Here is a 144,179-nt window from a genome sequence, read left to right on the forward strand (position 1 = left end):
AAGCCAGCCTCTATCTATAATGGCGAGCCCTTGAGCAGAACTGCATTTAAGACAAATATCAAATAATTAAAAATCAAATAATTGAAAAATAAAAGTGCTGCTTTTTTGTGTTTGAACATTAATTGCCAGTGAAACGTGTGAGCTGGTCCGTCCCACAAGACTGCTCTTGGTCAGGTTTGGTATCCTATTTCATATTTTTTCATATTTTGTTTTTAAATTCATGTTTTACAATGACATGGAGTGATTACATGTACTTGGAGTTATTTTGTCTAAACAGAAGCATATTCCTGTTTCCTTCATATTAACACAGATGATTATTTGGGCATCTATTTGTCAAAAAGGCGACAGTTGGAACTAAATGTACCAAACGTCACTGTGTCGCTGTTAAGTGTAGACTGTCTGCGTGGAGTCATCAGTTTTAGCATGTCACAGCTAAATAAAAAATACAACAAACTGGAAGAACCTAAAGCAGTTAAATGCATTTTGTGATTGGCTTTATTTGCTTTATTTTGACCTGGCATCCTGCTAGTAGATGTTAAGTTGTGTTAGTGAACAGTTGTTTATCATTAAACTTTATTTTTCTCAGTCTATTTTTTTAACAACATATAAACAATAAATAGATCAACTCTACGCCGTATAATCTGGCAGAGATCCCTGATGCTGCACTGTGTGTTTGAGGGGATTACAAGCTGGATCACAGGATTACACAATTAAAGCTTGTCAGGGGTGCGGGGGCCACACTGATGTGACACTGTGACGACACGAGCACCAGTAACATGCACGCACACACACACTCACACACACACACACACACACACACACACACACACACACACACACACATATGCTGGGACTCGAGCATGTATTCTCTGATATAGTGAAAAAAACATGCTGATGCAGGAATACATATGACCTTTTGTTTTATACTGACAATCATCTGTCTTTCACCTATTATGTCAGAATGATCAGTGTTTACCTCTGCAAACTAAAAGGCAGTATATAGTATACTTTAGTTACTTTAATCTATATGTGCTTGTTGTCTCTGGCAGTATGGTGGGTTTGCAACCAAAAAAGAACCCGGCACACTGATGGGGTGAGCTCATGGTTTAACTAATCGTCACAGGGACAATTACAGAGGTTTTTACACATCCACATTTGTGGACAAACACATGCTGATTGATATCATAGCTGATGAGGTCATCGATGCCGTCTTCCTCTTCTCCTCTTTCTTTCACTTCCTCTGTTTGATTCCTGTGGAAAACCAACTCTTTCCGCTCTCCTTTTTTATTCACCCCCTCCATCCTTGTGTCTCCGCATCACTATCCTTGTTGCCTGGTGATTAAGTGGTAGATTAACCTCCAGTCCTCATTAATAATAAACGAATAGAAAAAGCCCCGGTTGTTCCGCTTCCTGTCTGCAGCACTAATAGAGCCCTTAACGTTCACATTAACATAGCTCTTGTTTACTCGGGCTGATGGACAGGCAAGTCCGAAACATGGAGAAGCGGAAAAACGAGACACATAAATGCATCACGTGTATGGTGCAATGCATACAAACTACATGGCCGAAAGTATGTGGACTAAATGCTACTATACCGTCTCCATTCTTTCCACAAGATCTTGGCTACCTGGCTGCAGGGATTGGCTCCCATTCAGCTACAAGAGTGGGGTTGAGGTCATGGCTCTGTGCACGCCAGTCAAATTCTTTAACACCAAACAAAAACCATTTGCTTTATGGACCTTACTTTGAACACAGGGGCACTGTCATGTTGAAACAGTAAAGGACTCTCCCCAGACTGTTGCCACAAAGCTGGAAGTGCACTAAAATAACATTAGATGCTGTAGCTGTAAGATTTTCCTTAACTGGAACTACTGAAAAACAACCCCAGACCAAAAGTACAAAGAAGTATGTGAACAGGGGTGTCAACATACTTTTTGCCATATATTGCATATTGTTCAATTGATTGCCATGATATAGATTCAAGCTGCTGCACTTGACTGATTTCCTGAGGCTCAAACTGAGGCCGTCCTGTAACCAACAGGTTGCAAGTTCAATCCCAGCAGTTGCCGGAATGTGTCCAGCTGATGTGCCCCTGAGTAACACACTCAGCCTGTCAGTTGCTGCATGAGCCTTAGCAAAATGTAAATGAACAAAAACACAGGAAAAAGATTAATCATGCCTCTTCTTTTCAAATGTGCTCATATCATTTAGGAATTAAGCTCTTCACATATGAGTACAATGAGGAACTGAGGTTTCTGCTAAAAAATACGCTTTCACACACACACACACACACACACACACACAAAAGCAAGAAAATACTGAGTACAAGCCTTATGGGACGACATTTGTGGTAATTCATTCAGAATCCATTTTAATGCATTGTGCAGGCCTAAGTGCCAATCTTCCTTTTTGGTGAGTTTCCATGATTTTATGTCCCATATAAAACGATGCAGTTTCCTCCACAATGGCCTATTTAAGTTACATTACTGCCGAATATTCCCCAGTAAAGAAAATTAAGCCGTGATACTGTGAGATCATCTCGGTTAGTTATCTTCTCCCCGCCGAGATGTGTCGCTTTGACACCCCGCGGAGAACTGAATGATTCTCTTGGACGAGCGATAATAGTCTTATACAGTGTGTCGCTTGCCTGTGATCTCTCTCTCCCTTTTACAAACCTGATCAAAAAAACAAGTTGCATGTTTAGTGTTGTATAGTGCTGTTAACCATAATTAGGCGTACAGGAGTTGACAGAAGAAAAACTGTATTTTATGTATGATTTTACGAAGTTTGTGTCACAAACATACTCATAAAGCAGTTGGTCTTTATAAGTGTGACCGTCCTGTGACATTTAGATCACAGGATTGAGGCTGAAAGAAGTCACTGTTCTTCCCCATTGCCGCTTTATGTATGTTGTAGTTTTAAGTTGCTCTGCTTAACAGCATCAGGTAAATCCCTAAAATGTAAAAATGATCAACCCATGTATTGCATTGCTAAATCCTATTTTAATGTTATAAGAAATTATGTTTATAAACACACAAACAATATGTATGTCCCATTAGTTCTACTGACTTGTTACTGCTTAAAAAGCAGCCCACGCCACAGACTTTCTTGAAACAACGATCTTAGCTATATTCAGAAGATAAAAACGTCTAAAGAATCATACCAGTGGTTTAACATGTTTTAGCCCATTAATCTCAAATTGTATGGTATGCGTTACATTACTGCCGTCAATTTTCCATGAGGTTTTTAATAGATTTCCCGGCTTAGATTTGATATCAGAGCTTTCCCACAAGCACTTGAACATAGAAACAAAACGCCCTTGGCTCTGAAGTCCATTATGAAGATATGATAATGACACTTTCACCACAAAATAAAGACAACGAAATACTCAGTAGAGTGGATTTGCCATGTCAAGCAACTTTTAAAAGCTGGTATCTGTAATGTTTTTGCAGTTAAGTTGTCCAGCTCTGTGATGGAAATTGTGAAAGTCATACACTTGCTCATTTACCACTCTGCTACTGAAAAATGTATTCCCACACATCAAAATAAAACACATGAATGTAGTAGTAGATACAAACCTTCACCACCTTCACTACTATTCACTTTTGTAAGACATGCTATAAAGATATATGTTTTGGAAGGAAAAAACACTGCAGGAATTAACGTGTTTTATGAGACACTTTGTCATTTATGCTTTAATTTCTTATATAACAAATCTGCAAAAGTCTATATTATGTTGAATTGCATAGTCCTAACAACGTTAGGCATGTTGTGTGCTCTCTCCTCAGACACCACACACACATACACACACACACACACACACATACACACACACACACACACATATACTGTACCCTGCCCCCTCTGACCTTGTAGGCTCTCTGCTTGCCTGTAAAGCGCACTGTAGCGCCCAGCAGTCTGTCTGCACTGGAGCTAATTGGCTGCAGCTCAGTGTTCACTGTTAACGTCTCATTACTCATTCCACTTAGAATAACTTCCACAAGTTTGCTTGTGTTCAGGGGTCATTAAAAGTCAAGCAAGCCTTTAATTACGAACCCGGATCGTGCAGTAAGTAAAGTTGCATCTCCCAGCAGCTCTGAATGTACAGTATCTTCACGCAGTCCCTTACAAAATCGCTCCTGGAATACAGCCACAGTGATCCCATGGTAAACGGGCAAACATGTCACCACAAAATCAAAGTGATCATGGGCCTGATACCGTGAGGATATTAAAACATACGTATATATATATATATATATAATATTAAACACTACGTTTCTAGGATTATCATAAGAATATCAAAGCAATAGTAGAGGAGATAAAACCACCACAAAGTACAACAAGGTACCAATAAACTCTCTAAATGTATCATGTACACACTATAACTTCCTATAGCTGTGTGTGTGTGTGTATATATATATATATATATAGGGACGGTGTAGTCCCTCATTCATCCAGGAGTGTTCCATCGTAGAAAAAGTTTCAGTCGTAGTCATCTGGACACTGTTTTCAGAATCAAGACGTTTCGGCTCCCATCCGGAAGTCATTCTCAATTGAGAATATGAAAACAGTGTCCAGATGACTACGACTGAAACCTTTTCTACAATATATATATATATTACATTCATTGTAGGACTGGTTGCTTTTGACCCCTCTGTTTGCATCTGTGTCTCAGGGAGAAATGCTGAATAATCAAATATTATGATAAAGAGGTTAATTAAGATGGGTATTTAAATGTCTGCTCATGAACAGGACTTTGGAGTATGTTTCAACACACTGAGCTGTGTTTTACTGGTCTGCCGTTTACAGTGTGTGCAGAGACAGACTAGATCACCAGTTGCTGTCTCAGAGGAAGATTTGTCTGAATTAAGGTGGAGTCAGTTTGATTAAAGTAAGGGAGATGTTTTTTCAAAACACCACGAGGGTATTTTATTACAGACAGGCTTACCCACACTGTTAGTGAGAGTCTGTGACTGACGTCTCCGGAGTTACAGATGTGGAACAGGTGAATCCTGCAGTGCTGTTAACCTACTCTCACATTAACCTGCTATCAGTCTGTGTCTAGTCTATCCAATTTGTATCTGTTGTATTGTTCTATATTCTCTTTATATTTCTGTAGTTATTTATTGTCATTCTAAACTGCTCCAGTTCCATTATTTTGTGTTTTGTGCTTTCTGGTTTACTTTTTTAATCTTCAGTGGTTTTCACATCAAGTTTTTACTTATTTATTTATTTTTGATGATGGTGTCATTATGAAACGCCTACACCATTTTTATAGTTGGAGAGGAAACAGTGTGACACACACACACACACATACACAAGCACTCACACAGCTGCTCACACCAATCAGCCCACAAACAAAAAATCTGATCAGCTGTCTGGATTTTTAAGTCATTAGAGGCATTAAAAAGCAAAACCTACTTTAATCTTTGACCCCCTTTCAGGTATAGCTTGCCTCCATTACATTATGGTCAAATGAATTATTATGCAGAAATCTGAGGAAAAAACTAATTACTTTTTCTTGAATAAAAAACAAAAATAAATGAATTAAATCCGATGGGGCCTAGGCATTCATTAATAAACGATTTAAGGCCTATAGTACAGTTATGGTTTATAAAAAACACTGACACACACATTGCATCATGTGTTTTTGTTTTAGAATAATTTTTCAATGATTCTCTCTGGCTAATGTTCCAGATCTTCGATGAAATACGGGAATCTTTAGTGGTCGGTCTGCCGTGCTAATTGGTACAACCGCCTCAGGCGAGCTCACGTCTAACAAACTGAGGACAGCATCGTTCACAGGACCGCGTCTGTACGGGAACAGTCAAACTAGAAACATGACAAATAAAAGCTAAATTAGAACAGATGGCTCTACATGCCCACCCTATGGATATTACACATGTGCTGTGTGTGCTGGTAACATTTAAAATAATATTATAAATAAAACGGAAATTGAATAAAATTATGTAATACACAGCGGCCCGTTGCTTTATGCACTGTGTAGCCCAATAACATGCACATTTGATAAACACTATTACTGTGAATAGACTAACAATATTCTGCCATTCTTTTATTATCATTAGTGTACTGATACTGCAGTACAACAGATATAGCCTAACAGGAGGGAGTGATGGTGGCACGGCGGAAGGCGCACACGCACGCGCGCACAACCCACTCCCCTCTCCAAATCCATGAATGCGTTTTTCCTCATCAAGGGAAATGGGCGGACTTAAAAACAAGGTCAATAATCGTCATTATTATTTTCTCCAATTTATTTAAGATGTGTATTAATTGTAATGCACAGTAAATCTTCACTGCAGATGAGCAGAAGACTCCCATTCAGTAAAAGATGCATTAAGTAAGGATTAAAACTGGGGCATGCAGGGCGACTGTGCACCATATTGTAGCCTACATCTGCCTTTATATCCACAATAAATTAATAAAAGCGCTTGTGGGTTGTTACAGGGTAGGCTGGAATGTGTCGCTTGGCACATGGTTAAATACCGATTTGTGGTATATTTTATATTGTGTCTCACTTTTAAATAAAGAAACAATTTGGAGTGAGAAAAGACAGTAGTAAAATAGTGAAAAAATACTTTTTGTTTTATTAAACCAATCACACATGATTAAATAGTTAAGCTGCTATTCATTTTTTGGGGAAATAATTTAATAATACAAATGAAAGCGATGCTGTGTGGTGATTCAGGCTTGCTCCAGTGCGTTTTGAGAAAAGGAGGTGATGCATTTCAATATGGTAATCACTCACCTGGGGCATGTTTCATTTATTGACATATTTGATGTTAAATGTCTCAAGCTCACTTAGTGTTGTAGCTCTTAATTTATTATGTTTTGAGCTCGCTCTCTCGCTCTCTCTCTCTATTTCTCCCTGGTTTGACCCTTCGAGGTCACACAAGCAATTCTTTCTTTAAACGCATGATTAATTTCTCAGTAGGGCGACCGGCTAATGCATTATGAAAAAAGTGAAATGTATTCCAAAGGGGCTAATAGCTCTATTGTATTCCAATAAGCCTTTTCCTGCTTCACATGGTTTAGACATGCTCTGCTTTTGATAAGATGTCAGAGACATCTTTCTCAGGGAGAGAGAGAGTTGTGCATCATTATGCTCTTTCCAATGGTTTCATTATTGTCGTTTTAAAACAGGGAATTCGCCAGTAATTGAGATTTTATTACATATGTCAGTGTAGCCATAAACTTCGTTCACTGGGTTTTTATTATTATGATAGAAGATTCCACATTGAGAGAGAGTATCAAAGCTTCCAACAAATGAATAAATAAAACATATACATCCTATATCAAACATGTTTTAGAAATAGGCTATAACATCACATAACTCTGCAGGAAATGTCTAAATGTGGATTAAAAACTTTAAAAAAATCTGTCCTGCGGCTAAAGGTTGAACTAACCTTTAAGTTACTAACCTTTACCGTTGGATATAAAAGTACCATGGAAGTCAGAAGGCCATAAACGCAACACTTACGTCTTTATGAAATAACAAGATTTGCCGAAATGGATTTTTCGTACGGAAAATGATTGTTTATTAAGCTACTCTAGCTGTTTTTTTTATCCTATTAGTATTTCCACTCATCTCTCCATTGTGACGTCACCCGTTTTAATAGCTGCGGCCCGTGCGTGCCTCGCGCTCGTGGCCCCCCTCTTGTCCCATCGCAGTGTTCCAGTGGCGTCCGTCCGCGAGACAAAAGCACGCGCGGTGACAGCCTAAATTGGTTTGAAAAGGAGCAGATGGGGCTCACGCTCTCTGTTGTGTCGCTTAGGCTACACACACACACACACACACACACACACACAAAAACACGCGCGAGCTGCACGCATACACGCGCAGCCCAAAAGTGACCCTGTCATGTTTATCAAGATGCTATTGAGAAAAGATTGGGCGGGAATAATTTACAGCCTGTCTCAATATCTAACAGCCCTTCATCCAGACTGAGAATTGCTTAGACAGATATATTTAGAATTATAAAAACAAGTTGGATCAAATACTTTTTTCTCAACATTCAGTGTTTTCTTGAGTTTATAGCTTTTATAGATAATATAGCTCAGATGAGTTTCCAATTTGAGTCTACAACATTTAGAAAAGGAAGTTCTGACACCCTTAAATTAATGGCAGACGCTGAAGTAGGCCTATAACTCACTATAACCCATGTCTATTTTAAGTCTTACCAAATTCCTCACAAAAGAGTACAAAAACTAGGCAAATTAAGGTAACAATGTAGACCTCAGCTTTGTGAAGGAATCCTTAAATTCTTTATGTAGGGCTCACAGGCTGTGCTACTGAAATAAACTCACATTAGCCATACCAGCTGCTTCATTGCATCCCTGCTTGTTTTGGCCATGGTAATTATTTATTTCACCTTTAATCAGAATGCATACAGGCCTATATGCCTCAATAACAGCAGCATCAGGCAAAGCTAAGAAAGTTTCATTCATGCCTCATCTTTTTTTTTTTTTGTAGTTTTCTACATTCCAGACATGAAACATGGACCACAGAAGAATTTGTCCTGAAAACAACTTCATTAAGTTGTTTTAATTAACAAGGACAATCAGTATTTGGGACACCACTTCATTGTATCCACAAGCAGAGTGAAATGAGATCCTTTTTTGCATCCTTCAGACATTTGCTGATGACTATGAGGCAGCTAATATCTGGGTTATAGACTTCATATTTAGGTCTGCGCCTTCATATCTGTAATTTGCCTGCATATTTTTAGTGGAAGAAGTAATTGAGCAGCAGGAGCAACATGCCTGGTTTAAGAGCTTGGAGCAGGGGTGAAGCTAGGAATTCCTGGGTCCCAGAGAGAATACTGATCCGGACCCCCCATTTTGTTAAATGAAATAATTTTACACTGCAATTTTTGAGGGCCCTCTTCATGTGAATTGTCACTGCCTTTCATAGCATTGTGCGCTAGCTGGGAGCAGAGGATATAGGTTATGTTTCCTGCTGCCTTTTATCTCCTGGGAACAACCTGCACATGCATTGAGAGTTGTATTTCGAAAAGCCTTCTCAGTGTTGAATGTGGGTATCAGCTGTACTGCCTGTCTGTCTGACTGTCTGTCTCCTGTCTTAGCCTTTACTTTTTCTTTCTTTGGCCCCTGTGGTCAGGCTAATGTTTTACTCCACACTGTGTCTGTGTTTAAAAGCCACATTTCTGATGCCAAGCTCTTCTGCTGGCTGTGTTTGATGCCAGCAGTCCTTTTAACATCAGTTTGTTGGTAATTAATTTGCAAGTCAGGGGTTGTGTATCAAAAGTCACATGCCTTTGTTGTTTATTACAGGGTTTCCCAAACTATTAAATGTCAAAGACCCCCCCTCAAGCATGTGCAGTCGACCAGCAGACACCCATCTGATGGCAACAACTTGTGCTGTAGTCATGACTGGTTGTAGAGCTGCATGCAGTGTCACATTAATTTAAAAGTAATATTCATTAAGTCACTAATATAGTGAGTAAATTAGCTAAAATGATGCTAAATTAAAAATTCTGCCCAGGGTCTGCCATGTTGTCATCATAGTGTAGAATTAGATATATTTAGAGTTTCATCCTCTGAGACTTCAGGGGGGTAATTTCGTGCACGTGCGAATGTGTATAGCCCAGGCTCGTGCGCCCCTCCATGCTATCGGTTTGACTTTTCCAGCATTTGAGTGGCAGTTAGCAAGACGTCATGTTGGCTGTTCAGTTGGACGGGGCAGCACAGCGCGTGAAGGAGAGGAGGAATAAAGTGTGTCTGAAGGTGTAGGGGTGTGTGTGTGTGTGTGTGTGTGTCCCGGACGGTGGGCTGAGCTCGCGCTGCACGCCAATCAAACCCAAGGCAGTTGCGTGGTCGAGAGAGAGAGAGAGAGAGAGAGAGAGAGAGAGAGAGAGAGAGACGGATTAGGACGGCGCGTGGTGTCTCTGAGAAGCGAATAAAGCCGGCGCGAGCGTCGCAGTTTACTCACATCTCACAAGCAGCTCACTCGACAGTTGGAGACAAAAGCCGGTACCGATTCCATGTGTTTCCCGGATATAAGTCAGTGAAATCGGTTAGTTTAGGTGATAAAAATGAGTTTTTTAGAGCTGTGTAGGATAAATCGATTTCTCTCTTGAGGGGGATATTTTTTGACGCTGTGACCGTTTTGGGATTATTCCCGGGAGTCAGAGGTAAGGTCTGCTCAACCATTTCAGCTGTAAAGTTAGCAAAAATGTTGTTAACATGTGGACTACCTAACGAAAACTGTGTGGGACAGAAAACAGGCTTAAAATTATTTAAAGAAGAAAATGCTTGAGAAGATGTGTGTGAATATGTCACATTCCGTTGCATTAAGCATAGGCCTAATTTAGAATTACTGTGGGGTAGTGGCGTGTTTTTATTATTATTATTATTATCATTATCATTATTATTATTATTTGTTACTTGCATTTTTTGTTACTAGATAAACAAACCTTTAGCCTATTGTTTAGTCTACCTTTAATATTGTTCCATGGATAGGTTAAACATGATGCCTGACTGACAAGCTGCTTGTTTAATAAAGGCCTATAGGCCCACTGTTACTTTGCTGGGAATTAAACTTGGGCTGAACTGAATTTATAAAAATCTAAATACTTCAATATATTGTGTCATTTGAAGCCAACCTCTGAACTCTTGAGTTGTTTAATTGGTTAATTGGCTCTTGTGTACTGCTCCTCCTCAGCCTGTTGTTCGGCCCATACAATTCCACCAAATTAGTCCATCTTGCGCTGTAACAAATTGTTCCAATAAAAAAAAACTGTTTAATCTAAACATCTTGTAATTCCGTATTATATTTTGCTATTATACTAATGTTTTCTTGAATTTAATGTGTAAATAATTGGTCATAAATGTATTACAAATTTATTTGTTAAAACAAACATTTCCTGAAATTATTGGAAAAAACTGAAAGCAATTTTTCTCTTTTTCAGTAGTTGTTTATGTGTTGCACAAAAGAGTTTAAAATGGTGTGCTGTAGGTAAAATGAGAATTTGTCATCTTTATGAAATAATAAAGCCTTTTTCCAAGTAATATAAAGTATTCACTCCCAAACAGACTTTTACTATAAAGTTAAAAAGCGTCCTTTGTATTGTACATTCAAAACATTACAGTATAATTATTTGAAATAATACCCACCACATGAAAATATCCAGCAAAACATTTTCACACTTTCTCTTCATAGTACATTTTCTGCCATTTTCATGATACTGCTTTTAAAAATATATCCAAATATACAGGAAGACTTTAAAAAAAGATGAAGGAACACAGTATTTAGACTAGACAGTGTGGCACACCACCTCAAAGTGCCACAAACAATTTTCTTATAGGAAAATGAGGTTGACATAATAGTTAAACAAAATTGTAGTGTGTTGCCAAAAATTGCCACCTAAACTGTGTCAATACTGTGTCTGTGTGCTGTGTGTGTTTCCTTTTATCTTACACTGGTAGTCAAGGATTGACTTTTTAGGTTACAATGTTTTCTAGATAAAAGAGAATATTTTAATATATATGTCAAAACACAGAATTTAAACCTTAATTTGTGTGTGTACATTTAGAGGTAAATTTGGATAATATTGTACTTTCATTGTAACAATTATTTTAGAAGAGTGTGTTATCATTCTCTATAGTTTCTTCATTGGCCAACTGCTGTTGAAAACACACGCAGGCAAACACGCTCATTACATTAGAGCTTTGAATGAAGAGCTATAAAATGCAACAGAGGCTATATTTTTGGGGAAAATAAAATAATTGACTGATGTTCCTGATTTGATATTTTTTCAAATGCAGAGGAACTACATGAAAAAATTGTATTTGTATTAGCTGTCAACAAAACACTTCACTTTGTATGACAGAGCGATGGTAATTCAGTATCTTAATTCAGTTTACAGTTTGTCTGTGCCCTCAATCATTTTGTAAGAGTGTTGGAGGCAAATCTATTTTTTAGTCAGTTCCTTAGAAAAAGAAAATAAAAACAATTTAGTGCTTGTCTATAAATTGGGAAGATGCATTTAAGTGAGATGCATTTAATTAATAATAATAATAATAACGTATTTCAATATGCACTTTATTTTTTCCCTCTTTTTTTCACAAATTCCACACATCATCAAAGTATTTCTGGGCACACTTATGTCGTAGAATTAGTGTATATTATAAGTCATTAGCCATTTCATGTGATGTGTAATGCAAAGAGAAAAGGCATGAGTGTGTAAAGAGGGATTTTTTATGGTTAAAACAAATGTCTTTCTTTCTTTCCTTCTTCCTTTCTTTTCATGCAGGTCATTCTACAAACAGTTTTCCTCCAAGTATGGACAAGACCCATCTTTCGAGCCCTAATGACATCATAATGACGAGCTCAACAGGCCCCTACCAGCAGGAACCCCTGACTCCACCCAGACCCACCCATCTCCACTCCTCATCCTCTTCCATATCATCCCCCTCTCCATCCTCTTCCTCCTCACCCCTCAAGCCCAACCAGGTTGGCCAGGTCATCCTGTACGGCATTCCCATTGTATCACTGGTCATTGATAACAATGAAAGACTTTGCCTGGCACAGATTTCCAACACTCTCCTCAAAAATTACAGTTATAATGAGATCCATAATCGTCGTGTGGCGCTGGGTATCACCTGTGTCCAGTGCACTCCGGTTCAGTTGGAGATTCTTCGTCGGGCCGGTGCCATGCCCATCTCGTCACGCCGCTGTGGCATGATCACTAAACGTGAAGCCGAGCGCCTCTGCAAGTCCTTCCTGGGAGAGAACGCACCGCCGAAGCTGCCCGACAACTTTGCCTTCGATGTGTCACATGAGTGCGCCTGGGGTTGCCGTGGTAACTTCATCCCGGCACGCTACAACAGCTCCAGGGCCAAATGCATCAAGTGCTCCTTCTGCAACATGTACTTCTCCCCAAATAAGTTCATTTTCCATTCCCACCGCACACCAGACGCCAAGTACACCCAGCCTGACGCTGCCAACTTTAACTCCTGGCGACGACACCTCAAACTCAGTGACAAACACCCACCTGATGAGTTAATTTACGCATGGGAAGACGTCAAAGCTATGTTCAATGGAGGCAGCCGGAAGAGAGCGCTGCCCTCTTCAGCCCAGTGTCACTCCATGGGTCCTATGAAGACTCTCCCAGGTTCGGTGGTGCCTCACATGATGGGACCTGACCTGGGTGCTCAGAAAAGAGCCCGCTATGAAGATGAGGATGATCTGGATGGAGGCAGTCTGTCTCCTCGTAAGACACCACGTAGCTACCCTGTCATTCCTGTCCCAAGCAAAGGCTTCGGCATGCTGCAGAAGTTTCCTCCCACGTCGCTCTTCCCCTCGCCTTACCCCTTCCCAGCATTCAGCCTCTGCCAGCAGAAAAAAGATGACAGTGATGTTTCAGTTGGGCAGAAAGGAGCAGGGTTGTCAGGTCTTTTATGGCCTGGCCGCAAAGACACTTTTTATCCTCCTTTCTGCATGTTTTGGCCACCAAGAGCGGCAGGAGGAATCCCTGTCCCCACCTACCTCCAGCCTCAGCCCAGTGCCCTCTCCTCCCTGGCAGACAACCCCTCTCTCAGGCAGGCCTTTTTGGATCTCTCAGACCCCAGCGAGCCTGGCGCTGTAGCTGGCAACGGAAATAGTGTCAGCACAACCATGGCCCCCGGCAGCGGGACTACCACACCTAGGACTGGGCTGTTTGACCCAGAGTGCACAACAGTAACCCCAGACCTTCGCCCTGTGACGTCAGAGGGCTGGCTCAAACTCCTGGACACCTCAACCCTCCAAAACAGAAAGCCGAGCTATGGATCGGCCTTCCGCCCCGTCATTAAGGATACTGAGAGTATCGCCAAGCTCCACAGCAACAGTGGAGGAGTCACTGGGGCAACAGACGAGGACTTTGAGGTCGTGGTTGCCGGGTCAGACCACCACCAGCGGCTATCGCCCAGCAGCAGCTGTAGTTATGGAAGTGAAAGCGGAGGTGACGGAGAGGCGGAGGGAGTGGAAAGTGAGGAGGAGGGGGAGGTGGATGTGGAGTCGTCAAAGCAGGAGGACGAGGACGAGGATGGGAGCTTCACAAACAGGCTGCCGCAGACTCAAACCAACCTGTACCTCCCTGCACTGAATAACACTTCTGGAGAGGAGAGGAAGGAGAGAGGGAGTGGCGCTGGGTATCCCAGCACCTCCTCTCCCACCTCCTCAGACCCCATCCAGCAGGAGTCCCCCAGCCTGCCTGCCTCCCCTCCTGCCAGCCTGCCTCTCTCCATCTCCGCCACGCCTCACAGAGAGGACCCAGCTTACAAAAACGTAAATATCCCCCCAAGCCACTTTAGCTAATTATTATTTAAATGGTGCTGCAGTCAGGCAGTGATGTGATCTGCATAAGCAGATTGATAGGCTGGTTTCTCCCTGTAGAAATTGAAACAGTCACCCCACTCTGATCCGGGCTAATAGGCCCAGGTGTGGATTGTTTAATGGCCACGGTGTGTTTGTTCTCCCTCTGTCACCCCAGCCTGTTAGGGCAACTCTAATCTTTAACCTGTCGACTCCCACATTAACCAGGCTTCCGACAGAGAGGAGGAGGAGGAGGAGGGAGATAGAGTTATGAGGAGCATTTTAAACCAGAACAAGTTAAATCATCTATTGAGTAACATACTACAATTGCTTCTAACTGATTTCAGAGACAGAGAGGGAAAAGAGGGTTTAACCATATACTCCAAAATAGATCATTACAAATGAATGCCACCATTGGCTGATAAAAAGCATAGCGCCAACCAAGGAGATGACATTTGGAGTAAAATTTTTCACAAAAATCCAGATATTCCAGATTAATAACAAAATATAGGAGGTACTTAAAATAAAAAAGAAAACCCATTTTGATATAAAAAATAAGAATCGCATCAGAGAACCAAATCACACAGCCATTACTCTCCCTTATAGGACATATGTTCTGCTCTGTTTGAACAATATAATGAATAACAGGTATATGAGATTCTAACCGACTTTATGTTGTTTCCAGGTTCACAAAAATAGAGATGAAGGACTACCTGCGTACGCAACCAAAGACAACTTCAGCACTTCTGGTGAGCACAGACATTTTAATCTTTTGTTTTTATACCTCTTCTGTTAATATTTTCTGATGCACAGGTGAAAAAGTCTATAACGGTAGATTACACACTAGATAAAAGATAAAACAATTCTTACAAACATTGTTTTACATGATACTGCTGCCTGATCAAAAGTGTAATGAAATATATCAGTTTTGTGCAATTCACCCATTTCAAACTGTAAAATACTGTTCTCTTAAAGGGACAGTTTGCCGCAAAATCAAAAATACATATCTTTCCTCTTACCTGTAATGCTATTTATCCGTCTAGATTCTTTTGGTGTGAGTTGCTGAGTTTTGGAGAGATCTGCATTTTTTTAATACATTGGGACTATATGGCACTTGGCTTGTGGTGCTCAAAGCAACAAAAAACTACATTTGAAAAACTCAACAGCAATGTCACTTTCCAGAAATCACGAGCCGGTTACTCAAGATAATCCACAGACCTTGTTGTGAGCAGTTTCATGTAGGAACTATTTTCTTTTTACCGATAGATCCTACATGAATCTGTTAATACATCATACACTATTAAGCATTTGCAAAAACCAAAATACAGCTTCTTTTTTATGTATAATCTACAAAAATCACTTTGCTTGCTGTACTGTTTGCATGAGTTGCCTGACACAAAATCTTTCACCCTGCAGTTGATTTACTGTCTTGGTTTCATCAAATGTTTGAACAGGCTTTTACACTGTTTCATCAAATAGCATTACACAACCTATTTTAGCAAACTGTTACACACTATCTATTTCATCAGACATCTGAGTCAGTTGTATTATAGCATCTTTGTTTCATTTAGTGTCTGAGTGAGTGGTTTTATAGTGTCTCTGTGTCCCTGCGAGGCTCATATTCCTGTGACGTTTCATTTGCTCCTCTCATCTCCCACTCTGACCCTTTCGCTGAAGAAAATGTCTTGTGTGTGTTTTGTGGTGGTGTGCTCACAAACACACACATACACACACGGCCACATGGCCCACATACGCATGCACACAAAGGACACACACCATGCACACACTTAGTTATCTCCGTGTGTCCGGATAACCAGCTCAACCAATGGGCCTTACTGAAACTCTCTTCCTGTCTGTCTCTCTGTCTCATTTTCTCGCAGATGAAAACAAAGAGCAGAATAGTTTCTTTGTACCAGAGAGTGAGACGTCAGCGCCCGACTACTGGAGGGAAAGCTCAGGTACAAATACTCGCTTATGTTCTTTTCTAAGTGGTTGCAGAGCAGCTGCAGACGGTAAACTTAATCAATGAAAATAAGACAGAAGATTTTTAAAATATTAGGTACTCCCAAAGGTACAATTATTAGGGTGGCAAGGTTAATTTAATTTCTGCATTTCGTTTTTCTTGAAGCTGACATCGCAGAGCAATTCTGAGGTCTTTATGAACTTCAGATTGAATCCTGATCAAACATTTACTTCAAGACTTAAAATATAAACACAATTAATACTGGCAAAGGCAGCTTTTTACTGTAAATGGAAGTTGGCAAATTAGAACTACAATCTCTCATAACTTATTTACAAAGCAGGAATATAATTTATATGCAGAATTATCAATATTGGAAGGTAAATCAAAAATGAACACATTGTTTTATTAAACTGCATTGTACTGTTGTAATTCAGCACACACAGTGTGGATGCATATACACCGTATAAACATTTCCATACATAAAACAAACCATGCTGATTAAAAAACTCTCACTTGGAAAAGAATATGACTTTTCATACATAAGTTACAATGGCATTTTGTCTTATTACACAAATGAGACTCAGAATACTTAAAGCACCTCAGTCTTCAGCTTCATCCACCTTAATCTCCTCCTCCTCTCAGAAGGTGAGTTAAGGGATTCATATAAATACACAGAGAGATGAAACAGCAGTGGAAAGCTGCTTCTGCCGCCGCTCTGCCACAGCTGCTCTCTTTGGCGGCATTGTCGCAGGGGCTGTTACTCTTAGGGGGGCCGTTATAGTTCAACAAGAAAACATCAGCTCAGAGATAAGCAGCCGCGCTGGCAATCTCCATCCTAGACCCATATCCCCGCCGACATAATTGCCTTTTTTTCCTTCCTCAGCGCAAAGAACCCTTTCCCGTTTGAAAAAGATCACAGCTTATTGCCTTTTTATATCTGTCAGGAAGACATTAAAAGTGCTTTATGACATCTGTGCCAACATTTATATCTACCCCCCCCACACTCCCTCAACCCCTACACACACACACCGTAATGATCCCTGCGCATAATGTATAATGTATTTCGAAAAATTACACGAAACAAATTAAATGAGACCACCTTTCCCCTGATTGCCAAACGTCTCCCTGGGCGGTGGGAAGCTCTACGTGATTAGAAGGCCTGATTCCTCCGAGTCCCACCACCCCCCCTCCACTGTCTTTAAACTCTCCCTCTGTTTCTAGGGAGAAAAAATAATCTAATTTTCCATTTATGTAATGCAAACCGCCTTGGCTTTGACTATTCACGGTTAATTGACTGTCAAACGAGGTTGTTATCCTCGGGCACTGTCTGCAAATTTGCTTGTCAAATGAGACAGAGAGAGGAGAGGAAAGGAGAGAGAGGAGAGGAGAGCTCTCTCTGCTCTAAATGAGAGAGAGAAGCATGGGGAGGCTTAAGGAGCCAGAATATGAAATGACTGGAGGAGAATATACATATCGAGTTTGCTGGATCGCTTCATTTAAGGCGTACAATGCCTCATTGTCACAATTCAGACGTTAGCGCAAACACATTCATACACGCAGAACAATACAGAAACTTCCAAACTGGTACATTTGAAAACGGCATGTGATGAAGATGTTTGTTTGAAGAAAAGGAAGATGGAAGATGGTGAAGTTTGAAAGCAACATGTAGACTGCCTCCAGCAGCAACAAAGACTTACAAAAGTACACAGACAAAACAGACATCAGATGAAATGCTGCATAGATATTGTTTCACATGAATTTACGGTTGTTCGATCTAATGTGGTTTTCATAGCCATTAGTCAAAACAATTCACCTTCCAAAAAATAGCATTGATGACATTATAATGCAACAGTAACCTGCAAGCTTGACATTTTCTGAGCAAAATTGGTGGAATGGCCATTTCAACTTTTAATTTTCAGCACAGACCTTCACTTCAGAGTTTTAAGAGCTACACATTCAATTTCATTTCTGAACACAAGTAGTGTTCGTTTGTTTTCTTATAGAAAGCAATATGATCTGACAGCGAGAAGAGACTGAACATGTCAGGGAGTGAATGCAGTAAAGGTGTCCATCTACGGTGCAGTCAAAAATTGTTACCACAAACTTACACTGACACCCAGAGGCCAAAGAGTGAATTACAGCACTCCACCTGAGACTGACGGGGCAGTTGGAGAGAGGATGAGGCGATGGAGAAAGGTTCACACAGTTAATGCAAAAATAAAGAGCGGATGCACAAAGATACAATCAGACAAGACTAATGGGAAGTCAGTCCATGACAAGATTATGATTATGTGACTCTGGTGTTGTGGCAGAATAGAATGGAACAACAACGACTCTCGGTGCCAAATGTTACTGATATATTGTAACTGTGTCTAACAGTAAGTATGGCATATGTGGGACAAAAATCTGAAATTAAGTCTCTCCATGTTCTCAGGTGATCAAAGCCAAGGTGCTGCCTCTCCTGTGCCGCTAAAGAAGGACGTTGAAAACATGGAGAAAGGTAAAGATTATTTGTTTGAGTAACACAGGTTGTAGGTAAACATTCCCACACCACTCAGCTGGATTGGCCATGAAAACCTGTTAGCCCAATTGATTTATATTGACTAGATAAGTCAAAACATACACAGCACAGAGGGTAAGATATATTTTACTGCATTTATTTCATTTTATTAACAGACAATCCCCTGTTCTCTTTCTCACCCTCCTATTTTCATCTGTCTTCCTTTTCCTCCTTCCTGCTCCTGCAGAGGAGCTCCAGAAGGTTCTGCTGGAGCAGATCGACTTCAGGAGGAGACTGGAGCAAGAGTTTCACGCTCTGAAGGGCACCTCACCATTTCCTGTCTTTCGTAAGTCCTTTTTTTCTTCCTCAAGTCACTTTCCCTTTTCATATTCTGAAGGGCAACTTCTCCTTCTCTGTCTTTCTTAAGTTTGTTTCCATTTTCTCCTCCGTACCTGTCTCCCCCCCTTACCTTTCTCGTTCCCCTGTTTTTCTCTCCTTCATCGGCTGTCTTTTATAACTGTACTTGATCAGCTACTCAAATGATAATACTGCTCAGGCTAATCATAGATTTTTATGCTAATTTCAGATAATTTCCAAGACCAGATGAAACGAGAGCTCGCCTACAGAGAAGAGATGGTCCAACAGTTACAGATGGTAAGACTACTAATGATACAATCAGTGTTGAACACTGATGGAAAATAAATAGCATTGCTACGTCTTTAAATGACAAATAAAACATCCTTTTATAGATACATGAATTTAAAAAAGTCTCACTGTTCGCTTTGAAAAACATTCTCGGTAATGATTTTGAGAAGGAATATAATTAAGACCAATTATGAAGCACTTTTCAATAAAATATAGTTATACAGTTTGAACAGGAAAAGAAGAAATCAAAAACACATGAGTAAATGTGACAATAACAACTCAATTAGCACTACAACTACGGTAGACTGTAGATATTAATATGAAATCCTGAGCCATGTCTTAAAACTAAAACAGAAATTAAATGAAGAACAAATCAATAGGACTCAACCGGACACCTGTGCTGTTGGTTATTTGTCCATCAAAAGACAGAGCCAATCATCTAGTTTGTCTTTCATGGGTGACAAGTTCCTCTGCAGCCGTCTGAGTGTTTCCGTCCACATCAATCACCGGAGCAGCTGGCAGACAGGCTGACAGACGGTGTTTGTCTTTGCTTTCTGACACATGCAACAACTGTGCACGCTCGTATGCACATGATCGCAAACCCTGCACATACACCAAAACACACACAAGAGCACGCTGCACGCGTGTAACCACAAAGGCAGGCGACTGCACAGGCATTCAAGCTCATTTATAAGCATGCACGTGCACACTGAAGTGCACATGCACGCATAAAACATTTAAAATTGACAAATGTGTCTGGAACCAGCAAATGGATCTGTCTGAGAGTAATGACACATTAATTTCACACAGACATTCAAATGAACTCCAGCAAAATTTAGATTTATGTAGCTGCAATATATTTTATAATTTTGATTGAATCTCATGCCTAAACTTTGCCCAGAAATTTTTATTTCACATTTTTAAAGTATAACTGTAATGTAATCTTAATATTATTTGCAGTAACGTGTTTCTTTTCACAAATAGGAACATGTGTTTTAGAGACATTTATTTTTGGGACAAAATAATGTCATTATTATTAATACATTATTTTAATTAAAACTCTAAAGTAAGGCTGCAGTCAAATGCTTTTAGTGTTTGGCTGTGGCTTTTTGACAGGTGACCAATTATTTGGGGGTCATGTGTGTCTTAAAATGGTAAAACAAACAATTTTGTGTGAAAAGTGTGACATCTGAGCTACTACAAAGGTTATCACAAAGTTTACAAGGCCATATACTGCATTGTTCTGTACTGTACAGCATATATAAAGATAGATAGCTATGTGTGTAAATCTTGTTTGTTCAGGATTAATCTAACATGTGTCTTTAACTTTTGTTTCTTTCAGATTCCCTACGCAAACATCATCAGAAAAGAAAAGATCGGCTCCCATCTCAACAAGTAGCTAAAAGGTGATTTTTTTCATGACTTTAATAATGGAGCTTATTAATAGACATGAGACATGAATTGTCATATGATGATGTAAACATTAGATTATTTATAACACAAATCAGCTAGAGTAAGTTCTGCAAAGTTGAATTGCCTTCAAAATACATTATTTTTTTCAGGATGTTTTTTGGAAGCTTTGACTATTTACAGCCACACCAGGTATAAACATACAGTATCTGCAAATCAAACTGGTTTTCTTTGACTCAAGGTGGTGATTTCATGGCAAATGGTGAAATTCAATGACTTGTTGCTGTTTAACTTGCTGTTAGTTATCCTGGTCCAGCTCTCTACAGTGCAAAGCATGTTTAAATTCACTTCACAGTGGCTTTCACTAGTTAACTCTTGACACCAGTCTCCCATTGTGACATACTAAAAGTATTAAGACCTATCAGTCTGTGAGGAACACGAAACCAGATCATGACACTAATGTTGGGTTTTTATCTGTTTATTGTCTTTACAGGCTGAGTCAACAAAATCCTGTGTAAGAGGAAGAAGCTGCCTGGATTTCTGTGAAAGTCCCAACAATAATAAAACAAAATAACAGTCACACAAAAACTGAAATTTTGGAGAGAGACACAGACAGAAAGGAATACGACACTATATAGTATATATATAAGTTTTCCTGGGACAGTGATTTTTTTCTGCCTCTGCAGTAAAACCTCTGTTAATAGCCTTGAACTGTCTGGTAAGAACACATTTGGAACAGCTTGTACTGCTTTCAGGTAACACGCTGGTAAAAGTTTCATCCCTGTTTCCTTTTCCCTGGGTCCAGTTTGTTTCCCAACCTGACTGAACTGAAAGGGGGGAACAAACTGGCGACACCAGGGGAAACAGAAAGACTCCTGCTCTTTCCTCAATGCTGCGCTGGCAGTCAGACTCAAAGCTTTACCCAACCAGGACCAAAGCAACCACAACCTTTCTTGCATTTTGTGAATTTTACCACCAGGAAGGCAGTTATAGGCTTTGCCAAAAACTCTGAACTTTTCCAAGCTCTTAAAAGATGAAGAGCAAGAAGAGAGAGTCATATTTACAGTGAGACTGGGTGTTATCGTCCATGACTCTGACTGCTGCTGGCCCAACTGTACATACACCAAACTGTGGATGAGGACGGACTTCACATTAAGATTGTTGCTGTTATTATTGTTGTTGCCATGGTATCACCAAATGGGGACCCTAAAGAGACACGGACTTACAAACCTTTATTTATTGGCAACATTTGATCCCAAAGGGATTCTCCTCATCATGTCCAGTTGTGTTTATTGACCAAAACAAACCTCCCTGTGAATACAAATGATCAACATGGTCAGGGTCAGTCATCACTGAAGAGGTCAGATGTTGGTGGTGACTTGATGCATCCAAGTTTGGTCTGTTAGATGTTCCTAACTTGAATATGCCAGATGAAGAACAAAATAAAGGGGGGAAATGAATGAGGTATTGGTGGTTTGGGGTTTTAAACCTAATCATGCAATTAGAGCAGTATTAATACAGGGCGGTATCACGAAATGGGTTCACACTTTATGCAAACTGTACACTGGCAGAACAGCTTGTACCTGTAATATCTGGGAGTGGTTTCTGAATGTACAAACAACCACAGTATAATGTTCAGTGCAGATGTTGCTGCAACTGATTAAATCTTTTTTCTCACCTTTTATTTATAGAGGAAAAGTTACCTGAAAACAACATCCCGTGTCACATCTACGGCATATAGTTAAGATAACAGTCTGCTGTTCATTTCTGAGCATATCGAACAGCTGGAGCATCCTTTGCCGAACGGCACCCAGAAGGTACTTTTTACCCTCCACCTAAATTTTCTAGCCATCAACCTACAGGCTTCGCTTCCACCCAGAGGTGAAGTTAATATTACCACCATCAGCTAAATGCGTTTGGGGTGTCATCAGATGGAGAATGGACATTTAAAGGCCAATTCTGTCTACTTGTTTGCTCTCCAAATGAGGAGCAAAAGATTGAGGTTTGCCAGTGTTGTATAGCTACCTGTAAATGATTTCACCTGACTGTATAAAATGTCATACGTGAGAATATTGAACCTCACAGTCAGTCTATCTATATGTGTTTGTTTGTTTATTTATTTATTTGCGTATCAGGGTCTAAGACCCTGATTGTGAAAGTATTATTTGTCATAATGTTAAAAGAAAAAGAATGAGACATGATGATGACGAATAAAAGAGAACTCAGAATAAAAATGGAGAACTCACCCACCTTGTTTATAGAATGAAATGAATGAATGGATAAAGTTGTCATTTACTGAGAGAAATGTTATCATTATAAACTGTTAATGCAGATGTATTTAAATATGTTCTTGTAGTTTCTCTACTATTTATGTGTACATTAAAAGTCTATACAATAACCAGAATGTGGTTTGATGATTCGGCCTTTTTGCTGTTTATGGAAATGAAATCATTTTAGCCAATGCTAATGTTTTTATTTAAATCCCAAATTTTAATTTTATGACTTAGTTTTGATCATTTGATGCTCTTGAAACCAAAAGAGGGTTGTTTTCAGCTCTCCTATTTGTGATAAATATAAAAACTGAGATGCAAAAATGCTGCTCACTTTGTAAATTTGAGCATTTTAAAGACTTTAAGTCACAACTCAAATCTTTCATTCTCAGTCTCTCAGGTGAAACATGTACCTAAAGCCTGCAACTGATGGTGAACAAGCAACTTTTACAACCAACAGTTAGTTGAGTAGGTTACATGCCTTGGCTGCTTCTGAAGGCAAGAGCGTTGAATAAATGTCACAGCACATAAATACTGGTAATTAGTGATTTCATGTTGCATCTTAACAGGATAAAAACAGATAGCAAAAGTGAAACAGCTGTGATAGGAGAGCTCAACAAATCATAGGCAAAATACATGAATTGGTCAAATAAAAATGCCCATAGAGTAGATGAAGGCAAATAAGAGACATCACAAACAGCAGCAGGGGTCACTTGGCAATGATAAGTTAATAAGAAAAATGAAAAAATGAAAATATTGTGAAAACAGATATTTAGACACAACCACAGCATAATTATTTTGTCAATGTGGCTTTATTAGTCAGTGTTCACAAGAAGAAAAAAAGGGAAAATGTATTTCATGAATTGAAATGAATTTGTGATCTCTGATTTGGTTTTTCTATATGTTTTTCTTTTTTTCTCTTTTCATGGAAGATGATTGAGAAGGGAGGAGGTGACACATAATGTGTACATGTGACCTGATTCCCCCATAAATAAAACTTTTCAAAAAGAAATAAATGTAAAATAAGGTTCCCTTGTTTGGCTTAGCTTGAGACTGAGAGCGGGTTGAAGTGAACGTAGGGACGGCCTTTACTTCTGCTGCACGACCTCCGCTGCCTGTTTACGGCAGCTGCATCTCTGGGAGTGGTGGACGAAGAAGAAGAAGAAGAAGAAGAAGTTGCCAGCATGGCGTTTACACTGTACTCTCTCATTCAGACCGCTATTCTGTGCACTAATGCCATCGCTGTGTTGCACGAGGAGAGGTTTCTCAGCAAAAGTAAGTATTCTGCCATATTTAATAAAACGTACATCATACATTTGATTGAAATAACGGTGTATAACGTTACTAAACACTAAGCTAGCTAGGTGTGGAACATTACTACACTTAGGGGTTAAAAAATAAATACAAACACATTTACTGTCATGTTTTCTTTTCTCCTCAAACAAATCATCTCCTGTCTACTTTCTTCTTTCTACATTTTTGTCCTATAACGTATATTTTCCGCCTCCTTCTCCTCCCTGTTGATCTCATTCTCTCTTGTCTCCAGTCGGCTGGGGTGTTGACCAGGGAGTTGGAGGTTTTGGGGATGATCCAGGAGTCAAAGCGCAGGTCCTCAATCTCATCCGCTCAGTGCGGACTGTCATGAGAGGTTGGAAAGCTAGTTTCCTTATGTCCCTAGAAAAAAATTGATTCAATCGTATAAGATCACAGGAAATGCTGAGTGAATAGTAGGGCTGAGTATCCTTTGAAAGTTTCAGACGCTGATGCCACTGAATACCTGAGGTTTTGGTACATATACCAGAACTGCTTTTTTTGATGCCTCACTGTGGGTAAAAAAAGTTTTTCTTTGAACCCCATTTATCTATGTAAGAAAAACAAACCAAACTTCTCACATGCATCAGTGTTTAATTTTGTCTTAACGCAAAGCAGCCACGCTAGAACGTTTTCAGAAATAAAATACAGTATAAAATCAGCAAAATGATTGTTTAAATCAAGAAATATCTAATCATAGAATACATAAACTTACCAAACTTTCAGTACTTGACAGTTTTCAATTCTCTGTGCCACAGAAAAAGTACCAAGAAGTTTTGAAGTTTGATACTAAGACGTAATATTTAGAGGCTGAGGATTTTTCAATTTGTTTACTTTTTGTTTTGTTCCTTTTGGTGTTTTCACAGTGCCTTTAATAATAGTGAATTCGGCCTGCATCGTCCTGTTGTTACTGTTTGGTTGACAGCGGTACACCGAGCGGCAAAATGAAGCCAGAGGACCAGACATGTGCCAAGGAACAACCACACACACACACACACACAGAAATATCTGTCATTCAGAGACTTCTGCCATTGCCAGTCATCAGCAGGGTGGAAACGTTTTCCCATGGCGCTGCAGAGAGTGTGTTTGTCCTAGATATGTTATTCAGGACACATGGAGAGGAATCTGTTTCAATGATTTAATGATGTGTGTCATATGTTTTGTCAAGTTGTAACAAATGAGAAATGTGTGTCAGCAGTAAGGCTGGACAATATGTAAATATTTATGTGTTATTACATTTCTATCCAGGGCTATAGCTATCTCTTTTTTTTTTAAATTGTTTTATTTGGAGTTTCAGAAACCTGATGAAAGTTACACAGGGTGCCTCCAATTTGTATTTTAGACTTCAGTATCATTGTGTATTGTTTTGGCCTAAACTGTAAAAGTATTTAATATTTTACCACCAGACTGGAGGATACAACATTGTGACCACTGGGTAGGGTTTAACAAACTATTAAATTAATAAAATGTTCCAGTTTGACTTCTCATAACAATGCAGTTTAATGTGATGGACAGCATCTAGTCCTCTGTACCAAAGCAGATAGCAGAATATACATCTTTTTAACATGTTGTCCAGCCTGGTCCCAACTTTTCCAGATGAAAAGTTTTGCTCAGCAGTGAAGTGCCCGGAAATTCTGAACTTTAATCCTTGATAGTTGGACATTATTTTAAGGAGATTGCACCTGACAGACTGAGGGATTCAGGGTTTCTCTGAACTTTGTCAAAGAGACTGTTACTGTAAAGTTGTTCCCTCCCTTTGTGCCTAAAGGACTTGGTGAAGACATTTTGGTGGATAAGAGGCATTATTGACTGATATCTGATCAGTTGCAGTGATGGAAATCCAAAACCTACTTGGTGTCTCACAAGGACAATTTACAAAACGTGCACATGATTATCATCCTCAGTTATCTCTTCCTATTGATGTGTAAAAGTGTTCTGTGATTTATCCATCTGTAAGAATTTGGTTAAATGTGTATAATCCAAATTGTAAGCAATATTGCCAAACACAACTAAAAACAAATGTAACTTTGTACTGTTTACACATCAATACCCTCCCAATGCCACAAACATCATTGGGATGGTATGGTGTTTTGTCTTGAAATAAATGTATTAGTCATTTTAATGAAATTCTTTTTTTTTTGTCTTCTCTTTTTCTCTTTCTGCTGTTTTCCATTTTAAATTAGCCTCAAAAACTACTTTGTCTGACAAACAAGTAACGAAGATGAATGCTTGGTTTCAAGTCAGTGAGCATCCAGCCTGCTGAGTGAGATGCTGAGTCCCTGTCACCTCTGAGCTGCAGGTAGATGGGCTGTAGGTCACTATATTTAGTTTACACAACTGTACAGAGTTTTCATTTTTCACCATCTGCATTTTTCCAACTACATAAATTACAGCAATGAAGTATTACTTGGCGCAGACCTGCAATTACTTGTTATAAAGTGTCTCAGCTTTAGTCTGGAAAAAAGTCAATTTTTCTAGAGTACATTTCAAACGAGCCCCTTCTTACTGCTCTCGTCTGCTCTCTAAATATTGACATTTCTCTCGACTCCGTGTCCATCTATCCCTGCTCCACTTCATTAATAATCCCCATATGTTCTGAATTATCACCATTTCCTCCCCCCGCTAAGCTCCACAAACATTTTTATTAACACTACGGTAGTTTCGATTTTAAATACCTGGGAGGGGGGAGTGACCGGGAAAAGGGGATCTGCTGGAATTAGAAGCGTATGTTTATCAGGGAGATTTGTACAGTAAAGCCACTTTGATCTGTGATTAGTCGCAGTTTAGCCGTGAGTTCACAGTGAAATCTGTAAGCGATCACAGGCGGCTGTACATGAATATGTGAGTATGAGTATGTCTTTGGGTGTCTGGATTCTCAACAATAAATCATGAATGTGCTTCAACTCAATAATAAAAAAAAAGAAGGTATATACAGTAGCTATTATGGAATAAATCTATAAAATACAAATTTTAAATAAGTTTAGCCTAATGGTTTAGACTCTACACCCCAAAGGTCTGTCCATCAGAGCAATATGGATAAATAAAAATAGCTGCTAGTTCAATTTTATTATTGAATTATTGATTATTGCATTTTTCAATGCATTTTAATGGTATTTACTAACACAAAAATGTGGAAAGGAGACAAAGATAAGGGCAGTTAGAGGATTTTATCCTGATGGACTTTTAACTTCAAATGAACTTAACTAACTCAGCTGGACAAATAAAAATACAGAATGGAAAAGTTTAAGTTTGTATTTGAACGACATTAATTGATCCATCCCCCCATGTGTAACCACAAAGTCACAAAGTTTGTTACCAACAATAGCAAGGACCGATGAAAGCACCGAAAGACAGAAACACCAAAAAATACAAGAGGTTAGTAAAAGAGAAAAACAGTAATACAATCCGGAACAAAACATTACATTAAAGCAAGTTTTAATAAGAAGGGATTTAAAAGATGGTACTGATTTAGATATTTCGTCCGGACAAAGACATTTACAGTGTGAGATTAGTTGTCATGTTTTTCACAGTTAAGAGCAATATTTGTGCGAAAACAAATACTGACAACTAAAAAAAACAACATTGGGAAACCGTGTTATTCACTGGAGGTATATGAAGAGGATTTGATCAGTGTTGTCTGGCGTCATGCAGAGAGAAGGTTTTTATCGTTTTGATAATACCCCCCACCATATTAAATCTATCTGAATGCCCTACATGACCCACTAATGCGATACATCTGTTGGTTGTTAGTGGAATGGGACACATATGTTTTTTTTTTTTATTATTCTAATGAGTGATTAAGTGGTTAAGGATAACCCTCTTATCTGATTATAACATATAAATTGGAGGGAAAAAATTAATAATAGTGAGAAGAAGATAGAGAGTGATATCAAAAAGAGAGGGGTATATTAAAAAATGTTTTTCCAAAAAAGGAAAAATAAACAAAATACTTAAAATAAAACAGGATTTGAAAGAGAGTAGAATCAGTTGCGGTGTTTGAGGTGCAGGGGGCAGCACTGAACTCATCGAGAATAAAACCCACTTTAAACCAGCGAAGAAGAAAACGTCAACAGGAAGCAGGAGGAGGAGCTGCTGTTGCTAAAGGTTAGCTGTGCAGTGTGCTGACTTTCTAAACATAAGCTTTATTTAGTTGTTGTGCCATTTGTGCAAATTAAAACCGCAACATTTTGTATCAGCAGTGAAGTCGCTCAACGTGCAGAAATGAAAAGTTAACAGCTAACTGAATGCCACTTTAGCTTTTACTGTACCATTCATGCAGGTCCAACAGTGGTGTTACTATAGTGATTGTAACTGTAATTAGTTGGTATGCCAGTAAATATCACAGTTAAGAATGTTATAGTGATACAGTAGAAGTTAAAAATGATAAAGATAAAAATGTGCACATTTCAATAACGTCGTTATGCAATCACTACCGAGAGCCACAGGATCACCAAAATCATTCACAACACACACAATATTATAGTAATATTAAACTAGCTATATAGTCAAATTATAGGCGATACCGAAAACCATAAAAGCAAGACTACCGAGCTATAACACCACGCTGCTGAGTATCACAGAAGGAATGTAAAGCCTTTACAGAAATAGAAATAAGTAGAAATAAAGTAGTGATACTATATAGGAGGTGAAAACTTACAACACCAGTACAGTTGAGACTGTAAAAATAACACCATGATTATAATGCTGTATTGTAAGGTTAGTGATGCTGTCAAAGGTGTCAGAAATGCCAAAGTCTTATACTCTTAATTTGCCCCCTTAAATTTAATCTTAAGATCTTTAAAACAACCAACAACAACAAAAGAAACCCTTCATCTTTAGAACATAAAACATCTTCTGCATCTGCTTGTTCCAACACATCAGAAGCTATACAGTGCTTACACCGAGTTCAGTATAACTTTTTCACAGCAGACATTTTGACTTGTGATAGTAGGAAAAGCACAGGTAATCAATGACAGTAACAATGGCTGCATACTATTTAGGTGTCCCAGGTCCAGGGCCAGAAGGCATGCTGGCTAACTGTCATGGCTTACTGGGGCACTTACATGGATTGTAGCCATTGCTAATGTTATTGGTTACACCTGTGCTCATGCAGCTGTGACAATTATGTTTGTTGTGAAAAGGCCCATAACCTAAGATGCCTGTTTTTGTGGCTTCACCAGTACATCAAATAGAAATGAATGTATCTTTTTATATATCCCTTAAAACCTGCCAGACAATTCAATGAAACAACCTGAATAGCAGTGATTATTAATAAATAGAAAAGTAATATAAAGTACAATAAAGTCACACAGAAAAGTACTCAATACTACAGACACACCGGGAATCAGTGTTAGTGAATTGTGAAGCTTGTTAGGTTACAGCCCCGATTTCCCTTAAACAGCCCCGCCACACACACACACACACACACACACAGAGAAAAATAAGCTTATTCCCAGCTTGGCACTTTCCTGACAGCACAGTTTCCTGTTAATAGTTGAGCTAAATACAAATAATAGATACATGACCTACAGGCTGTGTGTGTGTGTGTGTGTGTGTTTAAGCTATTTTGGGTGATTAAGAGCATTAATTGTACCCTCACATTGATAACTACATGACAGAAATCCAAGCATGTCTAAATAATAGGGGATCACACAGTCAAATAGCAATAAAATACAATCCCTAAAATCTGTATTCTAGGCAGGAAGTCATACATTCTGGGTTCAAAGCGGTCAATAATCCTCTCAGTTTGTCCAGATGCAGGTTTGAACAACGCAGTAATCTGATAAATTCTGCCACTACCGATGTGAATTATGATTATGAATGTATAATCTCTAAAATAATAACATTATTATGAAAGAATAAGCTTTTTTAAACTGAGTAAAGCTCCATTTACACCGGACCTTGGTCATATTTAGCAGTTTAGAAGATCATAATCAGAGACTGCACTCCAAACAGCTCTTATCCAACAGTGTGCTTGGTGGCTGCAGGTTTTGGTGAGGACTGAAACGGTTTTATGTTCATTCAAAGTAAGTGAAAGTAAAATTGCACTAACCAAATGACAAGGAGGATTTTTATTATTATTATTTTTACATGACGGAATTTCTACAAACATTATAGCAAAATCTGTGCCGGTGGACAAATCTGTTATCTCACAGTATGGATTGTCAATTGTCTGACACTGTTTTTAAGAGTGTCAGAGGAAATGTGGGTCCAAAGCAGGGCAAGCTTTGCTGACATCTGTGCCGTCATGTCCAAACGCCACTGCAACTGTACAAGCTACAAAACATTTTCCGAGCCTCGGGTCGGGCGGTCACCATGTCCTGCCCTGCAGGTCTCCAGCATGGCGGGCAGACGGGCTCTGAAGGCCGTGCTCATCGACCTGAGTGGAACTCTACATATAGAAGACACAGCAGTGCCCGGGGCGCAGGACGCCCTGAACAGGTAGGAGACCCCCAAACCATGGACAGGCATAAAACGGAGGAGGGTCTGAAGGTCTCTGCATGAAATACATTGAAATGTAATTAAACATGTATAATAAACTACATTGTCATGTGAAGTGGGAGCTGTAGGAGTTGCAAAAGAAACTTGGAGAAAAAAATGTTGCCTCCAGTCTTTTGAAGCACACATATCTTCTAGGATTGCAAGATGTTTGTGTTTTGGTGCCGTCAGGTTACGGCAGGCGTCTGTAGCTGTGAAGTTTGTGACCAACACAACAAAGGAGAGTAAGAGGAACTTACTGCAACGACTGCAACGTCTCAACTTCAACCTCCAGGTAAAACATTGGAAGCCATATTTAGTTTAGTTTCAGATGCTTTTACTGTAATGTTAAAGAAATTGAAAATGAAGTACATAAGTGTTGGGTGTCAGTTGGGTGCTCTGCCTCAAACACATGAAGTCATTCTTTTGCTGTTTTTGACCTCTGGACGGCCGCCTGTTCTCCTGACTTTGTTTTTGAAAATGAACGTCACTCTGCAGGAAAAAGAGATCTTCACTTCTCTGAGTGCAGCGAGGAGTTTGTTAGAGCAGAAACAACACAGACCGCTGCTGCTGGTGGAGGACAGCGCACTGGAAGACTTCACTGGTACGGAGCTGTGTGTGTGTGTGTGTGGGACGGGGGGAGAGAGAGAGTGAGAGACCATGTTTCAACTGTTTTTATTTCGATTTTGTTTCCATTTTTATTTCTTTCAATCAAATCAAACAAGCTGCAAATGAAGAATCACTCTTTAGTTCTTGGGTTTTTGTTCATCACTCTGCATATCGCTGCTATCAGCTGAAAACCTTTAATTTCCATTCCAATCTGTCTATTTATAAGCATGGCCTTACTGAATAATCTATATACCATTACCTGCAATTTATCAATCAACCATTTAGTGTGTAAATTGTCAAAAAGAGTGACAAGTGGCAAAATTATTAGAACCCATATAGTTCATTTGATGTGACCAACCCTTTAAAAACCTAGATGACGGAAAAATACAGAATGTTAAACTGTTGCACACAATGAACTCTGTATTGCCTACCCCCCACATCATGAAAGCACAGAGAAGTAGCAGAACCGGAACCATCATCTTTGAAGATAAGAACCACACAAGGTCAAACTGATCTCACACTGGAATGGTTAGCTACTGTGCAACTTTGGGGTGTGACTTGTTTTTCTATGTGTATAAAAGATTACTGTTGACTGCTTTCAGACAGTCAGTTCTGTACTGTTGAAGTGCACGTATTGACTCCTTGCTGCAAGTAAAAAACCTTGAGGATAAAGATTCCAGTGACTCTGTCAGCTTTGAGTAAGATTTTTCTGACACCAGACTAATCAATTTATAATGATATGAGACCAAGAAATACAACAACTCTTTCCATGTGTAAATCTGTAGTTGTTTATACTTACTAAGTGATTTGAATAATCATGTCAAGATTAACACTGACCGACTAATCCTACTGTACGTCTTTCCATTTCCAGGTATTGACACGTCAGAGCCAAATGCTGTCGTCATTGGACTCGCTCCTGATCACTTCAACTACCAAACACTCAACGAGGCTTTCAGGTGTTCAACTCATTCACAGGACACATTCTTCAGTGAATCACAGAACATTTGTGTTCCAGTTATTGAGAGGTTTTCCTGACTGGTTATGTAACAGGTTAGATGATGTAACAGTCTTGTTTTTCTAGCTGGTGTGAAAAACCAAAATCAAGTATTAGCCTTTTTTGTTTTCTCTTACTCTGCTTTTATTTCTTTAAAAAGTGGGTCTAAATCATCTATGACCTTTTAATAATCCTGCTTTTCGACCAGTTGAAATTGCAGAATCATGGAAGAACTCACCTCCCCCTACCAAAGTGACTAACTAAAATGCCATCTAAACTTTGAAGTTCTGTTCCTTCGTTTTCCTGATTATTATATTTGATAAACACAGTGCAGCCTGGTAATCATGTAAATTTCTCGCCAGAATGATTCTGGATGGCGCTCCTCTCATCGCGATCCATAAGGCTCGGTACTACAAGCGTAAGGATGGTTTGGCCCTCGGGCCCGGGCCCTTTGTGACGGGACTTGAGTACGCCACGGACTGTAAAGCTACTGTGGTGGGAAAACCGGAAAATACTTTTTTCACACAGGTTAGAAATGTATATTTTTACATGTTTCCACCGTTTTACTCAAGTAAGACAAGACAAGAGGTTTTTGTATTCATCACAAACATTTTAAACACATTGTTACTTGAAATCTAATTTTTAATGGGCTCGTATGCCTCTATAATTAATAATTAACCTCTAAATGAGGCCTCTCTTCTCATTTTCTTTTGGTTGTTTCCTTTACATAGGCTCTGTCTGATATAGGATGTAGCCCAAATGAAGCTGTCATGATAGGAGATGTAAGTATGTTGCCAATTGTGATTCATGAACAGCAAGTTAATTAAGTTAATTTTCAACATTTAGCAGAGAGACCTGTATAGACTGAGCGAGGAGTGGCTCATTTCTATACACAAGGGCACGGAGAGTGTGGGCTGTTGTTGGGAATCGAACCTGAGACCGTTCACTCCAAATTGAATTTTCTTTTGAAATATACAATGTTCACTGACAATTGTTTTAGAACATACCTCAGTTTTCACTATTTGATAAAAAATATGAATCAGCCTGTAGAAAACGTCTTTCTGTTGGAACTTCCACCCTAAATAAAATAAAATTTGATTAGTAGAAAGTCAAAAGATGGTTTGCGGTGATTTGTGTCCCGTTGCTGTTTTCCCGCAGGATGCCAGAGATGATGTGGGCGGGGCTCAGAACGCAGGAATGTTGGGAATTCTGGTTAGAACCGGTAAGAAATTTTGTTGTTTTTTTTTTACTCTTCCTTATCTCTCCTTCTTCTTCTTCCACTGTAGTGTCTTCTTACTAACCTACTTATCGTGGTATTTTCCCTTGGATCTTATCTCATTAGCTACAGTACTAATCCACTTATTATGATGATTGTTGGTGTTTTTGTGGTTGATGGTATTCCACCTTCTCTCCGGTCATCTCTCAGGTAAATACAGAGAAGGAGATGAGAATAAAATCAACCCTCCTCCCCACCTGACATGTGACAGTTTCCCAGACGCTGTTGAACACATCCTGAAGAACCTGCTATAAGTAACAGTAACTTTCATTTACACAAGAAAACACTGTTGTAGACAGGAGGGAAGGAAGTTATTAAATTATTCCCCTCATCCTAGACATCCTAAATTATTCTGCTCATCCCCTGATTAAGGAAAAATAACCATCTCGCAATCATCATAAGTCTGACTGATCGTCCCAAAATTGAAAAGATAAATGTACACAAAAATGTCCATTTGAGTATGGGACTGCGTTCTCGCTCTAAGTCCAGAATGTTAAAAAGTAATCCACGCATTTCAGAAGTACTCACCGTCTGTTGCCACAGTAACAAATGTTTTGTCATTATATCATGATGTATAAATATAAGTTTGAATAAAATAATATTCAGCTGGTCACTATTGTTTATTTCATTGTACTTATGATCACTGTACAGAAACAAAATGAATAAAGACTGCATAAACAAATGATAGCGCTGGCTCAGAATATCAAAGTTTTCAGGTACTTGTTCAGCAGGTTTGTATTTACACATTATTTCAGTATTTTGGTTTGTCTTTTTCTTTTGTGCAGTTTGGGAACATTTTTAACTGACTGATGTCAAATATTCCACCAGAAGTTCATGGGGATACATTAGTAGGTCCTTTTGTATACAGTGAGAAAAACAAAAACTCGTCCATCAGCTATGCTGTAGTGTTAATATAAAAGCCAAATTTTCTCATGTTAAAATGTGCCTGTGTGTCAGACAGACTCGTACTCTCTCTCCCAGGCTGCGTATCTGTCCATCAGGTTTCGAGCCGAGGGTTTGGTGTGTGCGATGACTTCCAGGAAGTCAGCTGTTGTCACAGTTTCCAGCTGGATGGCAGGCATGTCAGTATCTCCTGTGAAGGAGAATCCCAGTGAGGCTACAGTGTTTTATTCTGGAAAACATGGCTGTTGTGGGGGTCGATCTTTATGTGGTTCTAGGTCGTTGAGCCACTAGACCTCTGTGTATGTGTGTGCGCGTGCGTGTGTGTTGTCCTACCGTCCTGATGTGACTCCAAAGCATCAAAGATCTTGCGGACTGGTCTCATGGCCGCCTCCTTACACACCAGTGTTATATCAGAGCCAGAGTAACCCTCCATCCCCTGAAACACACACACAAACTGTGATTGTTCTGTATATTCTCTCTTCTCGGTGGCAACAGCAATACATGAGTGAACACATTTTTTCCAGACAACAAAACAGATTTTCATTTAATCCCAAACATGACAATTATTAACATATACTTGACAAAGAAAATGTGAAATAGCTAAATGATTAAACACTTAAATTGTGTTAATGAGTCTTACTATAACATACCTTCGCCAGAGTTTCATAGTCCAGCTCAGTTCGTAGCTCCACCCCTCCTGTGGAGCTAAGAGGGGGCAGCCAATGAGAGATCATGGCTTGGCGAGCTGGCGAGGTGGGAAGACTAACTAGAATCCTCTTCTCTAACCTCCTCAGCATGGCATGGTCCAGTTCCCTGAGAGAAGAGCAGGAACAGTTACAAATCTGTACACAGCAGTTCATTTCTCGCTCACTTCGAGTCCAAATATCCTGAATTATTAATAATTTTCTTCTATACAATTTCATCATGACATTAAAAAATTGCACCGTGTTTTTCTGGGATTCAGTAAAACAAAACATTTTGTTTAACTTGTTTCTTTATGTTTTTTTTGTTTGTTTTAAATTAGGTTAACCATGGCTGCAAAATAACAGTGTAGCTAATGAGACATTTCATTTTCTTTAAAGAAATCATGTCAGCTCAACAACAATTGAGTTTAGCAAGAGAAATAAAGCATAAGGGAGTAGAAGAGAAAACGTTCATGTTTATGTGTGCGTCTGCTACTCTCACATCTGTCCTCCGTCTCTATTTGTAGATGTTATGGCAACATAAACGCACCGGTTTGTTGTCTTTGTCATTCCGAAAGATAAAATATGAATGGCGATTGAGGTTTGTACATGTGTGGCTTGTGTTGTGTATGTTAAAGTGTTACCAAGGCAGGTTGGAGGCAGCCAGTACAAACACCAGGTCCTCTGATCTCGCCAGTCCGTCCATCTGAACCAGCAGCTCAGTCTTCATCCTGCGACTCCCTTCATGCTCTCCTCTGAAAACAGTCATCAGTCTGCTGTTATGTCAAGTTTTTATTTACCACCGCAGGAGTCATTCCATGCTCTTTATAGTGACATGAGGAAATAGTAACTTTAGGGTCAACCTTGTCAGTCTTGGTACAGTGTTCGGCCCATTGTTTTCCATAGTTTAATAAAGAGCTTCATAATATGGCTAAAATGATCATTTCATTTATCTTGCTTGGACAATAATTATTCATTCTGTTTATTATACATGATGATTTGGATCAAAACTATTTAAGTTTAGTTTATTCTACTTTTTTATTCATGAAAATACTCATCTGCATTCAGATCTTTATTATGGCTACAATGGTATATATAATTAATATAAATTAACAAATACATTATGTATTTTGTACAAATTTCTGATGTAGAATGGCTGTAAAACAACATTCCTGGCTTCACAATTTACAGACGTCTCAGTGAGTTGTCGGCCTCAGGGACACTTTGTGTCTTGCCGGACACAGTGGCTATTGCAGGGAGAGAACCGCTAACCTTGAGCACTGGGAGAAAACATTTCCATTTACCACACCTCGTGGTTCAGCTCACCCCATGCTGGTTCCTCTCTGGCTCATCACCGACTCCAGCTCATCCAGGAAGATGGTGGATGGGGCGTGGTACCTGGCCAGCTCAAACAGAACCTGCAGACATATTAGATACATAGATTTACACAAATCCAAACTAAGAAATGAAAAAGTATACACAGACAATGTGTGTAACATAAGTAAACTTGTTTTTTTCTTATTTTTTACATTTGATCTGTTGTGTGTGTTGAAGAATAACCTACCCTGACCAGCTTCTCAGAGTCTCCTCTCCACTTGCTGACGATGCTGGAGGCTGAGATGTTGAAGAAGGTCGTCTTACACTCTGTAGCCACGGCCTTGGCCAGCAGCGTCTTACCTGTACCTGTGCGTGTGTGAGTCAGATGGTCACAAGAGTATGTCAGGGAGGATCCCAAAATGTAGGACTTAGTCAAATTATTTTAGGTTAAGTAGGCCGCTGATTAAGAGAAAGCAAACAACACGTTTTTCTTTCATCAGCGAACCTGACGAAGGTTTACAGCACTGCAGATCTTACCTGGGGGGCCATAGAGCAGCAAGCCCTTCCACGGAGACAGGATGCCTGTAAACAGCTGGGGGTACTGTAGAGAGAAGGAGTAAAATATGAAAACTACAATAGCACATACAAACCTTTAGTAAATCACATTAGAATTCAATATGAGAATTTTTTTTCCATTTTACAGCAACAAAACATGCATTTCCATTTTCTGCAAACCAATCAGAAGCTGAGCTGTGTGCAAAGAAAACCGATTTGCGTGATGTATAGCTGAGTCTGTACTGCAAATACCACATACCACAAATTAGTCTGAATTTTAGGTGGCAAACAGAGGCTGAGTGAAATCACCAACATGACCTTATACCCCAGAGAATGAATAATAATGGAGACAGAAGTTTGGGATTGTGGGAAGGTGGAGGTACGGTGTTATTCAATAAAACAGGCCAGCAGAAGAGAAGATAGACACATCAGTCCTCATCTCCGTCTGTAAATGTCAAGAGGATGCAGACAACCTGATTTGTTGTCATCAAATCCTCGAGAGAGGTTTAGGTGATGATGATAGAAGTGTGTGTATGTATTTTCTGTGTGTATGTGTGTGTCCTCTACTAATGTGCTTGTATGGCGGGTTTTATTTGTGTTTATGTGGAATCTCTGCAGCGTCAAAGTTGTGTGAATGTGGCTTTGTATATAAATTCTACATGGCATTGCATGTGTGTGTGTTCCCTCCCCCCTGCCTATGTATCCATCTGTGTATGTGTGTGTTACCATATTATCCCAGATATAGATTTAATGTCATCCTAACAGACTGTCCTGACCCCGCTGCCCTCCCCTCCTTCTCTTTAAGCCCTTTAAAGGAGATGTATTCAGAATCGAAGACGGGCGACCGGAGCTGAAATACCAGCATGCCCGGGCAGCGGCGCACCTTAATGGGATAGACGACGGCCTCTTTGACTAATCGCTTTGCGTCCTCCAGGCCGATGATGTCCTCCCACCGCACATTGGGGCTGTGCAAATAGATGTCCTTTAGGGGTGAACGCACACACAAACACACAAAGTGAGGGATGCATGTAGAAGATATTAGCTAGAAATGGACACACACACATGATCCTGGTGCTATTAGGTTTGTGTAAATAGGTGTCCTTTAGGATGAAACATCAGATAAGGGAAATAGATAGAACCTGGGCCTTCATTAATACAGCAGATCAATTCATTCACAACAAAGCTCTTCGCTGCTTTCTAGTGGACGTATTTGGCATTACATAAATCACTTCAAGCACATTTTCACATTCTGTGCCACAACTTTGGATAAAAATCAGCCCCTCTACATGTTTGTTTTTGAGCATGTGTGTTTCTTGTATATCAGAGTTTACATTATAGTATTTGCGCGTGTGGTACCCTGCTGATGACTGCAGCCAGTTCTCTCATCTCACCGCTCATTCCAGAAAAGCCACTGAGGGGCTTCAGCAGCCGTTCCTGCAACACAGCATAAAATCATTATTATTGGTAGTAGCGTAGTACTAGTATTAGTAGTTTTACTATTATTTGATCTGTTTGCTCTCATGTATTTTGCGCCCTTCAAATGTCTTAAGAAATACTCCAAAAAAAGAACCAAAAATTATATATTTGCATGTTTTACAGACCAGAATAAGTGCTCATCATGAGGATTTTTGCTATTTTTATTTCCACGGTGTTGCTCAGAGGCTCCAATGTAATTACCATGTGGTCTGAGTCACTGCCAGCTCTTTTGACAGCGTCATGGATTGAACCTTTGCCGTCAGTCATCTGGCCCTAAGACAGGTCATTTTTACACATTTTGGTAAACATTATGGTAAATGGCTACATATATATATATATTATATTTACGTAAAACCTAAGGTTTTTGCCGCTCATTCATTCATTCACCCATTCACGCACACACTCACACACCGATGGCAGCGAGCTACCACGCAGGGTGCCGACCAACCATTGGGAGCAATTTGTGGACAGGAGGAGGTGGGGATCGAAGCACCAACCTGAACCAACCAGAAGTGATTTTGTTTAAAAATTTAATGAAAGGGTGTGTACATATTTATCAGTTTATGTGTATGCTTTGTATTCATGTGGGACTTGGTATTGTCTGCTGTTCATGTCTACCCCAAAACATACAGGTGCTTGTTTAGGTAGTAATGGTTTCTTTTTTTATGAGAGACCAAAGAGTGAACTCATCCATAAGTGACAAAATACACAAAAACTGAATCTGTCACACATTCCAAGATCAACATATACAAGGACAAAAAAAATGAAACAATTAAAACATATTAGAGGGAGATCATTTCTTGAAATAATCAAAGATGCCAGGAAATTCTCATTTGGATGATGGGATTTGCTGTTCATTTCTGGTTTTACTAGATGAGGGTTGATAGTGTCTGAAATGTAAACAAATAAAATGAGTCCTTAAAAAAACAACGATCACCTTCATCCATAAACAACAACAATCATTCCCCGGTACCTTTCTGTTTATGGCTGCCTCCCCAACTGGTCCATTTTTGATGGAGGAAACGTTGAGACCAAAATCTGACGACTCTGGAGGAACAGAAGAGCCAATCTCCTGGAAAATGAAACACATTCATCAGGATGTCAGAATAATCCCCTTTTATTTTAATATATTCTGATGTTGGTTGTTCTGTGTTAAATGCTACACATTTGTGTGTGAACTGGCAGCTGTTCTCTTGGCTCCGCTTCCAGACTGTGGACTCTGGGATGGGATGATTTTGGGAAGCGGCTTCACAGCTGAACAGGGACTCCTGAGGGACAAAAAGAGACACAGAAGACATCTATCAATGGAAGAAGTTAGGGGAGCTATCATTGGTAGATTTTTTTTTGGCTCAAACAAATTTGATGTTGTTTTTGTTGAGTATTTTACTAATTTTGTTTATATTGTTAGCATGTATGGACAGTGTAGGACTACTAAACCCTGAACATGAAATAAAAAGAAAGGTGTGAGCGATGGAGAGACTCACCTCTTTACTCCACCACTTCTTGCACATCTTTTCTCACCTTGACATAAAAAACCCAACAGAAAATATTCATTGACATAATTGAGATTTAATAAGTACATCCAAATAATTCAGAATTTGGGCAGCTAATTTATCCCATTGAGCACGAGATATGATTTCAGTGTTGCTCAGTGTTTGAGCGGTGGTCGTATACCTGGTTCTGCTGTTCTTCTGATAAGTTTGGGATACTTCTGGAACTTGACGTAGTGATAACTCTCGTACTCCATCAGCACCATCTCCAGATCGATGTTATCACAAACCTCGAACCTCCTCACACCTCCATTAGTCTCCTGGTCCAAGGCCACTGCTGCAGCCAAGTAGCTGGTGAATGGACACACGCAAGAACTCACACACATGCACGCACATTGGAAAAATCAAAAAGGGCAACCACGTCTGCTGTCTTGTGCTGTGAACTCGGGGAGGCCAACATGATTTATGTGTTTTGTTGATGAATTGCATGTAGCTTATGAAGTCAGACACTTTTTGCGTAGACAGACAGACACGTATGGCCTTCTGTAGGCTTGTTACTATGGACCCAATATAAATTGGCACATCCTTTATATTGCTGTTACTCACATACCTGCTTCTTCAGTAACGTGTGATATAGTAATTAGAAATGAATATAAGTATTTCATACTCTTTTTTCCCTGTTATGTCTTTTCTAAATTGCATTTGTGTTCTTTCACTTGCCACTGTGACATTTGCTGTAACAAAGACCGAGTCTAGGTTTTGAAACCTGCAACATCTCATGTGTCATCAATAGCTGTCCTGTTCAAAAATGCCTTTGTATGCGGCAAACAAACCCAACCTGCGCTTTTACCTTTCACCCGTTGTAAGAAACTCTAGGTGAGACCACCATCTCAAAGCTAAAAACGTACAAACATGTATTTTTTGACATGCCACTGCACGTCAACCACACATGTGCCAGCGCACAACTTCATACTGACCCTTGCCCCAGCAGGTGTTGGTAAATGAGAATGAGGAGGCTCTTCCTCCTCATCTCAGTCCTCAGCTCATCCTGTTGGACAGCAACACAGAACACACTCAGCACTGACTCAGTGGCACCTCAAACACAACTACTGCACTAATGTTAACAGCAATAATTACATGTTTGGTTCAGTCAGTGTGTGGTACTAGCTGTGTTTTGATTGTAGGTGGAAAATAACTAATAACAAGTACCCTTGGTTTATATTAGGTATTTTTCACAGCAGACATTTTCACTTATAGTAGATAAAGCACAGGTGTTCATAATGACATTAATATTGGCTCCAGTTTATTCAAGTGTCTCAGTTGTAGTGTGACAGTGAGCGAGCGTGCACAACACTAGGGCCATGAAACCAAAGCAGCTAAATGGAATTCAGCCATCATTAATTGTATTATTAACACCTGTGATTTCCCTGTCAAGTTAGCTTTTTCATGTAGCATTCTAAAATCACAACAACTGTAACACATGTAAATAAGTAGAAGTACAATTCCGAACTACATACCAGTATTAACTATTAGTATTTCAGTATTTTCAAAGGGTCCTTTTCACAGCACCCATTTTTACTTGAAATAGCAGGAAAAGCACAGGTGGGAAAACGACCACTGATGATGACTTTGTTCCACAGCGGCTAAGTGTCCCAGTAAGTCATAACACACCTAAGACCTCGCAGTCCTCATTCGTGATATTAATAACACCTGTGCCTGGCGAGTCAAAATGTCTGCTGCGAAAAAAAAAGGTCAACGTTTAGTAATAGTAGCGTACTTGAGTATTATATTCTACCCTTTCCTCCCCAGTGAGACATTTATTCATTTTATGATGATACATTGGGATTGGGAGAGACAAAATCCCAGTAGAGGGCGACAAATCGCCACAAATTACAACCACCTGACTGGGTATCTAGGCAACCAGTAGACGCTGATTAATTGTGGCACTGGATGCATGCAAAAATAGCCTGATTAGCTCAACGGCTAACTGCTTAACGTTTAACGGTGACAGTTTAGCTGTTGTTTTGCTGCATAACATAATGTGTAAAATACAATGACCTGGTCCTGGATACATATTATCTATTATCATCAGTATAACGTTACTTGTCATCTGGGACAGTTAATTTGGCCATAAGCAGAGGTAACGTTACATGCCCCTCTCCTAAGAGCATTGCTAGCTAACAGTTCTTAGCTTGCCAATAGCTGTCCGTCAAATCTGCTAGAAAACAGAAAACCCCTTATTCACTCACCGCCTCCCGGGCTTGATGGGCGATTTTCATAGATTGATATGAAAGCTCCATCATGATGAAAGGTTAGTGAGACAGGAGCTAAGTCTGACTGTTTTCTGATGTTCGTCAGCTGTTTCTGAAGTCTGTTCGCCTTGTTTTAGTGTGGAGTCTGATAGTTTTCCCCTCGGGGCTACCGTACATACACTTTAACGTTATTTATTCTTTCTTTGTCTCTCCTTGTATGCGTGTGTAAAAACTACAACAATGAAAACAAAATACTACTAAACAATGACACAGAATTGCCAACATTATGTAATTATAGTAAACTTGTTTATACATTAAGGAAAAAATGAGCACGAGATTAGATGTGGTTGAAAACTCTGGAAAAGCCAGTAAGTGAACCTCTGGCTAAGATTGTCTAAATGTTGCGAGACCAGTAATTAAAACCGGTAAATACTAACTATGTTATTAAATAACAATAATGTCTCTGACTGTACTTTTTCAGAAAATCACAAATGTTTTCCATGCAGAATGGTATCACATACAGAGCTTCAACATTAATGGGTAAATACAGTAGCACTTTTGTTATGATATTTCAGTTTTAGTTCCTTTTTTCAGCTGCAAAATTTAACTTCAGCCTCATTTAGGGGTCATGTGTTATTCCTACTGAGATGATGTAAAAAGATTTCTATCCAAAAATATCAAGTGATGTGATACTGAATATGTCCACTAGAGAGCAGGGAAGAGCTTTGCTGTGAGTAAATTGAAGCTATGTAATAATGAAGGCCCAGGGGTTCTATTTCATTCTAAAGGACACCTATTTATGCAAGCCTAACTGAACGCGGATGTGCTTGAGTGTTTGTGTATGTACATACACAGACTGGCTTTCTAGTCGTGTCACTGTGAATCTAGTTTTGTATTAGTTTGTATTGTTTGTATCCATCCTTTCTAATTTTATCTACTTGCATCCATAACTCTGTTTTGTGTGTTTGTGTGTGTGTTCACTCCTAAAGGACATCTATTTTCCCAGCATGCGGTGCCTTCCAGGACATCATCATCCTGGAAGGCACCAAGCGATTAGTCAAAGAGGCCGTCGTCTATCCCATTAAGGTGCGCCGCTGCCCGGGCATGCTGGTATTTCAGCTCCGGTCGCCCGGCTTCCATTCTGAATACATCTCCTTTAAAGGGCTTAAAGAGAAGGAGGGCAGCGGGGTCAGGCCAGTCTGTTAGGATGACATTAAATCTATATCTGGGATAATATGGTAACACACACATACATAGACGGATATACAGACAGGGGGGAAGGAACATCACAGAGTGGATATACAGTATATAGTATAAACACACACACAGGCTATGGCATGCTGAACGTGTACACGAGCATGCACATCCACACACTCTCACCTCTATGCACACACACATAAAAGCAGGCACAGGCGTGCACACACACCCACATGACATGCACACACTTCTATCATCACCTAGACCTCTCTCATGGATATGATGACAACAAATCAGGTTGTCTGCATCCTCTTGACATTTACAGACAGAGATGAGGACTGATGTGTCTATCTTCTATTCTGCTGGCCTGTTTTATTGAATAACACCATCTGTTCACTCAGCATCCCTCCACCTACCCACAATCCCTAACCTCATATCTGTTTTTATTAACTCTCCGGAGTATATACAATTAGTTTTGTGATTTAACTCTGCTTCTGTTTGTTTTGCAGGACAAAGGCATCTGTGATGGATTACGTACTGTGATTATAGGTCACTGAAATGCAATAGGTACTGTGATTACAGGCATCTGCAATGAATAAGGTAGACCTGAATCCAGCATCATTTACAGCACTATGGTTACACATAGTCCCCTAGTAGCAGTTTACCTCTATATGCCAGTGGTGCTAGTAGAGGGGAGTTCTTTGATATTAATCTTGATTTGATGTATGTAGTATTAAGTAATAAATCAGGCGTGTCATTTTCTTCAAAAACATTTATTTCCTTCTGGCACTGTCAGTTTTAATTTTTACCCTACAGTAAATTGCACATCCGCTCATCAACATTTAAAGGTAGTGTGATACGTTTTCTTGTTTTGCCATCCATCCATGAGACCACACTGCTACTGATGCTGCTGTACATAAACCAAATAACTCCAGTTTTGGGTAGTTATGCAGTATAATTACCCTCCCACAGAAACCCTATATGGTACCTGATGGGTTCAGGTATCAGTCTGAAAATAAGGCTGTTTTATCTGAAAAGGAACATACTGGGAGATGGTGGTTTCAGCAGCAGAGATTTGCTTGTACAGTACAGTTCCAGGTGAAATACACAAACATTTTCAAAAGACTTTGATTTTCTACCATTTCTGCTCAGTATTATATTACAATGTATTGAGGACGAAGACTGTGGTTACTGTTTAGTTTTTGCCCTGTTGGGCTAGTGCAAGGTTCCAGACAATGAACAGAGGCTGAGGACAAGGTAGCCAAGTAGTCTCACTTGGTCAGAGCACAAAATTATTCAAGTTTATCTCTAGTTACATTTTCATTTAAGCTCATAAAACTTGGATCTGAAAATTTCAGATACAGTTTCTGAATGAAGTCACCTTTTACAAATTCAGTCCATCCCATTAAATGTATGAATGAAACGTGTATAATTACAGTATAACATGGCAGAGATTTAAAGTACAGAACAGCTGTTTTTTCCATTCTAAAAAGGGCTGCCAAATGTCTCCAAAGACATATCTGTTGGTGTTTGACAGCACCATACAGTATGTACGGTGTAAACCTGAAAAGAATAAATAATAAGGCTACAAATGTGATTCAATTTCATGGATAAACCAAAGTTTTGAGAGACAAAAGGAGTGAACCCTGATCCATTAGGCCTAAAAAAGTTAGGGTAGTCAAAAAAAAAAAAAAAATGAAATGTGAACATTGCTTCATTAAAATTGAAATCTGTTGCTGCACAGTTGCTCTGAAGTAGTCAAGCACACACCACGCCAGAGTAACTAATCATTAAAACACTGCTGTCTCTGAGCTGGTATGGATCTGACTATGACGCATACTGAGCCACTGGGACATTACGCGCACACACGCACACACACACACACACACACTCCACCCAGGCAGTTTTCTTCAACATATCCCCTCAGGTTTTCAACATTTTCAAAAAATATATAGTTCAAAGAGATCATTGATTGTGAATGAGGAAATGGAGCCAAATGTCAAGAGAGGCTTGATCTTTGGAGCAAACGCGCTTGTTGACATTGGTCTCTGTGATTGGTTTAAGTTAGATCTTCATAAAGACCCTCAATACTGAGAATCCACATGCATATAAATATGAAATGGCTATTCACTAAGAAAATAGTGGCTTTGCATTATATATTATTTTGTTTGTTTTGCAAGCCAAATTAAGCATTGCATATTTGTTTTAAAAGTAATTCCATGGTCCCCAAATTTGACAGTCAACAACCATATTTTCATATCACAGCATTTTATGATCAATACTTATTTTAAAGTGGTTGGATGTTAAAGGGTTAATACTCAAAAGCTTGTTTACAAATATTGCCTTATTATTTCCAGGAGAATCTCAGATTTGGCAAGAGTAGGAAAAGTCTTTGGGGCTCGATTCTTTAAGCCAGATCCTAAAAAATATGGATGACATGTTTTTTTATGGGTACTGAAGACTTCACTGACTAGATAGGAAGTTTGATCTCTCAGAGGAACACTTATTGTGCAGAATAAGACACTGAGTATCACTGAGGGACTCTGGGCAACAGGCTAGGGCTTGATTCAGAATGACATGTTCTTGAGTGTTACCGATTTCGGTGAGTGGTGTTACTGATTTTGGTGAGTGGTACAGCCTTTAAATCAGTGGTAAGTGTTGCGCTGATGTTGATGCAGTTTGATGTCACAGGGAAAAGGGAACAGGACTCAAAACACTTTCCTTTGTACATAAGAAACTTGAATGTAGATGGGATCAACTGTCTGATGCTAATTTAGATTGCAGGTAAAAAATATTTGAACTTGAAATGATCTGGCACATATTTTTCCCCATGCTAGATGTTAGTGTTCAGGGGCAAAATGGTGTGTGATGACAAGGCGAACTTTTGATTTTACTGTCCCTGTGCGGGCATCCAAGCCTCCAAAGTGCCTCAGAAAACTCCGGCCTCTGTAAGTAGTGTACCGGCCTCGAGCAGCAGACCCTTGACATAGACACGTACGGTGTAGAACATTGTGAGGAAGTCCTGGGTGCTGAACAGGGTGTCTGCCAGAGCGAATCCCAGCGTGGAGGGGATGAAACCTCGGCCGTACTCCACCATCCACGTCCCGGCGCTCCACTGGACCGACGTGGCCTCGCCTTCACCATGTACGATGGTGTCACCTGTGGGGGGGGGGTGGAAGTAAGGGACTAATATATATATATATATATAAATAATAAAAAATAAAAAAAAAACTAGAAACAAACACTACCTCTGTTTGTCATTAATTTAGGATGGACAGAAAACCATTCAAATAAAAACAGGAATTACCAGGATAGTATATTTCACTTTTGGTTGTCCCCTCCTTCCACTGTCTGAAGGTGCCGGATATGATGGTGTCAGAAATCTCGGCCCAGTAACGACCTGATAGAAGAAGAGAGTTTTAAATCTGTATTGTTTCCTATACAGATTGATCACAAAATCCCAAGAAAAACACCCCCACAACGATTCAGTGTACATCACAAGTGCCAAGAAAAAGGCTCCCAAGTATTTACGTTTTTGAAAGTTTGGAAAATATATACTGCATAATAAGTTAACAGATCACTTCTGTTCCCTCTTACAAAGGCAAGAGCGTAGACTTTTATACAGTAGTATAAAGGCGGCGAAAGTAAAGTATGTGTGTGGTCCTCAACATAACATCATTTTATTTTGATGATTCTTTTCTTTCAGCAAACCCTTTTATTTCAGTAATTTGTGACCATGACAAATTTCTCTCAACAACTCCAATACTGTCATTGCTGGAACTGATATTTTCCCGTACACAGACAGACTTTCAACCCTCTCCATTCCTCACCTGAGTGTCCTCCCGTGTCCACTGCAGTACCAAACAGCAGGAGATACTCTGTGAGCGAGGCGTGGAGGAGACACATGGAGCCCATCCAACCTCCGGCGTTCACAAACACCCACTGCAGGTCCTCGTCTGGCAGGATGTGGCCAGGATACCTAGTTCAGTTACACTTTATTAGCTGGTTTTATAACCTAAAAGACCTCAAATCTGAAAGGTCAATGAAAAACTGCCTAAGGAAGAGTGATGAATGATTATTGTGAAATTGTGATGTAGAGTTGCCACAATTTTCAGGCTTCTTTTAGACTAAATCATTACTTGGTTCATTGAAAAAAGTGGAAAATGAATCATTAGATACAGCCCTATCTGCAAGGCAGAGTAGGTAACCAAGTTCTTTCAAGTGAAACAGGCTCAGCTGTGCAACACAACATATGAGGCTTTAAACGCTCAGGTTGGATTGACCACAACAGAGTCTAATACTGAAATGACCAGTCGATATGGGTCAATCACAATTTTGAAAATTGATTCATCACTTTAAGTAAATTATTAAATTATTAAGTAAAAAATAACCAGACATTTCATGGTTTCCTACCAGTAACTGTCTGAATATATTTCTGATGCAAAATAATATAATTGTTACCTCTTCCTGAGCTCCACCACCACTTTGGAGAAGGCCTGCTCATGGTCCTGTCCTGAGAATAGAGACATTTACAGTAGGCCTATGTATGGAAAGCAGGGAGGAGGACTACTTGGGCTACTTACATTGGTGTAGTTTTACCGTAAACTGCGCTTGAGTGAACTGCAGGTTGGTCTTGACTTAAGTTAGATATAAAACTCATTACCAAACTCACCTGCGTACTGTTTGGCCAATTTGGCGACGTCTTCTTTGTTGAAAACGTAGTTCTTGGTGGCCATCCAATGCCGCAACAGCAGCACGGCCAGGACGGTGACTGAGGCGAACACAAACAGTCTTAAACTCGTTCTGACTACAGACATGGCTGAAACCAAACTAAACAGACAGAGACACAGCAGCAGGTTTGGCTACACGTGTAAATAGAGGCAGACAGGTTGCTCCAAACACGCCATCGGCAGAGGAGGCGTGGTCCAACTGACAGCTTCTTCCTGGTCAGGTGGGGGCACGATGTGGCTGCTCAGCCAATCAGAAGATGAGTGAGCGCGTAGGCGAGAGCAACTCCAAGGTTGCCAGCAATCTGTAAAACCCCCTTTAGGTAATTTTATTTTTTTTGCATATTTATATAAAACGAGTTATCCAAAAAGACACATTTTAGGAAGTTGTCTGGAATGCAAACATTTCATTTTCATGGTCTTATTATTTGGTCGTTTTCGCCCTTATTTTTTGACTTTTAAAGGGTTGTTATCACATGTTGATTTGTCCAAATAGCACTTTTTTCCTCCTTTGTCAAAAAACAGGAAGTAATAGTAGGCCAAGGGGTTTTGTGGACACGGGACAGTATTTGGTAGCTGTTCGCTGAAGTTCAGAGGGAGTTGATGGTTCAGCGATTTGACACCGAAGAGGTGACAGTTCTCAAACAGCACCGACCGAAATGAGCGGCCAAAAAGAAGTCAGTTTTGATCCAAAAGGTATGGAGCTTTGTGAACTTTACGTTACTAGAGTTAAAAGCGAATTTCATTCATCCAGGATCTCGGTAGCTGCTGAAGGATTACGTCTGTGCAGAGAAGTAATTCCAAGCTCTCTGGCAGTTTTACCTTTCCTTGCTAAACGCCAAATCCTCGCGAACAGACCTTTTACAAATAAGTAGGATGTACTATTGAACTTCGCATGGATTCATTACACTACAGAGCACTTCTATCGATATTGTCAGTTTACAAGGGTTTCCATACCCACTACCTAATCAAACACCAATTATTGTGATGCTTCGTGGATTGTTTACAAGCCGAATTTATTGGCAGGTCCTAGCAATTCATAAAATCTCATAAAAATGTATTCTACCCCGAAGCTGGCTTTTCCGGTACTAGAGGATCCATTAAATTAACATATTTTTGATGGAGTTCAGTCACATTGAATTTTCGTGTAAAAAAAAAAAAAAAAAAAAAAAAAAACGTTTGCTGAAATCAATATATGTTGATGTCAAGCCAGTCAGTCCAGCACAGTGACACAATTTAATGATGAAGCTATTTATTCTGGCCTGTCTTCCCGCATTGGCAGAGTGCTTATTGCTTTACAGTACACAGCCAGCTGTGCTGTCTCGTGACTTGAGTTCCTATTACTTTTACTGCTGCAAGTTGCAGCAACAGCAAACCGTCATAAAGATCCCTGTAGTCCACAGACCTTAATCATCTGTGCCTTTTCGATGTTTCTCTGTGTTTGATGTATTGCTTATGTGTAGTAACTAGATCATTACATTTGTGGACATTTTCTTGACTGAATTATTTATTCTTTCAAAATTAATTGATAATGAAAATAATCATTAGTTGCAGCCATGCTTGGCAACATTCAACAAAACATATTAGCAGTTTCCTCTAGTTCTTAACACTATGGATAAACACGATAAAATGGACTAGTTCTGTGCATATGATTAGATTCCACTGTTTCACTTTTTGGCTCTCAAGAGAACCAGCAGTCTCTGTAAGCATGTGTGTGTGTCATTACATTGTCTTGTCTTATGTCTCCTAAACCCCTCAGAGCACCAGCACCTGCGTTATAACCCTCTGCGGGACACCTGGGTCCTGGTATCGGCCCACCGCATGAAGAGACCCTGGGCAGGTCAGGTAGAAAAACCTCCTGAGGAACACATACCAAGATATGATCCCCACAACCCACTCTGTCCCGGGAACACACGTGCACATGGAGAGGTAAGAACAGGTGCATACATTAATTCAGCAGATGCATGCATAGACCTACATAACACAGCAAAGGACAGCTTGTTTGGCCATGGTTTCTTTGGAACTCTGGAACATTAAACGGGTCTTTCAGCCATAGTGTTTACTACTTTCTTGTCCACCTCAGTGCCACACAAGCCCAACGCTCTCGGCCCAATTCATTTTTTTCTAGCTCTAACAACTGAGAAGCTGGCGGGCATCGAGCAGTAAACCCAAACTCCAGGCTTCAAACATCCAGTCAGAAACTTATAGATGATGTCATAGATGTTTCATCCATACTTCTCTGCAGTCCAGGGGTTTGTCTTCAATTACTCATTACCGATGCTGTGGACGTAAACCATTACGCAAAAAGCATAATTTAACCATGACATTGCCTGTGTTTGGAATTTAATGCATATGCTAGCAAATATTATAAATAGTATTCACAACAAAATTAATTTTGTGTTTTCTCCCCCAGTTTTTGATATCACTGTCTATTTCTCTCCAGGAAAATCCAGACTATGACAGCACTTTTGTTTTTGAAAATGACTTCCCCGCTCTTCAGCCAGATGCTCCAGATCCTGGTAAGTATCATTTCTGATGCTGTAAAAATACTGTAGCAAGTCATTGTATTACAGAAATGTTTAAGCCACTGGTTGAAATATTAGTGCATAAACAGTTGTTCAACTGCTTGCAATTATGTACTTTTTGCATATTCTACTTTCATAGCTGTTTTGCTGTTCAGTGAAATGCAAAGTATACACAGATAGAATGTTTGCTAAGTTTTTTTATCTGCATCTTAGGCACAAAATTCTTTTTGAGATTTCATGGCACAATACACTGTTCGATCAGGGCTAATGAGTGCTGGTGGATCGATGTGCTTGTGCCTACAATTGCACAGAAAATTAATTGTTGAAAGTGTAACACATTATTCAATACAGCTTACATTTGCCGTTGTGTTGTTCAGGTTCGGAGCAACATCCATTGTTCCAGTCTAAAGCTGCTAGGGGCGTCTGGTAAGAACAAAGCTTCTTGTCACATATTACAGGAATAATCAATGTCTGCCGTCTTACTGTGTGAAGGTTTCAGTGTTATGTGTAAAGTATGTGTAAATTCCGTAATTATTTTTTGGATTGACACTCCTTATGTGCTATTTATTGAAACATGCCAAGGGACTGAAGATGGGATGTAAACCTGCCATAATACATCAAATAGCAACATTTATCTTTGATATAATACCTGGTCCTTTACCAATAAACAATGTTACAATGAGATAAATACTAAACACATGCATAATATGAATTAAAGTATGGTTGGAAGGTTAGAATTGATTCAAGGATGCTTCTTAATCAGCGTTCCTTTCAAAAATTATGATGCATTCAAATGTATGACTAATTAAATCTGAACCGATGAGTGCAATCAGAGCAGTCATGCTGAGGCAACTTTCATTCGCTGTTGTGATCATCATCATCATCATAATCAGCTATTAGGTGAAGCTAATTTTGTTCATCAGTGCACTGCCTGCCTCTGCTTTCAGGACATCTTGAACTATGCCAAACAAAATCACAAATCCACACCACACATACATTAAGATGTGTGTTTTCCTCTGGGACACCAGCAGATGGGGATGTTTTCTCTCCATTTTTTAGGAACTAGATGCTCGAACGTTAAGATGACATGGATTTCAGTCCAGTGATATTAACCCCAGACCTTGTGTGTTGGTAAATACTGGATAAGAGCTTTCCTTGTGGCCAAATCTTGCTTATTCCTGGGAGAATTTTGTATCCAGTCATGAAACGTGGACCTTTGGACGAGCTTTCTGATCTATAGGCAAAGACTGTTGGATTTATTCGCTGTCGATAGATGGTCTGAGAAGCCTAACAGGAGAGCTAATCCTTTGTTAGTGTTCACTAACAAACAATACACGGTTGTGTATAATTACGACATCTGCAGAAAGCTGCAGAGCTTTTGTGCAAAGTTGCACAAAACCTTTGCTAATACAATTTTCTAACCTTTTCTTTCTCTTGAAGCTTGACCTCACATGGCTCTTAATGTGCCGTGGATCAGTAAGTGAAGTTCCATGACCGCAAGCACATATACAACCCACTCACATGTCATATCATATCAAAGATATATGGTTGTCAGTCTGTAGATTTTTTTTTCTTTAAAGACATTACTGAACAATCCTGCATTTTGGGAATACTTGTATGATTCTGCCTGACAGCAGAGTTACATAACAGCTGAATAATAGATTAAATCAAAACACTGTACTACATGTGCTGGTTGAAAACTGAACTTGGGTGTTTAAATCCCATGTCTTGGCAGATGTTGAGGTTGTCAGTTATTGTTTGCCACACGCACTCACCTAGTAATGAAGCAGAGAAACAGCACTGATTGCTGCACTCTTTGTATTGATTGTTAAATTTCAGGTTATTTTATGTATATGGTGATTGTATTCATTACATTAGTTTTTGTTGTGCTTGTTTGGGGACTGCTCAGTCCACACAGTCTGGTGGCCACGTCAAAGAAAGAGGAACTTGGTAACTGGTGCTTGTTGCCCTGCAGCAACATTCAGAGAGCCAATTAGAGGGAAAACAGAATGGGAAATTTGGGTCAGGGGAGACAAAAGAGAGATGGGGTAAGGGAAGAGATTTTTATCGAGAGTATTTTGAAAAGCTTTGAGAGCTGTCTAACGTCTTTGCTCCTTTGGTTGCTCTACCAACGTCGAGGTTGTGCCGATGGAAATCGCACAGTTACATCTAACGTTATTTCCAAAAGGCGCAGATCTCCGTGTAGCAGCTCTAGCTCCAGAGCCGTCTCTCCATCTGACAAGCGCCCTCGAGTGTGCACTTCATCGCCGGAGGGCAGCGCTGGAGCTCCTGCTCCAACACCCAGAGCTCCAGTCGCCCTGGCTGGTGTTCACTCTCCGCCCGGCCTGTGCTACACAGTTGAGAGTCTGGGAAGACGTCTGGCCCCATTCCAACTCTTTCCAAAAGATCTGAACGTTTTAGCTGACTCTTCAGTCTCAACTGCGCAAAAACTTCTGTTCTGCTGCAGGATATGACATCTCAAACTTTTGATTACTTTTGGACCAATTCAAGCCTGTACAGAGCAGAGGGTGTGCAACCTAATAGAAAGGGAACAAAGCAGTTGACTACTAATTTTATCCAGATTATAGCATTTAACTCATTCTGATATGCACCAAGGCAAGACTATCCAGACCTTTGTGCCTCCCACTGTTACATCCAGTTCAAACTGTATGGGTCCTGCCACTGTGTGCTCTGACTCTCAAACAATTTGTGAAATACTCTAGCCATCCTAAGCCTGACTGCCACAGTTGACAATTCTACTTATTCTGCAAGCTCCTTAAAGATGGCACACGATGACACTGGTAACAAAAAACTGATTGAAGCTTCACCATCTAATTTTTAATTTTCACACTGTACCAGATCTAACAAGCATAGTGGTGGTGTTGCAGCTATTTTTTCAGATATTTCATCATGTAAAAATGTCACATTTGGTTCTTACTCTACCTTTGAGTATTTAGCTCTGGTAATCAGATCTGTATATCCCTGTCTCACAGTTTACCACCCTCCAAGGCTTAAAAAGGTTTTTTATCTGAATTTGGTGAGCTTTTATCAAAAATTACTGTTGAATATGACTCAATCCTTATCTCTGGTGATTTTAACATTCATATTGGTAACACCACAGACCGATTTTTTTCAGTGTTTCATGTTGACCAAACATCTACCTGGTTTAAAATTAGTCAAAAGATGCTCCATTTGTGCAGACACTTCTCACAGGTTTGTTGCTAGATATACTAACTCTGTTAGGTGTCCTGGGTCACATTCTGATTTTAATTTGTCTTCCTCATCTCTGTGTGACAATTTGGCCAACAATTGTAACAATTGTGACATACATTATGGATGTAATTGCACCTATGAAAACTAAGTAAATGTCTGGTATAATAAAGCACCTTGGAGGAATGTGGAAAGAGTGAGGGCACTAATAAGAACCTACCGTCCAGACAGCATTACTTTTCTCAATTGATTTCTGAAAATTTTAATAATTATAGGTTTCTGTTTAGCACAATTGATACACTGGTTAATCCTATTAGACCAATACCTGCAGAGCTCCACTCTTCAGAGAAATTTAATGAATTTGCCTCATTCTTTAAATACAAAAATTCCAATATTAGGAATAATATTATGGCTTCCTCTACTAGTGGGTGTGACCACTCTTCTTCCACTCAGTGCCATGTTGCCAGCACTCTCTCAACTTCACCCTTATTCAATATAGTGAACTACAAGAAGTGGTGCAGCAGTTAAGTTCTGCAACATGTGCTCTTGACCTTAATGCCTACTAAGTTGTTCAAGAATGTTTTCAGCTGTTTGGTTGATGATGTCCTTGATAATTGTTAATGCCTCCCTACTCTCTGAGACATGTGTGGAAGATTCCAAACATGCTATTGTTACACCGCTGTTGAAAAAGAGTAATCTTGATCCATTTGTTTTTGAGAACTATAGACCAATCTCAAACCTTCCATTCCTGGGAAAATATCTTGAAAAGGCTGTTTACCAACAATTACATATGTATCTGTCATATAACAATTTGTTTGATGTTTACCAGTCTGGTTTTAGAGCTAACCACAGCACAGAGTTGTTAATGACCTTAAAATTAGCTCAGACAACCATAAAGTCTCTATCCACGTACTTCTTGACCTCAATGCAGTCTTCAATACTGTTACCATTTAATTCTTCTTCAGTGCCTTGAACACTGTTTAGGTCTGAGAGGCACGGGTCTAAACTGGCTTTCTCACTGGAAGATTTCTTTCTCTGTATCTATTGGCAACTTTGAATCAGATGACGTTGGCGTCCATATGGAGTCCCACAAGGGTCAATTCTTGGTCCACTGCTGTTTAACTTGTATATATGCTCCCACTTTGGTCCATCATTCAGCAATACAACATTTCATATCACTCATATGATAATGAGTGATAACACACAGTTAAACATTTGTTTCTGCCAACTACCTTAGCCCAGTGAATGACCTCACCCAGTGCATTGCTGATATCAAGTATTGGATGGCAAAAACTTTTTACAACTAAATGAGGACAAAACAGAGATTCTTTTAGTAGGCCCCAAGGGCTTTGAGGCACCAGATTCACTTGTTATCCCTCCTGTCGGTTAAGCCTCGTTAGCTTGCCAAAAACTTGGGTGTGATTTTAGATGCTGATCTTAACTTCCAGAAGCACATATCTAATATCTCCAAGACTGCCTTTTATCATCTTAGAAATATAGCTAAAGTTAGATGCTTCCGTTCACAGTCAGATGCTGAAAAGCTGGTTCATGCTTTAATTTCCAGTAGACTCGATTACTGAAATGCACTTTTTGCTGGACTGACAAAGCAGGTGTTAAATAAACTCCAGCTTATTCAGAATGCTGCAGCCAGAGTTTTAACTGAAACCAAAAGGTTTGAACACATCACTCCTATTTTAACTTCTCTTCACTGGCTCCCAGTAAAACAAAGAATTGATTTTAAAATACTTCTTATCGTTTTTAAATTGATGAATGGCTTGCCTGTTGTATGAAATGTGCTATATAAATAAACTTGACTTGACTTGCTAATGATTGGCATTCACAAAACCTCATTGTCTCCAGCACGTTGAGTACTCTGGAAAAATATTTTTTCTGAGCTGGTGTAATAAAAAAGCGTGGAGAAAATTCCTAATGGCTTCTCATCTCGCCCCTTCTCAGTCATACATTCTCTCTCAGCAGAATGTTCCTAAATCCTGAGTCAAAAGATTTGGTAACACTTTATTTTACAGGCCTGATAGTGTCCCTATAACTTCCTAGAAAGGAACTGTTATTTAACTGTAATTTCTTAGGAAGTTTCCTGGATAATAATTTGGTACAAATTATAAGAAACATTTATGTCAGTTGGTACACTTCACATTAATTACAATTATTTTCTAGCATAATCCAGAGCAGCTGAACATGCAGAAATGTATGTCTGTCTGTCTGAATTTTAATGACAGGAAAGCATAGAGTTCAACAAATAATAATGTTTTCTAGAATACATTTACATGGGTTTAAATGGATCTCTTTAATTTTTTTTCAGTCGTTAAAATATAAGTTCTTTCAAGGAAATGTATCTGGAAATCAACAACTACCTCTAAATTGCATCCAACTTTTTCTTCTATGTTCTGTGTAAGCTAGCTCTTATATAATTTCCTGGTTCTTTCTTTAAAAACTGAAATAAATGAATAGGTCACTCACTGTGGGGCATAAGGTTCCTTGTTCGATCCACAGCTTCTCCAGAGAGAGTGTCGAAGTGTCCTTGAGCAAGAAGCTGAGCCCCTAACCGCTCCTGATGAGCAGGTTGGCACCTTGCATGGCAGCCTCTGCCATCAGTGTATGAATGTGTGTGTGAATGGGTGAATGTTGGCATGCTATATAAATGTAGTCCATTTACCATTCGCTATGTTTATTACTCAGACCACTTAGAACACATATTTTTCTTATTGTGCCACCAAATTATATAGCTCTTTCCAAGGAACTTAGTTTCCAAGAACCTCAGTTATAATGAAATTGGTCTTTACATATATACACTTATATTCAACCCACACTGATAAAACTAATTGTCACTGTGAGCTAGTTGTCATTGTGAGCATGCTAGTGTTGGGTTTAACATTGTTTATACAGTTTTAGTGCTTGTTCAAGGTCTACACACACACACACTCGAGTGCTGGCAGCTCCTAAAATACTCATAAACAAATCATAAATATGACTATTCGGTTTTGCTCAGAGCATGAACACCAAAGTCATGTTCAGTTATTGATCGTGTACTAGCTGCTCGGGCCATAAGAAGAGCCTGTCGGTCGAAATTTAATTTTTCTGACTTCTGACAGTCGAGCAGGTATCCGCTGGGTATCATAGGCAAGGCTGAGAGCAAACGTACACACACACACACTCACTCACTCACTCACTCACTCACTGAGGACGTGGATTAACTACAAACACTTCTAAACTCTGCATAATTGCACCCTGAAGTCATGTTTTTTCAGTCGCTTACTTTTTCTAGCAGAATTCAGATATCATGATGGATATCATGAGTAAAAGCTCTGACCATATAAACCATGTATGGATGTACTGGCTTTGAATGTGACTCTGGACATGTGCCACATGTTCCCATGTCAGTCAATCCCAATCATGCCTGTCTTATCATCTTTGAAAAACAGAGGAAAATGCTGATGTGAAAAACATCACATTAGTTTTTTTTGCCCATTAAATCTCCCTTTGGGATTCTAAAGTATATTGTATTGTTGTCAATTACAATACTAATAAAATGAGTAACTTTTAAAATGAATTGAATTGTTGTTTACCTGTAAATTCTGTTTTACCAAACCTTAATGCTACATTGATATTAACTTTTATGTCTTGTTTGTAGTTTGAACCTAGACTCACTTTAATCCCAAACCTTTACTGCCAGTTGAAATGGCTGCAGTTTTTAGGCAGAATGAGAAAATAAGAGAGTTCGTTAAACATGAAGCGTACAGTTTCTCTGGAGAGCTGAAGCTGAAGGAGAACACCTTCACTTTATTTTTCATCCAGCAGCATTTGAGTTGGATCTTCTCTGCTCTCCTCTTTTGAAGTGTTAAATTGTGGCTGGCCTTTCAAATTGTAAAAAAAAAAAATGTTTTAATGCATTTCACAAGAATGAATTTTAGTCCATAAATGTAAACCGGTTTGATACTGAAGTTTGGTCACATTTGGGCAAAAACGTTCATCTGAATCTACAAGTTATCAGGCTTGCTATTTATGAATTTCAACCATTTTTCAATTGATCTGAAGAGCACCACATCTGACTCCATAAACAAGTGCTTCAACAAAAAATCCAAAGACGAAGATGTCATGTAGCTGTTTTGCTGTGGTCTCCGGGAAGTGCTGAGCAGTTATTTCACAGCATTCAGCCCTGTGCACCAGAGGTATAAAAAAATAATCTCACATATTATCACTTTTAATTTTATTAACCAGGCCAGGCCCAAAGACAGTAGATCAAGGCTCTTTTTTATGTATTTCATGGAAAACCCAGGCAGCACATTAATCGCGTATTAATCCCAACAAGAACAACAACAACAAAACATCATGATAAATAATAGACACAGAAAGAAAAACAGAGATGCAGATAGAACAAAGACAGAATCAGAGGTGAGGAATGAACTTCTTTTGCACATAGGATTGGTGCAAGACAAAAATAAAGTGAGAGAAATGTAGTTTCACACTCACTCAGATGCTACTGTCAGGGTGCCCATTAGCAAAGCATTGAAACCCCAACATCTTCAAAGTTTGTAAATCAAAAATATGACAGCAATTGTGAGTTTGTTTGTTACTCTTGCATTTAAAGTCAGCACTGACTGATCATAGAGAGACAATGAAGAAGGGTCGTTAACAGCGCAGTGTTTTTATGCTAGTGGTATGGCTCTAGGGACGACACTGTGGCTCTATTGCAGACTAAAATATCTATGATGGATTAAGATGTAGTGCAGACATTCATGGTCACCATGGGATGAAATGTGAAAGCTTTGAATTGATTCTCTGACTTTTCATCTAGCGCCATCATCAGGTCAAAATTTCAATTTGTCCAATACTTTTATTTATCACCAAATACCTGTAAAACTAATGACATTCCCATCAGCCTCAGCTTTACTTTAGTTGCTTATTAGCATGCTAACATGTTAAACTAAGATGGTGAACGTGGTAAACATCATACATACTAAACATCAGCATGGTAGCATTGTCATTGTAAGCATGCTAGCATGCTGATGTTAGCATTTAGCTCAAAGCACCACTGCATCCTAAGTGCAACCTCACAGAGCTGCTAGCATGGCTGCAGTCTTGTTTCACATTTTGCTACAGAGCAAGGTTTATTAATGCAGTGTAATCCCTCTTTCAAAAATACCATAAGGCAATGTTAGGGATATTTTTTTTAAGTATTGCTAAATACACTGCTTCTGTTTTCAATCCTTTTTTTTTTTCAAAACATTTTTGAACGTGCAAGGAGACATTTCAGCTCAGCTCTGACATGAACAGATTTTGACCAATACAAGGAAATTGTTTGATTCACTGTGTATTTGAAATGATGTGATATTGATACGATTAACTTCCTACTATCTAACATCTCTCGTGCCACCCTCTCTGTCTCTGTCATCATCTCTTCTTCAGTAAGGTCATGTGTTTCCATCCCTGGTCCGACATCACCCTCCCTCTCATGAAAAAACAAGAGGTTGTCAAGGTGATTGACAAATGGGCGGGGCTTGTTGAAGAACTAGGCACCACATACCCCTGGGTTCAGGTATGGGATGCGCGTGCACACACACACAGACTTATTCCTATTCACATTCACACATTATTGATCTAATTTGTCCCTGGGCTGGATACCTGTAAAACTGGAACAGGTAAACTTTTCACCCTGTGCTCCAGCGCCACTGATCTTTCCGTTTTCTGCTCTTTTCATTTTTTCATTTAATGTGTGTGTACTGGATTGGATTGGATTGGATTAAACTTTAATGATGCCTCTGGGCAAACTCGCAAATTCAAACAACAGCAGCAGCAGAGAGAGAAGGATTATGGATAAGTTAAGATGTCAAAATTTATATAACTAGCAATTAAATTCTTCCCATATCCCATGCTGAGAATATTACAGCAAATAAAGATACTGTGTTTTTATTGATATATTTAGAGGTTAGAACCTGATTATGGTACATTATTAAGTATACAGATGGAATGATATTCTAACTGAATCCAGAGCTTTTTTTGTTTGTTCAGTGTATGGAATGCCACCAAATACTACAGTACCCATGACCCCCATAAGCCATTACTGTGGCTAATGTCAACATCTAACTTGTGTAGCACAGCCAGTCTTGTGATTTACAACCAAAATGCTCTTCAGGACTTATTTCCAATGGTTTTTGTGTACACAGTCTTCATTTTTAACTAAATTCTTTTTGTAGGATAATTAGACTGGGAGATTTGTTGCGTCCACTGCAACATGCTCAAATGGCCAGTCATGTATCATTAGGTACAGGATAAATTAATGAGATTTTTGCTCCTGAACCCTGACCTCCCAATATATCCCAGCCAATTTATCTAGTCTACACAGATGTTTAACCAGTGTGCGTGTTGCAATACTGAACCAGCCACACTCAGTAGATGTTGGCAGCTTATGGTATCTGTTCAAGACTTGTCCACTTTCACCTTTGACATCCGGAGGAAAACAATCATCCAATGCACCACCAAAGGGCTCTTCTCTTCTTCTTCTGTTCTTATCTTTGTAGTCGTTTTGATTTCCTTTTCTTTAGTTTCATTGCTCTGCATACAAGCAAAAAAGGTAAACTAAACTCTGGATTCACTCTTCCTCTTATTTTCTGTGTAGATCTTTGAGAATAAAGGAGCTGTGATGGGTTGTTCAAATCCACATCCTCACTGTCAGGTAGGAAATGCACCCACACACACACACACACACACACACACACACACACACACACACACAAGGTATTCATTTGAGCGAACCACATGAATATATTAAATGTCCTTGATGTGAGAATGTGAAGTTCATGCATTAACACACATACACTAGCCACTTAGTTCAGTACAATTACTTTCAAGGTGCATCATTAACATGAAATAACAAATGCTTTTAAATGCTTTCATATAGGTACAATATGATTTGTGTCATTGGTCCAATTAGCACATCTAAGATGCTGGTTTGTCAGATTCACTATGACAGTGAAGCTGACATGTTAAAAAGGACTCACTTAAAAGTTTTGAGCATAGAAGCTGTTAATTGACTCTTCATTCAGAAATCACCAATGACTGTGTGCCTTTGTCACATTTTGTGTAAGTGCGAATTTGTGTGTCTGTTCTTCTTTTCTGATTTTTTTTTTTTTTTTTAATGCATCACATCACATCTATATTACTGTTTGGGTGTTTTCTTGTCTTTTCATGTTTGCCTATTCAGTAAGATGATTCAGGCAAGACTAACAATTCAGATACGGAGAGAGGCATTCCCTGTCAAATTGTCACTTCACAGTGTGATGTTAAGAACGAGCACAATCAGGATGGAGAATGACAAAAAAAAAGACAGAGTGATATGTTGAATTTTAAACAGCAATGTTGTTGTCAGTACGGTCAAAATAATGTCAGCTATCCAAGCGATGTAGAAAACAAATAAAGCTGCCTAAAACCTAAAATGAAAAGACCACAACCAATGGGAAGTCATACACAAAGGAAGACAGGCCCATCAGAAAGAAAATCCTTGTTTTCAGCCTGAGAGTAAGTTGCCGCAAGTCCATGTATTTTGCTGTAGCACTGAGAAAGTAGGGAAACGTGGCTAATGTATTTATCTGCACAGGTAACATCTGTTTTATGGCTATATTCACTCTCCCAGTGAGGAATTTTGTCTTCACCCTGCCCAATATATATTAGATGTTTTTCTGATTGGTCAGGGAAGCTGCTCTGAGTTGAACCATTATGCCAAGTTTAACTGCATTTGCGAAAACACTAAACTACGATGAGAATATTACTGACTGAAGCGATCAGTAAACACATTTTAATGTAAAAATATGTTAAACAGATGGAAACCACTTCAGGTTTGAGACCTAGTGAGAATAGCCTGTCTTATTCATGCTGAAGGCGGCACACAGACAAACAAACTGAATCACTGAATATGTTTCAAGTAATAGGCTGACATGAGGGCAGAAACTGGAAGACTGGAGACTGGAAGCAGGGGGAAACAGCTGGCCTGGCTCTGTCCAAAAGTAAAAACAAAACAAAAAACAACTTGCCTACCAACACCTCTAAAGCTAGTGTCTTAATTATTCACTGCTGTCCACAAATACGGCAGCAGTTTGGCCACCTTACCTTTCATATTGCTTGTGTGCAATTGAGATTAAACTATTATAAACAGAAAAAGATGTTCCTAATGACAGTAGAGTATCGTATTATTACAAACATTATAGACATTTGAAATGGAAAAGTTGCAAATGATTACAATCTCTGAGGTGAGGAGCTCATTAAATGTGTTATTGTAATTTAACATTACTGATGTATTGATAAGTTCCTCCTCTCTGGTTGATCAGTGACATTTCAAACCCTCAGGCTGTTGGAATGAAAGAAATATTTGACTGCCTACAGGACAGGTAGAAACAAAAGACCTACTTGAATCTGTGCAGTGATTTCTAAGACTGTAATAAAGAAATCAACAGCAGATGGCAGTATGTGACCTCAGAATAACATGGTCTTAACACACTGTATCGTAGATGTTCCATGACTGATCTGTTTCCCCGTTGACAGGTGTTATTTATTTGTTACTTCAGAAAGTTGCATTAAGAAAGTAGAGGAAGATACACCCACTGTAAAGGGAGAAACTTTCTGAATAAGATGGTTTAAAACTCCTATAATTCATGCCGTCAAAGTGTTATTTGTACTTGGTTAACTGTTACTAGATCAAAAAAGATGTGTTTTGTTTTCATGTGGTCCCGTATAAAAGAATTCAAAATCAAACCTGGATCCAGACTTTGATGGAGCTTTTTCACATTTTTAGCAGCTTTGTTTCTTGTTTCTTTTTCCTGCAGCCCAGATTTCCCTTTTCTTAAGACATCAAAGTCCAAGAAAAGAGTAACGTGGAAATGTCTGCGTGTATGTGTGTGTGTGTAGCCAGACAACCCCTCCAGGCCAAAAAGTAAAGCGCAAAGATCTAAAACTTTGAAGAATAACGAGCAGAAAATGTTAAGCATGTTTTGGAGGCAGCGTTGCTTCTGATAACTTTGGTCTCACAGGAACAGAGCTGTATGTATTTTTATGTAAGTGGAGGAAGGAAACTTATGCCTCCGGAATAGTAATATACTTTTTTACTTAAGTAGCCCAAACTATATACAGTATTAATTAGTGCTCAGAATGTGTTTGCCTGTCAGGAGCAGATGGTTATTGAGTTCATATTTAGTCCTTAAGTGTGTATTTCACTCTTTAAGGGCAACACTGAAGATTATAATATAAGTTATAAGTTATAATGTTAAATAATAAATAAATAAATAAAACTTTATTTATAGAGCACTTATCAAAACAAAGTACAAAGTGATTCATAACGAGAAATAAAATACCACAGTGAGTGATGAAATATAAAGAAATAAAATATATAAAATACACAAAAACAATAAAATAAACAGCCAGTTCAGGTAAAATCAGGATATGCTTTCCGATAAAAATGTGTTTTGAGAAGAGACTTAAACGAAGACACTGACTCAGACCTAATTTCTTCGGGCAAGTTGTTCCAGAGCCTCGGGGCCCTGATAGCAAAAGCTCTGTCCCCCTTAGTTTTCATCCTGGACAGACAGGAGACCCCTGAAGATCTCAAAGTACGTGAAGGTTCATACGGGATTACAAAGTCTAAAATATAGTCTGGAGCCAGGCCATGAAGAGCCTTAAAAGTAATCAATAAGATCTTAAAATCAATCCTAAAACAAACGGAGCCAATGTAAAGAGGCTGAAACAGGTGTTATGTGGTCGTACTTCTTGGTCCTGATTAACAGCCTAGCAGCTGAGTTTTGTACAGTCTGCAGTCGTGTCAAAGTTTTTTGATTAAGACAAGTGAACAGGCTGTTACTGTTAAGTGTGATAGCTGTTATTTTCACAAGTTAAGTCTTGTTGGAATAGAGTATATACTTTGTTTTTCTCTCTTTTATTATCTTTACTTGTCTCTACTTTTCTCTGAGAATCAACAGCCGCTGGATACGTGATAGATCCGTGTATACAAGAACACAGGTGTACAAATAGACCCACAGCTACAGATGTTGGCAGGCGCGCAAATATATCCACACACACTATTATACATGCCTGGAGGAATGCAGATGTACAGTATTTACACATATAGTTCACACATTAACCATGTCTGTCTCTTTCTGTCTTCCCAGTATCATGATCGTAAACATGATACAGCCTTTACCTAATATTGAAAAGTCATTAATATTAACATTACGCTAAGCTGGTTTCTACTCGCATTGCAGTAATTATGTACAGCATCTTGCCATGGCCTAGGGCAAAAATGCCAATGAACATTAATAATTTCTCTCTTTTTTTAAAGATTATTTTATTGCATTTGCTTTATTATTAGCATATTACCCAAGAACCCAAGACGATACAGCTATATGACAGGTGCCTTAGAGGCAAGGCCAATAGGACACTAATAAACTGCCTCAAAATTCTAAAAAATGATGAAGCTCCTGATCATTAAGAGGACCCTTTTTACCCCCCCGGAAAATATAGAAGTTGTAGCAGCCTGTGACAGTGTGATTCCTGCACTGCATTCTGGATGAAAAAGTGGTTTAATCAGAAAACATTTGCCATGCAGCCTGAAGCAGTGCCACTTAAAGCAGCAGATAATTCCTCTGATTATTACGCTGTTCATGCGATGGAATGTTATAATTGCAAAACCTACTCCTAGTGACACAAATATGTTACTTTCAGTAAAACGCTACTGTAATAAGCCTAAAAGCGCTCTTAAAAATTAAGTCAAAGGGGCAAAAATACCACCTGAAAGCAGTTTACAGTAATTCCTAGCCTGGACAATGTACACAAATAATGAGATGAAACCAAACTAGAGGCCAAAAGAAAGACTACTGTCAGTTCTAAACACACAGAAACAGCTTTGCTCCTCAGTGCAGCAATAACTAATCAATATTCTGGTGAAGGTCTCACTCATCAGAGCATGAATATATACTGCATACGTTTACACTGTTGTGTCCATTAGTTTGGATGCTAATTATAACAAACCCATATGTCAATACCTCCTATTGAAAACCCTGGTAACTGTTATCTCAGCTAGTGATTTATCATGCAGCAGTGAGTCAGTAGTTACACGTTAGAGTCATTTGGCACTCTTCGACTGCTTTTACTGCCATTTCAATACCATAAAGTGCAAACATAAATTATCCGAATGTCTGACATGACGTTCGCTGTTATCCATAAGAAGCTTTCTGAAATGCAGTAGAAGTACATTATGAGGCTAATTCTGCAGCCTAAAAGTGTTTTCTCCAAAGCGTGGTTGAAAATAGTGTAGTGCTGTTTGTGGAGGTGAGTAATGCAGATGAATGTTTTCCACAAATGAAATGACCTACAGTATCTCATCTGTTTTAGAGCATCAAACTGCCTGTTTTCTCCAGGGATGTTTACCTTTTCAGTCACAGTTAATACCAACGTCTCATTTGGAGTGAATACTGTTACTGCTACATATTGCCAGTTGGTGGCTGATGAGAGGAAAGTTTTAACAATGTCTTTATCTTAGTCAAAACAGCTGCTTTAAACTTATTATTAATCACAATCAGGAAGCTAATTGTATCAGTGAGTGTGTGTTTCTGTCTCTATGGGCACACAGATCATTGGCCTGACATTTACAGTATGTAAACTATCAATTGTTGTGTTGGTTAATTAAAATGTTTCACACCAATTGCTACAGCTGTATATTAGTGTGACTTAAACATAATGCAAGGCAGTATTTGTATTTGTAGTGTTATGTATTTGTTTCTCTAACTGTAAGTGAAATTGATACCTTTTTTCATGTATTTTACATCAAATCTTGTGCAATGTAAATCCCCCTAAATCTACTTATACATGTAGCTTACACAACTTATAACTAAGTGTTTTTGCATACATCAAATTACATATTCTTACATCTCACTATTTCCAAATTATACTATATTTTTATATATTTTTGTATTTGAAAGAATTTACATCCAGACAGGCACTGCACTTCATTCATTTCCATACAGTAAGAAATTTGTTTTCCAGAGACTTTCTTGTAACTTGTAATTTCATTACTATTAACATCACATTTGCTTTTATTTTTGTTAGTGTTGCATTATTGTAGGGATGTCACAATTCTCCAAATTCATGATTCAGTTCAATTTTCGATTTAAACATTTTTTTTCAGCACTGATGGATAGGCCATTGTTAGACTATCGAGTCTTGATTTGTAAAGATCAACAGATAATTGGTTTTATGCCCTGACAACTGTCATTTACATTTTCAAATTCTTCTTTAAAAAGAAAGGCTACATGGTATCAAGTGTGATATAACTGCCATATTTTGGGGGGAATGTACTAAACTAAGGCCATATGGTCAAATTTAAATTATTTATTTAAAATCTAATTAACTTATTTCACCAGTCAAACTGTTAAACACAAAAACAAAAAGAAGAGGCACTAGATGGCAGAACGATACTTTAAAACAACAGCTTGAGTGTCCTCACCTGTGTTGTCTTTGAAGTGTAGTTTTTTTTTTTTTTTTTTGGGGGGGGGTTTGCACACAAGTAGCTGGGGGTGTAGAGCAATAAAAATATCCTGCTTATGACTTCAAAGGTCGAAATCAAAAGCTCATTTCAAATGATTTTCGATTTTGAATCGAAACCTTGACACCTCTACATTATTGCTGTTGTGTGGAACATGCTTTTTTAATTGATCCACACTTTCAACTGCATTCCCACGTATTCCCAACAGTAACATGAAAGCAGATACTGTCACAATTCAGGTTTTGGGCAACAGGGATGAGGACCTTAACACAGACACACCGGCAGGGTTGAGTAAAGGCACTGTAATAAGACAGAGGTCAAATAACAGGCCGACTTAATTCGGCAATAGGTGAGCAAGCAGTCAGTACGGCCAGCAGTCCGAAATAGCAGGTCACAGACAAGCAACAGGTCATAACATGAGTAACTGATAACAGGCAGTTATATAGGAACAGGGAAACTAACTGGCCAGCAGAGACAGGAACGGGTGGACCGCTAAAGCAAGTGAGCTGTATAGATGATCTGGCTGTGGGGAGAGGGAAAGTGGCTGGTACATATGCTGGGTATTAATGAGGGCCAGTTGTGCAGGGGGAACAGAATCAGGTTCTTGCAAAGGGTGGAAAACAGGCCATTTGGTGAGGTTTGACAAATCCCAGAAAAATGCAGGGGCATTGTAGGGGAACAGAGAGGTTGTGAGGCTACAGAGGAAGAGAGGGAGACAGGGTGGTTGTCACTACGACAGACATGGGTACTGTTTCCCCATTGTTAAACCTGGCCCTAGACTATTTTCAATATGAATCAGTTCAATTGAGGACTAGGCTTAAAGTCTCTGAAAACTTGGTCTCAAATCTTAAGTATTTCTCTATAACATTTAATATTCATGAGTAAATAAGTAATAATCAAAGTTTAAGTTTGCGAAAAAATCATCCTTATGTATACATGAGGATTAAAAGACTCAGCTAATCAGCTTCATCAGGACTGTGCTGGGTGTGGTTTGGTCATATTCGATTGACAGTGGCATGTCAGTATAAGAAAACAATACCTCAACTGTCATCACATTTTGATTCAAATGTTGCTAAATCATTATTGATGCCCACTTCAGACCAGCGACATGAGCATGGACAAAACAAAAACTACAGAAAATTTCTCTTGAGAAATAACCACAACTGTTCCAGTTTTGGCAGAATATGTTGTGCTCATGTACTTTAGGACCCTAATGCTCACAGTAAGAAGCTGATCGAGGAAAATGTGTTTTCAAGGCCTTTATTGCCTGTACATGGAACCCAGCTGCTGTTGCTCACTGTGATGAACTACCTATCTCAATTACGTTTTAGTGTCTGCAAGTTGATTTTTACACTGTATTGAAATAAATGAAAGCCGGTGGCTGCAGGGGACAACACATTTATCAATATAAAAAGCCTGAATGGAAAAAGGAAAGCGAGTTTTGAAACCTAGAAATCTCTGCACCTGTGAAACATTTTTTGATTGAATAGCACTGATAAATAACCCTATTAAATCACAAATTTAAAGAGGTCATTTGAAATCAGTGCAGTGGGAAAAGGTGGGCAGGTTGCTCGTTGCCCCTTTCTAAACAGAGAGTAGTGCACACGCATACATAACTCTAAGGTCTTCAAGATTTCTGTTATGGCTCATCATCATCTTCCTCCATCTTCTTCCTGCTTCTTGTTACATCATAGGTGTGGGCCAGCAACTTCTTGCCTAATGAGCCGGCTCTGTCAGACCGCTGTCAGAAAGCCTACTATCAGAAACACGGAGAGCCAATGCTGCTGCAATACGCCGAACAAGAGGCTGAGAAAAAGGTACAGCTGCACATTTAGTCTTGGAATTCACATTGAATTGCCCAATTGTCTGTCGTATGCATCATGGGAAGATGTGCACCAGATCTGGCATCCCAGACTATAGAGGTCAGACACAGTAAATTAAACAATATATGGCTTAAAAGGCATGTTTGATTAAATTAAGTGCTTATTTTGAATTGCCCAATGGCTTACCTCACTGAAATTTCGATTTGATGACCATGAGCATGAAGGGGAACACAGATCAATTTTAGCGACCTGTGTGATAATGGTTTAGAATTAACATCAGAGGAATACTTTAAAAATGTCTCCAAATACGAGATGTCTGCAAAACAGTGACCTAATATTTTTCTGTGACTGCCCTCATTTCCTCTCCCTTCATCCATCGACTTCCACCCTTGCCTGACATGCTTCTCTCTCTTTCTCTTACTTCATCATTCTCTTTTTTTCCCCATCAGCATCCTCTGCCTGTCTTTCAGTCAGTGAAGCGTGTGATTGGACAGCAGAGACGCTCATTAGCATAATGCTGCAGCATCCATCTTCAACTTGCGTGAAGATTAAGAAAACCAACTGTGTGTGTGTGTTTGGGTTTGAATGATTTTCCAGTCGTGTGTGGAGCATCAGCAGCTGTAACCATCAAAGACAGGGTCTAACAGAGCACTGAGCATGTTGGCAAATGTCTTATTAGTAAGCAGACATTTGGTGGAGACCGTGAATGAACTCTCTACAGGTGAATTAAACCTGACAGCCATGACTTTTTTGTTTCACTCCCGTGAGCTGTAGAGAGATGGCTCACTTATGCTATCTTATTATTTAATTCACTTAATCTCAGGTTATATTCACAGCTAAAACCCTTCTTGAAACTGGCTTCATTTCTGTTTATCCAGTGATAAGCCAATCAAATATGCTGCCAGTTTATCTTGTCCTAATGAGATTAACTGGCAGCACTTTTCAACCTTACCTTTTAGGCTTCCACAGGTAAGTCGTCCCTTTAGTTTAAGTAGTAATAAACATATTCTACATTTTTGTTATTTAGGTTATATGATGATCATTTGATGTCATTTTTTGTCACCTTTATCACTTTTTATTTCTTCCCATGTTTCTTGGGAAGTTTCTGGTGTGATCCACTGCTGTGCAAGGTTTTCATCTGTTTTAGGCTGAGTGGAAAGCCTTTATGCCATTACCTTTTAGCATTTCATTGGAGTCTTAAAAAAAAACAAACCAGCAAAAATATAAATTTCTTAGTATATTTCATCCAGATTATTTATATCTTGTTTGTTTAATCTGTACAAAAACCGAAATGTAAAACGACAAATGGTTTTACGCTGGCTTGTGTGTTGCACATTTTTTTTTGGCCAGGTCCGGTTGCCATGCAACCAGTGTAGACTTTAGGAAGTTACTGGTCAGATATTGGCCAAGCTAATCAATGGATCAAACATAATTTCAACTTCATTTCACCCGAGACATGCAACTCTCTAAGAGTTAAGCATTTGCATTGTTAGACCATATTTGGGACATACACAGTATATACATACAGTATACTGTATATAATTGGGACAGAAAAGAAAGAAAGAAAATTCCATCTCGGAAATTCGAACAAAGTAAGAATAGCAACTTCTTTACTGTTTTTCACTTTAGTGTGTCTCATTTCTGTGACTTGTTTACTTTCCTGGAACAAATCACAGCCATTACTTTTGTTGATTAGCCACTTCACACACAAAGCTGAAATCCACTTGGTCTATCTCAGGAGGAGGGTTTTTCTATTCTTTGTTGGGGGTTTTTAACTCTTAAATCAAAGCAGATTCTTTTGAGTGACTGAAAGAAAGTATTTCATTACTCTTCAAGAATAGTTGGAAAGGGAGAATGGGCTTGATAGAGTATAAAATTAGCCAAAGGAGTTTGAGCACAAAGTAAGACAGAGGCAGAGAAGCAAGGAGATGAACAGAGAGGGAGAAAGAACAAAAGGAGGAGACAAAAGAGTGGGCGGGGACGAGTAAGGACAGAAACAGAGCCACAAAGTCACAGAGAGAGATGTGCAGGGTAGAAGGAAAAGAAAAATCAGACAGCCACTGATTCATTCAGGGAATGAGCTGATACTGTTCTGCTGGGAGTGTGTGTGAGTGTGTGTGTGAGTGAGTGAGTGTGTGTGTGTGAGTGAGTGAGTGAGAGAGATATAGGCTATAGCATTAAGGTTTCAAGGAGAGCAGAGTAGACACTTGAATCTCCTAGACACCTGCTCATGGGAACTGACCTTTATAAAATCAGGGGTGAAGCAGAAGTGCGTGTGAGCGTGTGGGTGTGTGTGTTTGCAAGAATGCCTTAAACTACTTGTTCTTGTCTGCTAGTGTGTGTGTGTGTGTGTGTGTGTCTCCTTTTGCTCTTGTCTCTCTGACCCAGGGTTAGGACCGCAAATTGGCACACTGCAGTGTTTGGAGGAGTTTGAATTGGGGTTCGGCTCCTTGGTGACACTTGACTTTGAAACAAAAACTTTCTAAGCTAATTGAATAAACCTCTTTGGGATTTGCAGTCTGTGAGGTGTCTGTTTTAGGACATCCTCCACTTCCTATCTCTCTCTTCTCTTCACTCCACTCCTCCTCAATCTTCCCTCTCCGTCCTGGTTCCCTCTTTATAATCCTGTTAAAGGCAGTGGAGGAATACAGTGGGAAAAGAGTGTGAGAAGGGTTGAGAAGGAAGATTGAAGAGGAGAGGAGGAGAAAGCTGAAATCTTGACCAGAAAAAATAGTTAGAAAGAAGTATATACGTAGGAGTATAAAATGTAAAGTCAGTGTTTTTAAGATAACAAAATTATCAAATCAAAAATAGATAACAACATAAAATGTTCACAAATACTTTGGAGATACACATAATATTAATAAAATTTCCTCTTTTTCAACCCTCATTTTTTTCCTTTCAAAATATTCGTTGAAAGGGAAGCTATAGTTATTGCACCAGGCACTAAGTAGAATCCTATAATGCAAGTACAGTTCATTAAGAGAACTGAACACTTTGGGATTCTGTTAGATTAGTCTGTGTTTTCCTCCACAGTTATTAAACACCACAGCATTCCCCGTAGATCCCTTCATTATGCACTAATGCCTGGACAAGTTTGTTTAAACCTCTGGGAGATTCATGGTCTAGGATGCCCCAACACTCTCTCTTTGCTTTGGAGTCTGGTTACTGATAATCAGTTTTTGTTTGTTTTTTAAAGTTAGTTTTCATACTATGCACACAGAACAGCACAAGTATGTATTAATACAATTGACTGACATACTGTATAATGCAAGATATGAAAAAAAGAAAACATACAATTCATCCACCCACACAATCCTAGAGACAATATTTCTTAAACCAAAAGACTGTGAAAAGTGGATGCCCACTGTTTAACATATATAATATACTGTATATGCTCTGGTGTCCATCTAACAATAAGAATTTTCTTAGCTGCAGTCAAGCCAGAAAATTTGATATCTTGACAGATTTAGGAGTGACTCATCATTCAACAGCAGACAGGGTATGTGAACCCAAATAATAGCTATCATATATTGGTCACTTAACACCAAAAATCCACACATTGGGACATGTGGAAATATGTGCCAATGGATTTTTGGAACAACTCCATTTCTAAGGCTAGATACATGGTGAAGGTTGATGGCAGAAGAATTCCCAATGCATACTTTCTGTTGGTGGAAGACTGAAATGCCTGGCGGAAACCAAAACCAAAACATGTTCAGTCTATAAACCTCTGGCTCTGCACACCAACACAGGAGTTTTCACTTATTCTGGCTGATTAAAGCTCTGCTCAGGTTGAGCTGGGAAGAGCTGTGCTGGAATTACGTGAGGTCACTGGACTCCATGTACCAGAAAGAATGTTAAAGGTGGGATTTGTTAAGGCTTAACAGGTGCAAAAAAAGCTAGCAGGAGAGTAAAAGTATGATCACATTACATTTCTGTTCCATGAAATTGCCCCACACTCGGCCCCCCAAAAGGATGCGATTTCAGAGCTATGATGTGGGTAATAAATAAATATTGATCAGAACGATCACAAATTATAAACAGTGTATGAGAGTGATGTTAAGGTTTGTAGTCTAGTATTGTGATAGTACTAAATATAGTAATGAAATACGCTAGAACACGCCCATTTCGAAACAGTGCATCACTGCTTCTATTGGCCTACCGAACGCATCTGCTCAGTCAAAGTTGAACAAAAGTGAACTTTGAACTGTGAATCCACCATCTGCACCAAAACAGGAAATGCATGCTTGAATTTGACTGTTGTATGGGCTTCTATAGAAGTGAATGGGAAACAGAGCAAATATTTGTAGGTCGGAAGTGTAATGTGATGGTACCTTTAGGGAGATGTCAATCAAATGCAGTCTGCACATGACCAGACAGTCTAGAAAATCACACAAAATAATTAAAATCACCTGTGTGGTTTTACCATGGGTGTGTGTAACATCATGTAACTGAGCTCAGACAGACACCACTGAAACTGGCTACTTACTGTAAGCAACCTCTTGTGTTGGGTGGAGGAATGATAGACAGGAGGCCTGTGTCCATTACTTTGCTGCTGTTTATTGTCTTGAGATACGTTACACAGTAAAAATGATAAATAAAAAATACAGGAATATGAAAATATGTACCTAGATAGGAACAAAATCTATATACTGGTCTGTGGCTTGCCACAGTTGTCTCAGAATCAGAATACATTTCTTCTTCTTTTCAACTTCTTTTCAGCAAACTAGCTCTGATAAATCCACTGTACTACCTGCAGACAGACGAAGCTGGCAACTAGCTGGTGAACATAGTGGAGCATGTAACAGCTAAAGAGACACTTTTCTCAGGAGTTGGTGAAAACTAAACCAGAGCTAGAAGGATAGTGAATATTTGACTTGCCAGGTCATCAAAAGCACATGAATGCCAATATTGCTTTCCATCTGTTGTCTGTGTAAACAGGCTGTTGTTTGCTAACACCTTGGCTTTAACAGCTTGATAAGGTGATAATCTGCCAGGGCTCTGTGTTTTTCAGCTTGTTGTGGTGTTCTTCTGCCCCCAAGTGGCCAAAAAAATCAATTAATACAGCTTTAAGAACTACGCTCTACTGGCTATCAACCTTGCTGCAAATCATTGTTTATGCTCTGAGGCCTTTACACACCAGCATTTCCAATTCAGTTCGTGATCAGACTGAGGTATACAGGGAGTTGTGTTAGGAAATATACAATAAACATACAAATACTAGAAATCCAATGCAAAGAAAAACAACAGAGATAGGTTGTATGTGGTGTTATGGATTGGTATGGAGCTGACTTCCACCAGATTCCTACTGCTGCTGTTTAGCATACACACTCACATACAAACATACACTGAGCTAATCTATTTCTGATGGATTGTAATACCAAGGTCAGGTTGTGTTTCTGCCCCCTTATCAGCTTGTTAAATCTCATCTTCTGACACATTCTGCATTTAAACAGTTTATGATAATTAGGCTTTGCTGCAAACAGCCAATCCTGACTGACCTGTTTTATTACCATTTTGAACTATATATAGTTATAAAGTAAGAGCATAATCAGTCAAGTTTCTCTTTTTTTTCCTGTTTTAATTCATGTTCTTCTGGTCTGAATATATGCTGTGAGGTGACTTAATAAGCCAAAGCGGTCTGATCAAGTCCATGTGTTTATTTCTGTCTTTCTTTATTTGTGTATGTATATTCATTATAAAGCATGTGGGTGAATGTCCGTGAAGCACAGTCACAGAATCATACAGTAATTAAGTAATTACCTGCAACAAACAGCCCCTATGAGCTGCATTGTCTATTTTAGGATATCTGTCACTGACATACACTTATTAATACAGTGACAAACAAGCAGAGGCACATTCATAGCATAGGGAGTGTGTGAGGAGAAAAAGAGCAGACATATAAAGAGAAGGATTGGGGAAAAAACATAAAATACTTAAAAAGGTGAAACTAAATTATGAAATGAGACAAGATGAGACAACAAGTTCAGTAGTAGCAGATTATTCTGAGACCAACTGTCCTCTCTAATGTAGAATATTAGGTTTCTAGTTGATAAATTGACTGTTAAGATGGCCCTAACCATTTTTGAAAAACTTAAATTCACTCAAGAGATGTGTTCAAGGAGCTTAACCAGCTGAATGATGTTCAGTATAGATACCCAGATTGTACACACTCATTTCAGATTTATGGGGCCTGTTCACTGGCTCCCATTATTATGGCGCTAGATAAAAAAGTTACTGGTTCAACAAAGTTATAAGAATTCATCCTGAGGGGTACATGATTGTCAATGCCAAATTTCATGACAATCCATCCAGTAGTTGTTTAGACATTCACTAAAAACCACAAACGTCACGGATTCATCCTCTGGGAACCATGAATATGTGTACAAATTTCATGGCAGTCCATCCAAAAACTGTTGAGATATTTCAGTCTGGACCAACAGGCAGACGGACTGACGTTTCCATCCCTAGAGCAATGCTGCTAGCATGGCTAAAACATGTCTGTGTCGTTAAGCCTTTTCTGTCCATTCTCAAAGCTTGCTACTCGACTGGCTTCAGTCTGTCAAGCTGGTGACAGTTAACCCGCATTGGCTTTGGTCTTACATTACAAAACAATATTACTTTTTTTTAATGTACTATCCCTCTTGAGACCAATAGAGTAAACCACACAACGTACTGTTGCACCAGGTTAAGTTACCAGGTTGGATTTATAGTAATTTGCATAATTACAATTGATTTAGAATTTTGTTCTCCTGCTTCAGCTTTCTATTAGTGTTTTTGACTTTGTTGGAAAAAAAATCATAGTTAAGCATAAAATCTATAAAACACCTTATAGATAATATTGCTTCCCTGCTCTTTCAAAAGCATTTTAATTTTGTGTCTTCTCTAGGAGCGTGTGGTGGTGGAGAGTTCTGATTGGCTGGCGGTGGTTCCGTATTGGGCAACGTGGCCCTACCAGACGCTGTTGTTACCAAGACGACATGTTTTCAGAATCAATGACCTGACAACAGAGGAGAGGGAGGGTGAGTTTGTGTGAGAAGATACTGACAGAGTGAGTGACTGAGAGAGCAATAAGGCAATTAAGACTAGTTTAAGGTGACTCTGCAGCTCAGGAGAACCTGCAGGTTTGGTTCCCAGCCAAGGAGCCTCCTGTGTGTGTGTGTGTGTGTGTCTGTGTGTGTGTGTGTGTGTATGGTGATTCCAAATCAGCTTCAAAATACTATGGAAATTAAACATATATTGCATCTAAAAACTAATCAAATAATGAATCAAACTCACTAACATTAATGTCTGTAAATAAATATCCTGGAGATTTGCTCTTCTAATTTTTGTGTTACCTCTTTACAGTATGGGCCAATATTAAAATGGATGTCATATATATTTTGACTGCTTTGCTCCTATTGACCTTCTTCAACTAACTTTGACGATTAATTTATCTAAGCCATCAACCTGTCTCTTCGACTCCATTCCAACTAGGCTGCTTGAAGACGTTTTACCCTTAGTTAGCACTTCTTTACTGGATGTGATCACTCTGTCTTTATTAACAGGCTATGTACCACAGTCCTTTAAAGTATCTGTAATTAAACCTCTTCTTAAAAAGCCCACTCTTGATCCAGGGGTTTCAGCCAACTATAGACCTATATCTAACCTTCCCTTTCTCTCTAAGATCCTTGAGAAAGTAGTCGCCAATCAGTTGTGTGACTTTCTAAATAATAGTTTATTTGAGGATTTTCAGTCAGGATTTAGAGTGCATCATAGCACAGAGACAGCACTGGTGAAAATTACAAATGACCTTTTAATTGCATCGGACAATGGACTTGTCTCTGTACTTGTCTTGTTAGACCTTAGTGCTGCATTCGACACCATTGACCATCACATCCTATTACAGAGACTGCAATATTCAATTGGCATTAAAGGAACCGCACTAAGCTGGTTTAAATCCTATCTATCAGATCGATCTCAGTTTGTACATGTTAACGGTGAGTTCCACAAGGTTCTGTGCTTGGACGATTCTATTCACCTTATATATGCTTCCTTTAGGCAATATTATTAGGAAACACTCCATAAACTTTCATTGTTATGTGGATGATACCCAATTATATCTATCGATAAAGCCTGATGAAACTAACCAGTTAGCTAAACTTCAACTTCAAGTTAAACTTCTGAGTTATCTTTGATCAGGATTTATCCTTTAACTCCCACATGAAACAAACTTCAAGGACTGCCTTCTTTCACCTACGCAACATTGTAAAAATCAGGCACATCCTGTCTCAAAATGAAAAACTAGTCCATACATTTGTTACTTCTAGGTTGGACTATTGCAATTCCTTATTATCAGGCTGAATATGTCCCTTAAGAGTCTCCAGTTGCTCCAGTGTACTGACAAGAACTAGGAAAAGAAATCATATTTCTCCAATATTAGCTTCTCTGCACTGGCTCCCTGTAAAATCCAGAATAAAATTTTAAATCCTTCTCCTCACCTACAAAGCCCTTAATGGTCAGGCACCATCATATCTTAAAGCTCTCATAATACCTTCTTACTCCACTTAGAAGATTGTGCTCCCAGAATGCAGGCTTACTTGTGGTTCCTAAAGTCTCCAATAGTAGAATGAGCCTTCAGTTATCAAGCTCCTCTCCTGTGGAATCAGGTCCCAGTTTGGGTTCGGGAGGCAGACACCATCTCCACATTTAAGAGTAGACTTAAGACTTTCCTCTTTGATAACGCTTATAGTTAGGGCTGGCTTGGGTGAGTCCTGAACCATCCCTTAGTTATGCAGCTATATGCCTAGAGCCAGGAAACTTCCCATGATGCACCTCTTTCCTCTCTCCTTCTCTCCCTCTCCATCTGTATGCATTTTTATCCCATTACTGCATGTTACTAACTCGACATCTTCTCTCTCCCGTAGTTTTGTGCTTTCTCGTTTTCCCTCCTCTCTCCTTCTGTTGCTTTCAGCAGGTATTTCTACCTCTGGAGCTGCAGAGACTGGATCTGTGGTTGTAGCCCACCTGCTGCCCCTATGTTCCTGCTCGACAACTGCTACTACAGTTGTCATTATTGGCTCTGTTACTGTTGTTGTTATTGTTGTTCCTGTGACTGTCATTCCTATTATTATTGATTTAATAATATTAATATAACCACTAGCATTACATTATTACTATTTAAAAATTCTATTTGCATTGTGCCCCCCACAACCCCCTTCTCTCTCTCTCTCTCTCTCTCTCTCTCACTCTATCAAAACCGATCATGGCAGTGGCGAATGGCCGCCCACCCTGAGTCTAGTTCTGCTCGAGGTTTCTGCCTCTTAAAAGGAAGTTTTTCCTTGCCACTGTCGCCAAGTGCTGGCTCATGGTGGGATTTGTTGGGTCTCTGTAAATAATATTATGAAGAGTACGGTCTAGGCCTAGGTCATGAATTGTGCTATATAAATAAAATTGAACTGAATTGAATGTTAATTATGAATGGATGATGTCTATTGTCAAACCGGTCTCCATAGCGAACAATATGCTAATTAAAGGTGGTAAATTGAAGTTTATGGTGGTTGCATGTATTTTTTTCCTGTCAACCCTCCTAGTATTATATCATTTATAAAACAATAAAATGCTTGGGTAACAGTTAATTAAATTGGTTATTTACGATCATTCACTTCCCATTTTTCCTAACATTAAGTTGTTTAAATGACTAGTAGATGTTTTTGTTGTTGTTGTTGTTGTTGTTGTCGTCAGAGAATGAATTCTTTTAAGATCCAGGTGATCTGATGAGATTACCTACCGTTCCCTCTCAAGGACAAACACCATTGCATCTGTAAATTAACTAACTCATTTGGAAGACTTCTGCTGACAGCTGAGCTTCTGTTTAGCTGATTGAGCTGGTGTGTAATGAAGGTGTGAAGCCCAAGGCACATAGATAAGAAGTATCAGTGGGATAGGTGTTGTCGGAGACACAGCCCATTACCACTGTTTCAAACTGAACATGGAGAATAAGCACAGGATAACAAATCGAAATCAGCTCCTGCAGTCAGTAGATGCCAGAAAGGCTGTTTTCGTGGTCTGAACTGACTTATAATTCAATGCTTTGAGTCACATCAAACTGTTTCACAGGTGGATCAGGAGTGTCTGATGTAGGGATGTTAATGATTGTTCAGTAATCAATTAATCACCCTTAAGAATTAGATCAATCATGATTATGGGCAAAGTCGGCTTAACAGTGTTTGTGTATCACTGGGGCATAAGTTCTCAGAGTATTTTCCGATGGTTTTCAGCAGATACCTGGGTGTGAGAGGTGTCTTGTTGGAAGTTTGGTCCCTGGAAAGTGATCTGCCAATTAAAAAGCACAAAAGAAGCCTATATGTAGTTTACAGTAAACAGTAGATATTCTGATATTCTTAAATAATCCAGATCAGGGTTTCTGTTGGATAGAGATTGTTTTTGTTGTTGATACAAGGATGGGTTGACCTTTATATTAAGTGTCCTGCTTGTTATGCTCTGCAAAAAAGCCTGGACATTGCACAGAATTATTATGTTTAATCTAGTATAATCTGAATTTAGTTTGACCATTTGTTGAAAATTTACAACGTTGAGTAATTATTTAGATTTTTTTTTGGCATTTTATTTGCTTTATTTCATTTAATTTCTTTAACGCATGACTAAAATAATTTACTTACAGTATGTTTATTTAATTCATAATTCAAATACCCAATATATTTTATATATATATATATATATATACCCGTTGATTTGGGTTGTTGATGTAAATAGCACATTTGGGAGCACAATTGGGAGAAACATGCTTTTTATAGTTTATAAGCTTAAAAGACTAATCAGTTATTAATTGTGACAGATGATCAATTAAGGAAGTTGCTTCAAATTTGAATTCTGATGCTTTCTATCTGTCCACGATTTGAGGAGAGTGTGGGAGAGAAACTTGTTTGTGTGTGTTTTTATGTAACTATGCACTTTGTCTCTGGTTTTATTCATCATGTATTCAGGCATTTCTTTTATATTTAATTTGCCCTCAAGAATAATACAAGTTTCATCTTCTTTTCAATTTACAGCTTTTCTAGTTGTAGGTTCCTCTCTCAATTTTCAGTTAATTTTTTTTTGTTTTTACTCTTACATGCCTCCACTTCAGCTCCCCGTCCTCATGTTATTCATTGTTAACAATACTCACTAAAAAACATCTTCTTTCTCCCTCCCTCCCACCTTCCTCCTGTTTTCTCACTTTATCTCCCTCTCTTCTGTCTGTCTGTTTATCAAGGTCTGGCTGACATTATGAAGCGACTGCTGACCAAGTATGACAATCTGTTTGAAATCTCTTTCCCCTACTCCATGGGCTGGCACGGTAAGACAAAAAGTGGGAGAGCTAAAAAGAAAAGGTTTTGGTATAAATGCGATACCTGTTTAAGGTCTCTTTTGTAGCGTGACAGAAGGAGCGAGGGACAGATGGTGGGAAAGATTAAAGATAATTTTCATCTAAATACATTAAACATCTGTGGGTGGATTGGAACTGTCTCATCCGTGTCGTCATCTGCAAAAGTCAGTCATGAAATATGTGAAGTTGAGTCTTTTCACAGTCAGGATTTTAAGTCTTCTAATGACAATCAGTTAAGAGGGAAGAGATGCATTAAAATGCTTTCACACCTGGAAAGATGTACAGTAAGGTGCAGCGTGCGCTCCCTACAGGTTAGATAACTCTTGTAGCATTTAATCATCTCCGCTGTAATACATTGACAAACAGCTTTGATGTCACCCACTTATTACCACTTCAATGCACAGTCAAGACACATCAGCATATTTAATGTTTTATCTCTTACATGACCATGAAGGAAAGCAGGAGTTCTCAAAGGCAAAGAGCAGTCATGGTGCAATTCCAGGCTTTTATCATCAGTTAAAGTAGCATGGGGAGAGAGAATGATTGTATGTCTGTATTGTCTTGTTTGCTGAACAGCATGGTGGCAGTGGCTTCCATACTAGCTGAAAAGATGCTAAAATATTTTACATATCTCTAGCTTTATATTAATCTTAATAATTAAAACCAGGATTCATGACAATGTTTATTTTTTCCAAGATATTTTTTTTGTCCAATCTAATCAAGCTTATTCACATGCCTTCAAATCATTCATTCCATTGTGTCTTTGTCTTGTGGATGTGAACACTCCTGTATCAGTCTTTTAAAAGAGGAAGAATTCACATCAGTTAAATACACTGGCTTTTTGTGCCAATAATAGCTTGAGGGGAAAATGTTATACAGTCCATAGTGAGATTGTAATGTCATAGGGAATTGTATGACGATTTCCTTGTCAATATTTTTCTTTTGAATCCATTTTTTAAATTCTGATATTTGGGAGCATCACTTATGTGAACATAAGTTACTGAAGGCATGATGTAGTGAGTTGGAGATTAATTTCCACAACTGTGATTATAGTGATAAAGTAAGCATTGTAAGTGAAAATACTTTTTTACACTAATCTACACTACACTACATTGTGGAGACGCTTAGGTTGCTGTTTTCAATGTTTGTTGCAGTCTCTCATCCTGAACATGTTCTGCTACACTCATTTTTCACCATTGTGTGTCTGGATCCTGCACCCATTCTCCTGTAGTTCTCATTACTTTTGCATCACAGCAAAACAATACAGTCAGAGGAAACGAAAGAACCAGCAACAAGACAGCGAGCAAGTGAATAAGCAAGCAAACATACAACAAATGCCTGGAAATGTCACCTTTGCAATGGGGGCCAAATTACTTTTTCATTTTGACAGACCATGCGAAGTGAAATGCATTTGCATAGATCTCACTTAAATCCAAAATAAACCTATTTTGAAATAACTCACAGCAGTCAAGATGTGGGTATGAATCTTCTTTTAACTATGGCCAGGCAAGTGTTTAATTGACTTGCTGTAACAAAGCAGCTTGCACAAACACACAAAAGACTGCAAGCTTTGTACAGAAAGGTGTTTGCTGTCAAGACAGCTGTTCCTCTTGTGAATCTAAAGCATTGGCTGATATTTGTACTGAGACAGTGAGGGAAATACCTAATGTCAGAGAAACACCTTGCAGCGGGTTCAAACTGAGACAAAGGTTAGCAGAGTGCAGTGATGCAATGAGTGATGTGTGACAGAAAGGAGAGCAGTGTCATCACGGCTGAGTGGTCAGAGTGATGCTTGTATAAGCTAAAGGTTGTAGGTTCAATCCCTGCAGCAGTTGTGTTCTGCTGAGTTGTTTCAGAGAGAGGAAAGCTCACTGTTCACTGATTGTACATCATTCTGAATAAGAATGCCTTAATCTGGGAATATCAACACTACACCTTAGATCTAGATGCACCACCAAGACAACTTGTACACATAAAGGGCAGGTTTCTCTGACAGACATTAGGCCTATTTTTGTGCTCAAGTGGCATTTTAAACCAGATTTTTTTTTTGCCAAGCTGGCGGTGTGTTTCTATGGACGCCAATGTCAGTCTGTCACTCAGTCAGCTGGTCCATAACTTTGTTCCAGACTGAAATATCTCATCAACTATTGGATGGATTGCCATTGAAAGTACAGACATGTACTACTAGGATGAATTATAAAAACCGTTGATCTATTTTCATCTAGCTCTATCACAAGGTCAAATTAGGCATTTATGACCAAATACCTGCAAAGTGATGACATTCCCATCACCCTCATCTGTACTGTGTGTTTAGTGCTAATTAGCTAATTTTAGCATGCTAACACGCTAAAATAAGATGGTGAACATATAAAATATACCTGTTAATCATCATGTTAGCATTGTCATTGTGAGCATGTTAGCACACTAAAGTTATCATTTAGCTCAAAGCACAGCTGTCCCTACTGTATGTACAGCCTCACAGAGCCCCTGGATTGGCTGTTCAGACATAGAATGGAATAGAGTTTGCATAGTTTTGAATTAATAGAACTTTCATAAATCAAATATATTATCCCTTTAAGATGAATGGTTTCCGTCTGCACTATTTCAACTTAGCCCAACGATCACCACCTGTGAGAAAAAGATCTTATTAACAGGGGCAACCTACTCAATAGTTTTGAGTTTGAGTTTGTCATTCTTGGTCAGTTCATCAGGCTGTATATCTCTTTCTCCTCAAGTGCTGACCACTTGAGGAGAAAGAGGAAAAGATCTTTGATGTTTTGCTTGTGAACTATTTTTTTTTCTTTTATTATTTTGTCTTTTTGTACTCCTCCACTTCCAAATTATGGGCTTTTTGTGATCTCTTTCATCTTTCATGAACAGCCTCAGACCAATGAGGTGTGCACATAGTCTGAGTAATAAGGACTAACAGTTTAGTCTACAGAATGAAGCGCTATAGCTTTGTGAACACTTATCAACTGCCATTCTGTTTTTTGTTTTTGTTCAGAGCAATGCAGCCCACATGAAAGACAGTTTATAAAAAGAGAGATGATACACTCAAGTGTGGAGAGAAGGACAGAGGGCATGAGAGGACACAATCATCGACTCACTTTTCTTCTTTTTATTTTGTCTGATATTTATCTTTGAAATAAAATCTCAGCCTTAAGTTGCCTGTGGTGAAGGCTCCTACAGATCTTGTATTAAGTTTCGGCTTTAATCTTCTAGTCTGTTTTATTTCCTAAAACCCATAGGTCATGTGACAGCAATGTGTTGAAGGTTAAAAGCAGGTAGTTAGTCGGTTCACCTTATTCTCTGTGGCAAACAGAGTGATTGTTTTCGACAAGGCTGGGGGAAAAATGGGGGGGAAACATCTACCAAAGACGGTAAATACATTTAGAAGAATTTCAATTAGGCCTTTATAGTATCTCTATTAAAACATACAATACCAGATATTACCATGGGAAAAATATCACACACATGCCAATTTCACACTACCTCCCTCTTTTTTCTGAGTTTTCAGACTACAACTACCTACCTAATTATCTGTGAAATATTACAGTTTGGTTTATTAGCGCCCTCCTATTTCTTGTTATTCAAAACAGTGAAAAGAGTGAGAGGAAAGTCTCAAGAGAGTGAGAGATGCTGGGCAGAGATACAGAGGAGGATGCCACAGGAAGAGATAGAAAAACCAAGAAAGAAGTTAATTTTCCCTTTTCTTATCAAACGTTGAATCCAATACTACACCACTTCACCATTTCTCCAATGGATCAATTAGTTTAATATCCCATCTCTAGTGTGATTAAGAACAAAAAATTAAAACCATATTACTTTCCACTGTTGCAACAAATAGCCCTAAATATTCACTGCCAAATGCAGTTTCATGATCCTCTGACGATGTGGAATTAAACAAAAACAAAATCTTGTATGATGTTACTATTACTACTTTCCTAGTGTTTTTCCATTGTTCGTCTTGAAGTTGATAGAATACTTACAACTGTTTTCTTAATTAGTAGAAGAACTTTAAAACTCCCAAAATAATGGTGTTATTTTAACTTTATCAAGTGGGATTAAGGGAAAAGAGACTGCTGAGATTATAATGGATATGCTGTAGCTAACACACAGTGTGTCTGTCACACATACACACACACACAGACATACTGCACAAACACTGACCACCTCATTTTGGAACACACACTCTCATCCGCACACACACACACGCACACACAGACCTGGCCCACAGAATGAGTTGCATTATCTCCTATCTGTGTTTGTGCTTTATTTTATCTCACTTAAAAGCAGCCAGCTTTTATTTAGGGCTAATGTGAACTATTTTGAAAATGATGCATTATTGATTTAAACGAATAGTACCTAATGTAAAAATCCGATAGAAGCATATTATGCATATGCAACTCGTGTGGAGGACCAGTGATTGTAACAGGGGGCCCCTGTCTTCAGGAGGAAAACACACAACACATTACAGACCATATTAACTGGCTGGATGAAGGACTTGGACACAGAGAGAGACAGCAGACATGTAGGGACACAGAAAGGGTACAGTTATAGTAGGGCTACCAACTAAAGCATGAGTTACAGTACATAACATTGCAACATCCTGGATATATACCAACTATGTTCATTGAAGCGCCCAGTAAGGCAAATTTTAAGACTACTAAAAAAACACATTAACAAAAACCCCAACGTTAATTAACCGACCTGAACAACTACAGTGTTGTGATGTAAAAAGTCTCAATAAGAACATGTTCAAGACAGTGACAGTCAAGTAAAAAACTAAACATGTGTATATGTCTTGTTTTATATGTTATGTCTTGTTGTGTGTGGAGCCCAGGAAGAGTAGCTGCTACTTTAGTGGCAGCTAATGGGGATCCAAATAAAGAATATAATAAAATATATGGAATTGGTAGAAAATGTGTCAGATATACAGTGATATGATTGTTCTCTCAATGTGACAACTGTTAAAATTGCCGGTTCCCTATCCAGGAACATCTGCAAGTTTAGGTTAATTCTAAAACGTGCACTCGCTTATGTCTTCACACACATGCAGCAGACAAAACAAACATCCAAAAACTGTGGATTTTTGGATGTGTTTGGACCCAATTTTTAAAGTAGGTAATTGTCTACTAATAGGAGCATCTGTCTCTATTCATTCCTTATCTGGACTCTTCAGTCTTTTCTTTGTTCTTCCTTTTTCTTTTACCATCCATTAGTTTCCTTTATGTCGACCTCCCGTCGTCCCTATCTGTGTCTGATCAGCCCCCATTGTCAGGAAACTGACTCTAAAGGAAAGGCTCTTATTGTGATTACAATGTCTCCGGGGATCTTTTTTTTTATTACTTTCTTTTGTGTTTTTTTAAGAGAGATATGTTACTTCTTCTACTTCTGATCACCTCATTACTTTCCACTATGAGCAGAAAGCAACACAGGCATCAAAAAAGTTATTTAAATGTTAAATACAGTCACAAATCACTGGAAATCTATCTTTGCTAATGACCCTCTTGAGAGGATTTAGAGACTTATGTAAAATGCTATTTTTATGCAGTAATCTGATGCAGATGGTGACAAATTAAAAGAACGACCTGAATAAAAGAGCAGAAAAACATGAAGGAATGTTGCAGATGCTTCCATAGAGGGAACGAAAGGTCTCTGGATGGTTTAATGAGGATGAAAATAATGTGAATCATATGCTATGGCCTCCACAGTCACCAGATCAGGTTGTTTGTGATCTGCAGCTGTAACCTGGAAGTAGCTCAGATGACTCTGGAGGTTGAGAGGTGTGGTTAACAAAGCCTCTGATTGTGTGAGTAAAGCTGGTTCTTTGTCTCCAGTCTGATGTCTCCCTCTCTTTATTCAGGAGCCCCGACTGGCCCCCACTTAAAGGAAGATAACTCTCACTGGCAGCTGCATGCTCACTACTACCCTCCTCTGCTGCGTTCAGCTACAGTTAAGAAGTTTATGGTGGGGTATGAGATGCTCGCCCAGGAGCAAAGGGACCTCACCCCTGAACAGGTGAATAATGTAACATACACACTGTGAAAATATTTTTAAAGCTGGGTTTGCACAATGTAATTTACTATCCTTCTCTCAGTCGAGCCTGTTGAGATTACGTTTACATTTCATGCATCAAGTTGATGTTTTTATCTGAAGCTTCCTGCAGTAGGGGAGCGGGTGGAAATTCACAGTCATAACTTGTATAGCACCTTTAGAGATGAAACTTCTGACCTTTAGTATGGGGATGTCTCTTGAATTTTTGTGTTATTCATTTCTTATTTCCACTGATTTAAAGTAGTAAGATTGGAGATATGATGTTAGGGGCTTTATTTTCACCCCAGGCCATCAAAGGCCCATCATCAAAAGCTAACCCTTTTTTTTAGTAATTATAATGCAAAATCTGGACTGCAGTGGATTCACCCTCTGTCCCTGCATTTGTCTTTAAAACTATGCTTGGCACTGCTGTGTTCTTGTATTTTTAGGCTGCTGAGAAGCTAAGGAACCTACCAGAGGAGCACTACAAAACCAGAGAGAACCAGGAAAAAAGAGGAGAAAAAGAAGAAGAAGGGGGAGGAAGGTCAAAGTCAAACAAGTGAAACAATGTGTGTGATGATTAGAAGACAGGGGGAAATACAGCTTTATTTAAACCACAATACACCTTTTAGAAATATATACGGTTGATGTAATGCTTTTGTTCTGGAAGTACTGTAAAAAATAACATTTAAAGCTCATGATGAGTGATTAACATACTTCTCTGAACTGGTGCAACATGTTAAAGTGCCTTTGCAAACACAGAACATTAAGATATTCTAACTTGCACACTATACAGTACATGGTTATATTTTTAATACATCTTTGTGTACAATGCAGGTACTGGGCTCTTTACTGCAATTACGAAATGGACTTCAAACACAGTGTGCAATGGAACCCGTCCTCCATGTTTTAGGGAGATAATGAGAGAACATTATTCTTTTCTTCTCTGCTGTCCCTTCTGTTGAATTTAAACAAACTTTGTTTGTTGTTTGGTTATGTTGGAAACCTTTGAACCACAAAGCTTTTGCTTCCAACAACACAATGAGTTATTTGTGATTCAAATGAATGCCTTTGTTTCTTGTAAATGTTTTTACATGGAAAATAGCACTCGAATAAGTTAACTCTTTTACAGCTTTCAGCCTCAAAGGTGTGACAGTAATGCTTAATTTGATATAGAAAATAAATAATTGAACAGATGCCATGTCTCCTGCCATATTCAGATTTGAAATGATTAAAACATATTGATTATAGAGTTGGAACATGTCTGGAATTAAATACTCAATGTTTGGTGTAATTTGGTTGTATGCACACCACGCTACTGCACAGACAGATGTGCTAATTACACATAATTCGACACTACACCTGCAAATGGTGACGCAAAATGATGCTGAATCATAAGTGTTTCAAATAAGATAAGGGGCAGGGAATATTTAATGAATGAATGAGGAAGTGATTTGGGACAAAGCATGGGTTTGAATATTTCAGCACCACGGAGAGAGACACAGAGTCTGGGTTTCAGTGCTTCAGCACCATGGAGAGAGACTGAGACTGTATGCCTTTGACAGGGTCAGCATGTTAAAGGATAGGTTCACATTTATTTCAAATGTGTCATAATATAATAATAGGTTCATGTCCATATGTGCATTGAAAGGGTTATCAGTTGCTGTAATTGTTTTCCTTGTCCATTCTAGCTGCAAAGAGATCCTTCCTAAAGTGGTGTCAGTGTAAGTGATGTGGGACAAAATCCACAATCCTTGCTCTATGTAAAACATTTTTTCTAAAGTTCAGCTGAAGCTAATATGATTACTCAGCAGTCTTTTTTAATACAGAATTCCTTCTTTGTGTTTCAGTGGACAGTGTTTGCTTACTGAGCCACAGCAGAGGGACAGATTGTGCTGAACTTTGGAATGCTTTTTTAAAAAGAACATGGACTGTGGATGTTGTCCCACATCTCTTACGTCAAATACAGGACTTTCATGCGGGAGACTGGAATTTGTGTCCCGTGTGAAACCAAAAGTCAATGTTGAGTTATTTTAAGTTACACTTACTTTTAAGTTACGTAAGTTACGGTACACCTGTTGCTGGACATTCGTAGGATTACGATTACTTTTAGTAAGATATCTCTGAATGAGGATACGTTGAACGGAGCAATATGGATTTCACTTGATATGTTGAGTTTTTTCCACATGGGTGTGTAAATGCAATGTTCATTATAATTACTTCATTATAATTAACTACTACTTGAAATAAAATTAGAATCTGAATATCAGCTGTTTCTAGAAAGATGTATGCAGGGAAATTAAATGATTACTTTGGTGTAACTAATAAAAAGCCTAAAGGGATCACTGAGGGCCCTTGTCCTGACATAATAATGTAGAGGGTGGGCAAAGATCCAGTAAGCAAGAGGATGCATGTGAATTAAGATTCTTGCATCCTCCAACCATATTACATTAACCGCTGCATGTGAATAGCTAAAAACAAGTTGAACATGCACTTGTGTTTATCAGGTGACTGTAAACGATGCAAATAGAAATGCCAGGTTAACTCTTGACATGTTAAATGAGGTGTGCTCTCACTATGACAACAGCAGATGGTAGTGTTGCTTAAAAAGTGAGGAGGATGACCTGGATTTAGGCTGAAAATCTGACTCTGCTTTAGCCTATACTAACTCCATTACATTCAATCGCCCCTTCTTTTTATCAATTGAACTGAAAGTTTCTATACACACTACTTAACTTTTTATCCCTCAGCAGGGAAGTAGCTACATAATAGCACCCCTAGAGCAAATAGGTGCTCAGTATTTTTCTAATGGACACTTCAGCAGGTTGTTTGCCATTATGAGGCAAGAGTCTGTGTCCTGGATAGTACAGTTGGACTTTATATCTATAAACCCAATAATTCTCAGTGTAGATGTTTGATGAGTTTACTTCCTGAACATCATTGCCTTGCATTTTTAGCTATAATAGTCAATGTTGTGAAACAGCAGTGCCAGATAATGGATAATTAATCAAACACTCAAATTGATGCATGCAATGCTGTGAGAAAACGAGGTTTCCATCATTATGCTGCAAGCAAAACAAGTTAGAGTTACAGGCAGTAGAAGTTGATGAGACAACTATTATTACAATATTATAAAAGCAACATGGAATAAGAATTAGTTCAGCCAGGCCATGAGAAGCCAGTGATCCATTCAGTTTATCAACAAATTCATAAAAATGTAGTTTGTGATGTGTTTGAATTAAGTTTTTGACATTAGACTGGCACGTAGTCATGATAGTTGCGGGTAAGTTTAGGGGCTAGAAAACTCAACGAGGGTCTTCACAAGTATTGTACTAACATTTGTCTTCTTCATATTGGATTGGTATGAACCATATGGCCATTTCCTCCAAAGCATACCGTACTTATTAAGTTTTATTACCTACCTTCGAGGAAGCCACTTGTCACGGGGATGCCACTTAACCTTTATCTTAAGACACAACACACAGTGCTTGTCCACCTTGACATACCGTCTAGCCAACAGGTGTCTGGGTTGTTTGGTAATTAGTACAGATTAAGGGTCGAAACCTGTTAATTGTAGTTGTGTTATTTTGTTTGTGCATTGGTGCCACAGTCACACTGATACATGGCATCATGAAGAAAGCCTGACAAAATATTGGGGTTTTTAACATCTTTATTTCATTAATGTTTGTGTTTCTCACATCACCTGTAGACTGCACTTGGCCATCCTCTAGTTTGGACCCAGAAACTGCCGTCCCCACCTATTTGGACTCCTTTTATGGACCTGGGGGAATGCGCCAAGCGTGGTATGGATGAGGGGCAGATCATGTTTACTCTTTTAACATGTTTAGTAATGTTTGTCTACTGTTAACTTATAAAAGTTGTCTATTGGGTAATGGATACATCTTTGCTATAAGTTAATTGATTGTCTAATTGTTATTTCCTGGAGTAGGAGGAGCTACTGTTTTTGTAAGCAGGAGTTGGAGCTTCTCCCAGGGTTCCAACATGTTGACGAGCAGGCTACAGTGACTGTCTACTGCCAGGGGCCCAAACTTAAATGTGGCATAGCCCGGTGCAGAGTTGTTTTGTCGTTAGTTACCTTTAATTTTTTTCTTATCTTTCATTTGAAAGTCCCCAGTTATTTTTCATTTTTCTTTAGTTTTGCTTTGGGCCAAGCTGATCTGCACTGTAAATACGATGCACTAATCCACTGCTGTAAAGAAAAAGGAAAATAAAGAACTTGTAATGTTGAACAATTTAAAGGCCCCTTCATTTCGGTATGATATGAAAATCAACTTGGAGAGATTTAGGGCTATATTTTCGTGTTGGTGCACATCGCGGAACCGGCGAACTGATATTTCCTCGACTGCGGCGGTTTGGTATCTTGGTGACTCGCCAATGTATGCCTGTCATCTTAATCCCTTAAAAAAATTGCGGGATCCAAGCCGTCGTCTTTGAGATATCAACGAAAATCTACTTTTATGTAAGGTAAGTGTTTTTCTAATAACATTTCCCCCTTACCAGTTCAAAAACTGAAAACTATCCATTTTTGTAGAATAATTCCCTGATGGTCTGTTAGCATAGTCTTCCTGACTTGTGCACACCAGTGAGTTTAGCTTTTGAACAAGAAATCGGGATGTTGTTTGCAGTACAGTTGTAACAGATTGTTATGCTGCGTTCCAGACAATGTTGGAGGTCGGAATTTCCAAATTGAAATTTCCGACTTCCGGCCTCAAAGCGTTCCAGGTGCACGACGTAAAAGAAAAACATGGCTGACCGTGACAAACTGATGTTTCTTTGGCAATTGTACACACAATTGAACTCTCAGCAGTGCAGCCTCCTTGCATATATAAACGAAACAGAGAAGGAAATGACGCATGAACAAACACCATTATGCATATTATTTTACAGCACTTTTATACTCGTAAATGTATCTTAATATTCCATTCACTAGCCTAATACAATACTGTAGTCTAAAAATACATCCTACCCCCCTCCCCTATTGATTGAAATGTAGCCTCATGTGCACTTCCATGGGTGCTGCCATTGTTGTTGTGACAACTGCTTCTTCATGGCGTCGGGGCAGATGAATTTGTCGTGAACTCGGGAGTGCCGTTCCATTGTACTTTTTTCTAGTAGGAGGTCGGAAATTTTCAAGTTCCGAGTTGTCTGGAACGCAGCATTAGCCCCAAGTGCTTTCTGCCAGAAAGCCTTTAGGAAGTCAGGTGACGTAATAAAGGTGACATGTGACATAAATAGCAGGTCAGGGTGGATGGATCAAACACAGGACTTTCACCCAGGAGACCGCTGTTAGTGTCCCGTGTGAAACCAAATGTCAACCTTTATTTATTATTTTAACCCAGACCATGATCACGCAGTCTGCTCCCTCCCAAAGAATGTGCATGGATTGATGCAATAATTTAACTTGCACTTTGGAACAAGAGCAGACATGCCCTCCATACTACACGTGAAATATTTTTCCTGTTAAGTGACACAGTCTCTGAGTAATTTAGCGAAAACAAAAAAGTGTTACAACTGCGCTACTTCTCCCCCAACCTTTCCCACGCTATTTCCTGCCCCCTCCTGCTTTTGGCCAGAGAATACGAGTAGGATTTCAGCCTGACTGCACCATCAGCCTTAACTACTTTAACTGGAATGTACCATCTACTCAGGTAAGCACATGGTGGGATAAACCTCTACAAAGCATTCATGTAATATACAATAACAAACAGAGAATAATTTAAGATTTCTCTTACTGCTTACATCAAAATTTTCCTATGGGCACACACGGACACATGAGTACACTAACTTCAGTAGAATGGCATCTACTACGGAACAATTGTACCCTGCCTTCCCCACGGGATGTTGCCCAGTCACTTACTGCTTTAAAGACCTAGTGATGCACATCTGTTTTCATTATCACTGAATGAACTGCACCAGCATCACAAAAGAAACCACACATTACCAGATGGACCCCTTTACACAGATCATTGTAGAACAGAAATAAAACTACACAACTACAACAAGTTGTGTTCTGTTGTTAGTACAACCTGACTGATGAACTGAAATACTGACTGGAATTAATGCTTTAAAACAAGAAAAAATGCATCACACTCAGACTCAAGACTAGAAAAAGTGTACCTACAGGCCCATGATGATCAGCTTTACGTCAAGTCATGAGGTAGTATTCCTGCTGTTGTCATTTTTCTACAAATACTCGGTTTACCCAATCTTGACAGATGAATATGAAACTAAAGTGGTTCCAGCTTACTCTTTCTTCGAGTTGCATCATTTAGTCTGAACCTACAGTTTTTATTTCTCCCAGATCAAGAGGAACCTTTGACTCAATTCTGGCTTCCCCAACCCACTTTCAGCACATAATTTAATAAAGGTGAATTTTAGCTTTTATCACACATAAGTATTGTGTCATATCCGACTTCCTTGTCTCTGCTGATTTAAATTTCTTGTTTAAGGCCCAGCCTCATCCAAAAAACACAAATGACTAAATATTTTGTGGGCAGGCAGTCTTTGCCCTGACATGAACTGTGATCTACAGTGATAGCCTACATGTTATCTTTGCTATCATTCATTGCTATCATGCAAATGTGTCTTAAATTTAGAAGAGAGTTTACATCATAGTAGTTTCCATCTAAATGGTGACACAATGTTTAGTAGATTTTGGAAACGTCTGCTGTTACTTGAATAATTTCAAAAGGGTAAAACAATGTTACATATTGAAAAGAGCAGCAGTAAGTATTTTTTAAAAACTCCATTCTGCATTCCTTTGCTGCCTCCCACCCAATATGGCAGTTATTTTAATGAACAAATGCATCTCCATTTCCACACACCATGTAGCGTTTTTGTCACCCTTTTTATTTCTTGGCTTTTTAGTGGAATACAGACTAACTGTAAGTTGGCAGCAATGTTCCACTGTTATATTTACAGAAAAAAGGCAGAAGCAGATCCGACAATGTCATCGTTAATTAGAGAAAATCTATTTCCATCAGCCTTTATCATATCGTCGAATTTCTAGCATGGACATTAAAAAAGATGGATTGAAGTACACTTACAATGCCACATGGGCAATGACACATGGCAGCCGCACACTCACTCACTTTCATTATTTATACTACTACTACTTCCAGTGAAGCTGAATCTCAGTTTCTCCTTAAATATTAATATTGATTCTAGTTTTGTTAAAATATACAATTGAACAGTGAAAGTGTGCAGGTATAGTTACAGACCGAGAGGTTCTTTGAGGGCATGGATGTTAGTGAGACAGTGTGTGTGTGTGAGTGTATAGCCCTTTTTATGTACTGTGACAGACCTCATTCATTCAGGTCAATATTTATCCAGTCCTCCAGGCTCTCCTGAATCCTCTTCTCATCTATTTCATCACTCCTTCGAGACTCTCTGTGTGTGTGTGTCTGCGTGTGTGTATTCAAGATATATATTTCTATCTCCACACAGATAGCAAGGAATGTGTGTGTTTGTGTCTGTGTTTCTGTGTAACCCCTGTGTATCTCCTCACTGGCAGCAGAAGGAGGATAGTTTGGCTCTTTTGCCAAATTCATGTTGCTTGTCTTTTCCAGCACTGTTCTGCTAGAGAATTGTTCTCCCAATGCAGCTAATGATGCCAAATGTGCTTTATGAAATCTGTTTAGTAACATTTTCATGTTCTCGTTCTAACAACATGCTGTGCAGTTAAGTTACAGAAGGAGAGTTTATTTTATTTTAAACATTCAACAAACGCACATAGAGGGTGGACACAATATCATGAACACCTGTATGAATGTCTTACAATACAATACACTGTGGAGCTTACAATGTTAAATTTTTTGTTGGCAATGTATCAGAGGCATTGACAAAGACATGAGACAAATATGGGTTGGGTTATATTATAATTTGATGAGGTTTTAAGAAAAAGAAGTAGATCATTTTATTCCTTTTATGGTTGGTTGTTCAAACTCACTTCTGCACACCTGGTGTTTGTTTATGAAGCCATTTTACAAATCCTGAACCCTAAAACATTGTTTCTGTTACGTTTTACTAAACAGTTGGGCTCAAGTGCCGGACTCAGACAAGTAGTAGGAATATAAAGAGATTTATTGAAGAATGGGAAAGGGGAAGTGGATGGAGACCAGGGGTTGGGATCCAGGGCTGGCAGCGAGGACGTGAAGGTATGGAGCTTGGTGAGACTGGGATGAAGAGGTAAGCAGGTAGGTGAAGTAATGGAGGCGACGATGGCGTGGCTGAGAGACACGTGGCAGGCAGGTGAGTAATGATCCTGGAGCACAGAAACACACAATAGCAGACATACACGACACAGAACAACAACAGACTGAATGCTTAGCAGAAGCAATGGTTGGCCGACTAATAACTACCACTGTGGTTGAAACAACAATCTGGCGATAAGTGATTGGAGAGCTGGAGTAGATATGCTGGTGTTGATGAGCTTGATGGGAGGCAGGTGTGTCGGCTGAGCGGAGTGATTGGGTGAAGGATCTCAGGTGAGTGAGAGTGGTGGAGTCAGGAGCCAGTGTTAAGAGACGGGAGGAGTAGCCACGCCTCTAGACATAATGCACAAACACAGAGAGACAGACAGGGGGAGAGACAAGAGACACAGGGCAGGGGAATAACATATGGGAAACACTAAGGGAAATCAGACAAACTGTCACAGCTGTAATACTTTCAAAGTATTTTTCTATTACACAACAAGGAGTCTATAGCCATGCTAATGGGCTATAGGCACAGCAGTGCTTTGAGGTAAAATGCTAACTTTAGCTTGTTAACACACACACACAATGACAATGCTAACATGCTGATGTTTAGCAGGTACCTATGCCAGGATTAGCTGAGGCTGATAGGAATCTCATTAGTTTTGCATGTAGCAAAAATGACAAATTAAATGAGCTGGTGCTTGTGCACTTGCGCTAGATGAAAAGTTAACAGATCACCAAAGTTATGACAATTCATCCAGAGGTGGACATAAATGTCTATACCAAATTTCTGCTGCAATCAATCCAATAGTCATTTCACTAAAAAAACAAAAATTGTCAACCTGCTGGTGGCGCTAGAGGAAGTCAGAGGATCACCAAAATCAGTAGGGTTCATCTTTTGGGTGACATTGCCACGTGCCTTCTTCAGAGTTTAGGTGGAAATTGATAATTTAGCATTACATTGTATCGGAAGCAATAAATGAGAATAGTTTAACACTCAGCTACAAGATAATTGGCTTCATCAGGACTGTGTGGTTGTGCTATGTTGTGGTAAAATAACCAGAACAGTATGATATTGTTATAAATTTGCATAAAAGTATGCATGTTTTTTTTTAACCCCATCACTTGTAAAAGAAGGCTGATAAGTAAATAGGCTTTTAAGGCCTCTGTAAAGAAAGCTCACCAAAATATTTGTGGAACAAAATACCAAGGTATCTATCACACAGGCATAATACTGTCAGTCATACTGGTCCAATTTGCACCTCTGATATGCTGACCTTTTCACTTTACTGAGGTGACAGTCAAGCTGATATTCGTTTAAATGAGGAATTGTGAACCAGGACTTCACTTCTCTCCTCTCCTCTCCTGACTCACCAGAGAGAGTGAGATAGATGCAGACAGAGCTAACAGCTCAGTAGACTCCAATTAGAGGGAGGCATGAGCGAGCCTCTCTCTTTCTAATCTGTCACCTCACTTGGTGCTAGAGATCCTAAGAAGAGAAAGAGGCAAGATAGAAGGAGATACAGGGAGAAACACAAGATAGAGGAGGGTGTGGCGGCGCGATGTGAGGACGCCAGAGTGACTTCATTTGAATTTGAAAGAAAATTATTTAAAACATCCACCCTCCAAAAGCTACCACCTCAGATCACAGTCATATCATGGCCTCTCTGGTACAATCCCAGTAACAATTGAATGTTATGTAAGGTTGTTTATCTCAGGACTGTTTTGTATTGGATTGCATTATATTGTAGGATAGATTGATGTGTGGGCCATATAACCAAAATAATTAGCTAAAAGAGGCTAAAAATCTCTGTAGCTGCAGAATTGGATGATAGTGCTAGTCACAACGAGTGATCCATGCTACTATTGAAATATCGATTAGCAGAGCTTTAACTTAAAGTATCATAATTGTATATTATTTGCATTATGGGATGTTGTTGCTGCCTATGCATTGTTCTGTGTAGCAGCTTGTGACCTTTCTGGCTGACAATGCAAACACTCTGTTCAAAGCAGAGATGTCACACAGGAAGTGATGTGTTTTCTGGTATTTTTATAGTTTGATGCTTTGAAATCAAAAGGAAAACAGTAATAGTGAATAAACTTTTTAACTTTTGCAATGGCTGATAAACAACAGGCTTTAGTATGAATTCCACAAAGGCATAAGAAAGAAGATTCAGAACCAACCCCAAATGAGAGAGAGACAGAAATTGATCTTAGACAAAAGTGAATATTGGTTAAGAAGCCTTCCCATAGTGCAACAAATAAAGGATTCAAAGATGGAACTTATTTTGGACCAAATCCAATATTTGGAATATGCCCTGTGTAAGGCAATGTGTCCTCTAATAATGTAGCTATGTAGTTGCCTGCTTTCACTAAACAAAGCCCTGAGACTTAGGACTCTGCAGAGTTGAGTCTTTCAGAGAAGTAAGAGTTAGCTCATCAGCTACTAGGCCTATACACCATACATCCAGACAGATGATCTCACAGGACTCCTGACAAAATTTGGAGAGAATGTATCTTTCTGTCTGAAAAGGCAATTTAACAGGCGTAAACTTGAAATCAAACTTTCCCTTGTGTGCATCACTGGTGCATCTTTTTTAATTCTCAGACCAACCACGAGTTATATCTGCCTTGAAGCACCATTTCAAATCAGATCAGCAGCAGAGTTCAAATGAAGCTGAAAACTTTCACAGTTGGCTCCTGCAACCATGCTGGGCTGGTATAATGGAAGTAAACAGAGAATTGTTTTGTCTTGACATGGGGAGGCTGTCAAGTGAGCAAAGATGGGCAAGGATTAAAATGCAACCAAAACATGATTAAAACACCACCAAAGCACTGCCTTTAAAACATAAAATTTCTAAAAAGTCAGAGAGAACCCAGCCATTATGCTATCTATCTATCTAAAGTAACTTTGTAAAATCAAACTTCCTTGCATGCATTATTCTCTTCTGTCAAAGTTTTTCAGGTCAACCATGACTTCATTCTGCCTTGGAGCTCCATTTTAAATCAGACCAGCAGCAGACTTCAAACGAGGCTGAAAACTTTCACAGTTGGGTCCCGGAGTCGTGCACGGTTGGTGTTATGAAAATGAACAAAGTGATAGTTTTCATGGCATGGGGAGACAAAGAAAAAAAAACACTTTGAAAACAAGACACACACCAGAGGCAGTGTTATTACTTAAACTCAGCAAAAGCCATGGAAAACCCCATGATGTGGGATTACTTCATTCTGTATATTGGTGTGGACCAGAGATATGTAAATGATCAACAGAGGGCAGTAAGAGACTTTTAACAACTTTTATCAACCGAGATGCACACGACAGATAACAGGTAATATTAAAAACAAGGAATCTGTATAATACTCATGTGAAATTATTTCCTCCATTAGCACTTGAGCATCTGTTAAAATGCTGATAAGTAGAAAAAAATTAACTTGTGTTACTGCGTTGGTGTGAAAGCAGGACGTGCTGAAATAGGATGCAGATACATTTGAAACAGATGCCTTTGAAGGTGAGAGTGAATATCATAATCCTAATCTGTTCTATGTATTCTTGTATTCCACTGTATTAAATTTCATGGCATAAATATTTAACCTCAAGGCGTCCAGGAGTTGCCAAAGCTGTAGTACTGAAAGAATCTTTAAAGGTAATCTGATTAACTAGAAGTTATGTTTGCATGAATATTCAGTGACGTTACAATGTCATATTAGGGAGGGAAGTCTCTATGAATTGGGGGTGAAAGACACAGGAATTTACTAGACAGGGGGGTCTACTTGTGAATGAATTGCTACAAATAATAGACAAGGTTAAAAACAGTTTATTTTGCAGATTAATCTGGCGTGGCTACAAGGCTAGCAGTAGGGGTAAACATCTTCAAATAGTGTGTGAATGCTCTCACGTTGGAATAACTACACGTTTTCCTGTTCTTCCCATTTTGCTGACATTGCATGGTCGCAACATAAGACACCACTGAGTTGCATTATAGGAAGTGTAGGATCCAGCGTTTTTGAAGCATGACCCATACAAGGGACTGAAGTCAGGATAGAAGTGTACGGTACTGGAGTACCCCTTTAAGCCCTTGTTAGCAAAATGGTAACACTTTTATAGACTAGATACTCACATGACATATCTTCTATAGAATAATACACACAGTATAGTGTACTTCTTTATGTTTTCTACAATAACTCTTTGTGGGGGTTGTTACAAAATCAAACATGAAGTACACATCTCTTCCTCCTGCTCACTTTCACCTTTTTGTACTTGCAGTTTCTTCTCCATCATCATTCTCCCCTTATGTCTCCCTCTTCACCCCTCATTTTATCCTTCTCTTTCTTACTTTTATCTCCATCCCTTTATCCTCATCTTAATTATTCCTCTACATTCCCCCCATTTCATTTCCCACCATCTCCCTCTTCTGTCTCCTCTTCCTTATTCTCTCCTTCATCCTCTCCTCCTCCTCCACCCCCAGGATAATTTATCAGTATAAGAGCTGACTATGCAGCTGTTGGTGTTATCGTGTTTTTTTTAACATTGACAAGAGAAACAGATGAAATCGATAGCCCCACAAGGCCACGTAGGAGTTTCATAGCTACCAAGAGAATTAGCAAGCAGATGGATTTCAGAGGCTGAATATTAGCTGCTGTAGCTCAGCACAGACCCAGACTCCCTTAACTCCACTTCATAAAACAGTAGAGGGCTGTTGGATTACAATATTTATTAGTGCCTGCAAGATAAACAGGATAAACATGCAGCTATATCCCAAAATCTGTAGAGGGAGAAAAATGGTTAGATCTGAAGAGGAGACATGTTTTCTTCCACCATCAGATATTTGGAAAAAAAAAATGACACAAATGTTACTTTAGTAGATAATGACACAAACACGCACGCACACACACACTGAGAGGCTGCAAGTGATAACCTCAACGCTTGGTCAAATCAAGATAGGAAAGATTGAACGCCATAGGACTTCTGGAATCAGCCTCCAGGTCTCTGGGCTACAAGAAAAAAAACATAGCGTTGGCATAGCGTTGTTAAACAAACACTTGTTAACCTGTGCTGTCCACTGCTGTTAGGTGGATGTTATCTCACTGGCCACTGTGTTGTTTATTGTGCCACTTATTGTCTTGTAGAATTTGTTATATCATTGCGGTTCTCCACAGCGAGCAGATGAAACCCAATTTTACCCCATGGGAACAATCTGATTACAGTTTTAATTCCCAAATGTAAATCTATCTTCACTATCTGATGTGGAAAGCTTGTGAAGGGCTTTGAGCTTTTTGTCTCATATAAATGAGGGATGTGCACTCGCTGTGAGCTGCTCCCAGATTTATTTATCAAGCGTGGTGACACATATGTTTCAACCCACTATGTGGTCTTCACCATGTGTGATAAATAAAATTACACTCAAGACACACTGAGCAGACATTTGTCCTCATCCGATATTTTTTGTCTATCTTTGAATGTGCTGGGCCCCCCTCGTTTTTCACCCTGTAGGGACTAAACAAACAAACAAAAATATAAAAAACAAACTAGTTAAGTACTGTTGGTTTATTATTCCCTTCATGTAAATGTAATATTTTTTTAATTTGTATTCTTATGCAGTGAGAGAAATGTGCAACTGATCATGTTAATACAGCCACATTGTGCCACCCAAATGTAAACACTGAAAGTTGAAAAGTGAAGTTTATTCATAAATCTGAATGTAAAATGGTCCTGGTGTTTCTACTGTAATCTTGGACGGTTGTGGCTCAGGTGGTAGAGCGGGTCGTCTACTGATCACAGGGTTGGCAGATTGACGTCCTGTCCACATATCGAAGTGTCCTTGGGCAAGACACTGAGCCCCGGGTTGCTCCCCAGCCACTGGGAATGCACAAGCCAGTGCATTCCTAATTGCCGGTTAAATGGGGAGGGTTGCGTCAGAATGGGCATCCGGTGTAAAAATACAATGCCAAATATGCGGATCATCAGATCTCCATGCTGGGTTGGGCGGGGCCCGGTTTGCCAGCGAGCTGGAAACAGATTATCCGAAAGAAGAGTTAATTCTTAATCAACAAAATGATAAACGTGTGGAGGTAAAATAGGAGGCAAACTGTTTATCAATCTTAACGCAGCAACAAAGAGTAAGCCAGCCTTCAGAAATGCATTATTCTTCTCTGCTTGGCCAAGCCCAGGACATCTATTTCATACTCTGCTGCTGTGATAGCATGCCAAACAGTAGTTCGTTTTCTCTTTCTGCGTCCTTCACACAGCCACAGATTTCCGAGGCAGTACAGAGACAAACACACCTGTGAATCAGGCGACCTTCAACCTGCAGCAACTTCTGCAGTGGACTTTATTATTCCTCATTACCTCATCAATATGATATAGATTTAGATGTCTTCCCTCCGCAGAGTGAGTAGAAAGGTCTTCAGGGAAGAAGATTCACCTTAAATCATTTTAACGCTGTTGTTTATTGGTGGTATTTTCATATCCCTGTGGATAAGAAGCAAGACTGTGTGACATTATGTCTCCAGTGAAGCTGCAATTGATTTTTTATAGCAGGACATATTTCTGCTTCCAACAACAGCAGCTGTAAATGTCAGGTTTTGGTGTCAGTCCCTCACAATCAAATAAGACCAGTTTCTTTCTAGACTGACCATTTTGCACCATCCAACAATAATACAGGGAGAAAAAATGTTTGCTTTACATATATATAATATTATGTTTGACAGTGATAGAGGAGGGATAATAAAGGTCAAACCCAGAATGAAACCTGTCTGAATTGTTTTACCCAACAGTTATACAAAGACCTGACAGTGTTATATCACTACTCATTCCATCTACCATCTCTTTCTATTATGCAGAGTTTATGGTAGATAAACATGAAATAGATATTTCATGCCATTGTCATTGCATCTTTTCAACAAGTGTGCAGACAAGACAACCAAAGAAATAAATGTACCAGCAAAGATGGTGAGAATTAGCCAAAGCAACCACAAAACAATGTCTAACAACATGTTTGATGGGTAGGAGAGAATAATGTAACAGATTGCGCTCCTGAAGGATATTAAATAATGACAGAAGGTTGGGAAATTAATTTACATTTGTATTCCTCGATATAATAAATACTGCAATGTCAATTGATTTACATTACACAAATGACACAAGAATAATTAATTGAAGAAAGAGTGAAAGTGAAAAAATAAATATAACTGCAATTTTAAAATGGAGTTCCACATGCATAAAGAAGCAGATCTAACTATTCAAATGTGTGCTAATAAAATATATAAAATCATGTTCCTATTAAGTGTGTTGTAAGAGGTTATTTAAAATGATGACATTGATGCTGGCTGTCAAACTCCATATTTCAGGCTTTTAACATATAGACTAAAAATGAGGGAAGCAAAGACAAAAGCAGGAAGGGAATGACAGCAAAACAATGACAGTTGCTTTACATGTCAAGGAAACAAGAGGTTTATTTATATTATATGCTTCAGAGAATGTAGAGGAAAATAAACTGTGGAACAAAAGGGATGAAAACAAAAGTGAGAAAACTAAAGAGAAGATGAGAACAGAAGGGAGTCAACCAAGAAGAGACTGGCTGGATGAAACAAAAAACACGAGAGATAGATAGAGTGACAAAGTGAGAGACAGGTGAGGGAAAAGAAAGGGAACTGTAGCAGAGAACAAAAACAGCGACTGGACATTAGTGATTAGTATGGGGCAGAGAACAGCAGACTCAGGAGACTCAGTGTGAATAATACGTGTATGTAACTGTGTGTGCAGCTGCTGAATGAGATCCTACATTCATTCCAGCTAGCTCTTCTGAACAAACTGTTGTATTAAAAACATTCAACTTGCCCAATTTGTTGCTGCAACTTTAATTAAAGTCACAGTTTTGGCCCCATTCTGTCTACCTTCATCCAGCTCCCAATTCAAAATAGCTCTAACTTCAAAGAGCCTCTCCTAACATAGTGTATAATGTAATTCAATACACATTCTCAAACCGTCATATTTTTTGATCTCATCAACTGTGCGCCCTGTATACATTTGCAAACAACTCCATATAATTGTCAAGGTAATTTCTAATGAGAGCGCCTCATGAAGATGTATTTAAACTAGTTAAGTTTATTTGCCAAAAAAAGAAAGAGAGGACCCCAGGCCAAAGATATCTACAAAGTGTCAAGGATAACACAATTAAGTCCAAGACTTATTTCCATTATGGTTCTTCATGTAAAAACAGCATTGATGCAGGAGTACAGATAACATCATACTACCATCAAATCCATACAATAAATACAACATGAATCATAAACACTAAAATCACAAAAAATGAACTACATGCAAATTAACTAAGATGATGAGTTTATACTTCCAAGTTTCCCATAAGCCACAATTTAACTTTCTTTCTACAACAGTGGTTGTTATGTATTTTTTTTATATGCAATGGTAACTTATTCCAATTTTTTGCACCACACAATCTAAAGGAACAAATACCCATGTTGGTAATGAACCTCTGCAAACACAAGTCAGCAATACTAGCTCTAGTCTGATGAGCACGCGTTCCCCCAACCATCTAGGACAATACTGGTCAAACATAGTTTGCTTAGCCTAGGTTTTGATGCAAACAAAATAAATTCTGTTTTGGTCATAACCTTAATTTGTTCTCATCTTTATGTGAAGCCAAAATGGCTGAGTCATCAGGTAGGTAGTCACTCAATCACAACTGCAAACATTGCTACATACTGTAGATGGGACATATTAGGTTGAAAGCCATGAACAGCATTGTATAAAAAAAAAGGGTATTAACCAACCTTAGCATCATCTAGCTTGGTATTGACAAAGACCCTTCTTACTTTAGGCAGAATTCATAGACAAACTGCTGGCTGTCTTTATGAGTGTGTACCTGCCTTACTACTGTAAGACTGCTCTGAGTGTGCAGATTAGCCTTAGTCACACATTGATTTCACCTGGCAGAAAACTAAGTTAGTAGCCTGGCAGACTGAAGCTTCATCTTCCAGTGTATCAGCCAGTCTCTGCTGGATGCTGACTTAGCTGGCTCAAGTCCCATCTCTCTGCCTCATCACATTGCTCTATCTTCTTCGTTTTCTTATCTCATCGTAAATGTCCTCGTCATTGTTCCTATTATTGTTTTTTCCCGGGATCTACTGCAAACTCTGCTGCAAGCTGTACCAATGATCCCTCTATAAACAGACCCAGCTTAGTTCTCTAGGGCTTTTCCCACTTGAGTTCGACATCATCACTGGATTAATTTCTGGCACATTTAACTAACACCTGGACAAACAATTCATCCAAAGATGACCCATGGTAACGCTCATTTGCATATCTGTTATTCTTGCTACTTTGTTTTATTGACACAGGGCGAAAGCAGGTCTAAAAAAAAGATTAGGAAAGGGTTAGCCTGGGTTTAAGCTAGGCTAGTGTGGTTTGGGCAGTTGAGGTTAGAGGTACATACAGTGAGTGTGTATTTATCCAACATGCAATTTTGTGCCAAAGCCCTTCATTTTGCTTTGCTTTTTTAGTTAAGATTTTGTGTCATTTTCAGGCATACTCTACTACATGATTTTTTTTTTTTTATGATTAGTTAGACATACATTATGTAGGCTTGTCTATCCTGGCAATACTGGTTGCATGCACAGACACATCTGTTTTACTATGTTCCCTTACAAGTCCAGTAATGGTAGTTTACATACACAAAGGCACGGTCAGTTAGTGCTTAGTCAGTCTGTTGACAAATGAGGGCCACTCAATCTTTACTGAATCAATGTAGGAGGACAGAACCACGCAGGGAAGTATTGACAGAGAGACGGACAAAGATTACTTGTTTCTTAAAAACCACAAAGAAAAAACCTCCACACACCTTCAAGTTACAATATTTAAAATTGCTTGTTGATTTAGCAACACCTTGGGTTACTGGTGGTAATAAAAAGTGCGTTTTAATGAACGGCTACAGGTCCCAGAGTTCTGTTCAAAAGGGCATGTGTATTGAACAGCCCAACATTAGGCAGCACACATGCCTTTAGAGGCTACTGAGTCAGAAATGCAACAAAAGAAAAGCAACTTGCATATGTGTGTAGCAAACAAACTATAGGCTGAGAAGACTCATTGGCATTGCATTGTTTTAATAAAGCAAAGCGTCAACAATGTTTTCCCACACCAGTTGTTGTCTTCCACATCAAGTCCAGTCTGCGCATAAAATGCTTCCTGTGAGTCCCCTGTGTGAGGGTACACAAATTGAATCTTATGCAGGAAAGGCAGACGCTGACAGTAACAATGGAAACCACCACATAGAGAGGCAATTTCATAGTGCAAATGCATTGGACAGATACTGCTGAAAAACTGCTGGCCATAAATAGTATCAAAAAAGGGATCTGAAATAATGAAAATAAAGAATTATTAAATAACCTCATATGTCTTCTCTAAAACTCAGGCAGCACAATTGTGAAAGGAACATGGTTAAATTAGGGTCATGGAATTATTTGCATTTCATGTCTTTCTGTTGAGACGTTTGGTTTTTTGAAGTGTCATTAAGTTTATTTTATTTTTATTTTATGTAAAATGACAGTGTATTAATGGAAGTGGTAGTTTCTCAACCTCCGGAACAATTACTGCCTATAGCCCATCTCTTCCAGTGTTCCATTTGTTTGGGTAGTTGAGATTAATGCCAAAATGGGATACCTGAGAAAGAAAACTTGCAGTAATAGTATTACAAAATGTACTGTAGGAAGGTATTGAAAGGGAATTCCCACCAGTAAATTTACACCATAGTGTGGACAGCTAATTGTTAGCCAGCATGTTGCCCTATAACCACACCCCTATGCAGTTAGCTACAATAGCTAATTAAGGAGGGTAATATCTGCTTTTCTTTCCGTCAGACTCAGAGACAAGACTTCTTGTAAAACTTTGAGATTTAGGATGAATGCGCTGCTTAACCCGATATGATGAATCGGAAGGAGTCACGTTTCCCAAACCTCTACAACAGAGGTGGCAAGTGCAAAGTTACAGTAGCAAGACCCATTGTGGTATTTTTTGTTGTTGTGGTTGTTGTCTGGTGTGGAGGATTTATATCATGTACCAGAAAACTTGTCAGAATTGGCACAATTATGAAAGTAAGACCCATGTTGAAAAATACTGGGATTTCCCTTTAATTTGAAACTATAAAAAATACGTAACCACATATTCATATGCATCATGTCCTTCATATGTTTGTGTTTTAATTAGAGGTCTCCTGCTAAAAGAGGTTGTCATAAGATGCCTCACACATGTAGCCATGGACATTTCTGGCTGGTTTTCAGAGTCAAGCTCTGATTTTATTTTACACAGCCATTCAGTCCCTCAAGGTGAGAATAAGCCAATCCAAGTACCAGCAGCCAGTCTCCATCCCACAGCCTGGCAGCAGCTGATTGAGACAGCTAGCCAACAACCAGTTAGCAAACACCTGGCCAGCCAGCAGCTGGTGACCAGCCCCTGAACCAGCCAGACACCATCAGGCAGCTACCAATTTGTCAACCAGGAAGCCAACAGAGAGCCAGCCATACCACATAAGGTTCACAAAGGACGACCTGACGAAGACTGAGGTGACAAAAAGTGAGTCACTACACCAGTCTGGAGCACCGATTCTCGGAGCCAAAGGCTGAGGACAGGGAAATGGGTCTTCATGATCTTCATGATCTATTTTTAGGCACATATACGGTCCCTGTGATATGTCAAAGGAGCAGGATAACAAGCAAAAATAAAGAAATGTGTTGCCACTTAAAGAGACAAAGTTTTACTTGTAGACAGATTTGGAAGGATATGACTGTTTAGAATGATGTGCTACCAATGTAAAGTTTCATGTTATTACTACAGATACATCAATTTCAAGGAGGCAAATGTATGGCTTTTATACAAGAAAAAACATATATTGTACATTTTGTTTGGCATGTAAGTATATTTTCTCAAACAGAAGATCAGCTAAAATGGTGAAAAAATATTTAAGGTATGAAAATGTGAATTTTTAATTATCAGGGGCATCTGGGCTCTCTGGTTTCAGGCAAATGTCAGATTAATAATGTGTCTTGTTAAGCAGTGAAAAACTGGGACCATGGGTTGGGATCCAGGTCTGGCAGCAAAGATGTGAAGGTATGGTGGTGAAGCTTGGCAAGACTGGGACGAAGATCCAGAACAGGTAAGCAGGTAGGTGAGGTAATGGAGGCGACGATGGCGTGGCTGAGCGACACGTGGCGGACAGGCAGGCAGGAGCAAACGAGGAGCAGGCAGGTGAGTAATGATCCTGGAGCACAGAAACACATGTTAGCAGACATACACGACACAGAACAACAACAGACCGAATGCTTAGCAGAAGCAATGGTTGGCCGACTAATAACAATCTGGCGATGAGTGATTGGAGAGCTGGAGTAGATATGCTGGTGTTGATGAGCTTGATGGGAGGCAGGTGTGTCGGCTGAGCGGAGTGATTGGGTGAAGGATCTCAGGTGAGTGAGAGTGGTGGAGTCAGGAGCCTCCAGACATAAGGCACACACACAGAGAGACAGACGGGAGAGACAGGAGACACAGGGCAGGGGAATAACATATGGGAAACACTAAGGGAAAGCAGACAAACTGTCACAGCCGTAACACTGCTATGATTAATATTTTGTTTAACATGGGTATCCCACATAAAAATAAAAAAAACGGGGCTGGAAGCCTCATTAAGAAATTCTGGACCTCTGAATGCCCCGCCCACCACTGCTGCGCGTTAGGTTGACCATCAGAGAGAGCGGTGCGTGTCGAGATGGCTAGAGATAAGGTCTTTTCACACCTGGGACAAAACGAAAATGCGGAATATCTGCTGACAATTTTCGCATTCAAACCTTTCACACCGACACGAATATTTGCGTTCTGTGCATTCCACCGAAAATTAAAACTTTGCACCGACACACAATCATCGATTCATCCTTGTCATGTAGTATTCAAGCTGCAGCAGCAGTGACAACGAGTTTCTAATGTATCTAAATAATATGACATAATAAACTCACACTCAACTCTACACAATGGAGACGGGTTCATTATTTCAAGTGTCCAATACTGTGTAGAAAAGTTACAATGTATACAAACGCATTTCCTATGGGTGGCACCAATGTTACTGTAACGAGTGTTAATGCTGAGCTTCATTCATTCATTCATGACTGGACTGAGCAGAGTCTAAATGCGATTATCATGTGTATGTGTTTATTATATGTGATTCATGGCATTTAATACAAGGCTACATTGTTCAGTTTACAACAGTCAGCTTAATTGCCTACCTCTGGGGCTCGGTGGGTATCTCAAGGAAAGCCAGTGAGCTCATATGCTTCCACTGCTTTTTTGGCTTTCCTCCTGCCCGTCCACTCTTTGCACTACACTAGCAGATGTATCAGAATGGTATAGGTATAGTATAGTTAGCATCTTTTATTTGTTTATGTTGTTTGTTTGCTTGTTAGCTTGTAACTGGCAGTGGCTAACACAGCATTAGTGGTTGTGAAACATACAATATCTACTAAGATGTTACAGTGTGTTCACATTGTTGTTACATAATGTTAGTAGATAGTGAAAGGAAGCTCCAGGGTCCGGTTTACACTCTACCATGTTTGCTGGTAAAACTCTTACTCCGCTAACTTTGTGCAAACTCTAGCTCTCTTTACTGACAAGTCTGCTCTGCACTGGAGGTTTCAGGTTTCTTTGCTGGTGGCATTGCGATTGGCTTTTGAATTTGTGACATTCCAAATCTAGCTTGCCCTGAGAACATTTGAATCTCAGATTTTAGGAAAGTGTACAGACATCTCCCCCTTCAGTAGAGGAATGTGAAAACACCTCTCTAGTGACAAACTTTGCACAGATACAAGTCAGTAAAGTCAAGGTATGACATTTTAGGGGACATAAACATAAAAAAAACAACACATTTTTAAGTGGAGGGGTACTTTAATGTTTTATTTGGACCCTACCATTCCTTGGAGGAAGACTACAGCACCCTCCCCCTAATATCTCAAAATATAGTACTGGGTTAGAACAACTCATTCCACCAAAGGGCAAAGCATAAAGAATTTAAGACAATGTAATCTAATTTAAACTTTAATATTTTATGGAATAATAATTTTCACAATAGCTACCAATGCACAAATCAGAAGTGGAATTAGCACATTTAACTTTTTACTTCTTCTTAAAATGCAGAAAAAATAGAAGTTTTGGTTCCGATAACATTTAGCAGTATTGTTGACTTCTGCATATGGTAAAGGAGACCTTTATGACCCACTGTGCATACTAGAACCCTCATTTGCGACTATTTGATTCCTTTAAATAAAACAAATCTGCAAGGGATGGCTGAAATATTAATTTGGGGTGTTAAATAATAAGAAGTTTATTCTCTCCTTTCCCCAAAAAGTCAGATTACCCTCCCTTGTGCAAAAACAAAGAAAAACATAACCCTCCCCTTTTTCTAACCTCCACTCACCCCCTAATAATGTGTATACATTCCCTTAAACACAGAAACTTTGAGTTCATACTAGATCTGTGCTGCTTCTGTGTGCAGGCTACTACACAGCTAGACACAATAAACCACAAACCCAAAGAAAGCACACTAGCTAAAATTGCAGCCATTGACCATTGGCTCCCTGGAAAACAAGCTCACAGTTGCTTATAATAAGCAGACATGCAAAAAAGTAAGAGAGGGAAGCAGTGTGAGAGGAAAGAAAAAATGTGATGGCGAGGAATGGAGAGGGAAAAAGCAAAGGAAGGAGGAAAACTGACAGAGAGCAGAAGAGTGGTGAGAAGAGAATTATAACCACTGTATGTAATTACTGCAATAACAAGCTATTCACCCTGTGTGAGCAATTTTTATTGGGCAATGTGACAAGGGGGAAGGACGGTAATTGCTGTCCTAAGAACAATGCAGATTAAAAAATTGATGAGCCCATCAACCTAGATGATCGCAAAAGTGTGTGTGTTTATTGTGTGCGAGCCAAAGAAAGAGACTGTGTATGCAGAGTGTCATCAGAATGGGTGTGTATGTGTGTTCATTACGAGTCATATGGGTGTGTATCGGAAAGTTAAATGGTATGTGTATTTAGAGTGACAGTGCGTGGTTATGTACTTTGTGTATTTTGTGTGTTTGAGTGCTTGTTTGGTAGATGACAGTAAATGAAAGCTGCTGGGTTGTACAGGGTCTCGGAGCTTGTTGAAGACGGACCGGGGATAATGTAGTGGGTCTGCTGACTGTTCACTCTGTACACACAAACACACACCCTTTATAAACACTCTGTATGTCAGTTTCTGTTAGAAAGTCATAATGACTTCTACTCCAGTCATTTTCAGGCATCTTTCCAATGTTATTTTATGTGACTGATCTGCACAGGTTGAAACCTTGTTATGGTGTGTGAATGTGTGCCTGATCCTGTATGTCTATCTTTGTGAGGACCAATGTTTTTAACATTTTTTGAAAGTGAGTGCATTTTGGCCAGTTCTCACTTCGTTTTAGGACAAAGACTTGGTTTAAGAGTTATGGTTAGAATTAGGTTTAGGTTAAGTTTAGGGTTATGATTGGAGTTAGCCATGTAGTTGTAATGATTACGGGCTAGGGAACTCATTATGTCAGTGAGGGTCCAGACTTAGAGGTACAAATGTGTCTTTGCCATTTCAAAGGTACCTAAATTGGAAAGTTTTAATAAAATATAATGAGGAATATGAGCTGTAGTATCAAACAAAATGTAAGATGCTCTATTCAGTAGGCCTATTTTTATATTAACAATAGATCAAATAACTATGTGTAATGAAAGGGGCCTCTTGTAGTGACTTATGTTTTGGTTCAGTATCATCACTCTCATCAGCGACTTTTCCAGACACTGTTTTCAGTCAAAAAGCTCTGATAAACCCACTGTACGCTACCTTCCCACCATCAACAGCAGACAGATAAAGTTAGTGACTAGCTGGTGACCATAGTGGAACATTTACCATAGCTGCTGAAGAGCCATTTCTTTCAGAGTTTGGGAGACCAGACTAGAGCTAAAAGGAGAGCTGCTGGCTATGTACATAGGCAACTGTTGCTTACACATTTACACTTATACTTTTGTTTTTTGTCTAAATTAAAAACCTATAGTAACTTCTGCAAACACACATTGTTCCCTCCTGTAGTTTCTGCTGGTGATCAAAACTTAATTTTCTAACTTGTCGAATTGTCTCTGGTTTGTTTAATAAAAATCTCCTAAACAAATTACCCCTGAATATATAACTACATGTTTTTATTTTCATTTGTATGGTTGAAAATCTGAATGAGACATAGAAAATCACAAGGCTAACACATTGAAATCACTGTGACAGAACATTAGAAGGTTCTACATCATGACAATACTCCTTATACCTTGTACAGTAAATGTATATAAATATGTACTAAGATGTCTTTTTCATTTTCACTCAAACTTGTCTATAGTCATTTTCCCCATGTGTCAGTTTGTGCATGTGAATCTGTTTCTGTATATATGTTTGCCCCATCTATGTATGTACGGGCATGTTAGGTGTATGTGTGTTTGTGTGTGAGTGTGTGTGTGTGCAAAAGAGTGATGGTGAGTAAATTGAATTTTTGAATAAACAGACCAAGAAATAGTTTCTCAAATTCTGATGACTCTCCAGCTGTCTCGAATGTTATGTGTGGATGGATTTCAAGCTTTAAGTATAGGAGTATCTGTGTGTGTGTATGTGTGTGAGTGTGTGTGTGAGTAATACTTTGTGTGTGTTTAGGTGTATGAGATAGCTACTTTGAGACTCATTCCTGTCACACACTGAGTGATTTCACATTTCTTTATGCATCTATAAGAGCAGTTTGTCTGTACTTTATAATATTTGCATTGAAAACGTGTGTGTGTGCGAGTGTGTGTGTGCATGTGGGCATTGAACAGTATTCCATTTGCTGGCTCATTTACCACAGGTGTATTCAGGTGGGCTGTAAATTTAGCAGCCTGTGTGTTTGTGTGTGTGTGTGTGCAGGCTTAACTGCATTAACTGCAGGTGTTTAGACTCAAAGACAAATCAAGGTTGAACTTTCTAAAGACAAGACAATAACTAAGCTGAAAACATCTGGACCAGACAGTGTGGAATAGGAGTTTTAGATGTTTTCATCCACAGCCGTGAATAAAGTTAGGTTCACCAAGAAAATAAACCCATAGAAATACACCTGTCAAGTCGGGACCCAACTGCAGCTGCTCAAAATCACCCACAAGTCAAGAAATGTGGCTTTCCAAGAAAAAAACAAATATAAACTATCCTAACATATTTGTTGTTTAGAGTGTTATATTTTAATGGTCTTTTGTCACTTTTGCTTTTATTTGCACTGTACTTCAATCTGTGTTAACCTGTACAAAAGTTACTATATAAAGATAGTTTGTTTGATAGCAGGTTTCAGAGGTTAATACAGGATGTTGGCAGCCATTCCTGGTGTGCCTCCATCAGAGCAGAAACAGTCTACAATGGCTTTGTCAGGCTGCACTTTATGAATATAGGCTACAGTCTATTTTTATGTTCCAGCTGTCCCAAACCAGGGTGGCTCCTATAAAGACCATTAGCTTTCCAAAATGGATTTTCAGGTGATAGTAACTGTTAAAGACCTTCAACACTGTAAAATAAACAAACAAGCTAGCTGACAAGGGAGACAGTAAAAAGCTTTCAGAGGAGTTTCTATAAACACTTAGAACTTTCTGAACAACTGTACAGGACACTATAACAGGAGCAGCTGAATAATACAAGCTCTGAACTACAATCACAATTTGAAAGCTAATGTTGTACAGTTTTAAGAGACACAGTTAGCAGCTGTACTTACTAAATATGTAACTCAAGGCTTTGTTTTACCATAGGTCTTACTTCAAGTATAAATCAATAAAAGCACAGGAAATGTAGTTCAAAATGCTGAATTCTTGGATTTTGGATTTGAAAATTTCCAACTCAAAAAGGGTGGGGCACACTTTCATGTTATGATGGATTTAATTCAAAATGTTACACTATACAAATTATTATAGGAAAAACATAAAGAGTAGGTTAACACTGAATCCACTTTTTAAGTTAGTAAATTACACAGTCACTTTATTACACATTGTATTGATCTTGGTCCCATTTTATAGTGTTTATTTCAAGTTATTTTCCTTTTTCCAGGGTCGCAAGAGTGAAACGTGAGCTGTTACCAGCTGGTATGGATGTTGAAACATGGGTTACATATGTAAATATGGTTCTATAAATTCTTGATGACCCTCAGATGTTATATCTTGGTATTAAAACGACTGAAAATGACTGAAAAGCGTCTGTTTAAACAGGGGGAGACAGAAAAATGTAAGTATTGGATCGAACTCTGTATAGGCAGATACTCACTATTAAAGAGTAACTTAACTTGACTGTCTGCCCGTCTGCCCGCTCCCTCGCTTCATATTGGCAGCATTCCTCTCTGTTAACTGGGATTGGCTTGTGGTTCTCCTCTGCCAACTTTCTGTCCTGGCTTTGACAGATTGTCCCATGGCAGATGATATCGCTCAACTAGACACCAAGGGACTTGAGCTTGTGTGTGTTTGTGTGAGAAGATGAAACAAGAATTAAGAAAATTTCAGTTTCAAATAGAGAAAGACAGACACAGAAATAAAAATCCATGAAAAAGTTTTTTGTGAGGGAGTTACAGTACACAGAGACATTTGTGAAGTTGTGAAACAATACTAAATTGCTTCAAGTTAATTTTCCTGCAATATATCTCAGAAATAACCAGCTCCACATCTTTCTGGCTGTTAGCTCATTCATGCATACTTCTGTAGTGGAGCTATCCATGGTGCTGAAACAGCAAGCTGTTCTGGAAGAGGGATCCACAGAGTCTTACAAAGGTTTTGTCCCAACTAACTACAGCATTCAAATTACCATTGAGTTGAATTAGCATTGTCATCAAAATTAAATATTATAAAAAGCATTGTCGCAAGATTGTATTGGATTGCATTGGACTGTGTAAGTATAACTAATAAATCTGCAACTCATTGTCTGTTACTCTGTCCTAAATAAATATACAGACAGGTGGAAAACTAAAGGGAAAAACCTGAATAAGTGACTAGAGAGACATAATCAATGCAGATGCTTATACACAGGGCACAAGGAATCACTGAATGGTTTGGTGAGTATGACAATGATGTGAATCATATGTTTTGTTCTACGCAGTCACAATATCTCATATCCCAGTTGAACACCTACAAAGAGACATTTCATTTCGATTTGTAGATATAAAAATTAAGCTATCACTTAAGACAAGAAGAGCAACTTTGGTTAATGTTTTAACAAAAGTCTTTGGTTAAAGTCAGGAAGCTCAAGCAGTTTTATGATTTTTTTTTAGTCATGCATAAATTGAAAAATGTCCTTTTGTGTTTAGATGCTAAGCTTGGAAAGCAAATGTAAATGCTTATCCACCCCTGAAACAACTGCAACCATTCATGTTATTTTTTCATTTATTTTCAATATAGACAATTTACTTTGCTTATCTAGCTGTCCATTCCCTACTGAACACAGTGAGATGATCTACATCAACTCTGTTGCTGAAAACAACCCTGAATTGTTGCCACTGGATAAAGAAATATGAACACTCAAAGCTTTTTTTCCACTCTTATTCCTCTCTCCTGCCAACTTTTGTTCTGGCATCGGTTCAGCACTGAAATGAAGTGAGGAGAGATGCGAGACCACAACCTCCAACGCACAGCATGGGATTAATGGCTCAGGACCAAAGGACATCATTGGTCACCAAGTTGTTTATTTCCATAGTTTTGAAATATAGAAGTCATTTTGTTAAACAGTGATAAAGCAAAATTATATTATATTATATTATATATATCAAAGAAAGAGGAATTGTTAATTCAAATCAGGAATTAAACAAAACATATGACAAACACATGAATCAAGATCTAAGAAAAAAAATTGTACCCCAGTACAAAGTATATTTTTCAGATAGATCAACTATGTAGCAAGTATACTGTATGCTACAATCAGGAGCTATATAGCTTGCATATGAGCAGTTTACTGCAATAACTGTATTAGGCTGCAACCAAAGAGTCAGGCCACGTCAGCAACAAAATGTCTGTCAGGATCCTGCGAATGTACAAAAGCTCACAAACTAATATATCTATTTAATTAAGACATTATCATACCAAACACACTATTGATAAAGCAATATCTGGTTAATTTATTTGTTCTTGGCAACAGCAATGTTCAGTTGCAGGGTGTCAGAGGTGAATGTTAACAGCTTAACTCACATAAGACCTTCACTGGACCAGGGCCAAGAGCCAAAATGCCCCATGCATGCAAATGCAAAACATTTTTTTCTTACCCAAATGGTATAAACAAGTTCATCCTATGATTGTTGATGCAAGTTAATTTATACAAGGGTTGGACAAACTAATGGTAAAATGTGCAATACAAGGCAAGGTTATACAATATTCCTGCAAGAATTTCTTGCTTTGTGAATTTTGAAATGTTCACAGTTTATTGACACTGTGACAGAGAGTGTTGAGTGTTGAAACAAACAATAAAAAACATGTAAAACAAAGTGTTATGCATAAAATAGAAGCATGACAGGATAGGCTCATTAAAAATTTAAATAACTTTTTTTAGTGGTCCTAGCCTGCCCCAAATCATGATAACAACAAAGACTGCAGTGCCTATGCTACATTATTGCCCTTTGTGAAAGGGCAAAAAAGCAGTAGAAGCAGAGATATTGGGGACAGATGAGGTGTTATCTATTGGTGGATAGTGTCAATCAAAATTATTCTTAACCAGTCTACTATATATCAGACAAAATGCTTGTCTAAAATGGTTTTCTTTTGATGAGAAAACGATGGTGATTATACCATATACATACAGTATGGTACAAACAATTTTACACTAAAGTCAGCAAAAGAATGGTGAAGTACATGCAGAAATAAACTCTGAAATACTGCATCTCTTGCTTTACTCAATTTATATACCAACCACTGTTACATTTTCATAATCCATCAGCCTTTTAAACTGTTGTTTATTGTAAATATTGTAAATGATTTCAAACAGGGATACACAAGTTAATGTCCTGGTTACTCAAATGACTTTCAAATGACAATTTCAGGGCAAATTAACAAAACAGTAATAAAAAACCTCCAGTTTTTTGTCCCGCCTGTCAAGCAGCACCTGCTGAAATGCTTCATCACTGTCTGCTTCATTTCAGCCACCCAATGTGTCACAGTTATTGAAAATCAATTACTAAGCAGCAGCCCTGAGGAATTCACAAACACAGGCAAACACACATGCTGTGCATTGTCCTGCTGGCAGAGACAGAGAGTAGGCCGCTGGGAGAAGAGAAGTCTCCATCGACCAGCAGTCAAACTTTTAATAAACACATTAAATCCTTATGGATCCTCCTGCTGAGCTGCCACTAAATGGCACTCATGAGGAATTAGCACTAGGCAAGATTAATTGGCTGCCTGGAGAGGAGAGGATGTGGTGGATGAGAAGGGGACAAGAGGAGGAATGTGGGAGAGCAGGTGAAAAAGAATAGGAAACTGGAGGCATAGAGGAAAACAAAAGTAAAGAAAGAGGGGGAGAATTGAAGAGATAAGAAAGAAAAAAGATTGGTTAAGAGGTTACAAAAGAATGATGAAGGAGGAAAAGAGAAGAGAAAGGTACAGGGAGTGGGAATAAGAGAGGAAGAGGAGAGAGAGTAAAGGTAGAGCGGATAAAAATTGTAAGTGGGAGCAAATGCATGGCAAGACTTTAGATTCAGGGTCACTCCAAGGAAACCTGATGGAAAATTAATAACAAAATGTCCAAATGATCGTTAAAGATGGATTAGAACATCTTCATGTTCACTAGCCGGCCATTCATCAGCCCGCTACTGTTTCTTGCAGCTGAAAGTGGCAGGAACTAAAAAAAGTAATTATAAGTAATTCAAAAGTTTCCTTAGAGACATGTCTTGTCAGATGAGACTTTTATAAATAGGTTAAAAAAGAAATAGATGTTGAAGGGCTTCTATTGATTGCACCTACATTTCTCCATGGGAGTGCCATGTGAATAAGCCTGAATTTCGTTCAAGGCAGAGGGGGAAACACTTTTTCCATACCAAGTGTTCTCGCAATTTCTTGGTACTCGTGTTGAGGAGTGCTGAGGTTGTTGAGTTCTGGTGAAAGTGGCCTATGGATGGCAGTTTTCATTAAAAAATATCCAGGATTGCAGCGCATGTGTGCCTCGCTGAGTGGCTAGTTTGTCGCTTGGAAGGATGCAATTCTAAGTTCTGAAGTGCTGTTGAATTTTGCTGAAGAAAAATTAACTGTGTCTCACAGATCCACTTGTTTTTGCAGGTACTGGAAATGGACAGTAAATGTTCAAAGTGCTTTACACACACAGGTAAATTATTGTGTAGTTCCAGCGCTCACATCCAAAACTGAATTTGAATTTTTGTCGTTCTTATAATATTAACATTTTGACAACTTTTCTACATTAATGATCTGTGGACTGTACAGATGTCCAACACATGCACAAACAGAATGTTGGACATCAAAAACTCCATTGTTATCCTCCCTAAATGCAGACACTACAGCAGTGGGGTCAGTGCAATGTTCATTGTCTAGATTTTCACTGAGAAATACCCAACAAGAATGGTTGCAGAATGGTTTAAAATGGCCTGGTCCTCAGGCAATCCATTCTCCCTCCCGACGCGTCAGATATGGCAGCTGTAGGTAGCCCTCTAGCGTCATTTCTGGACACGCCCCTCTAGCGTAATGTTTTGATGTACCGTCGAAGTTAGGTGACAGAAAAAGAGCAAGAAAAGTCTGCATAGGAGATCGGGGGTGATTCAAACACAGGACTTTCACCAAGGGAGACCGCTGATTGTTTCCCATGTGAAACCAATTGTCAACATTGACTTATTTTTACTTACGTAACTAACGTACTTATTTGAACCCAAACCATAATATTTTAGTAGTTTTAGTGCCTTAACATAACCAAACTGCAACTGTTTCACAACGTTAACCACGTGTTTTATTTTGAAAGTCTACCGGCTGTTGCATATTTATTATTGCTAACTTGACCGCCCTGAACGTGCAAAACTGACGCTAGAGGGGAACATAGAGTGTTATAGTTTGAAGCATAGGGCCACTGACCAAGCTGCCATATTTGACGCGTTGGGAGTAAGAACGTGTTGCCCCGGGCGTCCAAAAGTAGTTGTTTCCTGGTGCAAGTAGACACTGATCACCATACTTTGCAGTATAATGAGGTTCAATGCCCCTGAGTAGATAAAAAAAAACTAATGTTGCTAGCGGCCCTGTGAAGTTGTACTTAGGCACTGTGCTTTGAAATGAATACTAATGTCAACATACTAACATGCTCACAATGACAATGCTAACATGCTGAAGTTTAGTGAGTATAATGTTTACCATGATCACAATTTTAGTTTAGCATGTTAGCATGCTAACATTTGCAAATTAGCACTAAACACAAAGTACAGCTGAGGCTGATGAGAATGACATTAGTTTTGCAGGTGTTTAAAACATAAACCAAAGTATAAGACAAATCAAACTTTTGAAATGTATTTGTCCTGTGTGGGGGCCATAAATATCTGTACCAAATTATATGGCAATCCATCCAATAGTTGTCAAGATATTTCTAAAAACTGCAAATGTCAACCTCATGGTGGTGCTAGAGGAAAAGTCAGGGGATCACCAAAGTTATTAGGATCATCATCTGGAATGAATGTCTGTATTAAGTTTTGTTCCAATACAGCCAATAGACATGAGGATATTTCTCAGGATGAGTGAAATATCCCCCACATTGACCTGTTGGTGGTGAGTGAATTGCATCTATTGCATTGCAATTTTTATATAAAATCAGAATTTTACCTGGATGTTTGTGTTTTTATTTTGAAATATTCAAAATAACGCTGATGATTTTTTAAAACCATTTTTTTGTATTGTAAATTGTATATTTTGGATAAGTTTGGATATTGTTTTAATATCATTGCGAGGATTCCTGATGGTTCCTACACAGATGACAATAAATCCTGAAGCTAAACTTGGAAATGGAAAAGAACGAGCCTGGAGGTTCTTGATCAGACCCTAATCTTAATATATTTCTAGAAAAAACTACCATTTTACATTTACGGTTGACAGCGTTAAATGCAGCTCATAATGGTTATTGTGCCTCTTATGCTCCCCACCAGACTCTTTAAACATCAGGAAAAATAGAATGATCTTTAATAAAGTTCTGTTAAGAAACATAGCAACACATGATGGTGCAGGAGGGAAGAATTCAATTACATTTACTGTTAGTGTGCCCTAAAACTGGGAGACCAGATGGCACTACCTGACACACACACACACACACACACACAAGCTCATGACTTGCTGGGTCAACAATTAAACACATGGTGAAGCCTCATTTTGAGGTGTAAATGTACACACACACACACACACACACACACACACACTATCTTAGTATAAAATAAACCTTGTCTTGCGGAGACAGCTGCGAGTGTGTATCCTCAGATCTTTGTCAGTGTGTGTATGGATTACACCAGTCAGCATGTGTTGGGAGATCTGCTTCATCAACAGATGGCTAATTGCTTTATCAATTAACCATGAAAATGTTAAGGGAGTCTCATTATCAATTATTCAATTTGATGTATAACTTATTAATCAAACAGTGTAAATTGTCACTGAGATGAGGGCAAGGGCAGGTTGAAATGTGAAGTGTTTTAAGTAGTTTTAACTGATAATCTAAATGTTCCTGGAAATTCCAGAGCTTTATACACCATAATCATGGCTTGTGTAAGTGGCAGTAATCCAGTTAAATCAAACTATTTTTATCCTTTACTCCAAACTCCTGGAATTAACTTCAAAAGATCTTAAAATTGGATGTTACACTGCAGCATTTTAAACACCTATTTACAAATCTCATTGTTTTTGACTGTAATTGTTTTGTTTAATTGTCAAGTCATACTGTTTAACTACTAGTTACTTGCCTTTTACTACTGTCTGATTAGTCTTAATTGCACTTAATTATTTTGTTTCCTACTCATTGCTCTATAATATTATATGCAGTATTATTTTTAACCTCTGCAACTTGTTGGTTTTGCTCTAATTGCTTTTTTGATTGTATCTTGGCACCCCTGTAAATAAGACCCTCTAACAGCATTAACAACATCAACCCACACATCAGGTTAAGTAGTAAACAGGAAGAGGATCCCATTCCTAGACATCTGTATTCACGTGAAAGCTGATGGGAGCATAAAGACCATAGTGACCATGAAACAGAAAAAAATGTTCATCTTTTATTTTCACTGTGTAACGCCAATTACAACATAAAATATCAGTGGCACAGAGCAGAACATCAAGTTAGTGAGGAAGAGGATAGAGAGAGGGAGATGCAGCAGGTCTGGTGGGTATTGGGAGTCTAAGAGCACACGGAGTGGTTGATGAGAATCCCACCCTGACGTAAGACCAGGACGGACGCTGCTAAATCAAAGGGGACCACTAGGAGCATCTCATGTCATTAGGACATTTAGCCACAAAGTTTTCAGATGACAGGGAGTCAGGACTTACCATGAACCATTCAATACCTTAAGATCTATGCTAGTACTACTGGACAGGTGTGGCAGACAACATCATCTGTCTGTGAACACTAGAACAAAACCGGTCACAGTACTGACCAGGAGTTGATGATCCTGATTTATTATTTCTAATAATAAGATTGATCATTTCATAGCAATAAATCTGATGCACTAAAACCTCCATGAACCAGGTCTTCCCCTCTTTACAAATCCCAATGTAATTCATACTTAATACCATTTTATTATATACTAATGACAATCTATAACATGGCTGACTGTGAATTCAGCAGCCTAATTCAACTTTTTCAGCACCATGGAGAGAGACATTAAGATGTGTCTCAGTTGCATACACACTAATTGAATAGAACATAGACCCATCTTTATAGTATACTGTTTTTTGCAATTAGTATACAAGGAAACAGGAAATAATGAAATACGTGCTATTGGACATCAAACTGTGACTTTATAATGCCTCTGCCAATTAAACTTTACAAAGAAAAGCATACCTTTTCAAATAAAACCATTTCCATATGGTTTTCTGGAGCTGTGTCACCACCATTTGCAAGTTTTTGTCCACATTTATTTTATCTTTTGCAGCTGTGAGTACCAGCCCCAGTTCCTTTGCGGATTTCATTGTGAGACAAAAGTGTGGATCAACAGCACACATGAACATTTTTTAGTATATATACTGACTTTCTTGAGATGACTTGGTTTTGTAATTTTTCCACTGTGAACATATTACATACTCAAAACCCGCTTAGTTTGGACTTGGGACACAGCTCATGTGTTCAAGCTCCCTCAACGTTTTGTTACAGAAGATGTATCCACCTAGTTAACAAAATTCTAAGGAGATAAAATACTCCAAGAAAGAAGTAAATTACGAGTAAATGTGTAGAATTTTTTTAAATAACACTGTTAAGTTGATTTATACATAAATAAAAGGACTGAAGATGTCATTGTCTGAATTAATGTCTGATTTAGTATATCAGTTATATCCTCTTTATTTTGTATGGTAGCTTTTGATATGAGAATGATTTATTTTTTATTTAAAAATGAATTCCTTTTTGGTGTATTTTCTTCAATAGAACAATAAGATGATGGTTGTGGTTGCCACTTCAACACCAAGCAGCACCTCAGAAGCCCCTGTGGAGCTGGTGGGGACGTTATGTCTTGCTCAAGGACACTTTAGACAGACTAAACATTCGCCTGTTGTTAGCTTTTGAAGCTGTAAACTAAGCTGTAAACTAATTTGAGACTCATGCTCCATCTGAAAATATTCAGAAGAAATGAAGACACTGATTTTAATCTCAAATTGTGTTGCTGAGGAAAAGCTTTGTGTTTGTTCAGCAAAGTAAAATAAACAGTCAATTTGCTCATTTTTGAGATGGCGGGGAGGCACAGATTGTTTTCTAGCATTATCTCTCCAAGATATGACGGTACGATTATTTGCTTCAAAGGTCCACTCCATAATTACCATAGGGAGCCCATTACCGGCTTTGCTTATACTGTGATTTATCACCGTCTTCCCGAAAGGATGCCAAACATGTTAATGAGGGTGATGTCCCACACTTTCACAAGCCCTAGAATTTACATACGTTTATCTGTGTGTCCTTGGGATAACAGTAAAATAATGAATAATAAAGGGCATAGCAGGTTTTCAGAAACTGGTTTTAAATCGACATCAAAACAAAAAGAGGATTGTATTCAAAAATAAATGAGTCAGTTATGAATGTGCAGATAAAATATGCTGTCAACAGTCAGGCATATGTATTTTGTTGGAATGGTATTGCCTCTCGCATTATTATTATTTTGATTAGTTAACATAGACTGCTGGAGGCATTCACTTCAAACAAACAAAAACTCAGTCAATTTACTTCTATCAACCCCCGACATTGTTTACAACCTTTCACATAAAAGTTTTAGAGAACTTTTAGAGTTTTGGGTAACGTAGAAAACCTGGCATCAGCTATTCATCCATTTAACGCTTGCCAGACAGTTATTGTTCACAAAATGAAGTTGGACTCAGACAACAAAGCATGGGAATCTGGGAGTTTGATTCACCAATGGTTGCAGAAAAGTTAGGCCTTGGCACCATTTTCTCTGCCAAGCATGTCGATCATCCAAGATCAGACAATTTTCGCCAGTTGCTAACAACAACAACAACAACGACAACAAAGAAATAAGGAAATAACTTATTGATCAGGTTGCTTGATCATGGCCTAAGAGGGAAGGAGGGCGAGAGAGACTAATAGCTGGAGGGAAAAGATGTATGTAGTGTAGATAATGGTATGCATATGCGGTGGCCTGTTTGCATGTTATTTGAATATACATTATTTGCCTAACATGCCTGTTAGGCAAATAATGCCTGTGTTAGTCTTTTAGGCCATCAAGGACACCAAGGACTAAATCATCCAATTACAGCGAACCTACTAAAGGTCTCAATCCCATGAGTTGTGCAGCTGCCAGCAGGAGAAATGACTGCACTACCAGTGGAGCTAATTTAAAAAAGCCTCTTCATGTAGCCAAAGGCAAATGTTTCTAGCACAAAGTTCAGCCAAATTCTTCAACTCTGTTCCACTGAAGTGTAGTTTGTTTTATTATTCATCCCATCAGGAATTAGGTGTACCCTTATGTCTGGGGGTTTCGATGATTTGCCACTTGTTTCAATCATTTGTATCTTATTTTCACTTGATCATAATGGGGGCAAACAGTACGAGCAATTTAAAAAGGTTATTTGCTTAATAAGCATAGAGGAAATCATATTTAGTACTTACCCCACAACCTTAAGTTATGACTGATGTTATGTGTCATGCTTTGGTGCATGCCCTTGTTTGTTCCCTACCTCTTTGCTCTCTGCTCTATTGCTATATTCTTCTTCCATGTTAGGTCAATGCAACAGATCCACTCTTAGCTTCACCCACACCTCTGACTGTGCATGTTTTCAGCATGTGGTACACCTTCAGCCTCAGCCACATCTTTATTTGCAGCTTTATTGTTTTATTGTACCAGACTGGAGAGATAGACTAAGTTTGCCACTGTTTGAGTTAAAGGTCCACTGTGTAGGATTTAGTGGCAATTAGCAGTGAGATTGCAGTTTGCAACCTTTTGAATACCTCTCAGATCATCCTCCTGTTCCAAGTGTGTAGGAGAAACTACGGTGGCCACAAAATTTGGGAAAAACGCGAATGGCCCTATCTAGAACCAGTGTTTGGTTTGTCCATTCTGGGCTACTGTAGAAACATGGTGGAGCAACATGGCGGCCTCCGTGGAAGAAGACCCGCTCCCTATGTAGATAAAAATGGGTTATTCTGAGGTAGTGAAAACACAACAATTCTTATTTTCAGGTGATTACACTAATACACTAATGAACTCACAACATACTTATGAATATTATATTCCATTTCTGCCAATAGATCCTCCTAAATGTTACACACTGATCCTGTAACGCTAGAATACATCCTTTAGTGTGCTCTAAATTGGGAGAAGGTCCAGGTAAAAATGGGGTGCCCATTACACTGCACATAGTTTTGATTTCTGTACTACGTTACTTGTGAGTGCCACTATCTGTGCTTGGTTTTGGGAAATTGTCAGTGGTAGTTCTTTATGGTATTCCGCTGTAGGTAAGTTGAGTTTTGCTTTGTTAAGTTTTTGATTTGGCAACCCCTGTCTGTCTTTTTCTCCTATAGCCTTCAAACTTATGTTCACAATTACAAGACTGGTCACAAAAGTGGCAATTGGAAATAGGTTATAGCTGCGCTGCCTCCTTGGAAGGATTTGGCCTATGAAGCTATAGCATTTTTAGAACTGAAGGCTACAATACTGAGTTTCTTCACTCCAAAAACAAGAAAAATCTGGATGTAAAATAAAAATTGTACTGTATGTGTATCACACTTGTACAATAAATGGATTTCATGTACAGGTGACTATGTGCAGCTATTGCCCAAACACAACATTGTGGGGTAATTGCACAGTTGTAAAAAAACAATTTGTCTGATGGAGTTGTTTGAAGGACAGCCTTGTTGTCCCATTCTGACAGATTCAATCTTGAAATGTGGATTTCAAGGAAGGCAGGGCCTGAACTGGGACAACATGTTAGACTGAATTTATGCTTTGGTTTGAATTAATAATAGCGATGTAAAGGTTACTTTCGATGTAGCTAGCAATGGGGTAAAGAAAAAGTGACTAGACTATCAATGAGTATGAAAAGGAGATCGTGAACTTGCATTTGTGATATATGCATGTGTGCGCGCTATACTACTAATGAAACCAGATTGCAGTCCTGAACCTGGTTAACAACCAGCAAGTCCGATAAAAAGAAAAAAAAAACATTAGCCAGTGCTCGTATCACTCCTGAGTGATGCTTGTACGGACCAGTAAATTGCTAGCAACATTCCGTTTGTATCAATCACACACACACAAAGCAGACATCAAACAGTTACAGGTAATGAGTGTCTGCCCTGTGGACTACCTATTGTAAATACAAACACACCGACCTGGGGGGTATTATTCATGAGTTTTTAATGCTTTTAATGTTGCACACTCACATACTTTCTTCCTCTCTCTCTCTCACACACACACACAGAATAATTGTGCTATCAAACAAATGAGTTTTTAATGCTTTTAATGTTGCACACACACATTCTCTCTCTCTCTCTCTCTCTCTCTCTCTCTCTCTCTCTCTCACACACACACACACACTCTCACACACACACACACACACACACACACACACGCACACACACACACAGAGAATGATTGTGCTATCAAACACACTACAAACGGCTAATTAAGAATATGCATAGCCTGGACTTAACAAGCTCATTTGTCTCTCGCCATCCGCACAGCGCTAACAAGACCCTCTGCTCATTAAGGCCATTAAGATGCAGGCCAGACAGCCCCCTGTCAGTTAGCTAATAAGGTAAATGAAGGAGGCAGCCAGTGTTGACTTGCTTGGGAGGCTGGAGGTGGGAGATTAGCCTGTTTGACTGTGCACCAAGACAGCAGGGCAAGGTTCGGTTGACCCGAGAGAAGTGCTGCCCAGAATTAGCACCCAAAAGACAGCAATCATGCTGATGGGATGACTCATGCATGCACGCGTGTGTATGTGTGTGTGTGTGGTCATGCACCTGAGTGTGAGCGCGTGGGAGGTTAATGAGCCTCCTTGACTTACTGCTGTGATGGCAAGGATCAGCCAAAAAGAAACAAGGTCAAACAGTATAATGGTAACTGTAAAAAGACAGTGATCACACTGGAACGAAATGGAAACACGAGCACATACTTTTTCTTAATGCTGTAGGCCTTTAAAAAACCTTACAAGCAATGATCTAAAATACATTAATTAAAGATGAGGAGCCATATTTCATTTTAAGTCATACTGCCTTGATCAATTATATCACATTGCTAGCTTGTCTATTGAAGAACCATAGATTGACCTCAAAGTCTCAGACCTCTGTAGTAAGATGACTATTTTCTAGAGTTTAAAGGCAGGATTTTATACAAAGGGAAAATTGTGACATAATTATTTTCGAGTCAACTATTATACACATATTTATTTTAAAGGAGATCCTTACCAGGTTCCTAAACTGCTTGCCCCCCTCTAGGAGTTGGACTCCATCACTCTCCCTGATTACTGAATTCCTCCTTATGTCACGAAGACCAAAGCCAAACACTGTGTGAAAACCTCTTCTGAGCTCCATGTATCTGTGATATTCTTTTAGTCTCATCATTATACATTGTATGAGGGCCATACAAAGATGGACAAGCAAATCAGGAACTTTGCTTTAAGTTCCAGCTGCCTTTTTGAAACACATGACTGCAGCTGCTGTCATCTCGTTTATCTCTTTTAGCCTCATTTGTGAATCTGTTGATCGATATGTTAATCCTCATACCATTTACGCTCAAGGGCTCTTGTTCTGATATTGAATATATTGCAACTCTAGATATGTTTGTACAATGTTAAATATAGCTAAACAGCATTTGCTGTTTTCCCTGGCCTGTAGAACAACCATTTGAAAGGCATCTACTATTCTAAGGCATACTACTAAGCTAAGATATTACTCTGAGTGATGGGGTAGCTAGACGTGCTTTCAGTCACTGGTATGACTGCATATTTTTGGACTGACACACTAGAGAAGCGCGATAAGTTGCTGCCACCTGTCAGATTGCTAGTGAGACAGCGGTAGGGTTAATGACAAAAGATACAGACCATTCTCAGACAGACCTTGAATGAAGGGGTGAATCCCTTGGTCTTATCTTCTTTTGCTACCAGCGACTGTTAAACAGAGAAAAAAATCTTGTAATATGAACAGTTGTTTGACAGATGGACTGAAGCCCTGTGGCTTCCACAAACCCATAATCCCAGGGATATTAAAGCTCTGTCAGTCAGGGACACAAATGAGAAATGCACTCCCCATGAGTCTGAGATCAAGATTTATTAAAACATATTGCCACTGCTGCCACCAGAAGTAAGCCTCAGAAACATTTTTTTGGCCATGGGCCTATTTTTACTCAGCCCCCCATATGGCAAAAGTTCCAGCATGTCTTAATGAGGCTGGGATCCAAGGCAAGATAAGGTAAGGCAACATAAGATTAACTTTATTGATCCCTGAGGGCCAGGCATGCCAGGGGGGAAATTTAGTCATTACAGCAGCAAAGCAGGGAGGTGTAGGATGGAGGACAGAGTAAATGGGGCAACAAGGTGGTGTATTGTTCAAAAAGAAAGCCCTGCAATCAGCATTCCTGGCTTCAAGCCCTTTGCAAGCAAAAACTGGAGTAATGGAACCGGCAGCAAAACACTGTCATTCTCAAGGATACGTCAGGCACTTGCCAACATAGAAGTTCAAACAGGCCATCCTCCACAACATTGCTGGCCCTAATTCCCTCCAAAAGTCCAAACTTCAAAGGTGTTTCTATAAACAAAAGTTGTGTCCACATTCCATACTACATACAAATTGTGTTTTGAGAATATAGGGTGTTCATCCTGGAAAATTAACAAATTTAAAGCCTTGGGCACACCCCAGCAAGGCATGCTGCTACCACCCTGCCTGCGGATCCAACTCAGGGACACTGAAGGATTCAATATGCCTCAAACAAACTCCATGTTGGCTCGTTGAACGGTGGCTGAAACCCCCTCCCACACCTTTCCGATGTTGGAAATGGCAGTGCTGATCCAGCAGTTTTTGGAATTTTTTTAAATCTTCACGCCCACTTCACACAATGATTGATCAGGTGGTGAGAAAGTAGGAGGGATTTGAACTTCTCTTCCAAGCTCTTTTTTTTTTCCGTTCACAACTACTCCCATCACTTTTTTTGTGTACAAATGAGCAGTGGCGGGTGGTGATTATTTACCTGGGTGGGGCTACAGACACTTGGAGCACTAGCAATATTGTTATCAAGCTTAACTCCAGCTATTAGAAGACATTACATTTACTCAACAATTGAATAAGAAAAGCAAACACACTCCATCCAACAGCTTAACTCAGCTACTTAATCTAATTGTCTCTTTTCTCACCAAGCAGAAGGGTCCACTGGAAAACAAATCAAACCCTTGGACTTGATAAAAAAAGATGATTTAAGTTTAAACATTTAAATTCAACATTAATACTGTATGTACATTCATTCCCACATTTCATAAACATAATACAATTGTTGTCTTGACTTGGTTGTCATATTCTGCTTTTCAGCTTAATGCTTAAAAGCCTACCATCTCTGTGATAGTTACAGCAATGCAAGTGGGAACAACCCACCATTTAGCCTGCCATGCCATCGTGCTATTGACCACTCCTTTGTTGCATTTAAATAGGTGTGTCCTACGAGGCTTCTGACTAGAAGATAGATGTAAGGAAGAAGTTGAACATTCAGAGCTTGAGCAATGTGTCCCCCTTGTATTCATAACACAAATATTAGACCTAATTTCATACTTTATTTCTTAAAAGAGGGGAACAGAGTGGCTAAAAGTTTCTGCTTCTCCAGCAATGAGCTAAGATTATTGAGAGGAATACAAACAGGGACAGCGTCCCCTGTGTGAGGCCTTTCACTCATTAATCCCATTGTTTTATTGTTTTTTTTTAATCTTCTGGGCCCTTTTTACACCCATTTACTTCTATTAGAAGTAAATCTGAATTAAGCTTTGCGCTGTACGTGCGTCCTCTACTGACCAGCTGCTACTGCTGCAACACTATGAATTCCTTTGAGGGAAGACTATCAGAAAGTGTGCCGTTATCTCCATTTGGATAATTATTGCGTCTCGCCCTTCTTTATGATGGTAGGCTCTTTTGCCTTCACACAAGGTCAGATGACGTGTTGTACTAACTTGTTCATTTCAAGTATACCCTGACCTTGAGAATAAATGGGCTGGAAGCAACACAGACTGCACCAATGTTAACCAGGAATACTTAATTATCAGAATAATTTGAAAGATTATAAATCACATATGTGATCATCTACAATCACATACAATTTCTACAGTGTCTCAAGATGTCAGATGCATACTAAATTTGCTTAATTTTTGAGTGTACTGTACAATGCAATGCATAAAGGAAACTGTTCTATAATCAACTGTAAATCAAGTATCAAACATGCTGCTTTCTTTTTGTTAAATTTTAATTGCAGTGTAGTTCCAATGTCCTATTTTAATAAACTTGACTTTAATTGTCTCCTATAGTTGTGGAAGCAGTTTAGTGGATACGGTATATAACTAATATCCATTATGGAATTGGGACTCAGTCTAGGTTACTAGCAGCTTAAGGGAACACTAACTACCAAATATGTTTTAGCTCAGGTGAAGTGCAAATGGAAATTTAAGCTTATTTTGACATGTTGTTTGAGTGCAACAACATGACTGCACTGCTTAATTCTTATTTTCTTAAGTATATTTTGCTTAAAGACCCTCTCAGTCTGGTATAGAGTGTGTGTGTCTGTGACAGAGAGAGGGGGAACAAGAGCAAGTATGTTCAAAAAGCTAAAGGCTGTCATGGCTGTCTATTTCCTCGTTCATCCTGTCTTGGCAATAAAATAATGTATTCATAAACTGTTTTGGCACACAGCATTCTGTGATTGAATTAGACAAAAGAAAATGCATTTCATTACTGCTGAAGAGCATGGCAAGATTTCTCTTGTAAAGGACAGAAATGCGTGTTTGCATGAGGGAGGGGGGTGTTGGAGTGAGAGACAAAGGCAAAAAGACAGAGGTAAACAGAGAGAGTCTGGGAGAGAGAGAAGAGGAAAAGTGTGGAGGGAGAGCTGATAAGGAGTGCTGTGTGGGGGTTTGTGGTGATGGGGAGGGGGTGGTGGTGATGGTGTTGATAGCCTCAGGCTGTGGTAAATGAGCTCCGGTCAAAACAGGACAGCTCCTACGATGAAGAGGAGGTGTGGGATGCAACCTGTGTGCATCTGAGAGTATGTACATGCACACATGCCCCTTCATGAGTCTTTCGGTGCGTTTGTGTGTATGTGTGATATGGGCTGAAGACCAACTCACTAAGCTAATCTCTTCTGTCTCCCCCTCACTCTCCTGCACTCTATTTTTTATTTATTTATTTTTTACAATGAGCACTGAACACACAGGCTGTTTGGTGCCTTCAGAAATACATAGTGTGGCACAGTTACACAATATTTCATGCACAACATTTTACAAACAAAATGACATGGAGAAATAACCGGTACAGGAAGGAGACCAATATTAAAAGTGCAGAGGAAAAATAAAGGTGTGGAGGTGGGCAACAGCAGATTAGAGGAGATACACAGCAATTGAGGTTCAAGGTTTTAAGTCATATGAATAAGTAAAAGTACCGCATGCAGTTTTTTGTAAAAGCAGTTCACATTTCCCAACAGAGCACATTGTGCGTATCCTTGAGGCCTACAAAATGTGTTGTTCCTCAAAACTTTTGCAAAGGTGATTTTCAGATTATTTTCAAATCTGCATCCACGTCTATACATCCTCCTCCTTTGCACAAAGGAGCAGCGCACTTCCCTAAGCTCTTCTATGGGAAGCATCTGAGACTGTCGCCAACACAGTGGATGTGACAGTCCCAGACAGGGCTAGATCATGGTCAAACTTTAGGTGAATATGAAAACCTTACTCACAGTGGACAGAGCTTCATTTCCTCCTGCTCATGCAGTCCTTAAGGCAGTCATTTATTTAGCTCTAATCGGAAAACAGAAACAGCACCTCTGGTTCTCCATTGCATTATTTCATTAGTTGGAAGTGTATAAACTGCCAATTGTGTCTTCTCTTTTCTAATCAATTTTTCCACTTGAATTTTTCCAGACTTCTGTGCGCTTGGTGAGACAGATTTCCTGCTATGCCTGACCATGTGTCCTATAATTAATGGTTAGCTCACCTTTACACATCACAAAGGGATGAAAATTGCTTGTCCAATTCATGCTATTATCACATCAGCCTTTCATGGTAAATGTAATTTTCACATTATTAGTATCCATTAAACATAATGTAGTAGTGACGGTGAAAAGGTATTTTTAGATCAATAACTATAATTTTGCTCAAACTAGCCAGGTCACTGCAAATACTCTATTATCAGTCTACACCATACAGTCATTTACATTTTCCTCCATTAGACATAAACAAACAAATGCTCACCAAACAATTTTTGTTTGTTATTCTGGTTTACATTATGATGCTATCTTTCCATTTTCAGTGCACACATTTTGGTTATCATTTAGTGGTTATAGGTTTATCAGTGTTTTGGAATTGTTAATATAGTTTCTCCACATGCTGCTGCTGAGTTGTCTGCTCAAAAGGGGAGCTGGAGTTTGAGGCAGCTTTTTAAGCTGAAAAAAGGAAGTGGAAGGAGCCAGCTCCCGGTGATGGGCAGGGGAACTCGAAACTGCAAAAGACTTTCTTAAAAAATGATCGCATGTGGACATTTCTGTTGGGGATTGGTGGTATTAGTATTTCAGTATTTACAATTACTGTTTGTTTGTACTTGGTCATTATGGGTTGTTGGGTTAATTTGGGGTCTTTTTAAAATTGTATGGAGTTAGGTTTCCCCCCCTTTTGTGTTTGTGTAGGCTAGCCTCTGTGTATATATATATATATATATATATATATATATATATATACCCCTCTTTTTGTGTCATTAGAGATGTCAGGTTTGTTCAGTTCAGACTTCTGTTGTAGACCGAAAAAACTCCTCAAATACCGTCTCTCACACACATGATAGAGGGTGAATTAACAGTGTTATGAGAGGTGTTTAATTCGTTGTGTATCTGATCCACCAATCAGCATGTATTTTAGTGAGAAATCTTAATTTTTGAAACTTTCGCCTCTGATTCCTACAGTCTTCTCCCAGTAAAATAGCGCAGCTAAACAACGGAGCGAGTTGAGGAGACAAAATCCAAAATGTGAAGTACCGAAATTATGTAAGTTTGGAAATACAGTTTATCTTTATGGATTATATTGATGCCAAATTGACAAGAAGACTGTCGACATATGACGCCTTTATCTTGTGTTTCTAGAGTTATGTGTTTTTGCGGACACATAAGGAATTGTTAATATTTTATATTTTTTTAAAGGGAGTTTGGCGTAATATTTTCTCCGGAGAGCACAGGGGGTTTAATTCTTGAAAACTGCTAATACTGTATATTTTTTAACATTTTGTCACCACAACAGAAACACTAGGTAGGCTAACTGCTAAAGTATGTTAAGGTTGTCTGTAGTTATTGGTTTGATGAATGGTTTACAGTCTAATGATGTGTGTTTGTATTTATTACTGACGGTGGCTGATCAGGCTAATTATCAGCTACTTGTACTCAGTTTCTAACAGCAGTATGCAGTAAATGCTGCCCTTTGTGTGTGTGTTTTTAAACTACTTTCCTAATTAAACATGATGTGCTTGATGATGGTATGACTCCTGATCTCAGCTCAGCATTCTCATTGCCCTTTATCTTCCCTTTTTAACATTTATTCACCCAGAAAAAGCTAATATTTCTCTGTATAATATGACCTTACTGATGAATTTACATCCCAATGCACAAAGAATGCACAAATACTTGATATTCACATAGATTTAGAAATTTGCAAGCTTGTGGTGTCGCAGCACACAAGTGAAAAATTTCAAACCAGACAACCAGCTGAGTGCACTCTAAAAACTAACAAGACAAAGAATCTATGGCCATGCAAGCAGCTCTGAGGCTGTACTGCTTTAAACTAAATACCAACATCAGCATGCTAACATGCTCACAATGACCATTGTCATTAGTTTTACAGGTATTTGGTCATAAACCACAATTGAGCGATATGAAAATAGAAAAGATTGCCCAACCCTAATCTGATAGTTGTTTAGATATTTCAGTCCAAAGTGGTGGACTGACCAACCAACAGACTGACATTGCCATCCCCAGAGCCATCCTGGTACATGGCTAAAAAACAGTTATAAGTCATGTAGTTTGATCCTTGCTAACTCCAACTAAAATGTCCTTAAATAAGAGATGCAATGTCTGTCTCCTCACTCAGATACCTTGAAGCAGCAGAGTATATAATAAGTGCCCCAGTGCAACGTATCCTCATACAACGGTTCGTATGATATCTTATGAGACGTTATGCACCATTTTTCATGCATAATCCTACGAATGTCCAGCAACAGGCGTAGCGGACCTTCGTCGTCATGGTAACAATAAACGTGGTTAACGTTGTGAAACGTTCATAGTTTGGTTAGGTTTAGGCACCAAAACTACTTGGTTATGTTTAGGAAAAGCTCATGTTAGTAATTAACAGTAAGTCACGTGACGTAAACACATCAGTCACATGACGTAAATCATGTGACTTACGTAGGTTACGTAATTACTTACGTAACTTAACTTATGTTTATTTATTTTATGTACGTAACTTAAAATAGGTCAACATGACTTTTGTTTTCACACGGGACACAAACTTGCTTTTGACTTTCTTGCACTGTCAAGCTTCTTTTCATCTCTGCCAATATTCTGAATGTTAGTAGAAATTGTGTTGCTGAAAACATGGTGCCACCATGTTCAAGTACATCCTTGTTAGCGACACATTTGTTAGCCAAGCAGCTAATTACCTGGCTTGTCAACACTACAGTTTGTGCTCTCCTTTAACTAAACACACACACACACACACTCATCAATGGCTTTGCACACTTCCACATGCACACAGAGAATGGACAAGCTTGTGAAAACAATACAAACACTCACGCAACACAAATGTGTCAGCAGCAGCCTAATTAGAAGTAGTGAGTGGTAAGCGAGTGAGGGAGAGAAATGAGGGAGATGAAGAATAAAGTAAAAGACAGCTAGAGAGGGAAAAGGGATTCTGTATTGATTGTAACTTTCAGCACTTAGAGCCCAAGGTTTTTTAAGGTTCTCACAGCGCGAAAGTCTTCCTCTATCCAATTATAACACTCCCGCTCTGTGGAGTTGTCAACCACAGAAGATAATATGAACTCTGAAAACAGTGCAAGAGAGAGAGGGCGAAACAAACAGAGGGAGGAGGGAGGCTGACGGGGACCAGCCGGGAGAAAAAGTAGGGAGGAAAAAAGGAGAAGAGGGAGAGAGGCACAGATGGATAAAAGGAGAGTAGGAGGTGACAAGAAAAAGGGGTGGATGAAGATATACAGAGTATGAGGGGAGAGACTAGGAATGAAGGAGAAGACATGGTGGCAGAGAGAAAAACAAGTTTTAAGAGAGGACAGAACTGATAAGAGGGAGCAAGGAAGGGAGAAGACAGAGGGAGGAAGATGAGAGAAGAGATATTCATAATATATCATTATGCAAGCAACCAATGAAGAAAATCTTGAATCATCAGTTCTCTTAATAAATCCATCTTAACCAACTCTGTGCGTCAGCAAACAGGGCAAATGATGCCCAATTTGCTCAAACAATCTGCAGCTAGGATGATTTAATTGTTACACCATTTTTTCCAAACTTGCCTCTGCTCTCAGCATCTGTCAAAACCACACCTTGCTGTTAGCTCAGATGTGGGACTTTCCTCAAGAACCAAAATACGCTATACAATATATCATTCATGATCTATAAATAAGATTTTTCACCAGTTAAAGACAGTAGATGATTCTTATTTGCATTGGGAGAGGTTAGGAAAAACACCCTTCATCATACTCCATGCAGTGTATTGGGTCAGTTTAATTCAAACAGAATGGTGGCACCGATTCAGATTTTTCCTTTCAGGACACAAACATACAAGGCTGTACTGGGTACCGGCATGTCAGAATAGCTAAAGGTTCAAATGAACCACTCTCTTTTAGTGCTCTCCAGGGTGGGCTGGAATTAGGACCGAAGTATGATGACGTAAAAGTATTTATGAGCCTCTGCCATTGTTGCATGTCCTCGCTTTCAGTTTACTTTACGGTATAGAACAATCACTTGGAAGCAGAGACACAAGGGGAAGGAAAGGTAAAGAAGAAAATGAGAGCTGGTTTAGGGTTTGAAAAAAAGAAGAGAGCAAGTCAGGTGAAGTAACAATAAAAGCCTTGGAGAACGGAAGTTGACCGTCATCAGGGACAAAAGATGCCAATGATCTTGTCCATCATTTCTCTCTGTTCTCTTAATTCAACTCAAAACATGCAGCATCGTTGAATTTACTTTTTTTTTAAATTGTACATTACTAAAGCAGAATAATTATCTATCTGAAAACACAGACATGAACAGATGTAAAATGAGTCTACACATAGTAATCTTAAATTATTGATTGACTTAAAGAGACATCAACTGAAATTAGACCCACCTCCTTAGGAGGCAAGGAGACAAGCTCAGACAAGTCATTCATTTTGTGGAATTATTGCTGGCATAATGCATTTTGCTGCTATTACCACCCCCATCAAGTGTTGTTTTGTGTTTCTTTTCAGAATTCAGGATGTGACTGGGTGATCTCTGAAAAGAAGTTTAAATGGCAGTTAAGTGAAGTGTTGCGCTTCACCATTTGTGGAGAACAAAGACAGCAGCCTACGTGGAAAAGGTAAAGCCTTAACTAGGAAGCTTAAATGAAAAAAAAAGGTCAAACAGTAAAATAGTGCCAAACCTCCTCAGGTCTGTTAATTCACACCTAGACCCGTTTGAATCGAAACCCTGGATTCCCACTACACGAGCCACTACAGAGCGCAGGAAATCCTGCCGCTCCGGCCATGACGTCATCACCTCCATAAAAGCAGAGCGTACAGATTGCCTTTCCACTGTAACTCTGGTTACTACAGGAGATGCTCAACATTGAAATTTTATTTCCCTAGGAAGGTCTTAACTCGCTGGACGAGCAACAGACTGCACCCGGCCCCGTCAGTATCGCGTTAAATTGCTATCAAGAGTGATCCCAAGTAAGAGGCTTGTGTCTGGGCAGAGACAGATTTTATAACTTTGTGTGTGTTATTTCATCTAAGCTTCATTGTTGTGAATTGTGCTGTGCATTATTGTGGAAAGTAACAGACCGCCATGTCCTGTTTTGCTGTGTGTTTTCTTTGTGCTTAGCACGTTCTATTGTGTGTCGGTACCACGCTGTTGTACCGTTTAACTGTGTTAGTTTTAGCCACTGTAGAAGCTAATAACTGCTTTATCAGACCAAAGTCCAGTAAGACGGCTGTTGAATGAAAGTTTGCTGCTGGGTTCCTGTGTGATAAAGGGACAGCTATTGTGCTTTACCACAGCATTTGAGATCCCTTGTGCCTTACTCTGTGTGCTTTTCCTTCTCTTTCCTCTCCACTAACCCACACACCTTGCACATACATATACATGCCTACACACACATCTCAAATGACCCATATAGCATGGTAGCATAACTAGCTACACTCCACGCCATTTTGAGGACAAAATGAGTGTGTCCCCCATTTTGGCCCTCCCCTTTGAGTTTTGGATTTGTGCGTCACTTCCACCACCCTCCTCGCACCCCCCTCTCTATTCTCCCCACCACCTTTAAGGAGCAGTTGCCTGTCATGGTACCATTCCTTGTGTCTCTGTATTGTTTGTCCCCTGTTGGTTCTCCTCCTGTGTTTGTGTGTGTGTGCTGGCAGGACGCGGCCTCCGAGGAACCTCCAATCAGGAACTGACACACCTGCTACTCACCTGCTGTTACCCACCTGCTCTCCATCCACTTATCAACACCTGGCAGTATACATACCCATCTCTTCTCTCCAGTCTAAAGATTCTCTTGCTTGTATTTCTGAAACCCTAACTAACCTTTTGAATTCCTGTGTCCGGGCTCACCTCGTTTACCGACCTCTGTCTCCAACCCATACCGGCTTCACCAGCAACTGCCTCCCACGGACTCTCCGCTGCTCCGCCTGCCTGCTCTCACCAGTCACTCGCCAGCCAGCCGTCATCGCCTAGTCCACCGGCTCCTGGCGTTTCCCTCCACACACCTGGTGTCTCTTGTGTTTGTAATAAACTGAAACTATCACACCATTTTCTTCTGTGTCAGTCGTGCTTTTGGGTCCAGAATCTCTGTGTGTCATAACATTGCCTGTGGTTATTTTGTGTATGTGTTGTAATAACACCTGGTTGTGAAGGTCAGTGCTCAGATTCACCCTTCACCGTCCACTATTATTAATGTAAGATAGTACTTTAAATATCAACATTTTAAGTGGACAGCCACCTTTGAGACTGTTTTTCACGTTTAGTTATTGGTCCCTGAACCCAGGGTGGTGCCCTGTAAGTATTAATCCATATTAATAATTTTGATAATATTAAGAATTGTTTTAATATTCATAAATGATATTCTGCTAATAACCAAATCTGCCCTACCTGAATCCCAACAACAGGGACAGATGAGTGCTATTCATTCTGTCCCCCAAACATTCAAACAGCCATGTCAGACTTATGATCACCTTCTGGTCTTTATTTCATTGTCTTAGGTTTGTTATTTAAGTCAACATATTATAATATAATATTTAGCACTAAACAGGAAATAACTTTCAATATTATAGAACTATCCTTTCATTTAAAATTGAAATGATCCCTCTACAACATAACCCTGTTTCTTAAAGCCTGGTTCAAAATTATTCCAGATAGAAGCATCATAGATGTCCTGCATGCTGATGGTGATCTAAGCCCCTTTTTTGACCAAAATATCTCCACAGCTGACTCACTGACCGACACAATTTTCACATATGAGGAAACAACACTATCATGTGCTGTTCTTTGTATTTACTGTTGACTTATTCTATTGTTTGAGTTAGATGTAATGAATGAATGAAAAGAAGACATACAGAGGAGGAAAAGGAGACTGAAAACTCCAGAACATTCAGCTTTTGAATATAACCACCATGAAACAATTAGTAAATAAAACTCTTTTACGCCAACTTGCTTGTGCTCTCAGCTCGTCCGCACTATTACTTTCACTTGCTGTTTTTTAAAAACAAAGTCTAACTTTGGCTTTAATATACATAAATAAACAAGAAGAAATGTCGACCCTCATCCTAATATCAATACTTGAGTACTTCCTTGTTTTATGACTGAAGCAGTACACAAGTTGAAGCAGTCGTAGTGTCTGTATTTGACCAATAAGTAATGTTAAGCCCTGCAAACCCCTAATGTTCCTGAATCTTTGGTAAGTACTACTCCCGGAGCAGGGACTTTTTTCCCCTCTGGAACTAAATTTGGTCCTTGGTTGCTCCAGTCGAAACACAGGTTTAGTTCCTTAGTTCCTCAAAAGGTTCTTGGTCCCCTGGGAAAGTTCCTGTCATGGAAATTCACCTCTAGAAACCCCACAGAGGAAAGAGGTAGAGAAATGAACACATAGAGAGTATGTTAAAGAATGGAAATGAGAGACAGTTTTTATTCTGATATTCTTGTGAGTAGCTCCATATATGTATGTTAAACGGCAATAAATAAAGAGCATCAACAACATTCATAGAGAAATATTTATATTTAATATGTATTAGTCTACAGACGAAGACTATACGTCTCATTAGTCAGATATTAGTCCTCTTACTTCCTATCACTTAGCATAGTGAAATATATGCCAAAGATTAACCAAGTGGCATCAGATTGAAGGATCTACTCTGTACACAAGGATGACTGTTTAAATAGTCACAGTTGGATTAAATCTCTAACAGGTAAAAACCAGCTGGTCACTACCTATTTTGCAACAAAATTTTTTCTCATATTTTTCAAAAAGGTGCAGAAAGTTAAGAGAGATAAGAGATTTATGGTGCTGCACTATTTCTTCATTGAACACATGTTTATGCCCAGAAGCTACTTTGTAAATGCACCTGTGAGAGGGAAGCTTGACAGCACTAGTATTCAACAGCAAAAATTTACATTCTACTGATGCAACCCCCTGCTTCAGTGTTAAATTTGCTTCTGCTTAAGTAGGCAGTCGAAACTTCTGAAAGTCCCAGGTCTGATTATGCATTGCTTTCCAGCTAGTTTTTATACTGTTATTCTCAACATCAGATACTGTCATATATATTTACAGTAAAGTATAGAATCAAAACAGTAAGATCTAGCTGCTTTATTTTTGTGGAATTTAGCATTATAAATCAAGAGTGTAATTTTCGTCCTGTGGATGCTGACTACACTGGAATAGAATCTTTGTCACTTGCTGAGTTTTACTGTGTGTGATAGATTTTCATTATCCAACGATTCATTCTCCAGTGTAGAAAGACAAATGCATCTGCATGTTAGTTCTTAAAGTAACACACGACAAAAACGTGAAAAATAATGACAATGTGAAAGCATTAAGTTGCCGAAGAAATTGAAAAGCATCAATTCACAAAGTACCCAATAAGTCTTAAAGTATACACAGGTAAACGTGAGATAGAGCTAGGATGGAATCCCGTTAGGATGGAATTTATTACTGATGGGGAGGGTGAGTGATTTTAATACTGCATGCACTGATCAGTGATTTGAAATGAACAAACGCTGTGTATTGCACGTTAAATTAAGGAGGTTTTGACAGATGAGACTGTATATTACATACATCATACCCAAAACATGGTGTTTCTGGATAAAGAACACCATTACTAGACATTATCCTCCTCAACTGACCATCATTACGTCCCACCTCTTCTCACTAAACAGCATCAACAAACTCTTGTATACACATCTCTTTGTGCACAGGTGCACTAATGAGTTGTGGAAGCAAGACAAATTGTTTGAGTGACACTTTGTGGATTTTGTTCATTCCAGAGACAGAAAATTTGAATAAGGACATGAGCTAATTACTCTGTCTTTCTACAACACTCCTGCAATCTACACTGATCAATGTAGTTTTCCGCCTTGGAATCCAAACAATGGATTTAATCTCTGCAGCCAAGTACTGTAGCCAGAGCTGTTAGTTTCACTGTAGCTGAGACTAATTGCTAATTGTTGCTAATTGTTGCTCTGTCTCAGCTGACAACAGCAGGCTCTCTGCAGGGAGCTATTGGTCCATCTCTTCCTGCTGAGAGCCTGCGGGGGCTCCAGCTGAGAGAAACCAAGAATTAGTCCAACCCCTCTGCATGGACTGGAGTTAAATTAACTGAATGGAATTTAAAATAATGAATTAAACTATGCTCAGAATAGGACCACCAAGGACCAGGGAAGACTGAAGAGGAAGCTCAGTCATTCGTCTGTGAAATTAAGGCAAGAAAGAGAGAAAGAAATGTGACAGGAATACTTGCGCCCAAAAATTACAAACTCTATTGTAGCTTCCAAGTTTCAGCTTGATTTAAATGTGGTCTAAACTATAGTCTAGTCTTTGTGTGGTATCAATGGTTTCAGAGAGATATCTGAAAACCTGGGCACATAAAATGAAGCTATCTGCATAGCTAGATAGTTTTTTCAATCCAAAATGGCGGAGCATCATCTAGAGATTTTCCCATAGTGGGGGACACACCTTGAAAAGTTTAACACTTTAAGTCTGATCAAACAGACATAACTGCATAATAAGTGGCTTTAGTGAACACATAGAATAATAGGACTTTCTGCTTCACTTCCTGGGGATGATACTTATTTCACACACAGTCTTCTGGCCTCATTAAATCCACTATGCTGTTCTCTTTCATCCACCACAAGAAACAAGGACAACCCCAGAGTGGCCATTGGGGGTACCAGAAGAATTCCCAGTGGCCTGGCCTGTCCTGCTGATTGGCTGAGTGGCAATTTAGCTGAGTGGCAGGCAAAAACAACACGGGGCAGATACAGTCACTCAGAACTGTAGAGCATCAGCCCCCCTGCCTGCTTTTAGCCGATTGGTATGATCTCTGCCTGTCACCACATGTGATTGGTCACACGCATGTACGCATCAACACAACAGTCGAGCAGTGTGGAGAAAATATGGATGATGCAGGAGAAAGAACGAGAGAAAGAGAAAAGGTAGAGCTGAGAGAGAGCATATTAAAATGAGGAAGGCTCTGGAGGAAATTGCAGATAAATGCTGCAAAATTACAGATATGTTCACGAGCAAGGGACATGGTTAGTGTTTAAAAAAAAAACATGCTAGCAAGGCTGCCCTTATGGCAGTGGAAATGACAAACTTTTGAAACTGAAGACACTTGGCGGTTTTTAACTATATTAGATGTTTTTGAAGTGGTGTTCTGTGTGTGTTTGCCTGAATTGTTATCCCAGTCCGACCCAGCACAAGGGCACAAACTTATCTCTCTGGATACAATATGGAGCTCCGCCAAAGCGTTCCCTCCCCACTAGCACTTCACTAAGGAGTGTCACTCTCCATGAAGTCACACTCACAGCTGAGGAGGGCTCTCTGTATTAAGGAGGACGAAATAAATGAACAGGTTAACTGCGGGACGCGCTCACCACCCTCCACCATAAGTGGAAACATCTGTCAACAAGGATAATGGTGGACACCTTCTCACCTAGCTGTTGTGTTATAATATGTGCTGTTTCCTGGCTAATACCAAACATCTCCAAAACAATAAGGGAGTCTCAAAGTTCCATCTAATCTCACTCAAATAAGTGAGAGGAGATGGTAGGTTGTTTTTCTTTCATGTAGACTGGACACTCATGGGAGCAGGAGTTTTGCTGAATCTCTAGGTAAGTTATTCAAATTGAATATACGTATATATTTAAATTTGTCAGCTACAATGTCATTATTCACAGCTGCATTTCACAGGCCATATTTGGGATCTGCAGTGCTAAGTTGAAACTCAATGTAGGCTACTGCTAACCTTAGCTAATATTAGCTAAATTACACAAGTAACGTCAGCATAATTTTCATAGACATATGTTAGTTACAGATTTTTTGTTTCTTTTAAACCCAACCTAATTTGGGACATTTAACTGGTGAAAGTTTGATTGAGTATTGGTACTGGTGACAATACTGTAATTTGGCAAGACGGTTGGACTTGATGGCCAAAACGTGTATTTACCATTTGTGTCAAGTCTTATACCCAAGAAGTCCTCCAAATTAAACGGCAAAATACGTTGTTTGTCCATGCCCTCTCGACTGACACACATAATAGTTTTATGATAAAGTCTCTATCTGCAGGATGACATCATTTGTCTGTGCCTTCTAAGGCTGCTACAAATCACAGTGTAAAAATAAATTCCTTTTATGATGTGAAAACTATGCTATGGTTGGTTGGTTAAGGGTTAGGCACAAAAATGACTTGGTCATGTTTAGGAAAAGATCATGGTTTGGGTTAATATGAGTACTTTGCTAAGGTTAGGGGAGTTTCATCATCATAGTGACAATAATAAACACATGGTTAAGGTTAGGAACAATCGTGATGGGAACTTAATCATATGTTGTTTTGGGGCATTCGCTGAAGCAACTGATGCTGTTATTCTTCTTGGTAGGACAGTCTCCTTATGCCCTAGAATCGACTCCTTTTTGATTGCCTTTACTTCACCCCAATGCATTCCCTCTATTCTGTAAACTGTATGCATTGAGGTTTTGAAGTTAGTTTGGCATTTGGAAAGCTGAGTGTACCCTTAGCCTGAAACCCTGTGGTTTCCTGCCATATGCCATGGAGGTCCAAGAGCAGGCAGGATTTCATTCCATTCATCCAAACACGGCAGCAGGTGATTTCAGTGATTACATCCTCCTCACTAGTTGAAGGTGATAATCAGTGTAATCAGCTGCTGTAGTGTTTGGTTGGAATGAAATTCTGCAAAATGTTGGACACAGTTACTGTAGATGATGATAGTGATGATCAAATACTTTATGGTCAAATTTGTTGCACAGCAGGTATAATTTCCAACATGTGATCACATCATTAATGCTTTCTTTGTCATATTAAAGTCTGTAAATTGCACAGATTTTGATCAGATGGAAACTAAAGGGTAGTCCCATCACCAAAAATCAAATCATAGAATTGGAACATACAGTCTCAGTCCCAGGTTGGCTAATCAGAGGCAACAGCACTAGCTACATTTTCACACTTTCTAGCACTAACTGTAGTATTTTTTTTTTTTATTATTGTTATTTTTGGTCGTCTTTGCTGTTGCAACAAATTCCACAATGATCATTGGTTAGTTAAGCTTCACTGGATTTCAAAGACTGCAAGAGGTAAAGCAAATAGACCCAAAACATCTACTATTGAGTGTTTGCACACACTGAGCATGTGTGTAGAGAGTAGTGTGCCTGCAGAACATAGTCAGGTTAATGTAAAATTATCTTTGCTTACACTCCCAATTTTAAAAGATGCACACATGCAGTACTATTATACTAATACACAAATAGTGTAATTAAGTGTGTAATAGTCTACTAATGAGAGTACACTATTTCTCTTTTTACAATAACAAAGTCGTTTTTATTGTTCCTTCACTTCTCTCTTCCATTTCTTTATTTTTTCCATTATGTCAGCCCCCTATCGTCTCGGTCTCTGAGTCTCATCAGCCTCCACTGTCTGAAAAATTATTCTAAAGAAAGGCTCCTGTTATTAATGCAAAGCCCTCAGGGATGTAACTCAGTTTTTGTTAAGTATTGCAGATTTTATGGCCACATGTATTCTGTTCTTTTACAAGAGAGATTTTCTACTTCCATTCGTACTGTGTGGTTGTCCTGATCACAGCCTTATAGCTTCTGGCATCAGAGAGCAGCGCAGGCAGCATGAACAAGACTTAAGATGAAATATCAAACACGCTCATTAGCATACAGATTAGGACACGGAGCTCTGTCATTGTTTGAACATCGAAGCAATTCAGTGCCAAAAGCCAAATCTCTGTTGTAATCCATTTTAAAGAGAGAAGTGATCAGGAGTCAACAGCAGTTAGACTAAACTGTCTGCTGGCACCTTTAAATCAAACTCTTAAATAAATGACCTGCCTCTCTAGTTTGGTTCCACTTTTCCTTTCAGCAGCTGGAATGTGAATCAAGCACAGCAACACAAATTTGGGGCTTACATTAATATGTGCTTTTGTGTGTGTATGCTCAAATAACCTAGTTAAAAGTGTGTTTACCCCTTTGTGTGTGCATAGATTACAATAATCCATCTGCAGCTTACTGTGTTATTTTCATTTGTTTCCCAAGGTGCTAGCTAAGTAAATTTAGTTAATACACCACTGTATTCACTCAATCTGGCTGTAACTGATCTCTCAATAACACAGCCACACTAGGAGGGTGAAAACTGGCTTTCAGACAGATTTATAGCCTGTAAACTCTCAGTCGCCCATCCAATGCTTATGCATTGCATTTGTTTTTGCTGAGGAGAGGCACATACAATGGAGACAGGAAGGAGTGAGCATGAGGACAAATACATTTATACATATAAGAGACTGAACACCACCTGATATACACATGGAAAGAGCTGTGGAAAAATGGGTCACACTTTTTTTGGTGATGGATTCTACTACATTTATTGTTCCTTATATTGCCATTTTTTTCCTATTGGTTTACTCTTTCCGTATTTGGCTGATTAAATATGTATAAAATATTGTAAATGCCAGTAGGAAGAAAAATAGACCCCTAAATTGGTAGTTACCAGCTGTCGACCTCAACCTATCTCCTCATTTTCCATCTTCTTGCTTCTCTCTTTTCTCTCTCCAAACTTGAACAGTAGGTGCATTTTTGTCACTGTTTTTCTCCTCGCCTCTATTCCCCAAACATCTCCACTCCCCTGTGGGCCTCAGCAGGAGGTCTTGTCAACTATGAAGCACTGTGTTTGTCCTTCTTTCCTTTTTTTGTCTACTTTTCTTTTTCTATCTCCCCTCTTCCTTCTTTCCCTAAGGTCATGTTTTCCTGTGAAGCTGTACCTTTGTTTGTCATTCTCTCTACCACCCAATACCCCCCACCACCCCCTTTATCCTCTCTGCTGTCCCTTCAGTACCTGAACGGGAGGTGTTGTCAGCTATGAAGCTGTGTAAGCCTTTCCTCTCCACCCCAATATAACACAATGTGTTTGTCTTGAAGGGCTGTCTAGAACACCTGGTACCAGCCTTTGATAACATTTGTTTGTATACGAGAGAGAGAAACTGGTGTATAAGTCTGTGTTTAAAGCAAAAAAATTAATGTAAAAATAAATGTTTATGTGTATAGAAGAGGAGGTATGTGTTTGAGGGTGTTGATTAAGATTTTTTTTTAAACATACAAAAGCCACACACTTAGTATTTGTACAGG

At 39.0% G+C, this 144,179-nt stretch overlaps 6 protein-coding genes across 19 annotated transcripts; 4 read left to right on the forward strand and 2 right to left on the reverse strand.

The window, feature by feature from the left end:
- The first annotated feature begins 9,892 nt into the window (after positions 1-9,892).
- Positions 9,893-23,260, forward strand: skor2 (SKI family transcriptional corepressor 2). 2 transcript variants are annotated; one of them, XM_044173078.1, is made up of 9 exons: positions 9,893-10,175; positions 12,297-14,311; positions 15,024-15,087; positions 16,219-16,296; positions 18,736-18,801; positions 19,049-19,147; positions 19,388-19,455; positions 20,789-20,852; positions 21,009-21,316. In XM_044173078.1, the coding sequence occupies exons 2-8, from the start codon at positions 12,326-12,328 to the stop codon at positions 20,843-20,845; spliced, it is 2,418 nt and encodes an 805-aa protein (XP_044029013.1). In that variant the 5' UTR covers positions 9,893-10,175; positions 12,297-12,325; the 3' UTR covers positions 20,846-20,852; positions 21,009-21,316. The 2 variants fall into 2 exon arrangements, with proteins under 2 accessions (XP_044029013.1, XP_044029012.1); XM_044173077.1 differs by lacking the exon at positions 21,009-21,316 and adding an exon at positions 21,350-23,260 and having other exon boundaries at positions 9,894-10,175.
- Positions 23,261-24,240: 980 nt separating this feature from the next.
- Positions 24,241-26,564, forward strand: ier3ip1 (immediate early response 3 interacting protein 1). The gene is made up of 3 exons (XM_044173096.1): positions 24,241-24,401; positions 24,673-24,774; positions 25,304-26,564. Exons 1-3 carry the CDS (start codon positions 24,311-24,313, stop codon positions 25,357-25,359), a joined length of 249 nt encoding a protein of 82 aa, XP_044029031.1. The 5' UTR covers positions 24,241-24,310; the 3' UTR covers positions 25,360-26,564.
- Positions 26,565-28,443: 1,879 nt separating this feature from the next.
- On the forward strand, positions 28,444-34,406 carry hdhd2 (haloacid dehalogenase-like hydrolase domain containing 2). Of its 5 annotated transcripts, none has more exons than XM_044173093.1 (9): positions 28,444-28,541; positions 30,769-30,878; positions 31,107-31,209; positions 31,413-31,518; positions 32,395-32,479; positions 32,880-33,045; positions 33,249-33,299; positions 33,676-33,739; positions 33,944-34,406. In XM_044173093.1, exons 2-9 carry the CDS (start codon positions 30,778-30,780, stop codon positions 34,045-34,047), a joined length of 780 nt encoding a protein of 259 aa, XP_044029028.1. In that variant the 5' UTR covers positions 28,444-28,541; positions 30,769-30,777; the 3' UTR covers positions 34,048-34,406. The 5 variants fall into 5 exon arrangements, with proteins under 5 accessions (XP_044029028.1, XP_044029026.1, XP_044029029.1 ...); XM_044173091.1 differs by having other exon boundaries at positions 28,487-28,541; positions 30,627-30,878; XM_044173094.1 differs by having other exon boundaries at positions 28,489-28,541; positions 30,777-30,878.
- katnal2 (katanin p60 subunit A-like 2) lies at positions 34,395-42,673 on the reverse strand. 5 transcript variants are annotated; one of them, XM_044173079.1, is made up of 16 exons: positions 42,467-42,673; positions 41,195-41,265; positions 40,402-40,568; positions 40,212-40,248; positions 39,893-39,995; positions 39,701-39,799; positions 38,929-39,000; positions 38,608-38,685; positions 38,135-38,233; positions 37,234-37,297; positions 36,944-37,062; positions 36,706-36,797; positions 36,024-36,134; positions 35,347-35,509; positions 35,030-35,132; positions 34,395-34,886 (listed from the first exon to the last, which is right to left on the reverse strand). In XM_044173079.1, exons 1-16 carry the CDS (start codon positions 42,518-42,520, stop codon positions 34,747-34,749), a joined length of 1,572 nt encoding a protein of 523 aa, XP_044029014.1. In that variant the 5' UTR covers positions 42,521-42,673; the 3' UTR covers positions 34,395-34,746. The 5 variants fall into 5 exon arrangements, with proteins under 5 accessions (XP_044029014.1, XP_044029015.1, XP_044029016.1 ...); XM_044173080.1 differs by lacking the exon at positions 42,467-42,673 and adding an exon at positions 41,735-42,442; XM_044173081.1 differs by lacking the exon at positions 38,929-39,000 and having other exon boundaries at positions 42,467-42,667.
- Positions 42,674-44,423: 1,750 nt separating this feature from the next.
- sigmar1 (sigma non-opioid intracellular receptor 1) lies at positions 44,424-48,621 on the reverse strand. The gene is made up of 5 exons (XM_044173095.1): positions 48,339-48,621; positions 48,128-48,179; positions 47,497-47,645; positions 46,974-47,066; positions 44,424-46,825 (listed from the first exon to the last, which is right to left on the reverse strand). Exons 1-5 carry the CDS (start codon positions 48,481-48,483, stop codon positions 46,596-46,598), a joined length of 669 nt encoding a protein of 222 aa, XP_044029030.1. The 5' UTR covers positions 48,484-48,621; the 3' UTR covers positions 44,424-46,595.
- Positions 48,622-48,915: 294 nt separating this feature from the next.
- On the forward strand, positions 48,916-90,152 carry galt (galactose-1-phosphate uridylyltransferase). 5 transcript variants are annotated; one of them, XM_044173087.1, is made up of 12 exons: positions 48,919-49,089; positions 50,153-50,322; positions 50,837-50,912; positions 51,296-51,344; positions 59,553-59,682; positions 60,763-60,819; positions 68,364-68,486; positions 75,385-75,517; positions 79,750-79,833; positions 85,730-85,884; positions 86,349-86,468; positions 89,609-90,152. In XM_044173087.1, the coding sequence occupies exons 1-11, from the start codon at positions 49,053-49,055 to the stop codon at positions 86,460-86,462; spliced, it is 1,128 nt and encodes a 375-aa protein (XP_044029022.1). In that variant the 5' UTR covers positions 48,919-49,052; the 3' UTR covers positions 86,463-86,468; positions 89,609-90,152. The 5 variants fall into 5 exon arrangements, with proteins under 5 accessions (XP_044029020.1, XP_044029022.1, XP_044029021.1 ...); XM_044173086.1 differs by lacking the exon at positions 89,609-90,152 and adding an exon at positions 86,737-87,186; XM_044173085.1 differs by lacking the exon at positions 89,609-90,152 and having other exon boundaries at positions 48,916-49,089; positions 86,349-87,186.
- Positions 90,153-144,179: the final 54,027 nt, after the last annotated feature.

The sequence above is a fragment of the Siniperca chuatsi genome, linkage group LG18 (genome assembly GCF_020085105.1).
Source record: "Siniperca chuatsi isolate FFG_IHB_CAS linkage group LG18, ASM2008510v1, whole genome shotgun sequence".
Classification (NCBI taxonomy): domain Eukaryota; kingdom Metazoa; phylum Chordata; class Actinopteri; order Centrarchiformes; family Sinipercidae; genus Siniperca; species Siniperca chuatsi.

Coding starts and splice junctions, on each gene's coding strand:
- katnal2 (XM_044173079.1), bottom strand. CDS start 42,520: ATGATGGAGCTTTCATATCAATCTATGAAAATCGCCCATCAAGCCCGG. Junction 40,249..40,401: donor CAGAAGAACAGCAGAACCAG/GTATACGACCAC, acceptor TTTTATGTCAAG/GTGAGAAAAGATGTGCAAGA. Junction 39,001..39,700: donor AGGCAGCCATAAACAGAAAG/GTACCGGGGAAT, acceptor GACCTGTCTTAG/GGCCAGATGACTGACGGCAA.
- sigmar1 (XM_044173095.1), bottom strand. CDS start 48,483: ATGTCTGTAGTCAGAACGAGTTTAAGACTGTTTGTGTTCGCCTCAGTC. Junction 48,180..48,338: donor ATTGGCCAAACAGTACGCAG/GTGAGTTTGGTA, acceptor CTCTATTCTCAG/GACAGGACCATGAGCAGGCC. Junction 47,646..48,127: donor GTGGTGGAGCTCAGGAAGAG/GTAACAATTATA, acceptor TAACTGAACTAG/GTATCCTGGCCACATCCTGC.
- galt (XM_044173085.1), top strand. CDS start 49,053: ATGAGCGGCCAAAAAGAAGTCAGTTTTGATCCAAAAG. Junction 60,820..68,363: donor ATCCACATCCTCACTGTCAG/GTAGGAAATGCA, acceptor GTTACATCATAG/GTGTGGGCCAGCAACTTCTT. Junction 79,834..85,729: donor CTACTCCATGGGCTGGCACG/GTAAGACAAAAA, acceptor CTCTTTATTCAG/GAGCCCCGACTGGCCCCCAC.
- hdhd2 (XM_044173091.1), top strand. CDS start 30,640: ATGTGGGTCCAAAGCAGGGCAAGCTTTGCTGACATCTGTGCCGTCATG. Junction 31,210..31,412: donor GTCTCAACTTCAACCTCCAG/GTAAAACATTGG, acceptor GTCACTCTGCAG/GAAAAAGAGATCTTCACTTC. Junction 33,300..33,675: donor AAGCTGTCATGATAGGAGAT/GTAAGTATGTTG, acceptor GTTTTCCCGCAG/GATGCCAGAGATGATGTGGG.
- skor2 (XM_044173078.1), top strand. CDS start 12,326: ATGGACAAGACCCATCTTTCGAGCCCTAATGACATCATAATGACGAGC. Junction 16,297..18,735: donor CTACTGGAGGGAAAGCTCAG/GTACAAATACTC, acceptor CCATGTTCTCAG/GTGATCAAAGCCAAGGTGCT. Junction 18,802..19,048: donor CGTTGAAAACATGGAGAAAG/GTAAAGATTATT, acceptor CTGCTCCTGCAG/AGGAGCTCCAGAAGGTTCTG.
- ier3ip1 (XM_044173096.1), top strand. CDS start 24,311: ATGGCGTTTACACTGTACTCTCTCATTCAGACCGCTATTCTGTGCACT. Junction 24,402..24,672: donor GGAGAGGTTTCTCAGCAAAA/GTAAGTATTCTG, acceptor TCTTGTCTCCAG/TCGGCTGGGGTGTTGACCAG. Junction 24,775..25,303: donor AGTGCGGACTGTCATGAGAG/GTTGGAAAGCTA, acceptor GTGTTTTCACAG/TGCCTTTAATAATAGTGAAT.